Source organism: Eleutherodactylus coqui, chromosome 1, assembly GCF_035609145.1.
Source record: "Eleutherodactylus coqui strain aEleCoq1 chromosome 1, aEleCoq1.hap1, whole genome shotgun sequence".
NCBI classification, from domain to species: domain Eukaryota; kingdom Metazoa; phylum Chordata; class Amphibia; order Anura; family Eleutherodactylidae; genus Eleutherodactylus; species Eleutherodactylus coqui.
This window is the reverse complement of record NC_089837.1, coordinates 42483607-42586905: the sequence shown is the minus strand read 5'-3', so window position 1 is coordinate 42586905 and position 103299 is coordinate 42483607. Positions and strand designations below refer to the sequence as shown.

General features: G+C 45.9%; 2 protein-coding genes across 2 annotated transcripts; one reads left to right on the top strand and one right to left on the bottom strand.

The window, feature by feature from the left end:
- Positions 1-26119: 26119 nt before the first annotated feature.
- Positions 26120-31060, bottom strand: LOC136615955 (zinc finger protein 154-like). The gene is made up of 5 exons (XM_066594193.1): positions 30860-31060; positions 30652-30775; positions 28721-29092; positions 26891-27543; positions 26120-26296 (listed from the first exon to the last, which is right to left on the bottom strand). The coding sequence occupies exons 1-5, from the start codon at positions 31043-31045 to the stop codon at positions 26120-26122; spliced, it is 1512 nt and encodes a 503-aa protein (XP_066450290.1). The 5' UTR covers positions 31046-31060.
- A 12069-nt stretch (positions 31061-43129) lies between these two features.
- LOC136608739 (zinc finger protein 420-like) lies at positions 43130-102535 on the top strand. Its single transcript, XM_066589127.1, has 5 exons — positions 43130-43287; positions 49448-49627; positions 49711-49834; positions 51373-52462; positions 101009-102535. The coding sequence occupies exons 1-5, from the start codon at positions 43168-43170 to the stop codon at positions 102138-102140; spliced, it is 2646 nt and encodes an 881-aa protein (XP_066445224.1). The 5' UTR covers positions 43130-43167; the 3' UTR covers positions 102141-102535.
- The last annotated feature ends 764 nt before the right edge of the window (positions 102536-103299 follow it).

Genomic DNA, 103299 nt, shown 5'->3' with positions numbered 1-103299 from the left:
TTCTTGTAGCAGCAGTATTGGCAGACCCCTGTAACATTTAGGTGGCAGAAGTATAGGCAGACCCCTGTAACATTTACGTGGCAGAACTGTAGGCAGACCCCAGTAACAATCTTGTAGCAGAAGCATAGGCAGACAGACCCCAGTAAAATTTCTGTAGTAATAGTATAGGCCAACCTCTGAAACATTGGGGTACCATGAGTGTAGGCATGGGCCCGAAAAATTAGTGTACCAAGAGTACAAGTGTACCTCTGAAAAGTTTATCAACTGAGAGGGCAGGTGAAACCCATAAATATTTTTTGAAAGATACAGCTCGCTGTTGCTTAATTTGTAACAGAGCCTGGAGGCAGCCCTGTGAAAAAAATTGGTTCATATTAAAGTATCAATACTTTTGAAACTTTAAAAAATTGTAAACACATTGTTAGATGAGCCTTTTGAGCCGCACAAAAATTGGCAGTTCAGCGCGATGACATGTTGTTTCTGGAGGAGGAGTAGCAGGAGGAGGACTAATATCAGAGACAGATTGACAAAGCTTAGTGCCCCGTTTTTCCGGTGATAGAAAAGAGTGCTTTTATCTGCGGTTGCAGCGAAAAGAATCTTTAGGTTCCGCTGCTCTCCGCCGGTGGAGAAGAGAAGTCTGGGGAAATCCAGGCTTTGTTCATCTTTATGAGTGTAAGCATGACGGCAGTGGCAGTTGACAGGCGGGTACGCTTATCCATGATGATTGCCCCAGTTGCACTAAACACCCTCTCTGACAAGACGCTAGTGGCAGGGCAAGCCAGCACCTCCAGGGGATACAGCGCAAGTTCGTGCCACGTGTCCATTTAACCACCCAATAGTTGTATAGAGCAGAGGCATCACAGAGGACAGTGGTACGATTGGCTACGTACTCCCTCACCATCTTTTTACAGTGCTCCCTGCAACTCAGCCTTGACTGGGGAGTGGTGACGCAGTCTTGCTGGGGAGCCATAAAGCTGGCAAAGGCCTTGGAGAGTGTTCCCCTGCCTGCGCTGCCCTCTGGGTTGGGCATGGGCAATTTTTCTGGGGTACATTTGTACTGTCGGTACAACAATTTTTCGCGCCCCCGCCTACAATGTAATCCAAGTAATTTTTATGGGCTTTGCCTGCACTCATGGTACACCACTGTGTCTGGGGTTGGCCTACACTTTTGCTACAGAAATGTAACTCTGTTCTGCCTACCTATACTTCTGCCAAAGTAATGCTACAGGGGTCTGACTATACTTCAGCAACAGAAATGTTACTTCGGTCTGCCGATACTTCTGCTCCTGAAATGTTACCTTGGTTGGTGTAAACTGTTACTACTGTAATTTTACTAATACTGGGCTCTGCCCATAATGCTTCAAGGGAAATGTTACTGGGGCAGGTCTATACTGCTATAACAGAAATGTAACTAATAGTGGGCCCTGCCCATACTGCTTCTACGTTAATGTTACTGGGGCCTGTCTATACTGCTACTACTGAAATCTTATCAATACTATGCTCTCCCTACACTGCTGCCAGGGAAATGTGAATCTGCTGCTTTGTCCATACTGCTTCTACGTTACTGTTACTGGGGTCTGACTATACTGCTACTACTGAAATGTAACAAATGCCAGGGAAATGCGAATCTGCTACTTTGCCCATACTGCTTCTACGTTACTGTTACTGGGGTCTGACTATACTGCTACTACTGAAATGTTACAAATGCTGTGCTCTCCCTACACTGCTGCCAGGGAAATGTGAATCTGCTGCTTTGTCCCTACTGCTTCTACGTTAATGTTACTGGGGCCTGTCTATACTGCTACTACTGAAATCTTACCAATACAATGCTCTCCCTTCACACCTGCCAGGGAAATGTGAATCTGCTGCTTTGTCCATACTGCTTCTACGTTACTGTTACTGGGGTCTGACTATACTGCTACTACTGAAATGTAACAAATGCTGTGCTCTCCCTACACTGCTGCCAGGGAAATGTGAATCTGCTGCTTTGCCCATACTGCTTCTACGTTACTGTTACTGGGGTCTGACTATACTGCTACTACTGAAATGTTACAAATGCTGTGCTCTCCCTACACTGCTGCCAGGGAAATGTGAATCTGTTGCTTTGTCCCTACTGCTTCTACGTTAATGTTACTGGGGCCTGTCTATACTGCTACTACTGAAATCTTACTAATACTATGCTCTCCCTACACTGCTGCCAGGGAAATGTTTATCTGCTGCTTTGCCCATACTGCTTCTACGTAACTGTTACTGGGGTCCGACTATACTGCTACTACTGAAATGTTACAAATACTTTGCTCTCCCTACACTGCTGCCAGGGAAATGTTTATCTGCTGCTTTGCCCATACTGCTTCTACGTAAGTGTTACTGGGGTCTGACTATACTGCTACTACTGAAATGTTACAAATGCAGTGCTCTCCCTACACTGCTGGAAAGGAAATGTGAATCTGCTGCTTTGACCATACTGCTTGAACATTACTGTTACTGGGGTCTGTTTATACTGCTGCAAATGAAATGTTAGTGGGGTCTGTCCTCACTGCTGCCAATGAAATGTTACAGGGGTTTGTGCATACTCTTACCGCTGAAATGTTACTAATTCTCGGCTCTGCCTATACTGCTGCTACTGCAATGTTACAGGGTAGTGGAAACGGAGGCTTCCCAAATACATGATGGTGACGAGGCCGCGCTACTAGGTTCCACAGGCGTGACCACTTTTCAGCGACGTGGTCACTGGGAAGGTGCATATAACCACGGACACGGGAACAGGACACGTACTGCCTCAAAAATTTCCCCGTCCTCCTCCTCCAACAATGAAAACATACTTGGCCGAAGCCCACCTGTATTTAATCAGACGTTAGCTCTGCTGTCCAGGGCACTGCAATGGGATCTATTTATGTACCGCCGGTGGGTTCCAGGGAGCAACCCATGCTGTCGGTCCACACGGACTTCACATTAGTGAGTTGTACCTGCCTGTGTCTATGTATTAAAAACCCAGGTCTGACTGGGGCATACAGTGTGGGCCAAAGCCCACCTGTATTTTATCTGACGTTACCTCAGCTGTGCAGGGCACTGCAATGGGATTTATTTATGTACCGCCGGTGGGTTCGAGGGCGCCACCCATGCTGTCGGACCACAGGGACTTCACATAGGGGATTTGTACCTGCCTGTGTCTATGTAGCAAAAACCCCGGCCAGGTTGGGGCATGCAGTGTGGGCCGAAGCCCACTTGCATTTAATCTGACGTTACCTCAGCTGTGCTGGGCAATGCAATGGGATTTATTTATGTACCGCCGGTGGCTTCCTGGGAGCCACCCATGCTGTGGGTCCTCAGGGACTTCACATAGGAGATTTGTACCTGCCTGTGTCTATGTATTAAAAACCCCAGTCAGGCTGGGGCATGCAGTGTGGGCCGAAGCCCACCTGCATTTAATCTGACGTTAGCTCTGCTGTTCAGGGCACTGCAATGGGATTTATTTATGTACCGTCGGTGGGTTCCAGGGAGCCACCGATGCTGTGGGTCCACAGGGACTTCACATAGGGGATTTGTACCTGCCTGTGTCTATGTATTAAGAACCCCGGTCAGGTTGGGCATGCAGTGTGGGCCGAAGCCCCCTTGCATTTAATCTGACGTTACCTCAGCTGTGCTGGGCAATGCATTGGGATATATTTATGTACCGCAGGTGGCTTCCTGGGACCCACCTATGCTGTCGGTCCACACGGAGTTGTACCTGCCTGTGTCTACTTATAAAGAACCCCAGTCTGACTGGGGCATGCAGTGTGGGCCGAAGCCCACCTGCATTTAATCTGACGTTAGCTCTGCTGTCCAGGGCACTGCAATGGGATATATTTATGTACCGCCGGTGGGTTCCAGGGAGCCACGCATGCTGTGGGTGCACACGGAATTCCCATTGCGGAGTTGTACCTGCCTGTGACTATTTATAAAAAAAAAACAGTCAGACTGGGGCATGCAGTGTGGGCCGAAGCCCACCTATATTTAAATGTGACGTTAGCTCTACTATCTGGGGCACTGCATTGGGACAAACTACAGGAGCAATACAGCGCTAATGAGACGTGCACAGCTACGCTAGCATTGGAGTCCGCTGTAGGCCCGCGATTGCTGAGGGTTTGTGCAGAGGCCTATGTCCTGGGTGCAGTGACAGTCCGCTTCCTGCCTAGGATTGCTGAAGCTGTGGGCCGAGGCCTATGTAGTGGGCGCTGTGCAAGTCTGCCATGTTTGGCCGCTCAGATCAATTTTTTGTTCATGTCTTGGGTTTCCTAGGACCCACCTATGCTGTTGGTGCAAACTTAGTTCCCATCGCGGTGTTAGACCTGTCTGGCACAAAGACCTTGACAGAATGAATACTGTTTGGCACATGGATTCCCCATTGCTATGCCCACGTTTGCAGCTCCTGACGGAGGTGGCACAGGATTGGATTTCTCATTGCTTCTGTACAGCATTGTGGGCTACCGCCCCGCCCCTTTTAAAGAGGGTCGCTGCCTGGCCCTGCCAACCCTCTGTAGTGTGTGCCTCCGGTTCCTCCTCATGGCAGACGCACTTATAAATAGACATGAGGGTGGTGTGGCTATGAGGCCAGCGTGTGGCATGAGGGCAGCTGAAGGCTGCGCAGGGACACTTTGGTGTACGCTGTGGACACTGGGTCGTGCGGGGGGGTTGGGCAGCATGTAACCCAGGAGAAGAGGTAGCGGTGTGTCCCGCAGGCAGTGCTTGTGCTTAGATGGAGGTAGTGTGGTGCTTAGCTAAGGTGTGCCTTACTAATGAGGGTTTGTCCAAAGTAAAAATTGTTGGGGGGGGGAGCACTCTTGCCACTATTGTGGCTTAATAGTGGGGCCTGGGAGACGCAGATGCAGCCCAGCATGTTGCCCCTCGCCTGCACTATCCGTTTCTGTGTCGTTTCCATCACTTTCTTGGGTTTTGAAGATTTTCACCAATAAAAACCTTAGAGAGCATCGGCGATATACAAAAATGCTCGAGTCGCCCATTGACTTCAATGGGGTTCGTTACTCGGAACGAACCCTCGCTCATCTCTAATGGTTAGTATTTAGCATCACTATTTGTAAGCCCAAACCACCAGCAGGTGTAAATCATGGGGGAGGTGCAAATCTATCTGTTATACTATCTTTCTGAAGGTTCCACTCCTGGTTCTGGCCTCCAAATACTGACGGAAAATAGTGACCAGAATACTGCCGTGTAAAGTGATATGGAGCATGCTGGTATAACCTGGGTATCTCCTGTATATAACAGTATATGTACAGCTGGTATAAGTTCTATATCTCCTGTATGTACTGATATGGACCATCCTGGTATATAATTATATGAAACAACCACTTATCGTTTGAGGTTCGGCACTGCCCTCACTGCTATGTGAATAACAGGAATTGGGACATTGAATGTTTGAACAGTTGATTAGCCCAGCTACTTTACAAATTTGACCAGTAAATGTTTGACATATTGGGTTTTTGTGAAATGAGGTAGATAGAGATGAGCGAGCACACTCGTCCGAACTTGATGCTTGTTCGAGCATTAGGGTGTTTGAGATGCTCGTTACTCGAGACGAGCACCACGCGGTACTCGAGTCAATTCCACTTCCTTCCCTGCATGTTTAGCACCATTTTTTTAGCCAATAGACATGCAGGGAAGGCATTACCACTTCCTCCTGTGACGTGCCAGCCCTATCCCACCCCCCTGCAGTGAGTGGCTGGCGAGATCACGTGACCGATGAGTACTTAAAGCGGTCCCACCCGTGGCTCGCCTCAGACACACACTGGGAGAGCTTAGGGAAAGTGCTGCTACGCATTCCGGGATAGTGTTTGTGTAGGATCCTGTCCTCAAGAACCCCAACGGTCCTTCTTAGGGCCACATCTGACCTGTGCATAACTGTGTGGCTGGCTGGGAGCAGTTTTGCACAATTTTTTTTTTCATCTCGGGCTGTGCAGGCTATTACAGCTATAGTGTTTTAAGTCTGCAGTCTGTAATACAGAGTATAGGGAAAATGCTGCTGAGACAGGGACAGTGGTAGTGTAGGATCCTGTCTACAAGAACCCCAACGGTCCTTCTTAGGGCTACCTCTGACCGTCTGCATTTTACAGGGTGTCTGGTGGGAGTTGTAGTGCATCACTATTGCACAGCCAGCCCTTTTTGCAGCCTTCCGTATATTTTTTTCTGGCAGCAGTTTGCGTTACAATACCGCTCTCAGCGTCAAACTGTACGCCAATAATTCCATAATTTTTTACACCGGTCTGTGTCTGCAGTGAACTTAACGCACAGCGTACGGCCACAGCCACTGATAGAGGGAAAGTGATATACACACTATATAGCCTGTATTCTTTTTCAAAAAGAAAAAAAAAAAGCTCCATCGTTGGGCTACCTCTGACCGTCTGAAATTTACAGGGTATCTGGTGGGAGTTGTAGTGCATCACTATTGCACAGCTAGGCCTGTTTGTAGCCTTCCGTATAATTTTTTTCTGGCTGCAGTTTGCGTTACAATACTGCTCTCGGCCTCAAACTGTACACCAATAATTCCATAATTATTTACACCAGTCTGTGTCGGCAGTGAACTTCACGCACAGCGTACGGCAACAGCCCCTGATAGAGGGAAAGTCATATACACACTATATAGCCTATATTTTTTCAAAAAAATTTGAAAAAAGCTCCTTCGTTGGGCTACCCATGACGGTCTGAAATTTACAGCGTGTCTGGTGGGAGTTGTAGTGCATCACTATTTCACAGCTAGGCCTGTTTGCAGCCTTCCGTATTCTTTGTTTCTGCCTGGAGTTAGCGTTACAATGCCGCTGTCAGAGTGAAAGTGTACGCAAATAATTCCATAACTATTTACACCGCTCTGTGTCTGCTCTATTCGTAATCCACTATGCTGAAGGGTAGGGATCGAGGATGTGAACGCAGGCGAGGACACGTCCATGGCTGCTGTGGGATTAGGAGAGAGGCAAGTTTCTGGGATCCCCAGCTTCATATCACAAATCATGGGTCCACGTGGTAGACCTTTATTACAAAAAGAGCAGTGTGAGCAGGTCCTGTGGTGGATGGCAGTAAATGCATCCAGCAATGCATCGACCCCCCAATCTTTTACGCAGTCCACTGCTGCAACTCTGAATCCTCTAGCTGCTGCTCCTCCTTCCTCCCAGCCTCCTCACTCCATGAAAATGACACATTCTGATGAGCAGGCAGACTCCCAGGAAGTGTTCTCGGGTCCCGGCCTTGATTGGGAAAAAATGGTTCCTCTCTCACCTGAGGAGTTTGTCGTGACCGATGCCCACCATCAGCATGCACAGGCATATGATGGCCAAGCACCCCACAAGGTGGGACGAAGGCCGTACACCGCCTCCGGGTCGCACCACTGCCTCTTCCCCTGTGCCCTAACCTGCCACTCAGATCAAGTCAAAGGCAAAGGCCTTGGAGAGTGTTCCCCTGCCTGCGCTGCACATGCTGCCTGATCTCCGCGCCTCCCCTTCTACTTGGCCCTCGGAACTGCGCCTTCTGCCACTAGCGCTGTCAGATGGGAAGTTTAGCATCACTTTGTCCACCAGGGCCCTGTGGTATTGCATAACTCTCAAACCCCTTTCCTCTTCGGGAATGAGAGTGGAAAGGTTCTCCTTATACCGTGGGTCAAGCAGTGTGTACACCCAGTAATCCATAGTGGCCAGAATGCGTCTAACACGAGGGTCACGAGAAAGGCATGCTAACATAAAGTCAGCCATGTGTGCCAGGGTACCTGTATGCAACATATGGCTGTCCTCACTAGAAAGATCACTTTGAGTAACCTCCTCCTCCTCAGGCCAAACACGCTGAATGGATGAGAGGCAAGCAGCATGGGTACCATCTGCAGTGGGCCCAGCTGTCTCTTCCTCCTTAGGCTCCTCCCCCTCCTCCACGCGCTGAAATATAGACATGAGGGTGCTCTGACTATCCAGCGACATACTGTCTTCCCCCGCCTCCGTTTCCGCCCGCAAAGCATCAGCCTTTATGCTTTGCAGGGAACTTCTCAACAGGCATAGCAGGGGAATGGTGACGCTAATGATTGCAGCATCGCCGCTCACCATCATGGTGGACTCCTCAAAGTTTCCAAGGACCTGGCAGATATCTGCCATCCAGGCCCACTCCTCTGTAAAGAATTGAGGAGGCTGACTCCCACTTCGCCGCCCATGTTGGAGTTGGTATTCCACTATAGCTCTACGCTGCTCATACAGCTGGGACAACATGTGAAGCGTAGAGTTCCACCATGTGGGCATGTCGCACAGCGGCCGGTGCACTGGCAGATTAAACCAATGTTGCAGGGTGCGCAGGGTGGCAGCGTCCGTGTTGGACTTGCGGAAATGTGCGCTGACCCGGCGCACCTTGCCGGGGAGGTCTAATAAGTGTGGGTAGCCTTTCAGAAACCGCTGAACCACCAAATTAAAGACGTGGGACAGGCATGGCACGTGCGTGAGGCTGCCGAGCTGCAGAACCGCCACCAGGTTACGGCCGTTGTCACACATGACCATGCCCGGTTGGAGGCTCAGTGGCGAAAGCCAGTGGTCGGTCTGCTCTGTCAGACCGTGCAACAGTTCGTGGGCCGTGTGCCTCTTCTCTCCTAAGCTGAGTAGTTTCAGCACGGCCTGCTGACGCTTGCCCACCGCTGTGCTGCCACGCCGCGCGACACCGACTGCTGGCGACGTGCTGCTGCTGACATCTTGATTGCGAGACAGAGGTTACGGAGGAGGAGGAGGGTGGTTTAGTGGAGGAAGCATACACCACCGCAGATACCAGCACCGAGCTGGGGCCCGCAATTCTGGGGGTGGGTAGGACGTGAGCGGTCCCAGGCTCTGACTCAGTCCCAGCCACCACTAAATCCACCCAATGTGCCATCAGGGAGATATAGTGGCCCTGCCCGCCTGTGCTTGTCCACGTGTCCGTTGTTAAGTGGACCTTGCCAGTAACCGAGTTGGTGAGGGCGCGTACGATGTTGCGTGAGACGTGGTCGTGCAGGGCTGGGACGGCACACCGTGAAAAATAGTGGCGACTGGGGACAGAGTAGCGCGGAGCTGCCGCCGCTATCAAGTTTTTGAACACCTCAGTTTCCACCAGCCTGTAGGGGAGCATCTCCAGGCTGATCAATTTGGCTATGTGGACATTTAAAGCTTGAGCGTGCGGGTGCGTGGCGGCGTATTTGCGCTTTCGCTCCAACGATTCTCTTAGCAACAGCTGGATGCTGCGCTGAGAAACATTGCTGGATGGGGCCTTCGTCCCACCTTGTGGGGTGCTTGGCCATCATATGCCTGCGCATACTGGTGGTGGTGAGGCTGCTGGTGGTGGCTCCCCGGCTGATCTTGGCGTGACAAAGGTTGCACACCACTGTTCGTCGGTCGTCCGCCGTCTCAGTGAAAAACTGCCACACCTTAGAGCACCTTGGCCTCTGCACGGTGGCTTGGCGCGAGGGGGTGCTTTGGGAAACAGCTGGTGGATTATTCGCTCTTGCCCTGCCTCTACCCGTAGCCACCCCACTGCCTCTTCCAACCTGTCCTGTGGCTGCAATTGCCTTCCCCTCTGAAGACCTGTCCTCAGTTGGCTTATCACACCAAGTGGGGTCAGTCACCTCATCGTCCAGCGGCCCTTACTCCGAATCTTCTGTGCGCTCCTCCCTCGGACTTACTGCCCTCACTACTACCTCACTGATGGACAACTGTGTCTCATCGTCATCGTCCTCCTCACCCACTGAAAGCTCTTGAGACAGTTGCCGGAAGTCCCCAGCCTCATCCCCCGGACCCCGGGAACTTTCCAAAGGTTGGGCATCGGTCACGACAAACTCCTCCGGTGGGAGAGGAACCATTGTTGCCCATTCTGGGCAGGGGCCCGAGAACAGTTCCTGGGAGTCTGCCTGCTCCTCAGAATGTGTCATTTTCATGGAGTGAGGAGGCTGGGAGGAAGGAGGAGCAGCAGCCAGAGGATTCAGAGTTGCAGCAGTGGACGGCGTAGAAGACTGGGTGGTCGATAGATTGCTGGATGCACTTTCTACCATCCACGACAGGACCTGCTCACACTGCTCATTTTTTAATAAAGGTCAACGACGTGGACCCAAAAATTGTGATATGAAGCTGGGGACCCCAGGAACTGTCCTCTCTCCTACTCCCGCAGCAGCCGGCTGCGATTCACCTGGACCGGGAACTCGTCCTATGCCCACACCCTCACTTGGGACTCCGCGTCCTCGACCACGTCCACGTCCTCTGCCCCTACCCCTACCCCTCAGCATGCTGGATTAAGAATCGAGCAGAGACAGAGCGGTGTAAAAATGTTTGTGAATTATTGCCGCACAGTTGGTGGCTGGCAGCGGTAATATAACGCTAAATGAAGCCAGAGATAAATTATAAGGATGGCTGCACTTAGGCCTTGCTGTGAACTATGCAGTTTGGATGGCTATGAAGTCCCACAGGTCACGCAGGCAAATGCACTGGGTCACCGGTAGCCGTAAAAAGGAATTTTTTTAAAAATCTCCTTATTTTACTATGCACTGCAGGCTGAGGCTATGCAGTGTGTATTGCACTTTCAATCTATGGGCGTCGGGCAGACCGTGAACTTCTGAGACAGCACATGTATAACACAGAGCGTTCTAGAAAATGTGTGGTTTCTTGGCGTACACTTAGAGGCAGACTGCAGTGACGCTACGTGAAGTGCGGACAGAAATATGTTTAAATGAAGGCTGCACGCAGGTTCTGCTGTGCAATACAGAGCTACTACAACTCCCAGCAACCATGGAGTTAAATGCACACGGTCACAGGTTGCCCTAAGAAGAACCGTTGGGGTTCTTGTAGACAGAATTCTAAGCTACCACTGTTCCTGCCTGACCAATACTGCCCCTATACTCAAGAACAGACTGCAGCCTGAGAACGCTACAGCCTGCACGCCCGATATACATAAAAAAAAAAAATTGTGCAAAACTGCTCACAGCAGCCACAACAGTAATGCACTAGGTGAGCTGTGGCCCTAAGAAGGACCGTTGTGGTTCTTGAAGACGCTAACACTGTCCCTATAGCAGCAGCAGCACTGTCCCTGATCTCTCTTAGTGTGTGTCTGTGGCGAGCCGCGGGCGGGGCAGATTTAAATACTCGGGGGTCACTTGATCTCTCCAGCCACTCACTGCAGGGGGGTGGGATAGGGCTGGAACGTCACAGGAGGAAGTTGTAATGCCTTCCCTGTGTTTCTATTGGCCACAAAAGGGCGCAAATTTCTCAGGGAAGGAAATGTAATGGAGTCGAGTGCCGCGTGGTGCTCGTCTCGAGTAACGAGCATCTCGAACACCCTAATGTTCGAACGAGCATCAAGCTCGGACGAGTACGCTCGCTCATCTCTAATGTTGAACCTTTTGAAGAATGTCAATGGTACTGGTGTAATAAAGTAATCGACTTTGTCCAAAAATTGGATTCTTTGAAAGTGATTTTGGCTTTAACTTTTATCATCTTGTACATCTTCTTCCTTGAGCTCAATTAGCTTGCTTACCTAATTATCATCATCATCACTCTTTTGCTCAACAGACAATAGTTTTGCAGCCATGTTTATTTTGATTTGTTTGCCTAAAGTTTTATCAAAAAAAGTGAAAGCAACTTGCTCTGGCTTCTAATGCAACAAATGATTTATTAGTTTAGACAATGCCACCTATGAAATGTCTCCATAATTGATTAAGGTTGTAAACAACTGTAAATCTTGGTTGGGGACCAATCAAGTTTTAGGAGCATTAAACCAAACTTTGACATTACCATGAATAAAAATGAACAAATCCTTCTGATGACATCTAGCTGGGAGTCACTCACAGAAAACTGATCCCTGAAAATGAACATTTTTATGGAGTCAATGGTTTTTGCCATTCACTTGGCGTGATGCATGGCGCCTGGAGCTCTAAAATAATTTTTTTTCGGGAGCAACACGACCTAAAAATATCACACACAACTATAAAAATTCTTTAGAATCTTCTCTGGGCTGATGCCATGGTTTTTGTAGTTTGTCTCAAAGAAAGCAAGAAATCTGTTTAAAATCATTTACATTTGTTTTAAATTTGACCCCTTCATCATCAAGACTAATTGTATTTTAATTTTTTGTCAATTTTGGACTACCCTGTCTCAAATCTTTTAAAAATGTCCGCCTGAGGGCCAGTAGTTGAACCCATTTTGCAATCAAAAACTGCCTTGAGTATTACTTCATAAATATGGTGGCAACATGCCAAGTAGAGATGAGCGAACACCAAAATGTTCGGGTGTTCGTTATTCGGAACGAATTTCCCGCGATGTTCGAGGGTTCGTTTCGAACAACGAACCCCATTGAAGTCAATGGGCGACCAGAGCATTTTTGTATTTCGCCGATGCTCGCTAAGGTTTTCATGTGTGAAAATCTGGGCAATTCAAGAAAGTGATGGGAATGACACAGAAACGGATAGGGCAGGCGAGGGGCTACGTGTTGGGCTGCATCTCAAGTTCACAGGTCCCACTATTAAGCCACAATACCGGCAAGAGTGGGCCCCCCCCCCCCCTCCCAACAACTTTTACTTCTGAAAAGCCCTCATTAGCATGGCATACCTTTGCTAAGCACCACACTAGCTACAACAAAGCACAATCACTGCCTGGATGACACTCCGCTGCCACTTCTCCTGGGTTACATGCTGACCAACCGCCCCCCTCCCCCCCACAGCGCACACCAAAGTGTCCCTGCGCAGCCTTCAGCTGCCCTCATGCCACGCCACACTCATGTCTATTTAGAAGTGCGTCTGCCATGAGGAGGAACCGCAGGCACACACTGCAGAGGGTTGGCATGGCTAGGCAGCGGCCCTCTTTAAAAGGGGCGGGGCGATAGCCCACAATGCTGTACAGAAGCAATGAGAAATAGAATCCTGTGCCACCGCCATCAGGAGCTGCACACGTAGGCATAGCAATGGGGAACCTATGTGCCACACACTATTCATTCTGTCAAGGTGTCTGCATGCCCCAGTTAGACCGGGCTTTTTAATTCATAGACACAGGCAGGTACAACTCCCTATTGTGAAGTCCCTGTCGACCCACAGCATGGGTGGGTGCCAGGAAGCCACCGGCGGTACATAGAAATATCCCATTGCAGTGCCCAACACAGCTGAGGTAGTAATGTCGTGCGTAATACAGGTGGGCTTCGGCCCACACTGCATGCCCCAGTCTGACCGGGGTTCTTTACAAGTGGACACATGTAGGTTAAACTCCCTGTGGACCCACTGCCTGGGTGGGTGCCAGGAAGCCACCGGCGGTACATAGAAATATCCCATTGCATTGCCCAACACAGCTGAGGTAGTAATGTCGTGCGTAATACAGGTGGGCTTCGGCCCACACTGCATGCCCCAGTCAGACTGGGGTTCTTTAGAAGTGTACAGATGTATTAAAAACTCCGTGTGCACCTACAGCATGGGTGGCTCCCTGGAACCCACCGGTGGTACATAAAAATATCCTATTGCATTGCCCAACACAGCTGAGGTAGTAATGTCGTGCTTAATGCAGGTGGGCTTCGGCCCACACTGCATGCCCCAGTCAGACTGGGGTTCTTTAGAAGTGGACACATGTAGGTTAAACTCCCTGTGGACCCACTGCCTGGGTGGGTGCCAGGAAGCCACCGGCGGTACATAGAAATATCCCATTGCATTGCCCAACACAGCTGAGGTAGTAATGTCGTGCGTAATACAGGTGGGCTTCGGCCCACACTGCATGCCCCAGTCAGACTGGGGTTCTTTAGAAGTGTACAGATGTATTAAAAACTCTGTGTGCACCTACAGCATGGGTGGCTCCCTGGAACCCACCGGCGGTACATAAAAATATCCCATTGCATTGCCCAACACAGCTGAGGTAACGTCAGCTGTAATGCAGGTGGGCTAAAAATTAATTTGATTACACTGTAGGCGAGGGCCCACAAAAATTGCTGTATCAACAGTACTAATGTACATCCCAAAAATTGGCCATGGCCAGCCAAGAGGGCAGGTGAAACCCATTAATCGCTTTGGTTAATGTGGCTTAAGTGGTAACTAGGCCTGGAGGCAGCCCAGTGTAACGAAAAATTGGTTCAAGTTAAAGTTCCAACGCTTTTAAGCGCATTGAAACTTATAAAAATTGTTCAGAAAAATTATTTGAGTGAGCCTTGTGGCCCTAAGAAAAATTGCCCGTTCAGCGTGATTACGTGAGGTTTCAGGAGGAGGAGCAGGAGGAGGAGGAGGAGGAGGAATATTAGACACAGATTGATGAAGCAGAAATGTCCCCGTTTTGGATGGTGAGAGAGAACGTAGCTTCCATCCGCGGGTGCAGCCTACGTATTGCTTACGTATCGCTGCTGTCCGCTGGTGGAGAACAGAAGTCTGGCGAAATCCAGCCTTTGTTCATCTTGATGAGTGTTAGCCTGTCGGCACTGTCGGTTGACAAGCGGCTACGCTTATCTGTGATGATTCCCCCAGCCGCACTAAACACCCTCTCCGACAAGACGCTAGCCGCAGGACAAGCAAGCACCTCCAGGGCATACAGTGCTAGTTCAGGCCACGTGTCCAGCTTCGACACCCAGTAGTTGTAGGGGGCAGAGGCGTCACCAAGGATGGTCGTGCGATCCGCTACGTACTCCCTCACCATCCTTTTACAGTGCTCCCGCCGACTCAGCCGTGACTGGGGAGCGGTGACACAGTCTTGGTGGGGAGCCATAAAGCTGGCCAGGCCCTTAAAGACTGTTGCACTGCCTGGGATGTACATGCTGCTCGATCTACGCACATCCCCTGCTACCTTGCCCTCGGTACTGCGCCTTCTGCCACTAGCGCTGTCGGCTGGGAATTTTACCATCAGCTTGTCCGCAAGGGTCCTGTGGTATAGCAACACTCTCGAACCCCTTTCCTCTTCGGGAATCAGAGTGGGCAGGTTATCCTTATACCGTGGATCGAGCAGTGTGTACACCCAGTAATCCGTCGTGGCCAGAATGCGTGCAACGCGAGGGTCACGAGAAAGGCATCCTAACATGAAGTCAGCCATGTGTGCCAGGGTACCTGTACGCAACACATGGCTGTCTTCACTAGGAAGATCACTTTCAGGATCCTCCTCCTCCTCCTCCTCCTCCTCCTCCTCAGGCCATACACGCTGAAAGGATGACAGGCAATCAGCCGGTGTACCGTCAGCAGCGGCCCAAGCTGTCTCTTCCCCCTCCTCCTCATCCTCCTCATGCTCCTCCTCCTCCTCCTGTATGCGCTGAGAAATAGACAGGAGGGTGCCCTGACTATCCAGCGGCATACTGTCTTCCCCCGCCCCCGTTTCCGAGCGCAAAGCAGCTGCCTTTATGCTTTGCAGGGAATTTCTCAAGATGCATAGCAGAGGAATGGTGACGCTAATGATTGTAGCATCGCCGCTCACCACCTGGGTAGACTCCTCAAAATTACCAAGGACATGGCAGATGTCTGCCAACCAGGCCCACTCTTCTGAAAGGAATTGAGGAGGCTGACTCCCACTGCGCCGCCCATGTTGGAGTTGGTATTCGACTATAGCTCTACGTTGTTCATAGAGCCTGGCCAACACGTGGAGCGTAGAGTTCCACCGTGTGGGCACGTCGCACAGCAGTCGGTGCACTGGCAGCTTAAAGTGATGTTGCAGGGTGCGCAGGGTGGCAGCGTCCGTGTGGGACTTGCGAAAATGTGCGCAGAGCCGGCGCGCCTTTACGAGCAGGTCTGACAAGCGTGGGTAGCTTTTCAGAAAGCGCTGAACCACCAAATTAAAGACGTGGGCCAGGCATGGCACGTGCGTGAGGCTGCCGAGCTGCAGAGCCGCCACCAGGTTACGGCCGTTGTCACACACGACCATGCCCGGTTGGAGGCTCAGCGGCGCAAGCCAGCGGTCGGTCTGCTGTGTCAGACCCTGCAGCAGTTCGTGGGCCGTGTGCCTCTTATCGCCTAAGCTGAGTAGTTTCAGCACGGCCTGCTGACGCTTGCCCACCGCTGTGCTGCCACACCGCGCGATACCGACTGCTGGCGACATGCTGCTGCTAACACATCTTGATTGCGAGACAGAGGAGGAGGAGGAGGAGGGTGCTTTAGTGGAGGAAGCATACACCTCCGCAGATACCACCACCGAGCTGGGGCCCGCAATTCTGGGGGTGGGTAGGACATGAGCGGTCCCAGGCTCTGACTCTGTCCCAGCCTCCACTAAATTCACCCAATGTGCCGTCAGGGAGATGTAGTGGCCCTGCCCGCCTGTGCTTGTCCACGTGTCCGTAGTTAAGTGGACCGTGGCAGTAACCGCGTTGGTGAGGGCGCGTACAATGTTGCGGGAGACGTGGTCGTGCAGGGCTGGGACGGCACATCGGGAAAAGTAGTGGCGACTGGGAACTGAGTAGCGCGGGGCCGCCGCCTCCATGATACTTTTGAAGGACTCCGTTTCCACAACCCTATACGGCAGCATCTCAAGGCTGATGAATTTTGCTATGCGGACGGTTAACGTTTGAGCGTGCGGGTGCGTGGCGGCGTAGTTGCGCTTGCGCTCCAACAGTTGCGCAAGCGACGGCTGGACGGTGCGCTGAACTACACTGCTGGATGGGGCCGAGGACAGCGGAGGTGAGGGTGTGGGTGCAGGCCAGGAGACGGTAGTGCCTGTGTCCTGAGAGGGGGGTTGCATCTCAGTGGCAGGTTGGGGCACAGGGGGAGAGGCAGGGGTGCAAACCGGAGGCGCTGAACGGCCTTCGTCCCACCTTGCTGGGTGCTTGGCCATCATATGTCTGCGCATGGTGGTGGTGGTGAGGCTGTTGGTGTTGGCTCCCCGGCTGAGCTTTGCGCGACAAAGGTTGCACACCACTGTTCGTCGGTCGTCAGGCGTCTCTGTGAAAAACTGCCAGACCTTAGAGCACCTCGGCCTCTGCAGGGTGGCATGGCGTGAGGGGGCGCTTTGGGAAACACTTGGTGGATTATTCGGTCTGGCCCTGCCTCTACCCCTGGCCACCGCACTGCCTCTTGCAACCTGCCCTGCTGATGCCCTTGACTCCCCCTCTGAAGACCTGTCCTCCTGAGTAAGCGTTGCACACCAGGTGGGGTCAGTCACCTCATCGTCCTGCTGCTCTTCCTCCGAATCCTCTGTGCGCTGCTCCCTCGGACTTACTGCCCTTACTACTACCTCACTGCAAGACAACTGTGTCTGATCGTCATCGTCCTCCTCACCCACAGAAAGTTGTTGAGACAGTTGGCGGAAGTCCCCAGCCTCTTCCCCCGGACCCCGGGAACTTTCGAATGGTTGGGCAGCAGTGACGATAAACTCCTCTGGTGGGAGAGGAACCGCTGCTGCCCAATCTAAGCAGGGGCCCGAGAACAGTTCCTGGGAGTGTTCCCGCTCCTGAGCAGGTGTCATTGTAGTGGAGTGAGGAGAAAAAAGAGGTTCCCAGCAGCACAGCATATATCCTCACATAGAGCCAGGCAAAACAGTGTGCAAAAGCCAGTCAGGAAGCCTAAACCAGAGAGGCTCCAAGGGTGCAGTCAGGAATAAGGAAATAGTGACTGGCAGCATTCAGCAATGTAGAAAAATACAAGATTTATTTCCCCATTACAAAAATTACGGCAACGTTTCGGTCGTAATAGACCTTCCTCAAGCCAATACATATCATACAAAGTGCACCATATATATAGGAAATGTGAACACCATTAACCAATGACATACAAACATGCACAGGAGTGTCTCATCACTGATTACCTCTCTCCACACGTCTCAGCTGTTATCTGGCGCATCGTTGATGATGTCATATGAGCCTCGTGTGGTGCAGAGTGTAAGCTCTCGCCTACGACCTGGAGGTTGCAAGTTCGATTCCCACATGAATCAGGCTCAAGGCCGACTCAGCTCTCCATCCTATCACAGGGAGAATATATCTATCCAATATAATAGGTCATCTACCTTTTATCATTACTGTGATGTTCTATATCTAATAAAAAAGGGGTATATCAACAACCTACTGGTATTATCAAGTAATGTCCCCATATTCATCTAGAAAGTCATCCCTTCCAGGTCTATTCACGTTGACAAAGGCTATCTTATCTAATAATATACATTCTCACCCATAGAGTATGAATAGTCCAATGTTAACCCATTGTATAAACCAATAAAAAAGAGCAGAACACCAACTGTTAACTGCCTAGTCAAATTGTGATATTATTGATACTATACATCACTATGCATGAATCTATATTTTTTCTTCAAGATGATGAAATAATGGACCGACATATCTCAGACGTGTGGCGAGGGAACCAGCGAGAGACCAACAACCTGTGTAAACAAAACAAAAAGAATACAGTTACACATATACCCATAAAAAATTCATAAATAAAACATATGTACAATTCATATACTGATGTGTGTAACAAGATTTACAAGAACGGCTGAAAAATGTACTCCTGATTAAGCCCTTTTGGGTGCATGGTGTCCAACTCGTATATCCATTTTAACTCACGCTTTTTTAATAAAAATTCTCTATCACCCCCCCGTGGAAGTACGGGGACATGATCAATGACCCTAAATTTGAACTGGCTGATGTGTTTAGCCTCCAAAAAATGTCGCGATACAGGTAATTGTAGATTTTCCGTCCGAATTGTACTCTTGTGCTTCACCATACGTGATCTCACCTCCATAGTGGTTTCACCCACATACCCAAGGCCACATGGGCAGGTGATGAGGTAGATCACGTATGGTGAAGCACAAGTATATCTCCCCTGTATCTTGTACCTATTGCCCCTGAGAGGATGCCGAAATTCGTCACCCCTCACCAAATTGTTACAACAACTACAGGCAAGGCATGGGAAGTTCCCCTTTCTAGGGGGTTTAAAGAAACTCTGGACGGCTGATTTGTGTGAAGCAAAGTGTGAGTGGACCAGTTGGTCACCTATGTTTCTACCTCTTCTATATGCATTTATAGGCTTATTTTTAAATTCAGGTATTACAGCCCCATCTAATGTCAGCAGTGGCCAATGTTTTTTGATAATGTTACCAACGGTTCCACTAAGACTATTAAAGGTACTGACAAACGGAATCCTGTCCATTGTCTGTTTCTTTAATTTAGGTGTCAAAAGATCTTGTTGTGGTATTGCCCTGGCTCGTATGGCAGCTTTTGTGATGATTGGTGCAGGGTATCCCCTATCTAGGAACCTCCTACACATCTCATCCAATCTTAAATCAATGGTTTGATCGTGTGCTATTCTTCGCACTCGTAAAAGTTGACTCCATGGTAGTGAGTCCTTCATGGCGACCGGATGGTTGCTACTATAGAGCAATAAACTGTTCCGATCTGTCTTTTTTGTGTAAAGATCCGTTACCAATCCCATTCCTTGTCTTTTAATCAAAACGTCAAGGAATTGGATTTCCACAATGGAGTAAGACATAGTGAACTGAAGTTCTGGGTAAATAGCGTTTAAAAAGGTATGGAATTCCTGTAATGTTTGGAGCGAACCCTTCCATAAAGCAAACACGTCGTCGATGTACCGACCCCAGTACACCAACGACGCCGCATATATGGAGGTATAGATATACTTCTCCTCAAATTGGCGCACAAAAATGTTGGCGTATGTTGGCGCCACATTAGAGCCCATAGCAGTGCCCTGTCGCTGTCTGTAGTACACCCCCCCAAACAAAAAATAATTGTTGCGGAGGATGTACTCCAGCAGCGACAGGGCAAACTGCATGCACTCAGAGGACATATCCGATGCCATCAGAAATTGTCTGACGGCATCTATCCCTTTATCGTGACTGATAGAGGTGTATAGCGCAGTCACATCAAAGGTGACCAGAATAACATCTTCGGTCATATCAAACGATGCAATTTTTTTCAAAAAGTCAGATGTATCCCTGATGTGTGAATCCGCCTCATCTGCAAAACGCCTCAGGACCTTGTCTAAAAATCGTGCGATATTGCAGAAGAGTGAGTTTCTGCCTGAAACAATCGGTCTCCCAGGGGGATTCTGGGGATCCTTGTGGACCTTTGGGAGGGTGTATAAAGTGGGAACAATGGGGTGCTGGATATCAAGGAATTTCAACAGCTTTTTATCGATCAAACCTGCCCATAGTGCCTCATTCAACATTCCCCTTAATTGTAATTGAAACCGTATGGTAGGGTCCGATCGCAATTTTTCATAAACATTTTCATCATTTAATTGTCTGAATACTTCTGTTGTGTACATACTGGTATCCATCACGACTATTGCTCCACCCTTATCGGCTGGTTTAACCACAATCGCATCATCCTGCGCAAGAGAATTAAGGGCTTTCCTTTCCCTCATATTAAGGTTATTCTTAAGCCTCCTCTTGTTACCCAATGTTTTGGATCTCAGTTTTTCAATATCTTTTAATACTAATTTAGCAAATACTTCAATTTGAGGATTTGATGTAGGTGGTTGATACGTACTTTTGTTGCGAAGACCAGTTCCAACCAGGGAAAAAGACCCCGGTGTAGTGGTCTGTGCAACCGTACGTGATGGTTGTGAGGAAAATTGATTTTTAAGCCTTAAATTTCTGAATAAACGCTGTACATCAAGATTAAGATCAAACCAATTCATAGAAGTTACACAGCAAAATGATAGACCCTTGCCCAATACAGTCGTCTCATCTGATGTCAATACCCTGGAAGAAATGTTGATTACAATACCGTCACTGGTAGGTTCACAAGCTCCAACATCCACTATTTCCTGAAGTCCATCAGCGGTGGTCGTTTCGTGGATCGGGTCATCACCCCGTCGGGATCTCTTGTATGCCCTGTGATGTTTTCGTCCGCCTCGGCGGCACCGGAAGGTCCCTCTTTTCCCTTCATCCTGTTTGGATTGCCACGGCCTAAAAAAAGAAGAAGAGGATGTGGAGGCACCCACATGATCATTCTTGGCCGAATCATCCGTTGAAATCGAACCACGAGATGAGAACCCAAATTGGTTTCTATTCCTGGGTTGACAGCGTCGTTGTCGTCTTTGTTTGGTATTCGATTCAAAGGGATCTGTGACTTTATTCTTTGATGTCTGCCAACAAAATACACGACCATAAGCATAATCGTCGACATCCCTAAACCACTTGGTTTTTTTTATACTCTCCAATTCCTCCTGATGTCGTTTGAGATATGTTGTTTTTTTCTCCTTATGTTTATTCCAGTCCTCTGGTGTCAAGATCTCTAGAATATTCTTTTCCAAGGAGGATATGCGAGCTGTACTCTCAGCAATCTCCAACTGTAAGAACTCAACATTCAAGACAATCATGTCAAACGAAAATTTATTCACTATGCCTTCAAATTTTGAACAAAATGTCTTGTTATCTGCCATTAAGGTCGGGCGCACATGTGGGCGTAGCCCTCTCGGAATGCGTTTTACCTTAAAATATTCACATAGTGTGGACATGTGCAAAGATAGGGAGATGTTCTTTTTATTTTCCATCTCCCACTTCCGTAGTAACATATCCACTGTTGGCATTTCTAGATAGCTATTCTTGCGTGTAGCTCCTGCAATAATCTTGTTAACATCCACATCCGAATACGAAAAAATAACAGGGTTACCTGGTCTATCAGAGTCCGGGTATTTTTCCATTTTATGCCTGTATCAGGTGCAAGCTGGATCTGGTTTGTAGATATCACTGAGTAGAAAAAAGAGGTTCCCAGCAGCACAGCATATATCCTCACATAGAGCCAGGCAAAACAGTGTGCAAAAGCCAGTCAGGAAGCCTAAACCAGAGAGGCTCCAAGGGTGCAGTCAGGAATAAGGAAATAGTGACTGGCAGCATTCAGCAATGTAGAAAAATACAAGATTTATTTCCCCATTACAAAAATTACGGCAACGTTTCGGTCGTAATAGACCTTCCTCAAGCCAATACATATCATACAAAGTGCACCATATATATAGGAAATGTGAACACCATTAACCAATGACATACAAACATGCACAGGAGTGTCTCATCACTGATTACCTCTCTCCACACGTCTCAGCTGTTATCTGGCGCATCGTTGATGATGTCATATGAGCCTCGTGTGGTGCAGAGTGTAAGCTCTCGCCTACGACCTGGAGGTGGCAAGTTCGATTCCCACATGAATCAGGCTCAAGGCCGACTCAGCCCTCCATCCTATCACAGGGAGAATATATCTATCCAATATAATATAGATGACCTTTTATCATTACTGTGATGTTCTATATCTAATAAAAAAGGGGTATATCAACAACCTACTGGTATTATCAAGTAATGTCCCCATATTCATCTAGAAAGTCATCCCTTCCAGGTCTATTCACGTTGACAAAGGCTATCTTATCTAATAATATACATTCTCACCCATAGAGTATGAATAGTCCAATGTTAACCCATTGTATAAACCAATAAAAAAGAGCAGAACACCAACTGTTAACTGCCTAGTCAAATTGTGATATTATTGATACTATACATCACTATGCATGAATCTATATTTTTTCTTCAAGATGATGAAGACCTGGAAGGGATGACTTTCTAGATGAATATGGGGACATTACTTGATAATACCAGTAGGTTGTTGATATACCCCTTTTTTATTAGATATAGAACATCACAGTAATGATAAAAGGTCATCTATATTATATTGGATAGATATATTCTCCCTGTGATAGGATGGAGGGCTGAGTCGGCCTTGAGCCTGATTCATGTGGGAATCGAACTTGCAACCTCCAGGTCGTAGGCAAGCGCTTACACTCTGCACCACACGAGGCTCATATGACATCATCAACGATGCGCCAGATAACAGCTGAGACGTGTGGAGAGAGGTAATCAGTGATGAGACACTCCTGTGCATGTTTGTATGTCATTGGTTAATGGTGTTCACATTTCCTATATATATGGTGCACTTTGTATGATATGTATTGGCTTGAGGAAGGTCTATTACGACCGAAACGTTGCCGTAATTTTTGTAATGGGGAAATAAATCTTGTATTTTTCTACATTGCTGAATGCTGCCAGTCACTATTTCCTTATTCCTGACTGTAGTGGAGTGAGGAGGCTGGGAGGAAGGAGGAGCAGCAGACAGAGGATTCGGATTTGCAGCAGTGGACGGCGCAGAACTGCGGGTAGACGATAGGTTGCTCGAAGCACTTTCTGCCATCCAGGACAGGACCTGCTCACACTGCTCATTTTCTAATAACCGTCTCCCGCGTGGACCCATTAATTGGGCGATGAATGTGGGGACGCCAGAAACGTGCCTCTCTCCTAATCGCGCAGCAGTCGGCTGCGACACACCTGGATCAGGAGCTCGACCTGTGCCCACACCCTGACTTGGCCCTCCGCGTCCTCGGCCGCGTCCACGTCCTCTAGGCCTACCCCTACCCCTCAGCATGCTGTATTACCAGTGATTTGATTTCACAGGCAGCTAATAAATTGGCGCAAGACTGCAGGCCAAATATAATTTTTTCCCTTTTTTGAAAACGAAAGGCCCCACTGCCTCTAGTGAATGTATAATCTAAGTTTAATAACTGTGCTGTTTTCCTGCTAATGTGTCACAGAACGTGAGGGTAGCAGAGTTATTAACTGTGGCAGAGCAGGTATTTTTTTTCCCAATTAAGGAAAGCAAATGGCGAAGCCAGGAGTAAAACGTAGCTGGGTGCGTCTGATTTTTACAGGTTGCACACGCAGCCGACACGTGTCCACCGCCCTTAGGACGGACAGAGGCAGGACAAATAGAATTATTTTCCGTTTTTTTGCACCAAAAGGCAGCACTGCGTATATTCTATGAACATGAGAAGTTTAATAACTGTGCTGTTTTCCTGCTAATGTGTCACAGAACGTGAGGGTAGCAGAGTTATTAACTGTGGCAGAGCAGGTATTTTTTTTCCCAATTAAGGAAAGCAAATGGCGAAGCCAGGAGTAAAACGTAGCTGGGTGCGTCTGATTTTTACAGGTTGCACACGCAGCTGACACGTGTCCACCGCCCTTAGGACGGACAGAGGCAGGACAAATAGAATTATTTTCACTTGTTTTACAAGCAAAAGGCAGCACTGCGTATATTCAATGAACATGAGAAGTTTAATAACTGTGCTGTTTTCCTGCTAATGTGTCACAGAACGTGAGGGTAGCAGAGTTATTAACTGTGGCAGAGCAGGTATTTTTTTTCCCAATTAAGGAAAGCAAATGGCGAAGCCAGGAGTAAAATGTAGCTGGGTGCGTCTGATTTTTACAGATTGCACACGCAGCCGACACGTGTCCACCGCCCTTAGGACGGACAGAGGCAGGACAAATAGAATTATTTTCACTTGTTTTACAAGCAAAAGGCAGCACTGCGTATATTCTATGAACATGAGAAGTTTAATAACTGTGCTGTTTTCCTGCTAATGTGTCACAGAACGTGAGGGTAGCAGAGTTATTAACTGTGGCAGAGCAGGTATTTTTTTTCCCAATTAAGGAAAGCAAATGGCGAAGCCAGGAGTAAAACGTAGCTTGGTGCGTCTGATTTTTACAGGTTGCACACACAGCCGACACGTGTCCACCGGCGTTAGTACGGACAGAGGCTGGACAAATAGAATTATTTTCACTTGTTTTACAAGCAAAAGGCAGCACTGCGTATATTCAATGAATAATAACTGTGTTGTGGCCCTGCCTATACAATTCTTTCCCTGCAGTATCAATGGAGGGTGCAATGCTCTGCAGAGGCGATTTTGAGAAGCAAAAAAAAATGCAGCACAGCTAACAGCAGCCTGGACAGTACTGCACACGGATAAATATGGCCCTAGAAAGGACCGTTGAGGTTCTTGAAGGCTACACTCACTCCTAACACTCTCCCTGCCTATGCAGCACTTCTGTCCCTAATGCCAGGTGCAACGCTCTGCAGAGCCGATTTTGAGAAAAAAAAAAATTGCCACTGCTAACAGCAGCCAACACACAGCTATCAGTGGCCCTAATAAGGACCTTTGGGGGGTCTTGAAGCCTACACTAACTACCAATTCTTTCCCTACAGCAGCTCCGGTACAAACAGCACTGTCCCTCATCTAACTCACACGGCATCTGAGGCGAACCGCGGGAGGGGCCGACTTTTATGTTCGGGTGACACCTGATCTTCCCAGCCACTCACAGCAGGGGGGTGGTATAGGGCTTGAATGTCACAGGGGGAAGTTGTAATGCCTTCCCTGTCTTTCAATTGGCCAGAAAAGCGCGCTAACGTCTCAGGGAAGGAAGTGAAAGTAACCAGAACACCGCATGGTGTTCGTTACGAATAACGAACATCCCGAACACCCTAATATTCGCACGAATATCAAGCTCGGAAGAACACGTTCGCTCATCTCTAATGCCAAGTATAAAAGGTCTTTTTCAAATAATTTTTCTAATAAAACATAGGTAAGTTCAGCACAATAGATCCAGATAGGTACAAGCTCCTACATTTTAACTACAATCTAGGCTTATTTACAAGTTTTGTGTTGATTTTTCCAGTCTGATCATCTCAGCTGCTTTTCTCTGTGCTATTTGTTCTTCTGCTCCTACGAATTTTTTATCAGCTCCTCCCATGAACCTTGTACGTCCTTTTTTTCTTTGAAGGAGCAAAAACTATCATTTGTGTTCTTCAGCACGTCCTGGTGTACAATATGCGATTGATCTCAGTAAGAGAAACCAAGTAATTTTATCGATATGATACCTCTTAATGGCTAACAAAAATACATCATGTTATATTCAACAGGTCACCAAGGCTTGACTTAAAAGCCTCCCCTTTCTTACTTTGAGCTTGACTTACACTTCAGGTTGCATTTTATTTTTCTTTGCAGTTTTCTCCACTCCTCGTGAAGTTTTGCCAAAGAAATTTGTACAGCAATTTACAAACACCCTAAATTTAGTTTACGTATTTTGATAAAAATGTGCGCTAAGAGCCTTACATATTTATGTAGTTAGTGTAAAAAGCAGATTTGCAATTATGTTATCTGTGTAGGGTATAATACCCTACACAAGGATAACTGTCTGAAAACCATATTCCTGGAAACTGCCCTCATGTGTTACAGGTAACCTCGAAATTTGAGTGACTTTATAATCATGAGTGAATTTCCCACTGACACACAAAAGGAACATATCCCTGCAATGTAAGGAGCTGTAAGACCTGCTCACATGTTGTGACTGCGAACAGGATACAAATCCCTAAAACAGAGCAGGTGTGTACACTACAAGATTCCTGGGACATTCACATGTTCAACTTCCAATGTTGTGTACCTGATCGTGTTCAGAAAATGTCCTGTTGTGTGCCTCCTCCAATGCTTAACAAGAGTTGACTTATGTGTGAAATTCTTCCCACATTCTGAACATGAATACGGCTTCTCCCCTGTGTGACTCATCTGATGCTTAAAGGGGTTGTCTCGCAAAAGCAAGTGGGGTTAAGCACTTCTGTATGGCCATATTAATGCACTTTGTAATATACATAGTGCATTAAATATGAGCCATACAGAAGTTATTCACTTACCTTCCCTGCGCTGGCGTCCCCGTCTCCATGGCTCCATCTAACTTCAGAGTCTAATCGCCCGATTAGACGCGCTTGCGCAGAAGGGTCTTCTGCCTTCGGGTCTGTCCGGCAGCAGCGACGTTCTGGCTCCGCCCCCTTCTACGCATCATCGCGTAGCTCCGCCCCATCACCTGTGCCGATTTCAACCTCCTGATTGGCTGGAATCGGCACATGTGACGGGGCGGAGCTACGCGATGCCGTGTTGAAGGGGGCGGAGCCAGAACGCCGCTCGTGCCAGACCGAGCCGAAGGCAGAAGACCCATCTGCGCAAGCGCGTCTAATCGGGCGATTAGACGCTGAAGTTAGACGGAGCCATGGAGACGGGGACGCCAGAAAAAGGGAAGGTAAGTGAATAACTTCTGTATGGCTCATATTTAATGCACGATGTATATTACAAAGTGCATTAATATGGCCATACAGAAGTGCTTAACCCCACTTGCTTTCGCGAGACAACCCCTTTAACAAGAGTTGACCTATGAGTAAAACTCTTTCCACATTCTAAACATGTGTATGGCTTTTCTCCTGTGTGAATCCTTTGATGTTTAATAAGAGTTGATTTTCCTATAAACGTTTTTTCACATTCTAAACACATTCTAAAATCTGACTTATCTGTAAAACTCTTCCCACATTCCGAACATGAATACAGCTTCTCCCCTGTGTGAATCCTCTGATGTTTAACAAGATGTGATTTTCTTATAAAACGGGTCCCACATTCTGAACATGTGTGTGGCTTTTCTCCTGTGTGAATTTTCTGATGTCTAGCAATATTTGATTTATCTCTAAAATATTTACCACATACTGAACATGAATAAGGCTTCTCTCCTGTATGAATTCTCTGATGTGTAATAAGTTTTGATTTCTGTGTAAAGCATTTTCCACATTGTGAACATGAAAATGTTTTTTCTCCTGTATGAATTCTCTCATGATTAATAAGGCCTGATTTGTGCTTAAAATATTTCCCACATTCTGTGCATGAATATGGCTTCTCTCCTGTGTGACTTTTTTCATGTGTAACCAGATTTGATTTTCTTGTTAACCCCTTAATGACGCGGCCCTTTTTCTTTTTCCATTTTCGTTTTTTCCTCCCCCCTTTAAAAAAATCGTAACTCCTTTATTTATCCATCGACATCACTGTATGAGGGTTTGTTTTTTGCGGGACGAGTTGTATTTTTCAATGGTGCTATTTAAAGTACCATATAAGGTACTGAAAAACTTTTTAAAAATTCTAAGTGGAGTAAAATGAAAAAAAAAAATGACATTTCACCATCTTTTAGTGCGTCTTGTTTCTACGGCGCACGGATGGCAACAAAAACGACATGATAACTTTATTCTATGGGTTGGTACGATTACTACCATACCAAACTTGTATAGGTTTTTTTTTACTATACTCCTCTTTTTTTTTTCAAAGACATTACATTTTTTTCAATTATTTTCTGCCGTCATGTTGTGCGCGCGATAACTTTTTTATTTTTCCGTCGACGTAGTTGAGCAAGGCCTCATTTTTTGTGTAATGTCCTTTAGTTTCTTATAGTATCAATTTGGAATGCATATGACTTTTTGATCACTTTTTATTGTGTTTTTTCTGGGAGACAGGGTAACTAAAAAAATGCATTTCTGGCGTTCTTTATTTTTTTTTTTGGACGACGTTTACCGTGCGGGAAAAATAATGCGTTACTTTGATAGTTTGGCCTTTTACGGACGTGGCGATACCAAATACATATTTTTAATTTATTATTTAGATTTTTTTAATAATAGATATGGCAAAAGGGGGGTGATTTAAACTTTTACAAGTTTTTGTTTTTTTTTTCAATTAAAAAAAACTTTATTGATTTTTTTTTTACATTACTTTGAAGCCCCCCTGGGGGACTTTAAGATGCGATGCTTTGATCGCTCCTGCAGTATGACGTAATGCTATAGCATTACGTCATACTGCTTTTTGACAGGCAGTCTATCAAGCCACCCCACGGGGATGGCTTCATAGGCAGTCTGTTAAGGCAGGCCTGGGGCCTTTCATTAGGCCCGCGGCTGCCATGACATCTGCACGGCTCACCCGATCTCACCGCGGGGGGGCCGTGCGGGACCCCCGAACATCGTTCGGGGGATTTAAATGCTGCTGTCAGAACTGACAGCGGCATTTAAATGGTTAATAGCCGCGATCGGCCGCGCGGCCGCTCGCGGCTATTGCCCGCGGGTGTCAGCTGTTCTAAACAGCTGACGCCCGCACTGTATGAAGAGAGGTTGCCACGCAACCTCTCTTCATACATACCCCGCGGCTCCATGATGTAAATGTACGTCATTGGTCGAGAAGGGGTTAAATATTTCTCACATTCTGAATTTGAAAATATTCTCTCTTCTGAATGAATTCTCAGATGATCTTTGAGTTTGGAATTTCCATATTCTGAACATGGAAATTGGTTCTCCCCAGAGTCATTCCTCTCATGTGTAATATAATTTGCTTTATCTGTCAAACATTTCCCATATTCTGAACAGGAGAATGGCTTCTTATCTAAACTGTGATGTTCTGGCTGTACATGAAGAGTCATGAGGTTTTCTCCTGAAAGGTGCTGGACAATATCTTCTTCTATTGTATAATTAGGTGATAACATGAAGTTTCCATCAAAGTTCTCAGTGGGATTATCTGTTAGGATTAAAATGGATTGAATTATTCATCTTTATTTTCAAATCTCAAAGTTGACAAACCTATAACATGTATCCCTGTGCTGTGCGATGCAAGTTGTGCCCGGGTGCAACCCCACATTACCTACGTAAATACAACCTTAGACTAGAAACACTTTAGGTTTTTGATGCAGTTTGAGCTGCAGGTTCTGATTAAAATGTTGATGCTTTGAAGCAGCGACAGCAGACTAAATGCTTGCTGATGTATATATTATACTGAGACATGGATACATCCATTGGTTCATGGCAGCACAACAAGTATATTGCAAGTGACAATGTCATTGAGTAAAACAGGATTTGTTAGGGCCCCTTCACACTAATATCGGCTGAGGGCTTTCCACAGCAGAAAACTTGAAGCAAATATGCTTTAAATCCGTAGTGGCCAAATCTGCACATAAATGATCATTATTTGGCCCAGTTATTAATTGCAGAAATGCTCTAGGATTTAACCCTTGTATTTCAAGGGTTGAATTCCACAGAATAAATCCACAGCATACATAGGCATAATATAAATATATAATCCTCACCGGTTTTTAACAAATACACATGATTCTTTCGTATAATGTCAATACCTTGAACAGAAGACATGGAAGCAGGGGGTTTACTAATTAAAAGGAGTTATGGTAAGCTTGACAAAAAATTAGAGTTATGGTGAAAGGTCACCGGGAAGGAAGGACAGTGTTATATTAACCACTGAATTGAAAAAACACAGCCGGTGCTAGAAATACTAATATTAATTAGACTCAAAATAGGAAATTGGTTTCATCAGGTAACTACATGCTGACTGCAGAGTTTCTGCATTAAATTAAAGGTAATATGAAGGCTACAAATTTATAAATGAATTTATATAAAGCCTATATGGTTATATACAGTTAGATTAATATTAATCTATATGTATGCTATATGTTAAAGTTTCTTAAACAATTTGGTTCTTTAACGGGACCTGAAGACAAGAAGTTCTTGATACAAACATGTCTAACTCCATTTTGGATCTCTACTTCTTCTCATTCAGTATTTTTCAAAATTTTTAAAAAACAACATTATGACTTTAAACATTAAACCACCAAGGTATATCTGGAACACACAAATAACATGTTATCTAAAGTTGGCCCATGCCTTGCATCAGCACTGTACACTAAGGAACCTAAAGTGAGAGCTGTAACCATCACTTGTTCAGGGCAAATATGTGTTTTTTTTTTTGGTATTTCATCATTGCAATTCAATTCCTATCATGTGATTAAAACCTAAACTATGATCCCGACCATTGAAATCCCTCAGAGCCTGCAGTCAATAAGAATCATTATGCCTCTTCAACAAGTATTATTCCCATGTAGCTTTAGGGTGCGCCCCCAGAATCACTTCCAATTGTGGGCCCAAAGCACCCCAATCTGACCCCATCACTTCATGATCATTGACCACTAAGCCGATCTATGGCTCCTGCTGGAGTGTTAGAAAGCTGGTCGCCAGTGTCTAAATATGTTTTTATTTGTACAATATAATATATATCCTGTTTCTTTTTACCCAGTAATATAAGAGGCTGGTAGTTCTCCATCATGATGTCCTTGTACAGATCCTGGTGTTCTTCTAAATACTCCCACTCCTCCATGGAGAAATAGACAGCGACATCCTGACACCTTATAGGAACCTGACACACATAATGATACCGTCATTACTCAGACTCCTCTGGTGCTGTTACTGTATAATTTCCCAGCATTCCCAGCAGTGTCACCTCTCCAGTCAGCAGCTCAGTGATCTTGTTGGTGAGTTCTAGGATCTTCTGCTCATGTATCAGTAAGTGAGGAGGAGCCTCTGTGATGGGGCTCTGGCTCCTGCTCCATCCTCCTGACTCATGGAGATGGCTGTTGGGAGTTGCATCATCACCCGACGTCTTCTTCACCATTGTGTAATCCTGCATATCGAGAGAGACATGTAGACAACTGAACCCGGTATTCCTCCCTCAGTAGAAGGATAGAGATTGTGATCCCGCTGTATAGAGCGTTAGTAAGACCACATCTAGAATACTACGTTTAGTTCTGGAGACTTCATGTACAGAAGAACATTGATAAAAAATAGAACAAGTCTAAAGAAGGTTAAGAATCTTAAAAGCCAAAAATTACCAGGAGAGACAGAATACTTCATCTGTATAGCGTGGCAGAAAGGAGGGAGAGGGGGACATGATGGAAACCTTTATAAATGTTACGGGAAGAAAGAAATTAAACTGAAGAACAAGTAGGAGCAACCTGAAATTAGAGTGAGTGCAGATCAGAAGCAATGTCACTAAATATTTTACTAAAAGAGAAGTAGATGCTGGAAATAAAGTTCCAGCAAAAGAGGTTGGAAAATCAATAATAAGTGACTGTAAACCTGCCTGGGATAAACATATATCTATCTTAAAGGGGTTGTCTCACGGCAGCAAGTGGGGTTATACACTTCTGTATGGCCATATTAATGCACTTTGTAATATACATCGTGCATTAAATATGAGCCATACAGAAGTTATTCACTTACCTGCTCCGTTGCTAGCGTCCCCGTCGCCATGGTTCCGTCTAATTTCGGTGTCTTCTTGCCTTTTTAGACGCGCTTGCGCAGATCCGTCTTCTCCCTTCTTCTCCCTTCGGCTCCGCTCGGCAGCATCGGCATTTTGGCTCCGCCCCCTTGTACGCATCATCGCGTAGCTCCGCCCCATGATGTGTGCCGGTTCCAGCCTCCTGATTGGCTGGAATCGGCACGTGACGGGGGCGGAGCTACGCGATGATGCGTACAAGGGGGCGGAGCCAAAATGCCGAAGGGAGAAGAAGGGAGAAGACGGAACCATGGCGACGGGGATGCTAGCAACGGAGCAGGTAAGTGAATAACTTCTGTATGGCTCATATTTAATGCACGATGTATATTACAAAGTGCATTAATATGGCCATACAGAAGTGTATAACCCCACTTGCTGCCGCGAGACAACCCCTTTAACAGATACATAAAAGGTAATAATATAAGGGCAGACTAGATGGGCCGTGTGCTCCTCCTGACGTCAGTCTGCATTGTTTCTATATAAATGTCAAACTTATAGCAAAAACCTCTAGGCCAAACTCCGGCCATTTAATTCTGTTGGTTCCTGGCAGTTGGTTGGTTCTTCCTCATTACAAGGAGCCTACTTACCATTCTCATTGCTCCTACAACATTACTATTAGCTCATTGGTTACCACTATACAGAACTGACCATATTGGTGGCCGATCTTCACATTATCTGCTGCTCAGTTCTTTAGTTCTCCCTCACTTGGAAGGTCTGGAAGCCGTTATACAGGACACTGGATTGTTCCTATTACTTCCTAGAATGGATTTTAACTTCCCTATGTTTAACTGGTTAAATGGTCACTAACATTTTAAAAAACTTGTGCTTATATGATGTGATAACTAGCAAAACTACTATTTAGTTTACTTAGCTAAAATTATGCTTTTGTGCTGAAGAGTCCCTCTACAATGCTGGCCACCAGGGGTCTCCCTTTCTGCTAGGTTATTGTCGAATGAGTGTATAGAGAACAGAGTGGTAACGGACAAGAGAAACAGAATAGCATAGATACAGTCTACAAACTAATAGTGAACTACTGTTTACTGTGTTTAGCTAAAGAAATCACATCTCTCCTGCTCACTCACATTGTAGTGTTCTACAACAAGTAGGAGAATGTCGGCTCCATAAAAAGAGCTTTTTATTAATTCCAAACATATAAAATTACATGTTCTAAAAAGGTACCATTAAGACTTCTCTCCATGCTTTTACGTGTTTCAAAGCACACTGGCTTCTTGATCACTGCTGTGGACAGGGGTCTTTATACAAAGCTAGCAATCTCCTACTTGTTGTGCTACTATAAGCCACTTGACTCCTGGCTTGCCTGTGCACTGGGTACCTTTAGGTCGGCTGCACATGAACGGGTCAGATTCCGGATGTGGGATCCTGCAGCAGAATCCAACCCCGTGCCTGGCTGGTGACCCCCTGTACCTGTCAGTGCAGATGGCCTTCTGTACTGCGGATGTTCCGGCTGGCAAGCTATCGGACATGCACAGTACAGATTCTCTTGCGCCATTGCTAGGCGATGACACGGATCCCGTGACCCCTCTGCAAAGTTCATTGTGGAAGGGCCGCATAGCACACACTAAAATAGAACATGCTGTGATACCTCCCCTCCCCCCCCCCCCCCCCCGCGAGCGGAAAAATTACAATTGATCTCCACTCGTGGGCAGGAAAACAATATTTTTATAACTTGCCGTAAAATTTCTTACTTGTCCTGTCATTGGAGGACATAGCTTTGACCTTGGGTACACCTACTGCCACTAGGAGCCGACACCAAGCATAAAAAGTGTTAACTCCGCCCACTAACAATAGCCATCCTGCAGGCATCCAGGCAATTCAGTTTGTATGCAAAACTGTAATTCATTGGCCATGTGTGACTGCGCTGAGCATACTCCAACCAAGAGCGTATACGTTACAGTCCTAACATCAGACTGGGTGGGTTCCGTGTCCCTTAATGACAGGATGAGAAAATTTTACGGCAAGTTATACCAAAATCTTGTTTTCTTGTCTGTGTCATTGGGGGACACAGCTTTGACCTTGGGACGTACCAGAGTAGTGGGAAAACATAAGAAGCCGCATGTGAAATGAAGAATAATCAGTTCTTTAACCGCAACTAGCATTAACGCATGCCTAGGCATCCGGCATGCTCAGAGAAGTAGGATAAAGGGACCCGAGTAAAAGGCCCCGCTACCCACAGAGACAAAGCTCCCAACAAGGAGCTTCCCCCAAGACACCCGCCGTCCAAGTAATCGGTGTAGGACTTGTGTTGTCAGGAGTACCAGCAGGAATCTGGGATCAAAGTCTCCATTGACGCGGGGTCATGATACCACGTGCAGAGAGGAAATCTGCAACCGATCGATAACGGCTTTTCCTGATGACAGAGAAACTCTGCCTGCTAGCGCCTACTGCTTGGAAGAGAGACGAGCAGCCACAGCAAGTACCATCGACAATGGGTTAGTAGGAAGCATCATAGGCGATGCATTGGGACTACTGCTACCAGCGAGAACAGGAGCTGTAGACGCATGGCTCAAAAATACCATCAGTATCAGCCTCTGAGCTTGTGACATGGCCGTGGCATCCACCTTTGCAGAAAGTCTGTGGCCCTTTTGATGAAGTCTAGGCTTGGAAATGGCGTCCCTCTTGGATGTCCACCAAGGCAGCTCCTCACTAATACCACCGCTAATCTAGTAACAAGAAAAAAGAGGGGTGAGGATTCTGCCGGTCTTCGTGGAAACAATATCTGAAGCCGGGAGGGGCGAGCGCTAAGAGTTGGAATCAGTATCGTGTAAACCGTTTCACAGTCTCCTGCACGACATGCTGGAGGATCACAGTGTGTTTGTGGATCCGCCTGAATAAAATGCCTTGTCTCTCAGACGGCACCCTAGAAGACTGAACACTGACCAAGACATGATTTTTTTTTTTTTTTACAAAAGCAAAAAACTCACTACCAGCGACTTTCAGCCAAACTGGTTTCAGAGTGCTTGCGCAAACGAGAGGATCCTGAAATGAAAATGGCACCTGCGTCATTACTGAGAAAGTCCAGCCGATGCTCCACTGATGCCAAGTCCCATTTAAAGGAGGTGCGTCAGCAATAGAGTGAATTAACTCCTGCCAAAACGAGGCCCTGGAGGACGCAGGACACCCCGAATCTTCGGCGTAGCGAGGTCACTGTCGGACAAGCTTCAGGTTGGACCAGACCTTCATGCACAGTATCTGTGTACAAAGGATCCACGAAGAAACGTTCTAGAAGCGCAGCAGGAGATTGCTCTGCTACAGAGTACTCCTCACTCCGTCACCGATGACATGAGTGACCCACGTCCACACGGACACGGCTGACTGAGCTAGCAGTCCAGTGTTCCTCGAAAGCACTAGATGCTGGATTGTTTCTGATGCCGCCTGGAGAGGGACCGCAGTCTGTGTGTTAGAGCTGACCAGAGGGGAGAAAGTAGGCGGACATACCACCCCCAGACTCCCTGTCAGAGGGTAGATCCCCGGACTACCGCTGTACTTGGACAGAGCAAGACAGTCTGAAAGACGAGATTTTCTTTTTTCTTTAGACTAACTGGACGTCAGTCTTATACTGTGGTGGAGTGCAAGGAAACTGCAGGCGTGCCACCATGTGGGGACTAGCCGTTAGGCAAGACTGGTAACCAGCTCAAGCCAGTTCGTTCAGAAAACAAACTTCTCTTACTGGATGTAATTCTCGTACATGAGAGCGCACACAGCATGTCTCCCTGCCTTTCCTCCGAGACACGGAGAGTGCGCAAAGACTGTTTGCAGAGACTGCAAGTGGGCAACCCTTGGTGAGCTGCTAGGCAAGTCTCAACCTGGACCGGAGCAGTCATGAGGAGCGATGAATCCGGCAAATCCCTTTGCGAGTACTTTTTCCATAGAAGGTACCACAGGTCTCAGCACTGCCAGAGGCATGCAGAAACTTAGTTAGAACATTGTTGTTCGTAAGACGAGATCTTCTCTGCTGGATGACAATCTCGTACTGTAGTGAGAACGCACATAGTACGTGGCTCTGGCCGGCCCGTCCGCGTGTCATCCTGGACTCTGACACTGCGGTACATCTGGCTGCAGGGAACTGCAGGAGGGGCAACAGGGAAGCTACCGATAGGCAAAGCTCAACCCGGTCCGGAGCAGACACAAGGGGCGAGGAGTCCAGAGACTCCCTGTGCAAGTACTCTTTCTCTATGAAAGGTACCACAGGTCTCAGCAAGCCCAGAGTAATACTGACCATTAGTTTGACCACTGTTGTCCATAAGAGGAGATATTCTCTGCTGGATGTACATCTCGCATCGTACGCACCTGGTTCGTGGCTCTTCGTGTATCCGGCCTTAGATTAAAACAATCCCATCATGTGAGAACAGCGTGGAAGAAAAATTCACGTGATTCAGTGTCTTACATCAGACGCCTTTCTCAAGCAATACGTATTGTCTGATGTAACACACTGAAACGTGTTGCGATAAAAAGCGGTATAATTAATATTATACCCGTCACTGATCTTTTCTGCCCACTATGCCTGGACCTGGTGAGTGCAGAGTGACTTGTTCACTGTTGGTTCCTGCTTATGGTGAGGCTTTCCTGTTGGTGAAGCCCTTTTTGGACCCCTGGTCGTCTCTTCAGCTGCCTGGCTGGATCATGGAAGGGGATCTATAATTATTCTATATGCAAACCTGGATGTGGGGTGCAGATGGGTTACCTTTCTGAGGTTTTCCCACCTGGCACCAGGTGAGTTTTTAGGATCACCCTATTTCGAATACAGTCTATATTAATATATCCTGAAATACATGAGGCGTGGTTTCATCTTCAAATACTTCTATATGGTAGTGTTCTACAGGATGATTTTATGTCTGTGTCAGAAACTAAGAAAGCAGAATCTGCAGTTCTCTGTGTACAATCTATAGAACACAGCACAAATAACATAGCAGCAGGCACATAGCTATTGTAGGGGTGCGCTACAGAAGATGGCCTGTAGGCGGCAACAGACAATCAGTCTGATGCCTGAAGAAAGGAGGAAAACACCCACAGGTGTGGTCAGTGCTATAAAAAAGGGTTGTTCCCACTGCAGCAGCAGAGTGCAGGGCTGCCAGGCCCAGAGTGACAGCTCAGGAGAGTGCAGGGCTGCCAGGCTCAGAGTGCCAGCTCAGTGGAGCTATAAGGCTGCCAGGCCCTGTGTGTGGATAAGAAGGCCAGAGGTGGACAGGGAGACGCCCCTCACCTCAACACCAGAGACAGTGTGTCAGCTCAGTGGAGCTGGGGCTGCTAGGCCCAGTGTGTGACTAAGAAGGCCAGAGGTGGAGAGGAAGACACCCCCCACCTCCACACCTAGGAGAGGTGTGTGGTTGGGAAATCCAGGCTGCGGTGATTCCCCTTGTGAGCGGAGAGACGCTGTGGACAAGGCGCTGCGAGAGATAGTACGCCTGCCCTGGGACTAAGGGTCTGAAGGCACAACAGACTGAGGACCAGCTGCGCTCTGGACATTCACAGGTCTGTGAGACTCTATGGACTTATATGGTCTCCTCAGCTGAGGATTTACCTGCTTGCCCTACGGACTGTAAAAGGTTAAAACTTGAACAGAGACTTTTGCTGTTGCAAATCATTTATTTATCTGGAGACACAGTCGTTTATGTTGCTCTTAAAGATTGTGTGAATAAAGTGCAAGTAAAGAAGATAAGTGACCGTTTGGCGTGATACGTATCCCCTGTGTAGTCACACTATACAATCCACAGAGGGGAAAAAATACAGGATTCAAGTCATACAATGGCCAGAAAAAGAGTGATTCCTCATTCACACACTGTAGATTATTCTGAAAAGTTAGGTATGCTTTATATAAGGCTAGGGCTTTGACCGAAAAAAGGTCATGACATCAGAGATTGCAGTATAGCCAACCAACATAACAAACTAATGGAAGTGAATGTGGTCACATTGGGGCTCACAAGTTTTTGCAACCTGATAACTGCAAGATATCTGTTAAGTTTGGTTTGTGAGGCACAACATGATTGCATTCTCATCTGTTAGTTTGCAATGTCATTTGACTGTTTTGACCTGTTTTACAGCCAAAGATCATAGAAACATAGACAGTTTACCTCTCCGGTCAGCAGGTAGATGATCTCTAAGGTGAAGTTTAATATCCTCTTGGTAATCTCATTGCTGTCCTTCTCCATCCTCGGTGGGTCATTCATGAAGACTATTTCGGATGAGAACATGAGAGAACTGGATGAACTGGAGGGTTCTAGTGCTGGCGGCCCTTTATGAGAGAAGGAGAGACTCTAAATCATACAGGGACATCATCATGTGTGATATACAGAACTGTAAATCAGCTACCAAATTGGAAAGCCCCTGGAATCGATTGCATACCTGCTTAGCTGCCCAATTCCCCGCCAAGATTGGGTGCGGTTAGTTTTCCTGATATCTCATGCAAGCAAAATCCTACTGAAGATTCTACAAAAACACATAACAGTGACAGTGGGATGGAAACTCCCTGACACACAAGCCGGGGTTCACCAAGAAAGAGGAACAAGAGACCAAATAGCAAATCTCTGATGGATCATGGTGTAGATACGCCTCATCCATTACAGCCAAGCCTTTGGTTACATTGAACACGAGAAGCTGTGGCCATGCCTAAGACAAATGGGAATCCCGGGACATCTGGGGCAACTCAGATAGTCATTAGATGTAAACTAAGAGGCTGCAGTCAGGACCTCCAATGGGAACACGAACTGGTTCAGGATCAGGAAAGGCGTACGCCGAGGCTACATTGTTCAACCTGTATGCAGAGGCGATCTAGAGGCAATGTAATTTAGACTAATCCAACATCGGAGTCAAGATTGGTGGAAGAAACATCAACAATCTCAGATCTGCAGATGATACAACCTTGTGGAAAAAAAGTCAGGAGGATCTTTAACAACTGATACTAACAGTTAACCCCTTAGTGACGAAGACTGTTTGAACCTTAATGACCAACTAATCTTTCTGGGTTTTTTTTGTTTTTTTTATCAACGCATTATAGGAGCCAGAGCTTTTTAATTTCTCCATCACCAAAGTTCTATGAGGTCTTGTTTTTAGTGAGGTGAACTCTAGTCTACATTCATCCAATATTTAGGAACATAGAACATTTTGATCACTTTTTTCAAGAGGTAAGATCAAAAAAATCTGTAGTTCTGACATATTTTTTATTTCTAATGGCATTCACCGTGCGGTATAAATATGATGTGCCATTAGTTCTGCAGTCCGGTACGATTATGTCAATACCAAACTTATATCGGTTTTTTCCTCACAACCTTTTCACGAGTTTGTTTTTTAAATGTATTTTTTGTTTATCGCTGCTGTTCTGAGACCTCCATCTTTTTTTTTTTTGTCGTCAATGGTGCTGTGAAAGGGTTTCGTTTTTTTTTTGGATGAGTTGTACCTTATAATAGTACCGTTTGTTGACAAATTTGATGTTTTGACCAATTCTATTCCATTTTTTGTGCGGCGAGATAGGCAGAATTAACCATTATCGCCATGTTTTTTGTATTTTATTTTCATGCGCTGTGCCCGTTAAATAATGTACTAACTTTTATCTCCGGGTAATTAGGAATGCAGCAATACCACATATATGATTTTTATTTTTTTACATGGTAAGGGCTCGGTAAAACAAGCGTGCTTTTTGGCGCATGAAAAAAACTATGCATCACGCATTAGCGCAAAAACACGTGAACGGGCAAATTTTCACATGTGCAGCGCGTAAAACGTTGCCCGTTCACTGGAGCAGCTGTGCTTCGAGAAGTGCAGCTGTTCCACAAAGGTCTCTAATCACATGACAGTGACATCATCACAGGTCCTATTACACAGTATATAAGGGGCGGAGCTCAGCAATGAGGAGGAGAAGTGGGGGCTGAAGGACCTGTGATGATGGCACTGTCATGTGATCAGTATATAAGGACAGGAGCTGATGACATGATGGTGACATCATCACAGGTCCTATTGCAGTGTAGCAGGTCCTGGTCCCTACTGTTGTCTCTGTTATCAGCCAGAGGATATACAGTATATACACATATGCAGCACACTGATATCAGCTACATTATATTACAGTATCAGACCCCTGCGTGTGACTCCGGCCGGCAGGTAAGAGACGCCGGAGGGGTTGTTGCTTGTGGTGAGGTCAGACATGTTCTGTCTGTATCCGTGTAGTCGGCCGCCTCTCGGACACTTTACGGATCGGCGCTCTCCACGCGGTTCTGTGTTGTGCGGCTTCTTTCAGTTTGACATTTTATTTCGTGTCCTGATTCTCCATTGCGGATGCCGTCTTGGACCGCTTTGATTTCCTCATTGTTTCTTGTACCGTCACCGGCTGTTGTCATGGTCTTAGTTTTCTTGATATCTAGTATGGGGCGCCTTTTTAACTTCCTCCTTTAACCTCTTAATGACCGCCCATACGCCTTTTGATGGCGCCCGTCAAGCGGCTTTATTCTGCAGAGCTGTCTTCTGACGGCCCTGCATTAGAAGCCCGGTGTGGGTCTCCCGTGTTGGGGAGAGCGGGTGCTTGGCTGTCGGATGAAGAAACCTCAGATCTTTGATGTTTAACCCTTCACACGCCACGGTCAGTGTGATCGCACCATGTAAAAGGCTGACAGAGGGAACTGGTTGGTTTGGCACCTGAAGCTGTAAAAGCTGTGACAGGGGATTCTTTCATTCCTGCAGGTAGCTCCCTCATCACTGAACACTGTGACAGTGTTCAGTGATGAGGAGACCTTTGTGGAACAGCTGCACTTCTCGAAGCACAGCTGCTCCAGTGAACGGGCAATGTTTTACGCGCTGCACATGTGAAAATTTGCCCGTTCACGTGTTTTTGCGCTAATGCGTGATGCGTATTTTTTTTCATGCGCCAAAAAGCACACTTGTTTTACCGAGCCCTTACCATGTAAAAAAATAAAAATCATATATGTGGTATTGCTGCATTCCTAATTACCCGGAGATAAAAGTTAGTACATTATTTAACGGGCACAGAGCATGAAAATAAAATACAAAAAACATGGCGATAATGGTTAATTCTGCCTATCTCGCCGCACAAAAAATGGAATAGAATTGGTCAAAACGTCTCATGTATCAACAAACGGTACTATTAGGCCTTAGTCAGACGGGCGTTTTTTTGCGCGATTTGCGCATGCGTCCGGCGAATTTTTAAGACCATTGCTTTGCAATGGTATCGGACACATGAGCGCTTTTTATGCGCTCGTCCGATAAATTATAGAACAAAAAAATCGCAGATCGCACCTACCTGCAATCTGCGATTCCTGTTCTCTTCTGTATATGCGCTCAATGGGGCCGGCGGCAGCAGCGCCGACCCCATTGAGAACATATAGAAGACAAATCATTCTTCTCTGCCACAGCTGTAACAGCTGTGGCAGAGAAGAACGATGTTTGCCCATTGAATTCAATGGAGCGGCAATACAGCCGCTCCATTGAAAGCAATGGGCTGCCAGCGTGCGCGGGGTGAATTGTCGGGAAGGGGTTAAATATATAAACCCTTCCCTGCAATTCATCCTAAAATGTGTTCAAATTAAAAAAAATTGTATACTCACCTTTCCGCTGCAGCCGGAGTCCAGCCGCGGCCGCTGTCAGTTCTCCTGAACTGCTTCTCGGCACTATTCAGCCGGCGGAGCTTTAAAATCCCCGCCTGCTGAATGATCTGCCTCTGATTGGTCACAGCCCTGACCAATCAGAGGCTGAAAACACTCACACACCCATTCATGAATTCATGAATGGGTGAGTGACTGCTGCCTCTCAGCGCTGAGCCAATCAGGGGCAGGTCTGACTCACATCCATTCATGAATTCATGAATGGGTGTGAGTGAGGCATGCCTCTGATTGGCTCAGCGCTGAGCCAATGAGGGGGCAGGTCTGACTCACACCCCCTTCACACCCACTGCAGGACGGCCGCACGGAGCTCCGGCTGCCGGCAGAAGGTGAGTATACAATTTTTTTTTATTTTAACACATTTTAGGATGCATTGCAGGTAAGGGCTTATATATTTAAGCCCTTACCGACAATTCATCCCGGGCTCGCCCGCAGCGCATTGCTTTCAATGGAGACGGCTGTATTACCGTCTCCATTGAATGCAATGCGCTGGACAGCTCCGGCCCGTTTCTAATGAAACGCGGCTAGGAGCAGATTTTCGGGCGATTTGCGGGCGACTTGCGCGCATTGGTCACGCGATTTGCGGATGCGCATCCGTCATGCGATACGCAAATCGCGCGAAAAAACGCCCGTCTGACTAAGGCCTTATAAGGTACAACTCATCCAAAAAAAAAAATTCTTTCACAGCACCATTGACGAAAAAAAAAAGTGGGGGTCTCAGAACGCAACAAAAAATACATTTTAAAAAAACAAAATCGTGAAAAGGTTGCGAGGAAAAAAACGATATAAGTTTGGTATTGACATAATCGTACCGGACTGCAGAACTAATGGCACATCTTATTTATACTGCACGGTGAATGCCATTACAAATAAAAAATATGTCGGAACTACAGATTTTTTTGATCTTACCTCTTGAAAAAAGGGATCAAAATGTTATCTGTTCCTAAATATTGGCTGAATGTAGACTAGAGTTCACCTCACTAAAAACAAGACCTCATAGAACTTTGGTGATGGAGAAATTAAAAAGCTCTGGCTCCTATAATGCGTTGATAAAAAAAAAACCAAAAAAACAGAAACATTAGTTGGTCATTAGTGCACAAACAGTCTTCGTCTCTAAGGGGTTAACTGTTAGTATAAGTTGTTAAAGATCCTCCTGACTTTCTGCCACAAGGTTGTATGATCTGCAGATCTGAGATTGTTGATGTTTCTTCCACCGATCTTGACCCCGATGTTGGATTAGTGTAAATTACATTTCCTCTAGATCGCCTCTGCATGCCGGTTGAACAATGTAGCCTCGGCGTACGCCTTTCCTGATCCTGAACCAGTTCGTGTTCCCATTGGAGGTCCTGACTGTAGCCACTTAGTTTACATCTAATGACTGTCTGAGTTGCCCCAGATGTCCCCGGATCCCATTTGTCTTCGGCATGGCCACAGCTTTTCGTGTTCAATGCATCCAAGACTTGGCTGTAATGGATGAGGCGTATGTACACCATGATCCATCAGAGATTTGCTATTTGGTCTCTTGTCCCTCTTTCTTGGTGAACCCCGGCTTGTGCGTCAGGCAGTTTCCATCCCACTGTCACTGTTATGTGTTTTTGTATAATCTTCAGTAGGATTTTGCTTGCATGAGATATCAGGGCTATTATTTTGGGCACAATAGCTGACCGCACCCAATCTTGGCGGGGGATTGGGCAGCTAAGCAGGTATGTAATCGATTCCAGGGGCTTTCCAATTTGGTAGCTGATTTACAGTTCTGTATATCACACATGATGATGTCCCCGTATGATTTAGAGTCTCTCCTTCTCTCATAAAGGGCCGGCAGCACTAGAACCCTCCAGTTCCTCCAGTTCTCTCATGTCCTCATCCAAAATGGTCCTCATGAATGACCCACCGAGGATGGAGAAGACCAGCAATGAGATTACCAAGAGGATATTAAGCTTCACCTTAGAGATCATCTACCTGCTGACCGGAGAGGTAAGCTTTTCTATGTTTCTATGATCTTTGTTTGCTTAACAGGTCAAAACAGTCAAATGACATTGCAAACTAATGGATGAGAGTGCAATCATGTTGTGCCTCACAAACACAACTTAATAGATTTCTTGCAGTTATCAGGTTGCAAAAACCTGTGAGCCCCAATGTGACCACATTCACTTCCATTAGTTTGTGATGCTGATTGGTTATACTGCAATCTCTGATGCCATGACCTTTTTCCGGTCAAAGCCCTAACCTTATATAAAGCATACCTAACTTTTCAGAATAATCTGGAGTGTGTCTATGAGGAATCGCTCTTTTTCTGGCCATTGTATGACTTGAATCCTGTATTATTTCCCACCTCTGTGGATTGTATATCTACGTGCCTGCTGCTATGGTATGTGTGCTGTGTTCTATAGATTGTACACAGAGAACTGCAGATTCTGCTCTCTAAGTCTGCAACAGACACAGACATAAAATCATCCTGTAGAACACTACCATATAGAAGTATTTGAAGATGAAACCACGCCTCATGTATTTCAGGATATATTAATATCGACTGTATTCGAAATAGGGTGATCCTAAAAACTCACCTGGTGCCAGGTGGGAAAACCTCAGAAAGGTAACCCATCTGCACCCCACATCCAGGTTTGCATATAGAATAATTATAGATCCCCTTCCATGATCCAGCCAGGCAGAAGAGACGACCAGGAGTCCAAAAAGGGCTTCACCGACAGGAAAGCCTCACCATAAGCAGGAACCAACAAAGAAAAAGTCACTCCGGGTCCAGGCATAGCGGGCAGAAAAGATCAGTGACGGCTATAATATTAATTATACCATTCTTTATTGCAACACGTTTCAGTGTGTTATATCAGACGCCTTTCTCAAGCAATACGTATTGATGTAAGACACTGACTCACGTGAATTTTTCTTCCACGCTGTTCTCACATGATGGGATTGCTTTAATCTAAGGCCGGATACACACGGCCAGATTTCCATTGCAAAATTCCTGTCTGGTTTCCTCATCCGGGTTCTGCAGCATTACATACTTGCCATTTACATGCTATGAAAAACCGCTTTTTCTCGTCTGCTTCACTGGGGGACACAGCTTTGACCTTGGGTATAGCTACTGCCACTAGGAGACGACACTAAGCATAAAAAGTGTTAACTCCTCCCACTAGCTATATCCCTCCTGCAAGCATCCACCTAATTCAGTTTTCCGCTTAGTGTCCATGGGAGGTGGACGGCTCGCCTGCATGGGCTGTGTTCCAGATGGGCCAGGACTGGTCTTATTGCTAGCCGTGCAGATGACCTGGTATATGTAGCCAGGCAGCATGTGGGTACTGTGGCCTTCCTTTTTTTTCAATGTACATTGCCACCTTGCAGATTCTTTTGCCGCTTAAAAAAAAAAAGAGAAGAAAAAAGAGCGGTAGGCAAGATGTGGGGCTGCTGGCCAGACTGATAGTGTTAACCCGCCATGGCACTAGGGCAGCAGGTCTTTTTGCACGCAGAGGGTCCTATGGCAATGGCAATATGCCCTATTTCGAGGCGCCATAGTCCTGCTTGTTTCCCTGCCCAATCAACCTCAGCGTGGTTCCTGGCTCGGGTTGAAGCCTTGCCTAGCAGCTAGCTGTTGCCCTTCCTGCAGTTCCCTGCAGGCAGCCTTGGCACAGTGCCCGTGTCCAGGACGAACACACCCTAAGTGCGGCATGACTCCGGCTTGCTGACTCCTGTGGGATCCTGTGGAATCATTGCTTCTCACATCTGCTCCGGACCGGGTTGAGCCTTGCCTGTCAGTAGCTCCCCTGTTGCCCCCTCCTGCAGTTCCCTGCAGTCAGCTGCACCGCAGCGTCGGAGTCCAGGATGAAGAGCCACAAACCACGTGCGTACGATACGAGATGTACATCCAGCAGAGAATATCTCCTCTTATGGACAACAGTGGTCAAACTAATGGTCAGTATTACTCTGGGCTTGCTGAGATCTGTGGTACCTTTCATAGAGAAAGAGTACTTGCACAGGGAGTCTCTGGACTCATCGCCCCTTGTTTCTGCTCTGGACTGGGTTGAACTTTGCCTATCGGTAGTTTCCCTGTTGCCCCTCCTGCAGTTCCCTGCAGCCAGATGTACTGCAGTGTCGGAGTCCAGGATGACACGCGGACGGGCTGGCCAGAGCCACATACTATGTGCGTTCTCACTACAGTACGAGATTGTCATCCAGCAGAGAAGATCTCGTCTTACGAACAACAATGTTCTAACTAAGTTTCTGCATGCCTCTGGCAGTGCTGAGACCTGTGGTACCTTCTATGGAAAAAGTACTCGCAAAGGGATTTGCCGGATTCATCGCTCCTCATGACTGCTCCGGTCCAGGTTGAGACTTGCCTAGCAGCTCACCAAGGGTTGCCCACTTGCAGTCTCTGCAAACAGTCTTTGCGCACTCTCCGTGTCTAGGAGGAAAGGCAGGGAGACATGCTGTGTGCTCTCAATTACGAGAATTACATCCAGTAAGAGAAGTTTGTTTTCTGAACGAACTGGCTTGAGCTGGTTATCAGCCTTACCTAACGGCTAGCCCCCACATGGTGGCACGCCTGCAGTTTCCTTGCACTCCACCACAGTATAAGACTGACGTTCAGTTAGTCAAAAGAAAAAAGAAAATCTCATCTTTCAGACGGTCTTGCTCTGTCCAAGTACAGCGGTAGTCCGGGGATCTACCCTCTGACAGGGAGTCTGGGGGTGGTATGTCCGCCTACTTTCTCCCCTCTGGTCAGCTCTAACACAGACTGCGGTCCCTCTCCAGGCGGCATCAGAAACAATCCAGCATCTAGTGCTTTCGAGGAACACTGGACTGCTAGCTCAGTCAGCCGTGTCCATGTGGACGTGGGTCACTCATGTCATCGGTGACGGAGTGAGGAGTACTCTGTAGCAGAGCGATCTCCTGCTGCGCTTCTAGAATGTTTCTTTGTGGATCCTTTATACACAGATACTGTGCATGAAGGTCTGGTCCAACCTGAAGCTTGTCCGACAGTGACCTCGCTACGCCAATGAGTCGGGGTGTCCTGCGTCCTCCAGAGCCTCATTTTGGCAGGAGTCAATTCACTCTATTGCTGACGCACCTCCTTTAAATGGGACTTGGCATCAGTGGAGCATCGGCTGGACTTTCTCAGTAATGACGCAGGTGCCATTTTCATTTCAGGATCCTCTCGTTTGTGCAGGCACTCTGAAACCAGTTTGGCTGAAAGTCGCTGGTAGTGAGTTTTTTACTTTTGTAAAAAAAAAAAAATCATGTCTTGGTCAGTGTTCGGTCTTCTAGGACGCCGTCTGAGAGACAAGGCATTTTATTCAGGCGGATCCACAAACATGCTGTGAACCTCCGGCATGTCGTGCAGGAGACTGTGAAACGGTTTACACGATACTGATTCCAACTCTTAGCGCTCGCCCCTCCTGGCTTCAGATATTGTTTCCACGAAGACCGGCAGAATCCTCACCCCTCTTTTTTCTTGTTACTAGATTAGCGGTGGTATTAGTGAGGAGCTGCCTTGGTGGACATCCAAGAGGGACGCCATTTCCAAGCCTAGACTTCATCAAAAGGGCCACAGACTTTCTGCAAAGGTGGATGCCACGGCCATGTCACAGGCTCAGAGGCTGATACTGATGGTATTTTTGAGACATGCGTCTATAGCTCCTGTTCTCGCTGGTGGTGGTAGTCCCAATGCATCGCCTATGATGCTTCCTAATAACCCATTGTCGATGGTACTTGCTGTGGCTGCTCGTCTCTCTTCCAAGCAGTAGGCGCTAGCAGGCAGAGTTTCTCTGTCATCAGGAGAAGCCGTTATCGATCGGTTGCAGATTTCCTCTCTGCACGTGGTATCATGACCCCGCGTCAATGGAGACTTTGATCCCAGATTCCTGCTGGTACTCCTGACAACACAAGTCCTACACCGATTACTTGGACGGCGGGTGTCTTGGGGGAAGCTCCTTGTTGGGAGCTTTGTCCCTGTGGGTAGCAGGGCCTGTTACTCGGGTCCCTTTATTCTACTTCTCTGAGCATGCCGGATGCCTAGGCATGCGTTAATGCTAGTCGCGGTTAAAGAACTGATTATGCTTCATTTCTCATGCAGCTTCTTATGTTTTCCCACTACTCTGGTACGTCCCAAGGTCAAAGCTGTGAGTATGCTCAGCGCAGTCACACATGGCCAATGAATTACAGTTTTGCATACAAACTGAATTGCCTGGATGCCTGCAAGAGGGATATAGCTAGTGGGCAGAGTTAACACTTTTTATGCTTGGTGTCGCCTCCTAGTGGCAGTAGGTATACCCAAGGTCAAAGCTGTGTCCTCCAATGACAGGACAAGTAAGAAATTTTACGGCAAGTTATAAAAAATATAGTTTTCCTGCCCACGAGTGGAAATCAATTGTGATTTTTTTTTTTTTTTTCCGCTCGCAGAGGGAAAATCACAGCATGTTCTATTTTAGTGTGTGCTATGCACAGAAGGCTTCCATTGAAGTCCCACAGCCCTCCTGCCATGAATTTTGCAGAGGGGTCACGGGATCCGTGTCATCGCCTAGCAAAGGCGCAAGAGAATCTGTACTGTGCATGTCCGATAGCTTGCCAGCCGGAACATCCACAGTACAGAAGGCCATCTGCACTGACAGGTACAGGGGGTCACCAGCCAGGCACGGGGTTGGATTCTGCTGCAGGATCCCACATCCGGAATCCACATCTGACCCGTTCATGTGCAGCCGACCTAAAGATACCCAGTGCACAGGCAAGCCAGGAGTCAAGTGGCATACAGTAGAACAACAAGTAGGAGAATGCTGGCTCTGTATAAAGACCCCTGTCCACAGCAGTGATCAAGAAGACAGTCTGCTTTGAAACACGTAAAAGCCTGGAGAGAAGTCTTAATGGTACCTTTTATAACATGTAATTTATATGTTTGGAATTAATAAAAAGCTCTTTTTATCGAGCCGGCATTCTCCTACTTGTTGTAGAACACTACAATGTGAGTGAGCAGGAGAGATGTGATTTCTTTAGCTAAACACAGTAAACAGCAGTTCACTATTAGTTTGTAGACTGTATCTATGCTATTCTGTTTCTCTTGTCCGTTACCACTCTGTTCTCTATACACTCATTCGACAATAAGCTAGTAGGAAGGGAGACCCCTGGTGGCCAGCATTGTAGAGGGACTCTTCAGCACAACAGCATAATTTTAGGTAAGTAAAGTAAATTGCAGTTTTGCTAGTTATCACATCATATAAGCACAAGTTGTTTGAAATGTTAGTGACTATTTAACCAGTTAAACATAGGGAAGTTAAAATCCATTCTAGGAAGTAATAGGAACAATCCAGTGTCCGGTATAACGGCTTCCAGACCTTCCAAGTGAGGGAGAACTAAAGAACTGAACAGCAGAGAATGTGAAGATCGGCCACCAATATGGTCAGTTCTGTATCGTGGGAACCAATGAGTTAATAGTAATGTTGTAGGAGTAATGAGAATGGTAAGTAGGCTCCTTGTAATGAGGAAGAACCAACCAACTGCCAGGAACCAACAGAATTAAATGGCCGGAGTTTGGCCTAGAGGTTTTTGCTACAACTTTGACATCTATATAGAAACAATGCAGACTGACGGCAGGAGGAGCACACGGTCCATCTAGTCTGCCCTTATATTATTACCTTTATGTATCTATTAAGATAGACATAGGTTTATCCTAGGCAGGTTTATAGTCACTTATTGTTGACTTTCCAACCTCTTGTGCTGGAACTATTTTTCCAGCATCTACTACTCTTTTAGTAAAATATTTAGTGACATTGCTTCTGATCTCCACTCACACTAATTTCAGGTTGCTCCTCCTTGTTCTTCAGTTTAATTTCTTTCTTCCTGTAACATTTATAAAGGTTTCCATCATGTCCCCCTCTCCCTTCTTTCTGCCACGCTATACAGATGAAGTATTCTATCTCTCCTGGTAATTTTTGCCTTTCATATCCTTAACCATCTTTAGACTTGTTCTATTTTTTATCAATGTTCTTCTGTACATGAAGTCTCCAGAACTAAACGTAGTATTCTAGATGTGGTCTTACTAGCGCTCTATACAGCGGGATCACAATCTCTATCTTTCTACTGAGGGAGGAATACTGGGTTCAGTTCCCTACGTGTCTCTCTCCATACACAGGATTACACAATGGTGAAGAAGACATCGGGTGATGATGCAACTCCCAGCAGCCATCTCCATGAGTCAGGAGGATGGAGCAGGAGCCAGAGCCCTATCACAGAGGCTTCTCCTCACTTACCAATACATGAACAGAAGATCCTAGAACTCACCAACAAGATCACTGAGCTGCTGACTGGAGAGGTGACCCTGCTGGGAATGCTGGGAAATTATACAGTAACAGCACTAGAGGTGTCTGGGTAATGACGGTATCATTGTTTTGTCAGGTTCCTGTAAGGTGTCAGGATGTCGCTGTCTATTTCTCCATGGAGGAGTGGGAGTATTTAGAAGAACACCAGGATCTGTACAAGGACATCATGATGGAGAACTACCAGCCTCTTATATTACTGGGTAAAAAGAAACAGGATATATATTATGATGTACAAATAAAAACATATTTAGACACTGGCGACCAGCTTTCTAACACTCCAGCAGGAGCCATAGATCGGCTTAGTGGTCAATGGTCATGAAGTGATGGGGTCAGATTGGGGTGCCTTGGGCCCACAATTGGAAGTGATTCTGGGGGCGCACCCTAAAGCTACATGGGAATAATACTTGTTGAAGAGGGATAATGGTCCATATTAACCGTAGGCTCTGAGGGATTTCAATGGTCGGGATCATAGTTTAGGTTTTATTCACATGATAGGAATTAAAGTGCAATGATAAAATACCAAAAATAAACACATAGTCGCTGTGAACAAGTGATGGTTACAGCTCTCACTTTAGGTTCCTTAGTGTACAGTGCTGATGCAAGGCATGGGCCAACTGGAGATAACATGTTATTTGTGTGGTACAGGAATACCTTGTTGGTTTAATGTTTAAAGTCATAATGTTGTTTTTTAAAAATTTAGAAAAATACTGAATGGGAAGAAGTAGAAATCCAAAATGGAGTTAGACATGTTTGTATCAAGAACTTCTTGTTTCCAGGTCCCGTTAAAGAACCAAATTGTTTAAGAAACTTTAACATATAGCATACATATATATCAATATTAATCTAACTCTATATAACCATATAGTCTTTATAGAAACTCATTTATTAATTTGTAGCCTTCATATTACCTTTAATTTAATGCAGAAACTCTGCAGTCAGCATGTAGTTACCTGATGAAACCAATTTCCTATTTTGAGTCTAATTAATGTTAGTATTTCTAGCACCGGCTGTGGTTTTTCAATTCAGTGGTTAATATAACACTGTCCATCCTTCCCGGTGACCTTTCACCATAACTCTATTTTTTTTTTGTCAAGTTTACCATAACTCCTTTTCATTAGGAAATCCCCTGCTTCTATGTCTTCTGTTCAAGGTATTGACACTATACGAAAGAATCATGTGTATTTGTTAAAAACCGGTGTGGAGTATATATTTATATTATGCTTATTTATGCTGTGGATTTATTTTGTGGAATTCAACCCTTGAAATACAAGGGTTAAATCCTAGAGCATTTCTGCAATTAATAACGTGGCCAAATGTGCATCATTTAGGTGCAGATTTGGCCACTGCGAATTTAAAGCATATTTGCTTCAAGTTTTCTGCTGTGGAAAGCTCTCAGCAGATATTAGTGTGAAGGGGCCCTAACAAATCCTGTTTTAGTCAATGACATTGTCACTTGCAATATACTTGTTGTGCTGCCATGAACCAATGGATGTATCCATGTCTCAGTATAATATATACATCAGCAAGCATTTAGTCTGCTGTCGCTGCTTCAAAGCATCAACATTTTAATCAGAACCTGCAGCTCAAACTGCATCAAAAACCTAAAGTGTTTCTAGTCTAAGGTTGTATTTACGTAGGTAATGTGGGGTTGCACCCGGGCACAACTTGCATCGCAAGATTTTCAACTTTGAGATTTGAAAATAAAGATGAATAATTTAATCCATTTTAATCCTAACAGATAATCCCACTGAGAACTTTGATGGAAACTTCATGGTATTGCCTAATTATACAGTAGAAGAAGATATTGTCCAGCACCTTTCAGGAGAAAACCTCATGACTCTTCATGTACAGCCAGAACATCACAGTTTAGATAAGAAGCCATTCTCCTGTTCAGAATATGGGAAATGTTTGACAGATGAAGCTAATTATATTACACATGAGAGAAGTCGCACAGAGGAGAAGAAATTTCCTTGTTCAGAATATGGAAATACCAAACTCAAAGATCATCTGACAATTCATTCAGAAGAGAAAACATTTTCAAATTCAGAATGTGAGAAATATTTAACAAGAAAATCAAATCTGGTTACACATGAAAAAAGTCACACAGGAGAGAAGCCATATTCATGCACAGAATGTGGGAAATATTTTAAGCACAAATCTGGCCTTATTAATCATGAAAGAATTCACACAGGAGAAAAAACATTTTTATGTTCACAATGTGGAAAATGCTTTACACAGAAAACAAATCTTATTACACATCAGAGAATTCATACAGGGGAGAAGCCTTATTCATGTTCAGTATGTGGTAAATATTTTAGAGACAAATCAAACATTGCTAGACATCAGAAAATTCACACAGGAGAAAAGCCACACACATGTTCAGAATGTGGGACCGGTTTTATAAGAAAATCACATCTTGTTAAACATCAGAGGATTCACACAGGGGAGAAGCCGTATTCATGTTCGGAATGTGGGAAGAATTTTACACGCAAGTCAAATCTTTTTAAACATCACAGGTTTCACACAGGGGAGAAGCCATACACATGTTCAGAATGTGGGAAGAGTTTTACAGATAAGTCAGATTTTGTTAAACATCAGAGAATTCACACAGGAGAAAAGCCATACACGTGTTTAGAATGTGGGAAAGCTTTTATAGGAAAATCAACTCTTATTAAACATCAAAGGATTCACACAGGGGAGAAGCCGTACACATGTTCAGAATGTGGAAAGAGTTTTACTCATAGGTCAACTCTTGTTAAGCATCAGATGAGTCACACAGGGGAGAAGCCGTATTCATGTTCAGAATGTGGGAAGAATTTCACACATAAGTCAACTCTTGTTAAGCATTGGAGGATGCACACAACAGGACATTTTCTGAACACGATCAGGTACACAACATTGGAAGTTGAACATGTGAATGTCCCAGGAATCTTGTAGTGTACACACCTGCTCTGTTTTAGGGATTTGTATCCTGTTCACAGTCACAACATGTGAGCAGGTCTTACAGCTCCTTACATTGCAGGGATATGTTCCTTTTTGTGTGTCAGTGGGAAATTCACTCATGATTATAAAGTCACTCAAATTTCGAGGTTACCTGTAACACATGAGGGCAGTTTCCAGGAATAAGGTTTTCAGACAGTTATCCTTGTGTAGGGTATTATACCCTACACAGATAACATAATTGCAAATCTGCTTTTTACATTAACTACACAAAGTTGGCGCACATTTTTATCAAAATACGTAAACTGAATTTAGCGTGTTTGTAAATCGCTGTACAAATTTCTTTGGCAAAACTTCACGAGGAGTGGAGAAAACTGCAAAGAAAAATAAAATGCAACCTGAAGTGTAAGTCAAGCTCAAAGTAAGAAAGTGGAGGCTTTTAAGTCAAGCCTTGGTGACCTGTTGAATATAACATGATGTATTTTTGTTAGCCATTAAGAGGTATCATATCGATAAAATTACTTGGTTTCTCTTACTGAGATCAATCGCATATTGTACACCAGGACGTGCTGAAGAACACTAATGACAGTTTTTGCTCCTTCAAAGAAAAAAGGGACGTACAAGGTTCATGGGAGGAGCTGATAAAAAAAATTTGTAGGTGCAGAGAAAAGCAGATGAGATGATCAGACTGGAAAAATCAACACAAAACTTGTAAATAAGCCTAGATTGTAGTTAAAATGTAGTAGCTAGTACCCATCTGGATCTATTGTGTTGAACTTACCTATGTTTTGCTACCTCTGTTTTATTAGAAAAATTATTTGAAAAAGACCTTTTATACTTGGCATGTTGCCACCATATTTATGAAGTAATACTCAAGGCAGTTTTTGATTGCAAAATGGGTTCAACTACTGGCCCTCAGGCGGACATTTTTAAAAGATTTGAGACAGGGTAGTCCAAAATTGACAAAAAATTAAAATACAATTAGTCTTGATGATGAAGAGGTCAAATTAAAAACAAATGTAAATGATTTCAAACAGATTTCTAGCTTTCTTTCAGACAAGCTACAAAAACCGTGGCATTAGCCCAGAGAAGATTCTAAAGCATTTTTATAGTTGTGTGTGATATTTTTAGGTCGTGTTGCTCCCGAAAAAATTTCTTTTAGAGCGCCAGGTGCCATGCATCACGCCAAGTGAATGGCAAAAGCCATTTACTCCATAAAAATGTTCATTTTCAGGGATCAGTTTTCTGTGAGTGACTCCCAGCTAGATGTCATCAGAAGGATTTGTTTATTTTTATTCATGTTAATGTCAAAGTTTGGTTTAATACTCCTAAAGCTAGATTGGTCCCCAACCAAGATTTACAGTTGTTTACAACCTTAATCAATTATGGAGACATTTCATAGGTGGCATTGTCTAAACTAATAAATCATTTGTTGCATTGGAACCCAGAGCAAGTTGCTTTCACTTTTTTTGATAAAACTTTAGGCAAACAAATCAAAATAAACATGGCTGCAAAACTATTGTCTGTTGAGCAAAAGAGTGATGATGATGATAATTAGGTAAGCAAGCTAATTGAGCTCAAGGAAGAAGATGTACAAGATGATAAAAGTTAAAGCCAAAATCACTTTCAAAGAATCCAATTTTTGGACAAAGTCGATTACTTTATTACACCACTACCATTGACATTCTTCAAAAGGTTCAACATTTCAACTCATTTCTTACATTTCGATCCGGATGTTTGGAATGAAGACCTGGATTTTTTGAAGGGACAGGAAACTATCAAATGTTTCAGTGTTTTAAATGACACAGCCGAAAGGGGTGTCAAATTAATTCAAGAATACAGTGTGAGTGTAACAAGAGATGAAGAGCAGAAGCAGTATATCTTGCAAGTAGTTGCTGAATATCGAAAATTATTCCCAGGCACACTTTACTCTTCCCTTTCAAAAACTCTACTACCTATTTGATTCTGGTGACTCAATCTGACAAATCTACCTACCAATTCGACCTACCTACCTATTTCATTGTTATGAAAATTTAGACATAAAATCTATTCTGATGTTGCTACTTCCTTTCTTTTTCGCAGATTCTTTTTGTAATAAAGTCCAGTGTTTTAAATTCATTATAGTTGGATTATAATAAATAATTGATTTGTATGTCATTATTTTCCAGCCACCCTCTATCCCACTCTTTCCTTTCACCTACCTGGTTAAAAATTAGTTTTTTAAAAAGCAGCTTACTTGAAGTCTTTGATGCTAAATAATACAAAAATAGTAGGAAAACATTTTTAAAATTATCAACTTAGTCGAATTTTCAAATTCTTTGGAAAAATTCGATTTTCCAGGTCTGTAATAGAACTGAACCTCGAAAAAACCAAATATCTTCCAATCTGTACGTTTGTCAAGCAAGTTGTGGAAGTGAAAAGTCTTGTGATTGTGATGAAAGAGGGCTCTCCTCTTAAAAGACTGAGACTTTCTTTGAAAGTGTTAACATGTTTTGGTTGCTCCAGTCGAAGATTCGCTGAATTTTTTTTTTCCCTTTATGTATTGCGACCTCCCTAGTGCCGATCCACCACATCCAGGTGAACCTTATTAAATTGGTTTGTGCCTATAAAACACCTCTTTTGTGCAAGAAGCCCCCAAATGAATGGGAGAGCTAGATGCCTGGCTATATACTCCCACTAAAGCAGCTGGGACAGATTAGCGAATGGCATTCATGAGCTGCCTTTAGAGCTAGGAACTAGAGATGAGCGAGCATACTCGCTAAGACACATTACTTGAGCGAGTAGTGCCTTAGCTGAGTATCTCCCTGCTCGTCTCTAAAGATTCGGGGGCGGGCGGAGAGCGGCAGGGGAGAGCTCTCTCTCCCTCTCCCCCCCCCCCCCCCCCTGCTCCCCGCTGCAACTCACCTGTCACCCGCGCCGGCTCCTGAATCTTTAGAGACGACCAGGGAGATACTCGGCTAAGGCACTACTCGCTCGAGTAATGTGCCTTGGCGAGTATACTCGCTCATCTCTACTAGGAACCCATCTAATTAGATTCACCACTTAGAACCATGGATTTATATGCAGTTAGTATAAACAACAGTTCTGCAACCTTATTTAGATATGAAGCACAAGTCTCTGTTACTACTATGGCAGTCTTAGCCTGGCCATACACATTGGATTTTAATCGACCAAACCCGCCCTTTCAGTTAATGTGCATGGTGGCTTTCCAGTGCTATCATTACAGCGGATTTCAGGAGCGAGAAAAATTGCTTAACAGGTTTGGATTCTTCCATTGACCTTTCAAATTCAGGTATAAGCTGAAGGTGGGACTGACCTGAATGATAACTACGCTAAGTCCACATTCTTGCTATAATATAGAGACGTTTATTTAACAAGTAACATTCAGTTTATAACAGATCTCAGTCCTTTGTTTCAAAGGTCAATACAGACCGAATAACCAGGATCCCAGGAATTGGTAAGCAAGCCAGCCATACACTTTCTGGATCAATAGTTGTACTAGATTTATCTTTCTGACAGTGTCCTTACTGTCGCCATAAGGCTGATAGCTTAGCATTTTTTCTCTTCAGTTGGAGTGAAATCTCCCAGTTTTCAGCACATCAACAGCTAATAAACAACTGCAACACTATGATGCCGCTGGCTGAACTTTGTTTTTCTGGTTCCCAAATTTCCTACTCACCCCATGTTAAAGTGACAAAAACAACTCAAAATATCAATAACAACATGGTAATAAGAGGGGTACACCCCATTACATTACCTCCTCTTTTAACTCTGACCATTCTTGACAAACCACAATGAGCATCTAGAATAATAATAAACCAAAAGGAATCTCATTAAATAACAACCCAAACATGTTAACACTTTAAGAAGTGAGTCTCAGTCTTTTATGAGGTGTGCACTCTCTCATCGCAATCTGAGGACCATCGTGGGTCCCAGAGCCCTGCTCTTGTACAGTGGTGAATCCACCTACAGCACCTGTATTCTCATAAAATGGACCAGGTTGACCCGCATTACGTGGCAGCCAGTTGACCAACTGTTTCTGCTTACATACTCCACTTCATTGTGTTAACAAGGAACGGCATAGTTTGACTCAGAGTTTTTATAGTTCCTGGTTTCCAAAACAGTGTGTCTTCTGAATCATGTTGATCCCAGGTTTCACACCACTTTAAAAATAGCATGCTGTCCTGGATTGAGCACCAAATTTGGTATTTGATACCATCCCTTTTCAGCAATAATCCATTGCCAGTTGTCTCCACTCTAATGTGATCTCATCTAAGATATACTTGTATAATAAACTGTTTGACAGATTAGTTGATACCTGTGACTGCTACATAATGTTTGTTCTCAGCAGACACCATTGTTCCTCCACTGTAGGGTGAGTTTGACCTACCAACAGAGCCCCGTCTACCTTCAGCTTATGCTGCTAACTATGCCATGCTTAACAGGTTCAGGACATTCCATCACCTTTTCAAACTCAGAAATAAGTTGAATGGGGTGACAGACCTGAAGGGCTCACCTGTGTCTCTAGTGTTACACTTCCGGTAGCTCAGTTCTTCAGAAATTGAGATGTCAGTTAATTATTTAAGAACGCTTGATCACATGCCAGATTCTTTGATCTCATCATCTTTGACAACTCCACTGATTCCACATGCTTACAACAACTTGGAAATGTTTATTCAATAGATACATTCTAGTAATGGTTTATAACAGAAAAGATGACCGGGATCCTGGAAACGAGTAGGTTAGGCAATGTCCTCTTATGCCCACAAAACAGCTGGGCATTCTCAATTTTCTATGTTACAGTGGAAGGGCAATCTCCAAGGTTTTGCCGCATGAATCACTGATAAACAACTGTGTCACACTGATGTAACCGGCCACACATCCTTTTTCCAGTTCCTAAGTTTCCTGCTCACTCTACATCTCAAAAGGGACAATAACATAGCAATGGCAGCAGCATGACTCGAAGTATTAATAATAACATGCTGATAACATGGGTACACCCCATTCCAATTGGACAGATGGAGTTTTACCTTCACGTCTTCACAGAAGGAGTGGAATTACAGCTAAGAGCTGCTGCCTGAATGAGCCGTGCTATATCCCCATCTACTGTAGAAGATGAGCTGCTACCTTTATATAAACAAACACACACTTCTTTAACCCCTTAGGGACCAAGCCTATTTGTGCCTTAATGACCTAGCCAAATTTTGGAAATCCGAGGTTTGTCTCTTTTTAACATAGAATAACTAAGTAGACATTTTGCATATCCAAGTGATTCTGACATTGTTTTTTCACCACATATTGTACTTCATTTAGGTCATAAAAATAGGCCGATAGAATTTGTTTATATTTATTAAAATTTTGAGAAACTGCAAACATACTGTATAAATTTCTGATAAGATATATATTTTCATCTGTTCACTTTTTAGGAGACATACAAAGTTAACATTATTAACATTTTGAGGAACATTTTGTTTTCCTACACCAAGCCAAGATTACAAAGGCTCATAGGTGTCAAAATGATACCCCCACAAATAACCCCATTTTAAAAAATATATATACCCCTGAATATATTCCTCGAGGAGTGTCAGGCGTATTTTGACCCCACAGTTTCCTTTCAGGAGTTAATGCAATTTAGAAGAGAAAAAATAAAATTTTATATTTCTTCAAATGTCATTTTCATTACAGTTTTGAAAACCTCTTAAAAATTTTTTAGTGGGGTTAAATTTATAAAAACAAAACACCATTGTGCCACTTTTTGAAGAGTTTTGCTTTTATAGAAATCATTGTATGACATGTTAACTTTTTTCGACTTAGGCCCCCTGTCCACGGAAACCGCCGGCTCCTGTCCACGAGCGGAGAATCGCAATGATTTGCATGCTGCAAATTGCCCCGATTCTCCGCAGATAGGGCTGACCGGCGGAGATTCGGCGGCGGCTCCTGCTCCCGGACGGCGACTCCCGCGGTGGAGATCTGCCGCGGGACTTCGCAACGCCCGTGGATAGGGGGCCTTTGTCAGTACGATTACACCAATATCAGTTTTATTATTTTTAAAAATATTTTACTACTTTTAGAATATTATCATCTTTTTTTTTTTTAACTCGTTTTATTAAAAAGTAAACAGCATGCCAAATCAATAACATTACAGAGTCCTGTATCAGTATTGGAGAGACAAACAAACAAAAAAAGAAAACCTCATGTCACCACAGCATATAGCAACAGACCACAGGAGGGAAAAAAAAGAAAAGGAAGGGGAGAGAGAAAAGAATAGAGAAAAGAAAAGCAGAACATTTGCGTGCCTTATAGACCAGGTTGTTGAGGGGGATAGTTGTGTTGGTGAGTTTTCTCCACAGCGCCAAGGAGGGGCCCCTCGGGTCCATCCATCTCAGCGCAATTACCTTCCTAGCCAGGAACAGGACATCTCGAAGAAAGACCTCTGCCATGGTGTTGCCAATGTTCTTCATCAAGGATAGCGAAAAGACCGACCTCTGGGGTACCGGGAACTGGGATGCTAAGAATCTCACACAGCAGACTAATGACCTCACCCCAGTATTACTGGACCGACGGACAGTCCCAGATCATATGCCAGAAATCAGCATAAGTAAATGTGCATCGGATACAATGTGTAGATGGATTTCTGCCCATTCTTTGCAGTCTCGCCGGGGTGAGGTAGCACTGATGCACTATGTATAACTGCATCATTCTGTTGTTCACTGAGGGAGAGACTAATAAAGGAGATTCTAATAAGTCTTGAAATGTGTCATCAGTCAGGATCAGGGATCTCCATTTAGTTAAGGAAGGAGAGATCACCCGGGTGGCATTTGAAATTATTAGAAGGGAATATATTGTTGAAGTAAGTCCCTGGGGCCCCTGGGACTGCAAGATTCCTATTAGTGGGTAGTGGGATATATTACTACTCGCAGGTGGAAATTGCATCTGTAGCGCGTGTCGAATCTGAAGGCACTTATAGAAATACGATTGAGGTATTTGGTATTGATTTTGCAGTTGCTCAAAAGATAACAATACATTAGAGTTGTAAAGATTACCCAGGCACAATATACCCGGTTTGGTCTGGATGTATTAAAGCTAAGATAACAGTGTTAAGTCGTCTGACCAACATTTTAGTTAGGAGCTTATAATCTGAATTAAGGGGGGAAATAGGCCTACTATATGAGCCACAGTCTAAAACATCGTTTCATGGTTTCAGAATAAGTACAATTGTAGCCTCGTAAAAGGAAGGGGGCAGTGATCCACTATTATAGGCCACATTATATGCCTCTAGTAAAGTGGGTAAGAGAATCTCTTTATATTTTGAATATATCTCAATCTGCAAGCCGTCAGGGCCCAGAGCCTTACCACTGGACATTTCTGCAAGGGCTTCTGTCAATTCCATCAGTGTGAATGGGGCTTCCATCAAAATCTGCTGGTTCGGGTGAGCACAGGAAAATTAATAGCCGAAAGATAGTCCATAAATTCTCGTTGGGTGGCCTGCAAGCCGGTAGTGCATAGCTCGCCGTAGTAGCTTTGAAACCGCTCCCCCATCAGTTTCTTTTCATGCAAAATCTCTCCGATTTCGGATCTGATACAGAGTATCGATGGAGATGCTGAGTTTTGATGCACCAAGTGCGCTAATAAGCTACTGGATTGATTGCCCAATTCATAAAATCGCTGTTCTGCAAAAAAGGATGCTCCTACGGGCTTTTTCTTACAGGAATATTAAATATTGTCTCCCCTGCCCCAGCCACCGTTCCCTGTGCTCATCAGATGGGTCCGCCACGTAGGCTGCCTCTAATCGCACATACTGGGATGCCATCTCTAGTTCAAGTAGGGATGAGTCCCTTTTAATATATGAGATGGAAGATTTTAATGCACGCCGTAAAAAGGCCTTTATTGCCTCCCATAACACTGCTGGGTCAACATCCGGTTGGTTTACCTCTAAAAAGCTAGTGAGCTGATCAGGGATCCTGTCGTTAGAGCTAGAGATGAGCGAACATACTCGTTAAGGACAATTGCTCGATCGAGCATTGTCCTTAGCGAGTATCTCCCCGCTCGTAAGAAAAGGTTCGGCTGCCGACGCGGGTGACAGGTTAGTTGCGGCCATGAGCAGGGGAGAGCGGGAGGGAGAGAGGGAGAGAGAAATCTCCCCTCCGTTCCTCCCCGCTCTCCCCCGCCGCGAGCAGCGGAATCTTTGCTCCTGAGCGGGCAGGTACTCGCTAAGGCAATGCTCGATCGAGCAATTGCCCTAGGCGAGTATGCTCGCTCATCTCTAGTTAGAGCCTAACAAGCTTAACCAAAATGGGTGCATGCGCCAGCTATGCCTGTTAGCTCGTGCGTCAGGAGTAGCAATTTCAACACGTAAAGGGGAGTTATCCAATACACCCCTAGGGAGGTATTCAATGTGAGTTATAGCTTTGCAGAGTCTGGTATTTCCGAGACGGAATGGCATGAGAACTCTCGCGCTGTCGGGCGCCGAACTCTCCAGATATCACTCCAACTAACCTCCCACACAAATAGGGCCAGGGGGGTGGGAGGAGCCCGGGCTACGGGAGTGCGCAGTGCACTGAACCTGTTAAGTTACTTATGAAGTGTGTAGTGTCAGGCGAAAGCGACGTCAGACGCCAGCAGCAGAGGCACGAGGGGCATGAGCGGGGGGCAGAAGGGGACACCGGAGCGGCGCAGGAGCCGATACCGATGCCGGGAGGCCACCAGGAGTCCAAGGGGGCGCCGGCAGGAGGATCGCCCACTGTAGAAGCAGAGCGGAGCAGCAGGTCCCGAAACGCCGGGAGAGCAGGTGACGTCACCAGAACTGCGGGGGAGCTGCAAGAGGAGCCGATAAGTATCTTCTGTGTGTGTGTGAATCTAAGTGTGTGTCTTCTGTGTATCTAGCGTATCCTAGTTGTGTCTTCTGTGCACCTAGTGTAAGTGTGTGTGTCTGCGGGTCTAAGTGTTTGTGAGGGGGTGAAGGAAAGAAGAAAAAAAAATTTTTGTCTGAGCGGTTGTGCAGAGGCGGCAGCAAGTGAGCGGTAATGCGTGAGTGTCAGTGTGTGAGCGGTTGCGTGCAAGCATCAGTGTGTGAGCGGTTGCGCAGAGGCAGCAGAGAGTGAGCGGGTGAGCATCAGCATGTGAGCGGTTGTCTAGAGGCAGCAGCGAGTAAGCGGTTGCGCGTGAGCGTCAGTGTGTGAGCGGTTGCGTGCGAGCGGCAGTGTGTAAACTGTTGTGCAGAGGCGGCAGCGAGTGAGCAGTTGAGTGTCAGTGTGTGAGCGGTTGCATGCGAGCGTCAGTGTGTGAGTGGTTGCTTGTGAGCGTCAGTGTGTGAGCGGTTGCGCAGAGGCGGCAGCGAGTGAATGGTTGCGCGTGAGCGTCAGTGTGTGAACGGTTGAGTGCGAGCGTCAGTGTGTGAGTTGATGCGCAGAGGCGGCATCGGGTGAGTGGCAGCGTGTGAGCGGTTGCGCAGAGGCGTCAGCGTGTGAGCGGTTGCGCAGAGGCGTCAGCGTGTGAGCGGTTGCGCAGAGGCGGCAGCGTGTGAGCGGTTGCGCAGAGGCGGCAGCGAGTGAGCGGTTGCGCAGAGGCGGCAGCGAGTGAGCGGTTGCGCAGAGGCGGCAGCGAGTGAGCGGTTGCGCAGAGGCGCAAGCGAGTGAGCGGTTGCGCAGAGGCGCAAGCGAGTGAGCGGTTGCGCAGAGGCGCAAGCGAGTGAGCGGAGTGTGAGCAAGTCCATCTTCACTACTTCGACAAGTAAATTGTAGATCCCCATTAGGATGAGCTCCATGCCTGGCAATGTCATCCAGTGTGCTACTTGTGCAATGTATGCGGTCCTTGATTAGCCGATCAAGGGTGCATACTGTTGCGCAAGATGCGTGCACGTTGCACATTTAGAAGCCCAAATCCTGGATCTAAATTGGCAACTGACAACACTGAGAGCCATTGACATCATGGAAAGGAGTTTGCTGCTCACTGAGCAGACGCTCGCTGGGGTAGAGGCGGGTAGAGGTGGATGGTAGTACGGAAGAGCAGGGGGAGTAGGCAGTAAGCTGGGTGAAAGAAAGAAGGAGGGGTAAATGGAAGAGAACCAGGGAAGCTAGTCCTGAACTGGCACAACCCAACAAGTTTGCAAAGTTGGCAGATGAGGGGGATGCGATTACAGAGCCAGCAATGCTGCAGCAGGACATGCCCTCTGAATGCCAGGGGGGGTGACTGTTCCAGTAAGACGGGGACGGGGAGCGCAGGGCAGGCTAGACAGGTCCTAGTGGTGGAAGACTCAATTATTAGGGGGACAGATAGGGCAATCTGCGATAAAGATCGGGATCGTCGAACGGTGTGTTGTCTTCCTGGCGCTCGAGTTCGACACATCGCGGATCGGATTGACAGGTTACTGGGAGGGGCTGATGAGGATCCAGCGGTCATGGTGCACGTTGGCACTAATGAACAAATAAGAGGTCGATGGAGGGCCCTCAAAAATGATTTCAGGGACCTAGGGTCCAAGCACAGGGCGAGGACCTCCAGGGTAGTTTTCTCGGAAATACTACCTGCAACTAAAGCCACAATAGAAAGGGAGTTAAACAAGTGGCTTTGAAGTTGGTGTAAGAAGGAGGGATTAGGGTTCTTGGAGAACTGGGCTGACTTTGCTGTCGGCTACAGGCTCTACTGTAGGGACGGGCTGCATCCTAATGGGGAGGGTGCAGCTGTGCTGGGGGAAAAGATGGCTAGAAGGCGGGAGGAGTGTTTAAACTAGGAACTGGGGGGAGGGAAAAATAAGAAATAGTGGGGTAGCCAGTGTAGCTAGCGACCCGGGTATAAGCAAGGGGAATGGGGGTCAAGCAGGGGGTGGGGTTAGTACAGTTATAACTGTTAGATCAGCCATTAGTACGAATAGCAACAAAAGAAATTTAAAGAACAAAAAAAAAACGATATAAATTGTATGACCACGAATGCAAGTAGTCTGATCGATAAAGTGGGTGAGCTTGAAGAGAGAATGACTGATGAAAATTATGATATAGTCGGAATAACGGAAACATGGCTTGATGATAAGTGTGACTGGGCGGCGAACTTACAGGGGTACAATCTCTTCAGAAGAGACTGAAGGACCCAGAAAGGGGGAGGGGTATGTCTGTACGTTAAATCGTACTTAAATCCGAGACTACGGGAAGATATAGGGGTAGGAGAAGAACAGGTGGAATCTCTGTGGCAGATAGAAGAGGTGTCAAACCGCAATGAAGTAATTATCATGGGGGACTTTAATTATCCAGATATAATATGGGAAAACAAGACCTGCAAATCTCATAGGGGTGATAAGTTCTTGAGAATAATTAAAGATAATTACCTGAACCAACTTGTGCAGGAACCAAGAGGGAGGGCCATTCTGGACTTAGTACTTGTACAGGTTGAGGCCTCGGTCACATGGGCGTTTTTTGCCGCGATTTGTGGATCGCATGACGGATGCGCATCCGCAAATCGCGTGACCGAGGCTGAAAAATCGCCCAAAAAATCTACTCCAACCGCGTTTCATTAGAAACGGGCCGGAGCAGTGCAGCGCTGTCATTCAGCTGAGAGCTGCCCCTGATTGGTCCATGCGCTGAGCAAATCAGAGGCAGCACTCACTCATCCATTCATGAATGGGTGAGTGAGAGCTGCCTCTGATTGGTGAGGGCTGTGACCAATCAGAAGCAGCTCATTCAGCAGGCTGGGATTTTAAATCCCCGGCTGCTGAATACTACTCACAGCAGTTCAGGAGGACTGCCGGCCGGCCGCGGCTGAACTCCGTCTGCCGGGACAAGGAGAGTATATATTTTTTTTTTACTTTTTACACAGTTTTGGATGATTTTCAGGGAAGGGCTTATATTGGCTCCGTGGCTCCGTCTAATTTCGGTGTCTTCTTGCTTTTTTTAGACGCGCTTGCGCAGATGGGTCTTCTCCCTTCGGCTCGGCTCGGCTCGGCACCATCGGCGTTTTGGCTCCGCCCCTTGTACACGTCATCGTGTAGCTCCGCCCCCGTCACATGTGCCGATTCCAGCCAATCAGGAGGCTGGAATCGGCACATGTGAAGGGGCGGAGCTACGCGATGACGCGTACAAGGGGGCGGAGCCAAAACGCCGATGGTGCCGAGCCGAAGAGAGAAGACCCATCTGCGCAAGCGCATCTAAAAAAGCAGGCAGACACCGAAATTAGACGGGGACGCCAGCAACGGAGCAGGTAAGTGAATAACTTCTGTATGGCTCATAATTAATGCACGATGTATATTACAAAGTGCATTAATATGGCCATACAGAAGTACTTAACCCCACTTGCTTTCGCGAGACAACCCCTTTAATGGGGTAGTGCTAGGGAAAAGTGATATGGAAAAAGACCTGGGGGTACTAGTGGATTGTAGACTAAACTGGAGTAACCAATGCCAGTCATCTGCTGCAAAGGCAAATAAAGTCTTGGAATGCATTAAAAGAGGTATAGGGGTGAAGGACGAGAACATTATCCTTCCATTATATAAGGCACTAGTCAGGCCCCACATGGAATACTGTGTACAGTTCTGGTCACCGGTGCTCAGGAAAGATGTTACAGTATTGGAGGGGGTTCAAAGAAGAGCGACTAAACTAATACATGGAATGACGGGACTGGAATACCCAGAGAGGCTATCCAAATTGGGATTATTTACTCTAGAAAAAAGAAGGTTAATGGGCGACCAAATAACTATGTATAAATACATGAGGGGACAATACAAGGATCTCTCCCAGGATCAGTTTATACCCAGGACTATGATGGTAACAAGAGGGCATCCGCTACGTTTAGAGGAAAGCAGGTTTCATCACCAACATAGAAAAGGGTTCTTTACGGTAAGAGCAGTTAGTCTGTGGAACTCTCTGCCTGAGGAAGTAGTGATGGCAAAATTCATAGAGGAGTTTAAAAGGGGACTAGATGTCTATCTGCAGAGGAAGGATATTATAGGTTATAAATCTAAGGTTAATTGTTAATCCAGGTATACAGGCAGGTAGGAACCATTAGGGGTTGATCCAGGGAACAGTCTGATTGCCATTAGGGAGTCGGGAAGGAATTTTTTCCCCAAAAGGGCTAATTGGCTTCTGCTCTTGGGTTTTTTTGCCTTTCTCTGTATCAACAACACAGGAGGATAGACAGGCTGGACTAGATGGACATTGTGTTCATTTGGCCTTACAAACTGTTACTATGAGTTGAGGGTCTAGTACCATATTTAGGTCACCCATACACGGGATGGAAGCATTGGGATATTGAGTGGCAAATTGAGCCGCCTGGTGAAGAATTGCAATATTGGCCGGCGGAGAAAGATAAACTCCTATGAGTAGGTAAGGAAAGGACTCTATCCATGCCTGTATGATGAATCTTCCTCCTGGGTCTCTAACAGTACAACCCACCTCCCATCTAAGTCATTTGTAAATCAGAATTGACACCCCTCCGGAATAGGATGTGTGAGTAGAATGCAGGGCCCACTGGACCCATGCCTTTTGCAATAGCCTAGTTTTTTCCAGGATCAAGTCCGTCTCTTGGTGGCATATAATATGCGAGTTATGGCTCGTAATATATGAAAAAATCATAGACAGCTTCCCAGGGGTTCCCATCCCCCGTACATTCCAGGAGAGTATAGTAATCCTAGGCATTGACCCAGAGATTGTTATTAATAGATAGCCCTTCGTCGGGCTTCTTTGTTTTCCAATCCAGTACTGTGCTCCTTGATTATATCTTATGATATCTCTAAACCATATACTGTAAAAACATATCCAAATAATTGTACTTGAAATAGTAATAGCGAAGGCTTGCTTGAATAAAACCAACTTAGTACTATTAACTTGAACATAAACTTGCGTGTGGTAATGGGGAAGACTGTGCACCTAAGGTACGTTGACTAATGTGGGCACAGTCAAACAGATCAAGTCTGTTCCTTGAGCTCGAGGACCCCATCAGCACAAATACTTATTTTTGACTGCCCAATAGAGAGCCCACATATCTATACTCAGGATAGCTAAAATATTACAAACATTATGTGACTAATCCCGTCCGTCTTCAGCCTATCGACCAACAGAGCAAATAAGAAGTATGGAGGGAAGGCGGGGAAGGCAAAGGGGGAAAGGAAAGAGAAAGGGATAGAGGAAGTAAGTGAAGATCATTATAGACAGTTAAGCAGCGTAATTCTCCACCACAGAGAACTCGGACTAATAATCACTGTCCCAACAATTTATACCTTCCGGTATACTCGCCAAGGGATTACTGGCGTCAGGAGTGGAAAAGAAGAAGGTGCGCTCGTTGAGGACCACACGTAGCCGGGATGGGTACACCATGGAGTATGGTATGGATGCCTCTCTCAGTCGACGCTTGACAGCCACAAAGATCGCTCTGGTTTTCTGAAGAGTAGCGGAAAAGTCTGGAAATATAAAAATGCTAGTGTTCTGGTATTGGAGAACCTACTTGTGTCTAGCCACTTGAAGAGTGAAGTCTTGCTAGCATTGATCTCAGGGGTGCGCCTGGGGGCGGGGGGCGGGCCAGGACCCTATGGGCTCGTTCAATAGTTAAAACTGTGGAGAAGTTGGCATCTGGCAGGAGCTCCTTCAGCCACGATTCCATAAGCGAGCAGGGATCTTGACCCTCGGCGCATTGTTTCTATGCAGTCTGTTCTCCAGGTCATCCGGGCGTTGGCCTCAAGCGTTTGCTGCCTTATCCAGCTCAGCGAGTTTGCCCGGTATGGTAGCCGCCGCGTCTTCCAGTTGGGATATATGCGTTTCCGCCTCTCCGGCACGTCCTCTGAGGTTATGCATATCTTGCCTGAGTAGTCCTACATCTATTTTGACCTCCTCAATCTTTCCTGTCAACGATGTAGTGCTGAAATGTATGGCCTCTAGAAGTTGGGCTGTGACTTGTAGCAGTGTAGGTTCCTGTTCCTCGGCCGAGGTAGGGACGTGCTCGGGAGCTTTGGCAGAATCTTTGTCTGGACTGGGAGTTTGGCACGAAGTATCAGCTGTTGGCTCAAGTACAAAGGCCTTGAGGCGTTCCGCTATTGGTGGGGGGAGTATTGCAACTCATCTTGGAAGACCTGCGGCTGTCCCGCCTATGAGAGGAAGACAGTTGTGGTATGTTGGCGGTCTTTATGCGTTGGAGATTCAGTGGAAGGTTCGTGTATAGGCGGTAGATTGAAATGGCGGAATCTGTTCGGTATTGGAGGAATAGGGAATCCTAAATTGCAAAGGGTTAATAGCTCGGTCCAATGATTTAGCAATCAGAATAGTGGGCGCGGTTTTGCACCAGAGACAAGGCCGCCACTTATGAGGGGGACAACTCCTATCCTCCGCTTGGTGATATGTCAGGGATCCGGATGTGAGGAATACCTAAATTGCAGATGACTAACCACCCAGTCCAGTGGTTTAATAGTCAGAGTACTAGCCATCGATCAGCGCCAGGGGGGCAACCCCCAGCCTCCGCCTGGTAGTATAGCAGAAACCAGAGCCGCAAAGATGTAATAATTCAGTCCAGCGTTTAAACCACCAGAGAGCAGGCCAGTATTTAGTGTCAGCAGTACCGCCGTCACCAACGAGAAGGATGGCCCTCAGCCTGAGGTGTCTGGGGCTGGAGCGAAAGGGAGTTCCACGTTACAGTAATTTCTCTGTTAGGAATTTGGTCCATGTATGATGGCAACCAGCCAATGGCTGCAGATGCAGAGGTCAACCCCTAGTTTACGTTTGATAATATATCTGGGACTGGAGCGTGTAGAAGACTTGAGTTGCAAAGGGCCAATAGCTCAATCCAGCGGTTTGACCGTCTAAGGACTGCTCGGCATGTAGCGTAAAGAAGTCAGATGAAGAGGACCACCACCAGTGTCCACATAAGATAACTTCAGGTGCTGTGGAGAGTTAACAGTTCAGACTAGCACTTCAGCCAGCATGAGCAATAACCAGACAGTATAAGGAGGGTGACTCCTGATCTTTAACTAATGGTGTGACAGGTATTAAAGTTGGAGAGGGTTTGGGGCTGCTAGAGTTTGTGTGCCTCTCTCATGGTCTGTCAGCCAGACAGACGGCCCTTATCCAGCTTATGTCAGGTCTCTCTTCACTCCCGCTGTTACAGCACTCTGATCCCCCCCGAGCGCCAGATGGGGTGCCCTGAACTTACCGCACCCCACTGTCCCTGCCTACTTGCCTCGACCTGGCTAACCCCAGTCGGACAACTGGACGGCGGTCCCTACCCTGGCTAAGGACCTGGGGACTGCACAAGATGGAACTATCTAACGGGGGACAGAGTACCGACAAGGAAAGGCAGATGGAGTGACCAAGCAGAATATACAAGCACCAGGCAAGCGGGAGACGGAAGCTGATGAGCCAACGAGGGAACTGACTGAGAGCTGCAGACAGGACTGACTAGAACCAACTAGGGAACTGACTGAGACAAGGCAGACAGGACTGACTAGTAGCTGACAGAACCAATAACTGGCAGTGAGCTCAGGTCACTGCCAGTCTTATGACTGCAAAACTCCGCCCAGGGGCGGAGAGTGGGAGTAGGCAACTCCCCCACTTTCGGTACATGAGAGCCCCGACGTCAGAGCTCCAGGACGCCGAAGCCGGGGCGGCGCATGCCGACCGCGGGACCCCGCGCCGCACTGCACGGTAACACCTTCCTCCCTGTCCAGAAATGACAGCCGGCGAAGTCAGCGGGAGCGGGCCCCAAGCCGGATTCAATGAAAACCGCCGCTGGTTCCTCACTAGAGCTCTCGTAGCACAGCCGGAGGTAATCACTGTCAGTTGAGTATACTTTACAGCCCTTCTGGGGGTTGGGGCAGTCAGGATTATTACAGGATAATCGGGGTTGCCACGGAGCTCAGGTTTTGTGCGTCTTCACAGCATGGCTGCAGGACACGCCCCTCATCACTTTTTTTAACAAAAAATAATACTGCTTTCTGTCACCATATTCTGAGTCTCAAAACATTTTTACTTTTTTTTAATTGCAATTTTTCACAAAATTATGACATTACAACATTTTGCAAATTATAGGTACAAAAAAATAAAATATACCTCCAGCTGTTATATGTTTAATACAGCCAGCTTTCTATAACAATTTGAATAATCTGTCATGTACAGTGACTTCGCTGCCCACCTTGAGCACTTATTTATGTGAGGTGAACTGTAGTTTTGCTACCATTTGGATATACATATGGGTTTTTGATCACTTTTTCTTAAAATTATTTGGGAGATAAGGTAAAAGAAGTATTCTGGAATTGTGTATTTTTCATCGTTCACAATGTAAAATAATGTGATACTTTTTAATAAAATGGACCAGGCAATATCAATTCCGTTAAAGATTTAATTGTTGGATATTTTTGTTAGAAAAATTGGAAAAGGGATAATTCATGTTAATACGTGTGGTTGCTTACCATGTTTCAGATGCATATAGCACAGTTGGGATTGTGATTGCATCAAAAAGTTGTATCTTTATACATAATGGGAATGAAGCAATAGCCTATATAGGATGTAGACACTGGACATCATGTTTGGTATCCCCGCCATTGATGGTTGCACTGTCAAACAATCTGTTCATCCTCTAGCAGCTGCTGTTATTGGTTGACCATGATTGAGGTACGTGTGGATGTGACGTATCCAACTCACATAATCTGTGTCTTCTCACAGTTAATCCATAAACCAACCATTGCCACTTCTCTTTCAAGAGCTGATCCTGTTTGTTGGTGTTTGGGGAGCGACGGTGCAAAAAGTGCTATATCACCAGCAAAGTCCAAGTCAGTAAACCATTGTAGTGGGCTACCTCCCACAATGCCTACTCTATTTGGCCCAATTGCTCATTTCATGACATGGTCGAGCACTAGTTTAAAAGTGAATGGCGACAGGATATAGCCTTGTTGGACACTTGAGTTGATGTTGAAGAAATCTGTAGTTCCTGTATTGGTTTGAATGTAGCAATTAGAGGTGGAGTACAGTACATGAAAAATGTTAATGAACTGATCGAGTATGCCATAGAATTTGATTATCCATAGGGCCTCTCAGTGGAGGCTGTGGAATGCTTTCTTAAAATCTAAAACTCACGCAAAGCTTCTGCTGGAACTCAATTATGGTTCGAAGTGTGAATATCTGTTATATACATGACCAACCCTTTTGTAATCCTGCTTGCTATTCACATAGTTGCTCATCAGCCGCTCTTGCAGGATGTTGCAACATGACATCACAGAATACCTTTCCTGTGACCATTAGAAGTGTGATACTACACAAGTTGTTGAAGCTTGAAAGGTCGCCCTTCTTTGAAAACTTTACAATAACCTCTCTTGTCCAATCTCTTGGGCCTTGGCCACTTGCCCAGCAAGCATTGAAAAGGAAGGTGAGGGCATTAATCAAGGTTGGATTGGAAAGCTTCAGTAGTTCTCGGCTGATCTCATCCGTACCAGCAGTCTTGCCATTTTTGACCGTCTCGGCCTCAATGCTGGTGATCATTCCAATGTTGCCCGAAAGCTCCAGAGCTAGAACTATGGCTTGTTCTGATAGTGGAGTCACAGGGGTAGGCTGATTCAAAAGTTCTTTAAAGTGCTTGACCCAGCACAGATCTTGGTCTGCTTGTGTGATAAGTGACCAGCCCTCTTTATACTTTATTTGGTACTCCTTTCCAGTGCCTATGGGATAGTGCCCGTGGGTTCACAGATTTGCCTATATTGGTTATATCATGTATCATTCCAAAGCACAACTTCTTGTGCTTCACTTTCATTCAACTCATACATTTTTGTCTCAGCAGCAGCTGCGCTTGACTTGGCAATCAAGGAATTGATACTGCTCTTTTGTGGCATGTCATTAGTCATTTGATATAGCATGGTCTCACATCAGTTTACTTGCTGTCGTTTCTCTATCAATCGCCATAAAGGCTCCTGGATCCATCACTCTTTAAAGGTTCCTCTTTGGTGTGCAATGGTACTCTTGGCAATGTACCCACTGGTGATACGAAACCTTATTTGGTGTTCAGATCTTCAGTTCTCTCCAACATGGTGAAGCAGTTCTGAATGTCAACATGGTATTGGTTTGTAGTGACAGGATCTTTAAGTTTGGTGACATCAAAGGGACGTGCCTGTTTTGTGTTTGGTTGTATATGTTTAAGGTATAGGCAGACTCAAGCCAAGATAGAGTAGTGGTCAGAGCTAATGTCTGCTCCATGGCATGTGATGACGTCAGTGATCAAGGATCACAACTAATAAAGTGCACTCAATATGTGTTCAGGAGCCCAGAAAAATCGGTAGTCCGTTCTATAATCTGTACATTTATTTTGTGACGCGTTTCGGTAGTATGATTCTGCCTTTCTCAAGCATTACAATCATGTGGCTAACCACATGATTTGGGATGACGTGGCAAGTCGGATGAGTCAACTCGTTTTTTTATGAATGAGTGTGCAAATGATGTGGGTAACCACATGATTCGGGATGACGTCGCGAGTCACGTGGATCGGCCTGTCCGATCCCGTGACACCAAAATGGCGCTCGCACTGGTGTTCTCCATGAGTAAGAGTGTAAGTGGATTTTAAATTCTATCTATATATATAGATGCATTATATTTGTTAGATGATTGTAATGCTTGAGAAAGGCAGAATCATACTGCCGAAACGCATCGCAAAATAAATGTACAGATTATAGAACCGACTACCGATTTTTCTGGACTTCTGAGCGCGGGGGATTTTTACATATTGAGTGCACTTCATTGGAATCTACAGCCTGTTTAGAGGCTGCAACCCCAGGACAACTCTCCAGCGGGCTGGTTCAAGAACCCAGATTGGTATACAAAGCCACCGTGGATACTAGGTGCCAGAGAATTCCACTGAGCACCAGGTGAGTTCCCACCCACTTGTTGTTTTTTCCTAAGACATACACCTGGCTTAATATGAGGCGCTGATTGATTGATTTATGCATTGATGATCACAACTATCCAGAGAAACAGATGTAGTCAATTTCATTAGTAGTTTGCCCACCCAGACTCCGCTATGTTTTTTTATGGATATCCGTATGTTGAAAAAAAATAATTTCTGATGCACAGACCGTTTGTTTGCAGTGCAAAAACTGATTAGTCAAAAACAGTTATCACTTGTTGTTTGAGCCAATCCATGAAAGCCAATGGTTTGTTTGAATCCATGACGAGTTGGACTAATCTGTGCATAAAAATCCCCTGTAACTATGACCAGGTCACGTCGAGGAATCTCATTGAGGATCTTTTGTAACTGATCATGAAAAGTGACTATCTATATCCTCAGCATTTTTAGTAGGAGAATAGGCTTGAAGGATTGTTGTTTTCGCATGATAAGACTCACACCGTATCATGATTACTCATGATAATACTGATTATCCAAAAACTGCTTCCAGCTGTGGTTTGATCTGAGAGTATGAGCCACACACTGTGCATGCGTTTGGTAGAATGTCCGCCAACAAGACAGTCTTCTTATCACTAATGAGCCACTCTTATCCTGTCCACCTCATTTCACAAAAGCCCAGGATGTCAAACTTATAGCGTTCAAATTTGTAAAGTAGCTGTGCTAATCAACTGCTTGTACTGGAATACTGTACATATATAGTTATATACAGGAGATACCCAGGTTATACCAGCATTGTACATATCACTATATACAGAAGATGTAGAACTTATACCAGCTGTACATATATAGTTATATACAGGAGATACCCAGTTAATACCAGCATGGTCCATATCACTATATACAGGAGATGTAGGACTTATACCAGCTGTAAATATATAGTTACATACAGGAGATACCCAGGTTATACCAGCATGCTCCACATCACTATATACAGGAGATGTAGAACTTATACCAGCTGTACATATATAATTACTAGCTGAAATACCCGGCTTTGCCCCAGGTAATTTGGTGCTGGTATTTATCTGGTGTTCACACGGAAAATCTTATGAAGTTGTGGTTACTTTAGAGATACCGGAAAAACATATGTTCACCATTTTGCATAGTTCTCTGCGTTACCCAGGAAACACCACGGGGAGGTAACCATGCGACCATTCTTTTATACAAAATGACATCAGGAAGTGAGAGAATTAGATTTTGTACGTAAAATTTGGACGCTAATTCTTTTGCACTTAAAATTGAATAATCGAGTTGGGACCTATTAGCTTTTCCTATTTATGACATAATCAATGCCCGTGCCAAATTTCAAGTTTCTATTACATTGGGAAGTAAGAGAATTAGATTTCGTACGTAAAATGTGGACGCTAATTCTTTTGCGCTTAGAATTGAACAATCGAGGTGGGACCCATTAACTTTTCCTATTTACGACATAATCAATGCCCGTTCGAAATTTCATGTTTCTATGACACCAAGAAGTGAGAGAATTAGATTCCGTACGTAAAATTTGGACGCTAATTCTTTTGCGCATAGAATTGAATAATCGAGTTGGGATCCATTAGCTTTTCCTATTTATGACATAATCAATGCTCGTGCCAAATTTCACGTTTCTATGACACCGGAAAGTGAGAAAAATACAATCCGCACATAAAATTTGGACACTCTTTTGCGCATAGAATTGAATAATCGAGGTGGGACCCATTAGCTTTTCCAATTTATGACATAATGCTCGTGCCAAATTTCGAGTTTCTATGACACTGGAAAGTGAGAAAATTACATTTCGTACGTAAAATTTGGACGCCAATTCTTTTGCACATAGGATTGAATAATGGAGTTGGGACCCATTAGCTTTTCCTATTTATGACATAATCAATGCGCGTGCCAAATTTCACGTTTCTATGACACTGGAAAGTGAGAAAATTACATTCCGTACGTAAAATTTGGACGCTAATTCTTTTGCACATAGAATAGAATAATCGAGTTGGGACCCATTAGCTTTTTACTATTTATGACATAATCAATGCTCGTGCCAAATTTCACGTTTCTATGACACCGGAAAGTGAGAAAATTACATTCCGTATGTAAAATTTCAACGCTAATTCTTTTGCGCTAGAATTGAATAATCGAGTTGGGACCCAATTACTTTTCCTATTTTGGAGATAATCTATGCTTGTGCCAAAATTCATGTTTCTACGACATTGGGAAGTTGGAGAACTTTTGGCGAGTCAGTCTGTCAGTGAGGGCTTTCAGCTTTATATATATATAGATATACCAGAGACACCCAGGTTATACCAGCATGGTCCATATCACTTTAACACGGCAGTATTCTGGTCACTATCTTGCATCAGTATTTGGAGGCCAGAACCAGGAGTGGAACCTTCAGAAAGAAAGTATAATAGATAGATTTGCCCCTCCCCCATGATTTATACCTGCTGCTGGTTTGGGCTTACAAATACTGATGCTAAATGCTAACCATCATACTGCCATGTGAGAGGAACCGGCCCGTACACTTAGGGATCTGAGGCTGAGAGCTCTGGTGGGGGTCCTTACTAGGGCGCATTCACATGGCCGAACACAACATGGGCCTGAGAAACTTGGACTGATATTGCACTTGTGAAATTGCGATGTTTACTGCGAGCGCACTGTGATTCGTGAAAAAAGTCACAACTCATCACTGAACATGTGATTTTCATTTACATTTTTCAAGTGGAAAAATTGCTTCGCACTCGCATAAAACTCAATGCCTGAGATTTCTGTGGGCTCACAGAAAAATTGGAAAATTCAATGAGAAACTTCACTCTGCACGCCATGTGATGTGGTTTTCGGCCCCATTGAAACCAAGGAGTGTTACTAATAGGCAGTAAGCCTGCATGGAGCCCTACATGTAACTGTGTGACCGACACCCTGTAGAGGCCTCATCTATGTACAAGTATAATACTAAGCCGCCTCCTCCTATGACCGGTCGCTGTGTGAGGGGCCGCTCCTCTGTAAGCCTGCATGGTGCCCTACATGTAACTGTGTGACCGACACCCTGTAGAGGCCTCATCCATGTACAAGTATAACACTAAGCCGCCTCCTCCTATGACCGGTCGCTGTGTGAGGGGCCGCTCCTCTGTAAGCCTGCATGGTGCCCTACATGTAACTGTGTGACCGACACCCTGTAGAGGCCTCATCTATGTACAAGTATAATACTAAGCCTCCTCCTATGACCGGTCGCTGTGTGAGGGGCCGCTCCTCTGTAAGCCTGCATGGTGCCCTACATATAACTGTGTGACCGACACCCTGCAGAGGCCTCATCTATGTACAAGTATAATACTAAGCCGCCTCCTCCTATGACCGGTCGCTGTGTGAGGGGCCGCTCCTCTGTAAGCCTGCATGCTGCCCTACATGTAACTGTGTGACCGACACCCTGCAGAGGCCTCATCTATGTACAAGTATGATACTAAGCCGCCTCCTCCTATGACCGGTCGCTGTGTGAGGGGTCGCTCCTCTGTAAGCCTGCATGGTGCCCTACATGTAACTGTGTGACCGACACCCTGCAGAGGCCTCATCTATGTACAAGTATAATACTAAGCCGTCTCCTCCTATGACCGGTCGCTGTGTGAGGGGCCGCTCCTCTGTAAGCCTGCATGGTGCCCTACATATAACTGTGTGACCGACACCCTGCAGAGGCCTCATCTATGTACAAGTATAATATAATACTAAGCCGCCTCCTCCTATGACCGGTCGCTGTGTGAGGGGCCGCTCCTCTGTAAGCCTGCATGGTGCCTACATGTAACTGTGTGACCGACACCCTGCAGAGGCCTCATCTATGTACAAGTATAATACTAAGCCGCCTCCTCCTATGACCGGTCGCTGTGTGAGGGGCCGCTCCTCTGTAAGCCTGCATGGTGCCCTACATGTAACTGTGTGACCGACACCCTGTAGAGGCCTCATCTATGTACAAGTATAATACTAAGCCGCCTCCTCCTATGACCGGTCGCTGTGTGAGAGGCCGCTCCTCTGTAAGCCTGCATGGTGCCCTACATGTAACTGTGTGACCGACACCCTGCAGAGGCCTCATCTATGTACAAGTATAATACTAAGCCGCCTCCTCCTATGACCGGTCGCTGTGTGAGGGGTCGCTCCTCTGTAAGCCTGCATGGTGCCCTACATGTAACTGTGTGTCCGACACCCTGTAGAGGCCTCATCTATGTACAAGTATAATACTAAGCCGCCTCCTCCTATGACCGATCGCTGTGTGAGGGGCCGCTCCTCTGTAAGCCTGCATGGTGCCCTACATGTAACTGTGTGACCGACACCCTGTAGAGGCCTCATCTATGTACAAGTATAATACTAAGCCGCCTCCTCCTATGACCGGCCTCTGTGTGAGGGGCTTGTTGTCAGGAATTCCCACCTGTGTGACCTCCTCATATATCATTCTGCTTAGTACTAAGAGTTGGTGTCTTTCCTTCACCCTCCTCACAGATCACAGAAGCTCCGTCCCTCCCGTCACATCACCGGCATCACAGAGCCTTCATATGCCACTTCTTCTCCTCACTGCTGAGCTCTGCCCCCTTATATACTGATCACATGATGGTGACATCATCACAGGTCCTTCAGCCACTACTTCTCCTCACTGCTGAGCTCCGCCCTTTATATACTGATCACATGGTGGTGACATCACACAGGTCCTTCAGCTACCACTTCTTCTCCTCACTGCTGAGCTCCACCCCCTTATATACTGATCACATGGTGGTGACATCATCACAGGTCCTTTGGATATTGCAGTGTAGCAGGTCCTTGCCCCTGCTACTGTCTCTGTTATCAGCCGGACGATATATATACACATATACAGTACACTGATATCAGCTACATTATATTACAGTATCAGACCTCTGCGTGTGACTCCGGCCGGCAGGTAAGAGACGCCGGAGGGGTTGTTGCTTGTGGTGAGGTCAGACATGTTCTCTCTGTATCCGTGTAGTCGGCCCCCTCTCGGACACTTTATGGATCGGCGCTCTCCACGCGGTTCTGTGTTGTGCGGCTTCTTTCAGTTCCATCATGTTGGTGTCGGCTTTAATCCAGCGTGTTGTTTGGCGGTCGGGTCTTCTTTTACCGCTGACCGCTCCAAGCATCATCCATGTTCCTAATGAATTAGCTCACATTATGTGGCCGGAGTGCGAGAGTCTCTGTTTCGTAATTTTGCCCTCCAATGACATCTTTGGTTTGGTGCGGTCTCGGACGGTTTTGTTCACGATCATGGCGGTCCGTGCGCAGCCGTAAGTTGTGATTGCGAACATAATTGCGTTGACCATCCAGCTTTTCTTTACAATAGTTCTGTCCTTGTTTCCCCAGACCTCATCCATACATAACATTGCGCTGTGACCGGGCGCGTTTCGTTGTTTTGCTTCGTGTCCTGATTCTCCATTGTGGTCAATTGTTGATCCGAGGAAGATGACGTCTTGAACTGCTTTGATTTCTTCATTGCTGATTCTGATTTTTTTTTTTCTTGTACCGTCACCGGCTGTTGTCATGATCTTAGTTTTCTTGATGGTCAAGTATGTGGCGGCTTTTTAACTTTTTTTTAACCTCTTAATGACCGCCCATACGTCTTTTGACAGCGGCTGTTAAGGTTTTTTTTTCTGCAGTGCAGTCTTTTGACGGCCCTGCTTTAGGCCTCATGTCCACGGGCAAAAGAAGAATTAAAATCTGCAGCGGATTTTAACTCTTCTCCCGCCCGCGGATCTGCATCCCATAGGGATGCATTGACCACCCGTGGGTAGATAAATACCGGCGGATGGTCAATAAAAGGGATTTAAAAAAAAAATGTAGCATGAAAAAATCTGGACCATGCTCCATTTTCGTGTGGGTCTCCCGCGGGGACTGCTCCCGCAGGCTTCTATTGAAGCCTATGGAAGCCGTCCGGATCCGCGGGAGACAAAATTCGGAATTTACTCACCCGCTCCGGTTCTTCCCTTCGCCGCGGCGCCATCTTCTTCTCTCTGTCGCGACCGGATCTTTTTTCTTTGGGCCGGCGCATGCGCGGGGCATGTCGCTGACGTCATCCTGCGCATCCGCCAGGCCGAAGAAAGAAGATCCGGCCGCGACGCAGAGAAGATGACGCCGCGGCGAAGGAAGGGTCCGGAGCGGGCGAGAGGTAAGTTTATACTTATTTATTCTTATTTTCAGCCCTCATGTCCGCGGGCCAGGAGGGACCCTGGATTCTCCATGGAGAATCCGTAGCGGGCCTGATTTTCCCCGTGGACATGAGGCCTTAGAAGCCGGTGTGGGTCTCCAGTGTCGGGGAGAGCGGGTGCTTTGCTGTCGGATGAAGAAACCTCAGATCTTTGATGTTTAACCCTTCACATGCCACAGTCAGTGTGATCGTGGCATGTAAAAGGCTGACAGAGGGAGTGGGTTACGGTATTATTGTATCTTGACACCACCGGAAGTAGTGGTTGACGCCCCCTGTTCGTGATTGGCTGCACAGCATTCTCACCTTTTTCGGGCTCACAGGTCCTGCTTCTAGCCCCGCGGTGACTGTAGGCAGCGTCCCAGCAGCCACCCTGTGACTCTCCGTGGCGCCCCTTTCTTTGTCTCAGCCTCCGCTGCCTTGTAGCGGCCCCGCTTCTGGCCACTTCCTGCGGCTCACAGCTCCTGCTTCTGGTCCCATGGTGACTTTCTCACCCTGACAGCTCCTACTCCTGGCCCCACTGCTCACAGCTGCTGCTGGCACTGCTGTGTCCTCTCTGTGGCGGATCTTCCTCACCCTCACATCTACTGCTCCTGGCCGTGCTGCTCACAGCTGCGGCTCGTGCCAAAGCTGTCACTGTAGCAGAGCCGGTGTAACACTGCATGCTATCTTCCCATACTGGGACCGCTGTCACAGTACCCGGCGCACCCACATGGTGCTGCATTAAGGCTGAGTGTCAGCTGAGACCCCAGCACTCGGTGGCCGCAGCTGAAAGGCCCATGAGGAAGTAATACCGCAGCGATTACTCAGTGCCAGGACCTGTGAGGCCGATGCCGCGGAGTGCGTTGTGCAGCCAATGAGAAACAGGAGGAGTTACCTGGCTGTCAAACGGCCTTCCCCTTGTGCACACCCACCAGTTCCGGTGGTGTCAAGGAACAATAATACCGTGGGTTGCTATGGCAACTGGAGGCTTGGATATAGCCTCTGGGTCTGCCAGCTGTGGTGGCCTATGTGGTTCAGCCTCTACATGAGCTTCATAGGCTCTAATGCATTATTACACTCACTGATGTATGTGTATTAGAAGAATAATAAAAGATGCTGCTAATCAAGTCCCTTAGTGGGACACAAATAAAAAATTTAAAATGCATTTTAAAAAAAAGTAAAAAAAAATGTAAATAAAATCACCAAAATCCCACCAAAGTTGCAAGGAAAAAAAACATGCTCGTTACTCGAGCCAATCTTTTTGTAATGCTCGAGAGCTCATTTTGAGTAACAAACCCCTTTGAAGTCAATGGGGGACTCGAGCATTTTTCAGGGTGACCCATACTCTTCATAGGGGAGGTTGTGTGATTCACCTGAAAACATCAGAAAGTGATGGAAACACCACAGAAATGCATAGGAAACAGCAGGGGCAGCATGCATGGATGCATCTGAGGCTCCCAGGTTGCACTATTAAAGGGGTTGTCTCGCGGCAGAAAGTGGGGTTATACACTTCTGTATGGCCATATTAATGCACTTTGTAATGTATATCGTACATTAAATATGAGCCATACAGAAGTTATTCACTTACCTGCTCCGTTGCTAGCGTCCACGTCTCCATGGCTCCGTCTAATTTCGCTGTGTGGTTGCTTTTTTAGACGCGCTTGCGCAGAAGGGTCGTCTTCTTCTGGTTCGTCCGGGCACGAGCGGTGTTCTGGCTCTGCCCCTTTTACGCGTCATCGCGTAGCTCCGCCCCTTCACGTGTGCCGATTCCAGCCAATCAGGAGGCTGGAATCGGCAATGGAACGCACAGAGCCCATGGTGCACCATGGGAGAAGACCCGCGGTGCACCATGGGAGAAAACCGCAGTGCATCCTTGGGAAAAGAACCGGCGGCCATCTTTGGAAGAAGTTTTATAAGTTGCTGAAACACCAGAACTGTGAGTAGAAACCTGCTTTAAAAGCCGTTTACACTGCTGCATAGTAATGTATGCTTAAGAAGGGGGACTGGGCAATAAAAAAAATCACTGTGGCCTTGAGACAACCCCTTTAAGCCAAATTGTGGTCAAGAGCCTGATGGTCACCTCCCTAACAAGTTAGTTGGGCCACACCATAATCAGCGAGGCACACGCGCTGGCACATCTTAGCTAAGCACCACACTAGGTGGAACGAAGGCCAATCACCGCCTGTGTTTGACACCACTGCCTCTTCTGCTGTCCAATCCACCCCACGTACTGAAATTTTTCCCAGCGCAGTGTCCAGCTGTCCCCATCCCAGATGGGGTAAGGTGCACCTCTTTGCCTACTCAGTAGGCCACAGCGTACTGAAATTTTTCCCAGTGCAGCATTCAGCTGTCCTCATGCCACACGGTTGCTTGATAGCCACACCACCCTCATGTCTATTTATAAGTGCGTATTGGATGAGGAGGAACAGGAGACACTCTGCAGAGGGTTGGCAGGGCCTGGCAGCGACCCTCTTTGAAATTGTGGGCAATAGCCCACAATGCTGATGAGAATTGCTGATAAATTAACGTTTGATCATAACTCCAATCCCATGCCACCTCCGTCACAAAATTTCATGAGCCACAAACGTGGGCATAAAGGGGACCCAGATGCCAGTACATCTATACAGCTGCACAATTCAACAACCCATTCTTAACCAAAGATTTTTTTTTTAACTCAGAGTGTAGGTGAACCCCTGAATGACTTGTTTACCAAGAGTATAGGTGTACCCCTGAAAGATTTGTTTACCCAGAGTGCAAGTGAACCCCTGAAATGGAGCTCGTACTTGCTTAATGGGATCCAGGTCGCGGTCCACCGACAGGCAAGCTTACACCTGTCCTAGCCCCTGCCTCTCCACGAGGGGCTTTTTAACCAGTGCCCCAGGGGAAGACAGCATATACTATGAAGAAATTAGAGTGGCCAAACCAGGACAATTCATTCTGTCTTGGTGTCAGATAGCTGGACACTGCGCTGGGATACATTTGTGGACTCTGTGTGCGTATGAAGCTGGAAACAGCACGTTTGCTGAACTCTACTGGTGAACCTCTTCAAAATTGGGGGCATGAACCTGGAGGCGGCGCTCAGAAAAAATTGTTTTGACATAGCCTTTTGACCCTCTGAAGAATTGGCTGTTTAGCGTGCTGACCTGCTGGTTTTGGAGGAAGAGGAGGAAGATTAGAGAAGGATAAACCAAGCTACTTCTACCCTTTTTTGGGGTGATAGGGGGTGCATGGTTCTCCAGTTCCAACTTAAAGATACTTTATGTTAAGCTACTTTCCCCTGGTCGAGAATAGAAGTCTGGGGAAATCTAGGCTTTGTTCATCTTTATGAGTGTAAGCCTGTCGGCACTGGCAGTTGACAGGTGGGTACGCTGATCCGTGATAATCCCCCCAGCCGCACTAAACACCCTCTCTGACAACACGCTAGCGGCAGGGCAGGCCAGCACATCCAAGGCGTACAGTGCAAGTTCATGCCACGTGTCCAGCTTTGACACCCAATAGTTGTATGGAGCAGAGGGATCACGGAGGACGTTGGTACGGTCGGCTATGTACTCCCTCACCATTTTTTAACACTGTTCCCTCCTACTCAGCCTAGACTGGGGAGTGGTGACACAGTCTAGCTGGGGAGCCATAAAACTGGCAAAGGCCTTGGAGAGTGTTCCCCTTTCTGCGCTGGACATGCTGCCTTTTCCCCGCGTCTCTCCTGCGCCTACTGAACTACATCCTCTACCGCTAGTGTTGTCAGATGGGAAGTTTAGTATCAGCTTTTACACCAGGGCCTTGTGGCATTGCATCACTCTCGTACTTCTTTCCTCTTCGGGAATGAAAATGGAAATGTTCTCTTTATACCGTGGGTCGAGAAAGGTGAACAGTAACCGGTGTTGGCCAGAATGTGTCTAATGCGAGGGTCATGGGAAGGGCAGCTTAACATGAAGTCAGCCATGTGTGCCAGAGTCCCAATACGCAACACATCGCTGTCATCACTAGGAGGATGACTCTGTCTCCTTCTCTCCTCTTCAGCCCATACACGCTGAACAGATGGGAAGGAAGTAACATGGGTACCCTCTGCAGTGTGGGCAGCAGTCTCTTCCCCCTCCTCCTTCTCCTCCTCCTCCAATACATAATGAGAAACAGACCTGAGGGTGGTCTGGCTATCAAGCGACGTATTGTCATCCCCCATCTCCCGTTCTATCCTTGCAAACATCAGCCTTAATGCTTAGCAGCGACCTTCTCAGCAGGCAAAGCAGCGGGATGGTTATGCTCATAAATAGAGGCATCACCGCTCATCATTTGTGTTGACTCCTTAAAGTTTCCTAACACCTGACAGATGTGAGACATCCATGCCCACTCCTCTGTTAAGAAGTGCAGAGGCTGACTATCACTCTGGCAGGAATGTTGCAGCTGGTATTCAACAATGGCTTTACGCTGCTCGTAAACCCTGGCCAACATGTGCAAAGTTGAATTCCAGCACGTGGGCACGTCACAGAACAGTCGGTGCACTGGCAGCTGGAAGCGATGTTGCAGTGTCCTGAGGGTGGCAGCATATGGGGTGGACTTTCTAAAAATGCATGCACACGCGACACACCTTGCTGAGCAGGTCATACAAATTGGGGTAGTTTTTAAGAAAGCACTGAACCACCAGTTTAAACACGTGGGCCAGGCATGGCACGTGTGTTAGTCTGCCAAGCTGCTGAGCCGCCACCAGGTTACACCCATTGTCACACACGACCATGCCTGGTTGGAGGTTCATTGGCAAAAGCCACAGATCTGTCTGCTCCGTTAAACCCTGTAGCAGCTCTTGGGCGGTGTGCCTCTTGTCACCTAAGCTCAGGAGTTTCAGCATGGCCTGTTGACACTTCCCCATGGCAGTGCTGCAGCGCCTCGAGCTACCAACTGAAGGCGACTTGCTCACAGATGGTAATTGAGAGGTGGAGGAGGTGGAAAATAAGCCAGAGAAACCATGACCAAGGTAGGACCCGCAATCCTCGGTGTGGGTAGCACGTGAGCATACCCAGGGTAAGACTCAGTCCCAGACTCCACCAGCTTAACCCAATGTAGTGTCCCTGCCTGCCAGCACTTGTCCACATGTCGGTGGTTAAGTAGACCTTCCCAGTAACTGCATTGGTGAGGGCACGGTTGATATTCCGTTACATGTGCAGGTGTAGGGCGGGGACGGCACAGCGGGAAAAATAGTGGCGACTGGGGACCAAGTAGCAAGAGACGGCTGCCGCCATGAGGTTGCGGAAAAGCTCAGTTTCTACAAGCCTTTATGGCAGCATCTCCAGACTCAGCAGTTTGGAGATATGCACATTTAGCGATTGTGCATGGAGGTGGGTGGCTGCATATTTGCGCTTGCGCTCTAATGTTTATGTTATGGACAGCTGAACGCTGCGCTGGGACACATTGGGGGAGTCAGTGGAGGACCGTGCAGGTGAAGGGGTGGGTGCAGGGCCGGAGACACTTGTACCTGCGTCCTGGGAGAGGGATTGCATCTCAGTGCCAGCATGTGACATAGGGGAAGAGGCAGTGGTGTGACCCACATGCGTTGAATGGCTTTCGTTCCACCTCGTCGGGTGCTTAGCTATCATATGCCTGCGCATGCTGGTCGTGATCAGGCTGGTAGTGATGGCTCCCCTGTGGATCGAGAGGACACACACTAAGGGTATTTTACGTACGCTTTGAGCCAAAAATAGACAGTGTAAAATGTGTACAGTCTTGTTATAGCGGGGATTGACAGGACTCACACTTGGGCCTATTATGCAAATGCTTTGAGACAAAAACAAATTAAAAAATGAGAGGAGCTTTGTTAGTTCCTATATAGTCTGTATACACCAGTAGCAGTATACTGTATATAATCGGTAACAGTATGCAGCCAGGATACTTGTGAATGCTTTGTGCGCACTACTGCTCCCAGCCATCCAAACTGATGATGCACAAAAGTGAAGTTGTAGTCTTAAAAAGGACTGTTGGGTTCTTTGAAGATGGATCCCTGCCTAAATGCTCCTTCTAACTTACACTAACGCTCTCCCTCATTCATAGCAGCTGTCCCTCAGCTAATCCAGCCTCCGTGTGAGGCGAGCATCAGGTAACCAGAGTTTTTATGACCCTAGGTCACCTGATCTGGCCAGCCATTCACTGCTGTAGATGTCCACAGGGTTGGCACGTCCTATCAGGATGTGCCAAAGCCTTCCCTGCATGTTCATTGGCTAAAAAAGCCGCTAAACGTGTGGGGAGGAGAGGGTGAAATTTTCTCGAACACCGCGTGGTGCTCGCTCAAGTAATGAGTACTTTCAAGTATTCTAATGCTTAAACGAGCATGCTCACTCATCTCTAGTATTGACATAATCGTACCAGACAGCAGAATTATTTTAACATATTATTTATACTGCACAGTGAATGCCATTAAAATTTTTTTTTTTTAAATGCCGGAGTTACAGATTTTGTTAATCTTGCCACTACAAAAAATGGAATAAAAAGTGCTGAAAATATTATATGTTCCTAATAATTGGATGAATGAAGACTAGTGTTCACCCCGCAAAAGACAAACCCGTTTAGAAGTTCATCGATGGAAAAATAAAAATGTTCTGGCTCTTGGAATTTGGCAACACAAAGGCAAATCAAAGTGTATTTTGTATACAAATCTAGCAAAACATAAAAAAAACTGTATAAACTGGAATCACACTGACCCGGAGATGAATGTTATCACATTATTTATTTTGTACAGTGAAGGCCGTAAAAAAGAAATACAAAATACAAATAGCAGAAATTCTCCCCCCCCCCCCCCCCCCAAAAAAAAATAAAAAGTTATACAATAAATTTATATGTACTCAAAAATGACGCAATTAAAAAACAACTCCCTGTCCCACAAGAAACAAGCCCTCATGTGGTTATGTTGATGGAAAAATTAAAATGTTATGGCTTCTGTAATGCGTTGATGAGAGAAGCCTGAAAAATTTGTTGTTCAGTAAGGCGCAAACAGTCTTAATCACTAAGGGGTTAACTTTCAGTATTAGTTGTTCAAGGTCCTCCTGACTTTCTGCCACAAGGTTGTATCATCTGCAGATCTGAGATTGTTGATGTTTCTTCCGCCGATCTTGACTCTGATGTTGGGTTAGTGTAAATTACATTGCCTCTAGATCGCCTCTGCATACAGGTTGAACAATGTATCCTCGGCGTACGCCTTTCCTGATTCTGAACCATTTTGTGTGCCCATTGGAGGTCCTGACTGCAGCCTCTTGGTTCTCATCTAAAAACTGTATGAGTTGCCCCAGATGTCCCTGGATCCCATTTGTCTTAGGCATGGCCACAGCTTCTCGTGTTCAATGTAACCAAAGGCTTTGCTGTAATGGATAAAGCATATGTATACCATGATCCATCAGAGATTTGCAATTTGCTCTCTTATCCCTCTTTCTAGGCAAACCCCGCCTTGTGTGTCAGGCAGTTTCCATCCCACTGTCCCTGTCATGCGATTCTGCATAATCATCAGTAGAATATTAGGGCTATTATTTTGGGTATGAAAACTGACCATACCCAATCTTTTGGCCACAATTTGGTTTCCAATCTTGCAACAGAGTGCTGTTAGCATCTGGACTGGCAGGGGATTGGGGAGCTCAGCAGGTAGGTATGCAATCGATTCCATGGGCTTTCCGATTTGTTAGCTGATTCACGGCCCACTCAAGTTTATCCTCCAGAATATCAGGTTCTAATTCTGTTAGGCTGGTTTCACATCTGCGTTTGAATCTGTGGTTGTAGGTCCCGTCATAGATGCGGCTGAAGATACCAGAAGGAAAAGCTGGGCAGCTAGGTGGAGAGAACGCGGACCGCATAATAGACAATAGGTTCAACCCGTTGCTGCTTGGTTCTCAGCTAACAGTGCAGTTTTGAAGATTCTAGTGTTAGGGAAATCATCAGAGGGATTTCCTAGTGTTTCATTGCCTGGTCCGCATTATATGAGAAGTTGTGTATACAAATCCCTGACACATGACAAAGTCTGTATCATCCGACAACGATGCTCTTCTGACTTTATTACAATGCAGACAATGCATATATAAGTTCACTTATGTATGATCAGTAATGCACGTCCCCTCTGTAATCATGAGAACTCATGATTGACTCTAGATGCTAATGGTTTAACATAGATTATCGCCTCAAGACATGTCAAACACATAGTTCCCAGGAATAGAAATTAGATTCTGTATTCACTGTTCTAGTGTTTTCTATATGAATAGAGGGGGTTAGAAACCGCTATCTCTAGACATTCCTAATCCAGGAAAGGATATGGGCAGAGTATGAGCCTGTATCTACATACCAGTGTACAACCTGAATGAGTTAACCATTTAGATGCTAGTTATCCACTAGGGAGGAAGATACCAGTATCTACACATAGGTATATATATATATATATATATATATATATATATATATTACACACACACACTCATGTTTGCCTAGGCTGATGTGAGAAACATATATACACCATAGAATACATATATTATTACTATAACACTAGCGAACAGAGTCACCAACAATAGTATAATCTGTGCTGTGGATCTGAGTAATTGTTACACGCCGAGCCGATATACATCGTCTTCATCTACAGGGGGGGGGGGGGGGGGGGAGGATGGAAGAGCCAGGAGCAGGAACTGAGCTCCCGCCCCCTCTCTGCCCCCTCTCTGCCTCCTCTCTGCCGCTCTGCACTATTTGCAATGGGGAGAGGTGGGGCGGTGGCGTGGCTAATTCACGGAACTTAGCCCCACCCCTGTCCCGCCTCCTTTCATTGCAAATAGTGCAGAGGGGCGGAGAGGGGGCAGGAGCTCAGTGGCTCTTCCATCCTCCCCCCCCCTTCCCTGCAGATGAGGACGATGTATATCAGCTCGGCGTGAAAAACCAAGCCGATATACGTTCGTGTGAGTGAGCGTGGTGAATCAGAGGATAGGTATTATTGTATCTTGACGCCACCAGGAAGCTAGGAGTTTGACAGGGGTTGGATGCCGGAACACCCCTGTCACACCACTAGCTCCTGATTGGTTGCCTTCATGTAGGTCCTACCAGGAGCATGTGGATTTTTTTATGTCTGGGCTGGAGGCTTGTAAACTAAGGCAAAGAGGAACAGTAATCCGTAACCCTAGGCCTCCAATCCCAGGCAAAGATGTATGCAGACTGTGGCCGGGGAAGATAGACCCCACTGCCACTGCTGGAAACTGCTTAGCTCCTTAAACGGCACCCCACCCCCACCACTCTGCAGCGATCACCCCTCCTGGACAACCACTCTGGGTCCGCTGCTTCCGGCAAATGCGGCACTCCTTAAAGAGCAGCACAGCCCCGATGCTGTGCAGCGGGAATCCCTCCTGGCCACGCACCCCAGCGCCGCTGCTGCTGGCAAACTTCTGCGCTTGTTAAACAGTGGCCCAGGGCCAGCGCTCTGCTGCACTCACCACTTTCTTCGCACTACAGCTCTGTGAAGTGCCAAACGTCAGCTCTAAACCTTCCTCCGGCGCTCACACTGTCCTTCCGACAGCAGGACTGTGCAGTCCCCCCCCCCCCCCCCGCTGGCTGTCACCCTGTCTCAACGTGAAGTGCCAAACGCCGGCTCTGATCTTCCTCTGGTGGTCACCCTTTCCTTCCGACAGCAGTGCTGTGCAGTCCCTGCCGACGGCTGTGACCTTCCTTCACAGCTTCCGCTGCTGCACAGCAGTGCTCTGAAGTGCCGAATGCAGCTTCTCATCCTTCCTCCACATTGCCCGCCGGTGCCTCCAGGACCTGTGAGGGCAGGGAGACATGCAATCAGGAACAGGGGGCGGCTAACCCCTGTCAAACACCCTCTATCTTGACTCCACCAGTACTTCAGGTGGTGTCAAGATACAATAATACCTAAAGGGGGGATAAAAGCAAGAAAACTAGGATCTGGTACACATGTTCAATAGTGTGGAATGAATCACACAATTAAGGCATGGTCTGACGTCTCTTATTTAACCCCTTAGTGACTGATCTTTTTGTTTTTTCATTCCACGCTACCCCCTCCCTTTTAGGAAACCGTAACTCCTTTATTTTTCCATCAATATCGTTGCCTGAGGGCTTGTTTTTTGCGGGATGAGTTGTATTTTTTAATGGTACTATTTAATGTACAATATAATGTACTGAAAAACGTAAAAAAAATTGTATGTGGAGAAAATGGAAAAAAAATGAAATTCTGCCATCTTTCGGTGCGTGTGGTTTCTACGGCGCACAAACTGCAACAAAACGACATGATAACTTTATTCCAAAGTATGGTTACTCTGATAGCAAATTTATATTTTTTTATTTTTTATTTTTTTGCTGTACTAGTATTTTTTTTTCAAAGATATATATTTTTTGTAAATTTTTTTCTGCCGCCATCTTCTGTGCGCCATAGCTTTTTTTGTTTTTCCGTTGACATTTCTGTCGCTTTTTTTTCTGACGACATTCATTGTGTGAGGTAAATAATGCGCTACTTTGATAGATCAGACGTTTACGGATGCAGCGATACAAAATATGTATTTTTGTATTATTCAGATTCTTTTATTATAAATATGGCAAAAGGGGAGTTTTTTTTATACTTTCTTTTTTTTTTTAATAATTAGCATAACCTTACTGATCTTATTTTTACTTTTTTGTTGTTCCCAGAGGGTACCACAACTTCTGATGCTCTCATCGCTCCATAGCATTACATCATACTGCGATTGGGCAGGCAGTCTATCAAGCCAACCCACGGGGATGGCTTGATAGGCATTCTGCCATGACAGCCTGGGGTTTTTCAGAAGGCTCCTGGCTGCCATGACACCCAAACTGCTCCATGCGATCTCACCACGGGCGGCCGTATGGGACCCCTGAAAATTGTTCGAGGGATTTAAATGCCACTGTCAGAATTGACAGTAGCATTTAAAGGGATAATGGCCTCGATCAGCCATGTGGCTTACCGAGGCTGTTGCCACTGGGTTTCAGCTGTAAGAAACAGTCGGCACCCATGATGTATGGAGGGAGATTGTCCCGAGATATCCCTTCATACAAGTCCTGCAGCGGCAGGACATAAAAACACTATAGGACTGTCACTGACGTGCTAAACCAGCATATATAACACGTTTTGGGCACATGATGATGTCTCCTGTATGAATTAGAGTTCTCCTCTTTTCATAAAGATGATGACGTGCTAAAACTGTCCATTGATCCAATGATCTCATATTATCCTCCAAAATGGTCCTTCTACCGAATGACCTACCAAAAATAGGCAGGGACAGGAATGAAGTTACCAAAAGAATATCCCTTCATACATACCTTGAATGTGCAGGACATAACTGTACATCAGGTAGCGTTAAAGGGGTTGTCTCGCGAAAGCAAGTGGGGTTAAGCACTTCTGTATGGCCATATTAATGCACTTTGTAATATACATCGTGCATTAAATATGAGCCATACAGAAGTTATTCACTTACCTGCTCCGTTGCTGGCGTCCCCGTTGTCATGGCTCCGTCTAACTTCGGTGTCTTCTTGCTTTTTTAGACGCGCTTGCGCAGATCTATCTTCTCCATTCGCGAAGCTCCGCCCCCGTCACATGTGCCGATTCCAGCCAATCAGAGGCTGGAATCGGCACATGTGACGGGGGTGGAGCTTCGCGATGACGCGTACAAGGGGGTGGAGCCAAAATGCAGGTGATGCCGAGACGAGCCGAATGGAGAAGATAGATCTGCGCAAGCGCGTCTAAAAAAGCAAGAAGACACCGAAGTTAGACGGAGCCATGGCAACGGGGACGCCAGCAACGGAGCAGGTAAGTGAATAACTTCTGTATGGCTCATATTTAATGCACGATGTATATTATAAAGTGCATTAATATGGCCATACAGAAGTGCTTAACCCCACTTGCTTTCGCGAGACAACCCCTTTAAGGGTGTTCAGATCGCAGAATTCAACATGGATTTCTGCAAATCTTCGTTCCTAATTCTCAGCATGGAAATAGCATGGAATTAACGAAAAATGGCATGTAACTTTTATTTATTTTTTCTACATGGTGATTTCAAATCTGCTTGTGGAAAAAATTTGTATCTGGATTATAGCACAGATTCCCACTAATTATAATGGGTGAAGATTTGCAGTGGAATTTGCAATGAAATGTCAATATCCCCAGCAAACATCTGCCGTCTGTGTGAACATACCCGTATACATGTGGTGACGACTCTGAGAACCTGCGTCTCTCAATGCTCAGTAAGTGAGGTTCTGTATATCACACATGATGATGTCCCCGTATGATTTAGAGTCTCTCCTTTTCTCATAAAGGGCCGGCAGTACTAGAACCCTCCAGTTCTCTCATGTCCTCATCCAAAATGGTCCTCATGAATGACCCACCGAGGATGGAGAAGACCAGCAATGAGATTACCAAGAGAATATTAAGCTTCACCTTAGAGATCATCTACCTGCTGACCGGAGAGGTAAACCTTCTATGTTTCTATGATCTTTGTCTGCTCAACAGGTCAAAACAGTCAAATGACATTACAAACTAATGGATGAGAATGCAATCATGTTGTGCCTCCCAAACCAAACTTAATAGATATCTTGAAATTATCAGGTTGCAAAAACTTCTGATACACAGTGTGACCACATTCACTTCCATTACTTTGTGATGTTGCAGGGCTATACTGCAATCTCTGATGCCATGACCTTTTTCAGTCAAAGCCCTAGCCTTATATAAAGCATAGCTTACTTTTTAAGTGATTTTTCAGAATAATCTGCAGTGTGTGTATATGAGGAATCACTCTTATTCCGGCCATTCTATGACTTGAATCCTGTATTTTCCCCCGCTTTTGTGGTTTGTATATATCTACGTGCCTGCTGCTATGGTATGTGTGCTGTGTTCTATAGATTGTACACAGAGAACTGCACATTCTGCTCTCTAAGTTTCTGCAACAGACACAGACATAAAATCATCATGTACAACACTACGATATAGAAAAATTACTACTCTCTCGCTTTGTTTTCACATGATGTGATTGTTTTAATCTAAGGACAGATACCAAATTTGCATTGCAAAATCTGAGGCCGGCCTCCGCCTCCAGGTTTGGCAGCAAATACCTGCCATTTACATGAAAAAAAGTCTCTTCCTGCCCTCTAGTGCAAATCGATTGCGATTTTCTGCTCGCAGGTGTAAAATCGCAGCATGTTTTTATTTTACTGCTTGCTATGCACTGAAGGCTTCCACTGAAGCCAATGGAAGTCATTCGTCCTGCGGCCCTTCTGCAATGAACTTTGCAGAATGGTCGCGCGATCCACGTCATCACTTGTGTGGGAGAATCAGTAGTACGCATGTCTGATGGCTCGCCAGCCGGAACATCCATAGCACAGGAGTCCGTCTGCACTGACAGATACGCGGGGTCACCAGCCAGGCACGGGGTTGGATTCCACTGCGGAATCCCGCATCTATAATCTGACCTGTTCATGTGCAGCCGACCTAAAGGTCCCCAGTGCACAGGCAAGCCATGCGTCAAGTGGTTTATAGCAGAACAAGAAGTAGGAGAATGCCAGCTCTGTATAAAGACCCCTGTCCACAGCAGTGATCAAGAATCCAGTCTGCTTTGAAACACGTAAAAGCATGGACAGAAGTCTTAATGGTACCTTTTTAGAACATGTAATTTTATATGTTTGGAATTAATAAACAGCTCTTTTTATGGACCCGGCATTCTCCTACTTGATGTAAAACACTACATTGTGAGTGAGCAGGAGAGACGTGATTTTGTTTTTAGCTAAATACAGTAAACAGAAGTTTACTATTAGTTTGCAGGTTGTATCTATGCTAGTCTCTGTTTCTCTTGTCCCCTACCCCTCTGCTCTCTATACACTTCAATGACCACAATAACTCCACATCCTGTTCTAAAGTCTTTGTGTCTTATGTCAGTCATTCGACAATAAGCTAGAAGGAAGGGAGACCCCTGGTGGCCAGCATTGTAGAGGGGCATCATTTTAGCTAAGTAAAGTAAATAGTAGTTTTGCTAGTTATCACATCATATAAGCACAAGTTGTTTGAAATGTTAGTGACTATTTAACCAGTTAAACATAGGGAAGTTAAAATCCATTCTAGGAAGTAATAGGAACAATCCAGTGTCCTGTATAACGGCTTCCAGACCTTCCAAGTGAGGGAGAACTAAAGAACTGAATAGCAGAGAATGTGAAGATCGGCCACCAATATGGTCAGTTCTGTATGGTGGGAACCAATGAGCTAATAGTAATGTTGTAGGAGCAATGAGAATGGTAAGTAGGCTCCTTGTAATGAGGAGGAACCAGCCAGGAGCCAGCAGAATTAAATGGCCGGAGTTTGGCCTGGAGACTTGGATGTTTGCCGCTAGTTGGACATTTATATAGAAACAATGCAGACTGACGGCAGGAGGAGCACACGGTCCATCTAGTCTGCCCTTATATTATTACCTTTTTATTTATCTGTTAAGATAAGTATATGTTTATCTCAGTCAGGTTAAGGCCTCATGTCCACTGGGAAATTCGGGCCCGTGTGGATTCTCCATACAGAATCCCACAGCGGGTCCCTCCTTTCCCGCAGACATCAGGCCGGGAAATAAAATTTACTTACCTGTCCAGATGCTGCGGATCTGCCCTCCGTCGCCGCTGGATCTTCTTTTTTCGGCCTGGCGGATGTGCTCCCTTTTTTTTTTTTGAATGGGAGAGCAGAAATTCAGCTGCGGGTGAGCTGTGGATATAGACGGCTTCTATAGGCTTCAATGGAAGCCTGCGGGAGGAGTCCGTACGGGAAAACCGCAGAAAATGGAGCATGCTGCGGGTGATTTCCCGCACATGCGATCCGTGCGGCAGGGAAAAATGACATCCGCAGGTATGTACTTACCTGTGGGTTTCCAATACATCCCTATGGGCGCGGATCACGCGTGCAGGACACTCGCGCGGATTTTGAAAATGGAATTACCTAGTAAACATGAGGCCTAACAGTCACTAATTGTTGATTTTTCAGCCTTTTGTGCTGGAACTTTTTTCCAGTATCTACTACTCTTCTAGTAAAATATTGTCTGACATTTGTTCTGATCTCCAGATCGGGCCCCCTTGTTCTTGTGTTTGGTTTCTTTCTTCCTGTAACATTTATAAAGGTTTATAAAGGTTTCCATCATGTCCTCCCTCTCCCTTCTTTCTGCCAGGCTATACAGATGAAGTACCGTATATTCCAGCGTATAAGGCGACCCCCACAACTGTCGCCTTATACGTCTGGAATACGGTGTAAAAAAAAATAAAAACAGTACTCACCCCCACTAGCGTTCTGCGGCGCTGCTGCAGGCTATCACTCCCTTGAAATCCCTGCCTCCAAAAAGCTAATGCTGTGATTTGGCTAACTCACGCGGCATCAGCCAATCACAGCCATTGAACATTGAATGGCTGTGATTGGCTTACTCACGCGGCATCAGCCAATCACAGCCATTGAACATTGAATGGCTGTGATTGGCTAACTCACATGGCATCAGCCATTCAACATCGAATGGCTGTGGTTGGCTGACGCCGCGTAAGTTAGCTAATCACAGCATTAGCTTTTTGGAGGCGGGGATTTCAAGCCACCGCATCCAGAAAGCAATGCTCTGTCGGGGACAAGGAGGGAGCGACAGCCTGCAGCAGCGCCCCATAGCGTCGTGGGAGGAGAGTATGGCTTTGTTTTTTGACACACCTTCTTTTTGTATTGCTGGCGTATAAGACGACCCCCAAGTGCAGAGCAGATTTTTCGGGGTTAAAAGATCGTCTTATATGCCGGAATATACGGTATTCGGTCTGTCCTGATAAGTTTTACTTTTCGGATCCTTAACCATCTTTAGACTTGTTCTATTTTTTTATCTAGATTTTTCCATACACAAAGCCTCCAGAACTGAACACAGTATTCTAGATGTGGTCTCGCCATACCTCTATACAGCGGGATCACAATCTCTATCCTTCTACTAAGGGAGGAATACCGGGTTCAGTCCTCTACATGTCTCTCTCCATACACAGGATTACATAATGGTGAAGACATCCGGTGATGGTACGACTCCCAACAGCCATCTCCATGAGTCAGGAGGATGGAGCAGGAGCCAGAGCCCCATCACAGAGGCTCCTCCTCACTTACCGATACATGAGCAGAAGATCCTAGAACTCACCAACAAGATCACTGAGCTGCTGACTGGAGAGGTGACACTGCTGGGAATGCTGGGAAATTATGTAGTAACACTGGGGGTGTCTGGGTAATGACGGTATCGTTGTGTGTCAGGTTCCTATAAGGTGTCAGGATGTCGCTGTCCATTTCTCCATGGAGGAGTGGGAGTATTTAGAAGAACACAAGGATCTGTACAAGGACATCTTGATGGAGAACTACCAGCCTCTTATATTACTGGGTAAGAACAGACATACAGGATATATATTATGCTGTACAAAAAAAACATATACACACATCCAGCATATTTTTCAGACTATTTGATGCACCTTTTATCAGAAAAAAGTGCTGGAAGGTTTGTGTATCTAATAGTCACATGTTAATGGGGAGATGGATGCTTTTGGACACCAGTGACCAGCTTTCTTACACTCCAGCAGGTGTCCTAGTTCGGTTTAGTGGTCAATGTTCATGCTGTGATAGGGTTGGATTGGGGTGCCTTGGGCCCACAATTGGAATTGATTCTTGGGGCCCACCCTAAAGTTACATGGGAATAATACTTCAAAAGGCATAATGGTCCATATTGACTGCCGGCTCTGAGGGATTAAATGGTCGGGATCATAGTTAAGGTTTTATTAACATGGGAGTAATTGAAGTGCGATGATAAAATGCCCAGAAAACACATATAATCTAGGAACCTGTTATGGCTACAGCTCTCACGTTAAGTTCCTTAGTGTACAGTGCTGATGCAAGGCATGGGCCAACTGGTGATAACATGTTCTTTGTGTGTTCCAGGAATACCATAGTGTTTTATGTTACATGTCACTATATTGTTTTTCTTTTAATTAATAAAATACTGAATGAGAAGAAGTAGAGATCCAAAATGGAGTTAGACATGTTTGTATCAAGGCTTTCTTGTATCCAGGTCCCGTTAAAGAACCAAATTGTTTAAACATTTTTAACATATAGCATACATATATATTAATCTAACTTTATATAACCATATAGCCATTATATAAACTCATTTATTAATTTGTTGCCTTCATATTACCTTTAATTTAAATCAGAAATTCTGCAGTCAGCATGTAGTTTACCTATGAAACCAATTTCCTATTTTGAGTCTAATTAATGTTAGTTTCCCTTCGTCATCATGACAGCATACACCTGGAGGTTGCTCACCTGCTGACCTGATGGGACAGGAAGAGGCAGAACAAAAAAAGCACCTCCCCTCCACCAAACACCAGTGTTTTTCCTGTCCCTTCAGGACAGCAACGGCAGAGCTCCAGCGACGCTGTCCCATGCCGGAGGAGGACTTACCGGCGAAGCGGCAGCGTTTTTCTTCGAGCAGCCCCGGCAACCCCAGTGGGAAGGACCCCATCTGGGCACTTTCCGGGGACTGCGTGGGCCGGGGTCCAAGTACGGGCTGCCGGCACCACTGCGGCCGTCATTTCAGGCGGCGGCCGCCATCTCCGGTGGGCCTGGGTCCAAGAACGGACTTTCCGGCGCCACCGCGGTCGCCAACCAGGCGGCGACCGCCATCTCTGGGTCCCGGCTGTAGCAGGCGGAACACAAGGAGTGTGACGCCAGATGCTCCGCAAGAGGGCGTGGCCTCGATGGAGCGCACAAAGGGGGCGTGGCCTGGCGCGGCTTGGCGCCAAATTCAAAATGTAAAGCCCCTGCACCAGGGGGAGTCGGCTGGTGTTTTGTTTTTTCACGCTAGGAATCGATTCTAAGGACAGGAATGGATCCCACAAGCGCAGGATGTCGGCCAAGAGAGGACCCAGAGAATCTCCAAACTGTAAGTGGTCCTGTGGGCCAACCTACAGACACCTGCACTACACTTCCAGAGCTCTCCCTTGTCACGTACGACAGGGATACTCAAAAACCTAGGGAGGCTAGGAGGAGAAGTAAAAAGCGTCCTGTATGCTTACAAAACTTCATGACTCCTATTCTAAAACATTATGCGCTTCCTGCTCAGCGAAAATTCTGCAGGAAGAAAAATCTTCCCCCATGTCTGAAATCCAGTCAGTTGTCCGGGAAGAAACAGTCCTACCTCTCGGACCTCCAACCAGGGCCCTTAGGGGTCACAAGAGGGTCTGCTCCAGCAGTGTTAGAGTCCGACTCTGACATGGCAGTAGAATTCGATCTTGTAGATCTTGGAAGTGTCGCAGGGGGAGAAAAAATATCTCGTTTGGGGGAAGAAAAAAAAAAAAAACGCTAAAAACCTTGCACTTAAACCATTGATCCTTAATGATTGGAATTGTATGGATCAAGCTCCCTTAATTTCTAAAATAATTTTAAGAGTGTCCTTTATTGGCAGACAATGAAGTGGCTATCCTTGAGGAGACTCCATCTGAGGATACGTCCCGCTCAAAGGCAACAAAGTAGACATGACCATGCGTAAGGCTTGGTCCACGTCCAGCTTCATTATAAAGCTAATACTGCGGCCACCTTGGTGGCTCGCTCTACTGCGGTTTGACTAGGTCAGCTTCTACAGTCTGCTTCGGATCTCAGGCAGCCCTATCCAACACGAGCATCTCTTCTGCCAGCCCCGGTTGCCCCAGTGGGAAGTACCTCATCCGGGAGCTAACCGGAGACTGCGTGGGCCTGGGTCCAAGGACGGGCTTTCCGGCACCACTGCGGCAGTCATTCAGGGGTAAAGTAGTGGTCAAGAGACATAACCTCCAAAGATAGGTTGTGTACCCTACCCGTTCGGGGCGGCTAGTCATCAGACCCCGCAAAAGCGCCTTAATTCCATGTCCCTCCTCTATAACATAAGTGGGGAATGGAAAGACCGGAGGAAGCGGTAAGGGTCTTACTGTTGTCCCTCAACCTGCATCTTCATGCCCGCAGAAGATTAGTTCACTTCTGCACTAGGTGGAGAAACATAGCTACTGACAGCGCCTACCACATGCTGGGAAACGATCCTAATGACAGGAATCGATCCCACAAGCGCAGGCCTGGTGACGGAGGGGTACAAGATTTGAGCTAGTACCCCGCCCTCCAAATAGATTCTTTTTAACCTCGGACTGTGTGGGCCTGGGTCCAAGTACGGGCTTCCGGTTCTACCGTGACCGTCATCCCGGCACCAACCCTAGAGCAGGCTCTTCTTAAGGGTGAACAAATCGTGCTGGATATCGGTGCAGTTATCCCCATCCCTAAGACGGAATGGGGGAAAGCGTTTTACTCCCCTCTCTTTCTGAACCAGATGGCTCCCACCGATGGAGACGATCAGAACCGCAACCCCCCTGATTGGTAGGGATAACGTTATGGCTACGATTGACATAAAGAATGAGTATTATCACATCCCCAATTATGACAACTTGCAAAAAGTTCCTAAATTTGCGCTGAGAATGGCGCCTTCCCTTTGGAATCTCCTCTGCTTCATGGAGCTTTTCCAAAGGGGTGATTGGAATGGTAGTCTTTCTGCACAATCGCGGGATTATCATCATCCCCCATCTGAAAGGGGGCATAGCTCAGTAGATGGTTTCCGGCTGGTGGCAGATCCCCTCACTATTCTGAGGTCATACTGGGGGTCCACGCTTCAGCTGTCTAAGGGTCTAAGCTGGATCAGTAATGATTTGAAATCCAACATGGATCCGGACACCAGGAAAAAATTCCTAGGAGTCATTTTGGATTTTCGTCTCCAATGTTCATCCCTTCCTCCTCTAAGGAAACAGCTCATTCTAGAGAATGTTCTGCTCTCTATAAAAAATCTACAGTTTCAATAAGAGGCGATGCGGATCCTGGGGCTAATGACATTGGAGTGGTTCCCTGGGCCCAATTCCATAGCCGTGATCTTCAGACACTTATCCTCCAGAATGGGGACAAGTCAGTCCTCACTTGACAGGACAATCCCTATTTCCACTAGGGCTAGATCCTCACTCCGCCGACGGTTGTCCTCAGACAACCTTTTAATGGGGTAACTGATAACTGATGCCAGCGCAAAAGGGTGAGGCATCACCTTTGAAGGTGGCCATATACAGGGTACTTAAGACCCTCATGAGAGATCCAGGTTATCTAACGTTAGAGAACGTAATGGGGTTTGGGAAACCCGACGTAGCCTGCAAACTGTTTAGGGATGAAGCATGTGAGGTTTTTTTTACGATAATATGATGGCAGTGCCACTCATTCGCCACCAGGGTTCCACCGGGAATCCTCTACTTCAGCATTTGGCGAGAAGGTTCCTTCAATGGGCGGAACTCCACCGGGATCTGACTATAGTCCTTCAGGCCTTCTGCGATTTTTCCCCCGTTTGAACCTATTAGAAACCTATCCATCGCCTTGCTGATGTACAAGGTAGCCCACCTTGTGGCAGTTATGTTGGCTATGTGCGTGGGTGAAATTCAGGCCCTTTCACAAAGGGCCCCATATATGACTATGCACCCTGATGAGATCGTATTCTCCTTAGACCCTTCCCTCCAACCCAAAGTCTTGTCAGACTTCCACGGAGGCCAGCCAATAGTCATTCCAGCCTTTGTCTAAATTTTAAAAAACGAAAAGGAGCAGAGGCTCCATAATCTTGACGTTTAAAAGAGCTGCATTAGTGTACCTTGAGGCAACGGAAAGTTGCAGAAAGACTGACTAACTTTCGTTCAGTCTCAGGGGCAGGCCAGAGGGAAGGCCACTTCTAGAGATTCAATAAGCCAGGTGGCTCAGAAGAGCCATCCAGGAGGCTTACAAGGCCAAGGGCATTCCTCCCCCAGAAGGTTTGAAAGCCCACTCTACTTGGGCGGTGGTATTTTCCTGGGCAGAAAGAGCGCACGCCTCAATCGAACAGATTTGTAACGCAGCCACGTGGACTTCTAGTCATACGTTTATTAAACCTTATAGGCTGGACATTAAAATCTAGTGAGGATGCAACCTTCGGGAGGAAGGTGCTTCAAGCAGTAATCCCTCCCTAAAAAAGCCCATGCCAGTTATTTGGTATTCCTCCAGGTGTATGCTGTCATGATGACGAAGGGAAAACGGGAATTTTTCTTACCGATAATTCCCTTTCTTAAAGGCATCATGACAGCATACGGGCTTTTCCCCCCCTACCGACACGGTTACCCTTGTTGGCTTAAACACATGAGGTAATGTGTATGCTTATGATTTCTTTGTCTAAGGTGTGTGGGGCCAATAAAACACACCTTCTGGTTAAGTATACTGTCACTGTGGTTATTTGGAACGCACTGGTGTTTGGTGGAGGGGAGGTGCTTTTTATGTTCTGCCTCTTCCTGTCCCATCAGGTCAGCAGGTGAGCAACCTCCAGGTGTATGCTGTCATGATGCCTTTAAGAAAGGGAATTATCGGTAAGAAAAATTCCCGTTTTTTTTCCTAGCACCGGCTGTGTTTTTAAATCCCGTGGTTAAGATAACACTCTCCATCCTTCCCGGTGACCTTTCACCATAACTTTAACTTTTTGTCAAGTTTACCATAACTCACTTAAATTAGGAAACCTCCTGCTTCCATGTCTTGTGTTCAAGGTATTGACACTATACCAAAGATGTGTATGTATTTGTTGTAAAACACTGTAGATTATATCTCCGCACCATGTCTGTTTATGCTGTGGATTTATACTGTGGAATTCAGCACTTGAAATACAAGGGTTAAATCCTAGAGCATTTCTGCAATTAATAACATGGACAAATACCCATCATTTAGGTGCAGATTTGGCCACTGCGGATTTAAAGCATATGTGAGTTTTCTGCTGTGGAAAGCCCCCAGCAGCTATTAGTGTGAAGGGGCTCTAAGAAACCCATTTTTACTCAATGACATTTAGTCTTCTGTCGCTGCTTCAACATTTTAATCACAACCCACAGCTCAAACTGCAACAAAAACCTAAAGTGTTTCAGCCTAAAGTTGTATTTACGTAGGTAGTGCGGGGTTGTGTCTTGGCACAACTTGCATTGCACAGCACATGGGTACATATTATAAATTTGTCTACTTTGTGATTTGACGATAGGATTAAAATGGATTAAATTTTAAATCTTTAACAGATAATCCCAGTGAGAACTCTGATGGAAACTTCATGTTATCACCTAATTATACAATAGAAGAAGATATTGTGCAGCACTCTTCAGGAGAAAAGCTCACTACCCTTCATGTACAGCCAGGACAACACGGTTTAGATAAGAAGCCATACTCCTGTTCAGAATATGGGAAAAGTTTGACAGATAGAGCAAATTATATTATACATGAGAGAAGTCACACACGGAAGAAGCAATTTCCATGTTCAGAATATGGAAATACGAAACTCAAAGATCATCTGACAATTCATTCAGAAGAGAAAACATTTTCAAATTCAGAATGTGAGAAATTTTTTACAAGAAAATCAAATCTTGTTACACATGAAAAAATTCACACAGGAAAGAAGCCATATTTATGCTTAGAATGTGGGAAATGTTTTAAGCACAAATCAGGCCTTATTATTCATGAAAGAATTCACACAGGCGAAAAAACAAAAACATTTTCATGTTCACAATGTGGAAAATGCTTTACACAGAAATCAAAATTTATTACACATCAGAGAATCCATACAGGAGAGATGCCTTATTCATGTTCAGTATGTGGTAAAAATTTTAGACACAGATCAAATATTGCTAGACATCTGAAAACTCACACAGGAGAAAAGCCATACACATGTTCAGAATGTGGGAAGAGTTTTGCAGTGAAGCAAGATCTTGTTAAACATCAGAGGATTCACACAGGAGAGAAGCCATACACATGTTCAGAATGTGGGAAGAGTTTTACAGAAAAGTCAAGTCTTGTTAAACATCAGAGGATTCACACAGGGGAGAAGCCATATTCATGTTCAGAATGTGGGAAGAGTTTTACAGATAAGTCAGATTCTATTAAACATCAGAAGATTCACACAGGTGAGAAGCCATACACATGTTCAGAATGTGGGAAGAATTTTGCAGATAAGTCATATCTTGTTAAACATATGGGGATTCATACAGGGGAGAAGCCATACACATGTTCAGAATGTGGGAAAGGTTTTATAAGAAAATCAACACTTGTTAAACATCAGAGGATTCACACAGGAGAGATGCTGTATTCATGTTCTGAATGTAGGAAGCGTTTTACAAGTAACTCATATCTTGTTAGACATCAGAGGATTCACACAGGAGAGAGGCCATATTCATGTTCAGAATGTGGGAAGAGTTTTACAGATAAGTCAGATCTTGTTAAACATCAGAGGATTCACACAGGGGAGAAGCCATACACATGTTCAGAATGTGGGAAGAGTTTTTTACATAACTCATATCTTGTTAGACATCAGAAGATTCACACAGGAGAGAGGCCATATTTATGTTCAGAATGTGGGAAGAGTTTTTTACATAAGTCACATCTTGTTAAACATCAGAGGATTCACACAGGAAAAAACCATATTTATGAGCAGAATGTGGGAAAGGTTTGGCTACTGACAAATATAGGGAGCATCAAAGACGTCACTTAGGGAAGAAGCTATTTTGATTTTTTTTTTATGTGTAAACTGCTTTATAAGGAAATTTTGAAAGCTCTGTCAGAATTCACATAGAGAAAAACAATATTTTTGGCTAGAAAGGAGGAAGTGTACCATATAATGTATTGGAAAAAGTTTTTTTTCACTGTTTTCAGCGGAATATAAGAAAAAAAGCAATTTTTGGGGGGGTTCATTTCTACAGCATTTCTATTAGCAAAAATATAAATCCTATTATGCAAGTTTGTCCAATTATAGCAATACCAAATTGGCTATTAAGAATAAAATTAATCTCTGTTTAAAATACCGTATATACCTGCGTATAAGACGACTTTTGAACCCCGAAAAATCTGCTCTGAAGTCGGGGGTCGTCTTATACGCCGGTAATACAAAAAAAAAAGTGTAAAAAAAAGAAAAATCATTACTCACCTCCCCCGGCGTTCTGTCGCGCTCCGGCAGGATGTCGCTCGCTCCTCGTCCCCGGCGCAGCATTGCTTTCTGAATGCGGGGCTTGAAATCCCCGCCTCCAGAAAGCTAATACACACGCCGTCAGCCATTCAATGACAGCATTGAATGGCTGTGATTGGCTGAAGGCGCACGTGTGTTAGCAATCACACCCATTCAATGATGTCATTGAATAGTGTGATTGGCTGAAGCCACGTGTGTTTTAGCCAATCACAGCCATTCAATGATGTCATTGAATGGCTGTAACTGGCTGACAGCGTGTGTATTAGCTTTCTGGAGGCGGGGATTTCAAGCCCCGCATTCAGAAAGCAATGCTGCTCCGGGGACGAGGAGCGAGCGACATCCTGCCGGAGCGCGACAGAACGCCGGGGGAGGTGAGTAATGATTTTTTTTTTCTCCACTGTATTACCGGCGTATAAGGTGAAAGTTGGGGGGTCGTCTTATACGCCCCGTCGCCTTATACGCCGGTATATACGGTACCTTGGTTACTGTTACCAAATTCGAAGCACTGCTTTTATTTTTCCATCACTGTGCACCTGTTTTTTGTGGGATGAGCTATAGTCTTTAGTGTTATCATTTTTGGTTGCTTACAACTTGTTGTATTTTTTGGCACTGTGTCCATCACCCCACCACCACCACAAATTCTGGCCTTGCATATTATTTACAAAGATCACAGTGCAGGATATATGTT

Coding starts and splice junctions, on each gene's coding strand:
- LOC136608739 (XM_066589127.1), top strand. CDS start 43,168: ATGTCCTCATCCAAAATGGTCCTCATGAATGACCCACCGAGGATGGAG. Junction 43,288..49,447: donor TCTACCTGCTGACCGGAGAG/GTAAGCTTTTCT, acceptor CTCCATACACAG/GATTACACAATGGTGAAGAA. Junction 52,463..101,008: donor GGGAAGAATTTCACACATAA/GTCAACTCTTGT, acceptor ATTTTTTACAAG/AAAATCAAATCTTGTTACAC.
- LOC136615955 (XM_066594193.1), bottom strand. CDS start 31,045: ATGCAGGATTACACAATGGTGAAGAAGACGTCGGGTGATGATGCAACT. Junction 30,776..30,859: donor CTGAGCTGCTGACTGGAGAG/GTGACACTGCTG, acceptor TATGTGTGTCAG/GTTCCTATAAGGTGTCAGGA. Junction 26,297..26,890: donor GGGTTGTCTCGCGAAAGCAA/GTGGGGTTAAGC, acceptor AACCCCTTTAAG/CATCAGATGAGTCACACAGG.